The sequence below is a fragment of the Ictalurus furcatus genome, chromosome 22 (assembly GCF_023375685.1).
Source record: "Ictalurus furcatus strain D&B chromosome 22, Billie_1.0, whole genome shotgun sequence".
In the NCBI taxonomy this organism is placed as follows: domain Eukaryota; kingdom Metazoa; phylum Chordata; class Actinopteri; order Siluriformes; family Ictaluridae; genus Ictalurus; species Ictalurus furcatus.
Window position 1 is genome coordinate 11,751,512 of NC_071276.1, and position 116,623 is coordinate 11,868,134.

Below are 116,623 nucleotides of genomic sequence, written 5' to 3' on the forward strand. Positions count from 1 at the left end.
AGGTCTTGACGCAGCAGCACTGCCCTACCATGGTGAAGTTTTCCAGAATCATGACAGAAAATGAAAACACACATTCTCCAACTCACAGATCCAACTCACCAACAGGGGGAGCGATCCTCACATGATGGCGCCCCCATCCCAAACATCCAACATGGTGTGACTTGAACTAGCTGGCTACCTGGTAGCTATCCATACAACTTACAAGCTCGTCCTCCTCTGTCTTTTCTACTCCTCTGACCTGCTGTTCACGGTCATCTGTCCTCTTCCTCTTAAAATATTGTAGGATGCTCATGTCTGTGTAAATAATTTGACTAACATTACCATTAAATTGTTAATGGACATGTAGCAGTGGCACATACACACAATTTTGGTGTGCTAGCTCGCTTGCAAACTTATACATATTTGACAGTTTCATAGGCTAAATAATTATTTCGACAACAAGATTGTCGATCAAAACCAGCAAACAATCAGCATTTTCATGCGCTGAAATAGCTGTGATATTCTACCTCAAATACAAAGTGGTAGCCTAAATCTTTCATCTATACGTTAATGTGCTCAAGAGGGTCTGAATGCTGTGTTGTAACCTCAGGACCTTGTGCCCTCACCTCAGGATGCGACGTTTTTGTTTTTGTTTTTTCTCACGGATGGTCACGGAATAATGGAGTCATCTCCAAGTGAGTCCATTCCACTTTCATTGTGTAGGAGTAGCCACCTCTCTGAAAAGCCATACCAGGGTTTTTTTGTTACCTTGCAGTGATGGACACTTTGCTCTAGTCAAGCTTGGCAACAGTTAAGCGGTTCAGCGAGCACCAGCTACTCGAGTCTGACCCCAGCGCTTATTATAGCGAAAGTTTATTTTAATTTTTTATTGAATTATGTTACCAAATTGAGGAATTGAGTCAGTTGGAGACTGTCCAACTCAGAAATCCTCGGAGACAGGCAGACAATGAGAAATAAAATTTGAGATTAGGAAAAAGTGTGTGTGTGTGTGTGTGTGTGTGTGTATAATTTCCCCGTGTATAATGATGATTTCCCCATGTGTAATGGCTCCTACGCCCATGGGGGCCTTACTCAAGAGCCCAGCAGTCAGTGGTCTATCATTCTGTGATCAATAATACAATATTTTCTCGTAGGTACTCTCTTTCAAGATTTAAGACATACACCTCTCCTTATATGTCTCTCCCTGGCTGCAACGAGAAAAACACAAACACACGCAATCTCTCTCTCTCCTCACTGTTTTATTTTCCGTCTGGTAAACATTCGTGTTATATCTACAGTGACTAAAATAATCTGTTACATTTCGCTGGAGTTCTCAGTAGCTGTTTATGCAACCCTTCTCGTCCACCGCTTGAGACAGCCCTGCTACACTGGGAGCCACGTGGGATCATGAAACCTGGCCGTCTTGGAGGGCGTGGTCACGCAGTAGCGCCTCAGTGGATGTCCAGCAGGAGGGCGTGGCTCGTCACTGTGGTCCACCCAATGGTGGGAAACACTGCGCGAGTCGCTATGGTGACGGCGCTCGGCTTGACTGCGTGATGGGTTGACAGGTTGCGCGCGCGGCTGTTAGTGCTCTACGCGAGCATGTACTCCAAGAGTGTGCGGGTACCGTCGGATAGTCAAGCCAGAGAAAAGTAAGTTTATTTATCTATTCACAGGAAAGAGGAGGAAACGAAATGGCCACTGTGGAACCGATAACGTGCGTCGAAAACAACTGAATTCAGAGAGAAAACGAGAGACAAGCCGCCAGTTCCGGTGTTTCATAAACGAGTGCGGAGCTCTGAGCAGGTTTTCATCCTGTTAGACTCGACACTTTGAGCGGAAAAGCTCGTTGTCATTATTAAATCTCTACAATTCTGCATCGTTGTCGGCATATCCAATAAGCGTTAGTAGGTAGGATACACGGCGGCTGTTTGTAACCGGTTTTTACGCACAAATACATGGCTTATGTGTGTGTTTACTCAGAGGGTAAGCATTTTGGGTTTTGAAATCACAGGAAATTTGCTTTTCCATATTGATAGACTGCTTATAAATTATATTGTGGGTGTTGGTGTGAGTTTAACGGCTGGAGAAGCAGTAAGAGTGTTAAGTATCGATAAACAGTCATAGTTTTGTTTGTGTGGGTGCGCGCATGCGCAATTGGATGCGTTTGGTCTTTCTCCACTTAGAAAACGAGTCGAAACTGTGAAGCTGACAAGTGTGATAAAACAGTACTGTCTTGCTTTGTAGGTTTGGACATGTGTACCATCAAGGTTCCTGACAATTATCAGCACCGCCAAGCTGCTGGTGCTGGGCCCTTGAGCAAGGCCCTTAACCCTCAAATGCTTAGGTGTAGGCCTATAAATGAGATAAATGTAGCCTAAGTTGCTTTGGATAAGGCCAGGTGCCATAAATATAATGTAATGATTTCGCTTAGACTTGTGTACACAGCAATACATCCAGTGTTCAACATTAACCTTGTTCACACTGTAGATGTTAAATAAACACTGAGCAATGGTGTTTGGTTTCATTTTTAAAAAGGGAGCTCCAAATGGACAATGGTCAAATATTTCTACCTCTTTTAACACCTGAGTCAACTCATCAGCTATTTACCAAGACCAGCATGGCCTCAATATGTGTTCGAAAAAGGGAAACTTAAATTTCTGTAAGTTCGAGCCTCCAGGACATAGACACTCTTGAGATGTAACAGTGGGTCAGCTTTGGTTCCAAGAGCTTCGCCTCTATTGTGCCATCAGCCAATTGCGGATATTTCACCTCAGTCCATCTCATCACAGACACATTTTCCCCATAGCATCAGAGTAAACAATGAACAGTCAACTTAGTCCTGTGCATCACAAGTATTCCATGTTTAGTATTGTGCAGTTTTATTTAGATATCACTTTTTAAACAATATTATTATTATTATTATTATTATTATGTTAATAAAATTATGCATTAAATTTTAACTTGGACCCACCTGTTTGCTTCAAGTCTGTCTGTTATCCTATGAACAAATAAACGGCTTAATTAACAGTAGTTAATGCCATGTTAGTTGATGTTACATTCTTTATCATTTTCAAATATAGATGAAATATCAATCCCATGTTTTAAGTGTAGCCCAAATGATGTATGTTAATGTCAACCCATGCCTTTATAGTAATTCTTATATAGCCTTATTGTTTAGTTGGAAGATTATACAGTAGGAACTAATAATCATGTCAGTGTAGCATTGATCATTTTAATTTTAGGTCTCAAAGTAAAATGTGAATTATTTTGTGAAATTGCAAAATAATAAGCACAAAAGAACACTGCTTTAACAAGCAGAGATACATAGATAAATAGTCTGTACATCTTTTCAGTGAATGAGCCAAAATGATACACAAGGTTTTTTTTAACCCCCAGTCCAGTTTGATTATAATAAGCAGTTCAGATTTGAATTCCTGATGTAGGATTTTATCAACATTTATAATGACCAAACAAGATAAAACTGGTCCAACGAATCTCTCTATAATTTAATATAATCATGTTTCCAAAGCAGATGAGCATAATACAAATTTTCTTAATTTCATTTAAGTTGCAACTTAATGAAACCATTATCTTGATCTTACTTGAAAACTTGTTATTGCGGTGGCTTCTTTAATGAATAACGTCATTCAGTAAACTGGCCAAAATGTCTGTGTACAGGTCTGCAGAAATGTGTGTAAAGATGATGACTGACTCTTTACATGCTGCACAGCAGTGGGGGTACAATCCATAGGTATTTCTGAGATATACATTTCCAAATAGAAAAGAACAAACACTGTTTATTTTTTTTAACCTACTTTAAAAAACAATTAAATTGTGGCACAATTGTGTTGAAAATCGTAATCTTACATTCCTAAAAAAAATCCTTAATGTCTTAAAAAGAATCACTTACTTTAATTTCAGGGTCTTTCACATTTCAGCAGCTGTGTCCATGTGTTATTTCTGCTCTTGAGTGATGACTGAAGTGAGCACATTTGTTTTGGTGTCTGTAAATGTGCTGTCTGTAAATGTATTTTCATCCCCATGGTAGCAGTTGTTTTGTTTTCATCCTGATGTTTCTTTTCCAAGGAACTCATTGCTCATTATTCTGTCTTTGTCTTTTTCTGTGTTTTTTTTTTTTTTCAATTTCTTCCTTTTGCTGTGTATTGCTATATTGCTATGTCAGTAACTGTTTTATGTCCCTCAGTATATGAAATCTCTTATTTGTGTCTCTGATATAGAATTTTTGATACCAGTGTCTACAAATATAGAATACCCACTTTCCTTGAAAGAAATGTTTCCTTTATATCAAACCAGTTATGTGATATGAGACAGACATTGAAAACGTATTTGAAAAATAGAAGGAAAGCTCCTCGAACGCAACTTTGCCAGCCTCAGTGTGGAGTTAATAGGCCTAATGCTTTATCAGTCTTCATGTAGCTTTATGTGTCTAGCTTTAAGTGGAGTTGAGTAAGTGTAAGTACAAAAATGTTATAGGGAAAAGGGTGGTATGATGCGGTCCGACAGGTAACATATTGAATAATTTTCCAATAACAGCAAATCCCCAAATTTTTTATTCCTCTGAAATACCACAGCAATCTGCCTGTAAATAATCTATAAATTATATATATATATATATATATATAATGACACATCATACATTTGATACATTTACAGTTACATTTAGTCTGCAAAACATGTTAGTTTCAGTTATTATATACTTATGGTATAGCGGCACAGTAGTTCCCTCAACAGCCTCACTTTTTCTCGCACTTAAAGTTAAAGCCTCTGTGAAGTGCCTTGATACGTGCAGTGTTATTTGATGTGTTGATGTAATTTCCACTGAAACAGTAATTCAGGGCAGGACACAACACGTGGCTTCTCTCCCTTTTTAAATAGCCAGTAGCGTTTAGCTTACCTCACAGCTGGGGCTAAACCGTACTTGACAGTTAGTACCATGGAAGTGAGCCTGACCAATAAAGTGAATGAATTCAAGCCATTTCCTTCTTAACCAGCTTACAGCTGGAAAACTGAATAAAGTGCTTGCGTTCGAACACCCAAAGACACATTTACCACCTATGTTTGCTGATATGATCTCTCTCGTTCAACAACGGCAACTGCAGCACCGTGATTTTTATCATGTTGGGGGCAGGGACACTTCAGATTCTAGAGAGTATTTGACTAGACAGAAAACTGATGAGAAGCTGAAGTGCAGAGTGATGTCATCAAAATTGTTGATCTGTATTAATGGTAGAGAGAGACTGTAAATTTTAAATGCATATATCTTCTAAATGCGAATTGTATCATTGGTTTGGAGCACACTAGGTTATAGATATCCTGAAGGCTAACATATTCATACTAAAAGCCACAAAACCTCAAATTTGATTTCATGGGGACTCTAATAAGGCTATTTAAAAAAAAAAGCCTCAAAGTTGTCCATTCTCAAGATTTTTCTGCATCAGAGTTGAATGCTAGAATGCATTACCTGTGACTGCCAAATGTAAACAACGCTGCCAGAAAAACAAGCCAGTCATTAACCATATCAAATCAAGGTTTTATCAGTATAATAGGCCTAATATATTGCAACGCATACTGAATCTGTAATATGTAGCAGTATAATGACAATAATTTGTCTGTGTGATGCATTTATATGCTGGATCTGCATTTTCAAGACCTTGTTTTGAACTTGTCCATCTGTGAATCAGTGAGCCATTGGAAAACACATTTCCTCCAGAACAGCCAATTTTTGAATGACATTTCAGTGACTCGGTTACAGAATGTGTTTTATTGGCATGCAGGTCTGCGCTCACCATTCCTTTTAATACGTGCGAGTGATCATGTGGTCTTACTCTTCAGTAGTGTCCCATTTCATCCCTTTTCTTTGATTATGTAGATGTTCTCCAGAGCCTTGTGCAAAGTGACAAGCAGATTCAAAGCATGGGAGAAATATATATAAATGTCAAGCTAATCTGTTAATGTTTGTGCAAAGGCAATTTACATATTGCAAATGTCATCATGGTCTCATAATGACCCATTTTCTAAAACATTGCTGACAATATCTGTGACTGCCACAGGCTCTTACACTCAGGTAGTGCATTTCTTCTTTAAATGTTGTTATGCAGAGAAAGGTATGATGAATTAAAATATGTGCCCACCTCTTCCTTTTTGTTTTATGGTCCAGAAATTCTGAAATGTTTATCTAGTAAACCAGTATCACATTGAAGGCAGTCTCTGTTCCGCTCTGTAGCTTTTGTCTTTTGTTCTTCATGGGAGTCTCTCTCCCTCTTTCCCTCTTTCAATCCCCTTTTCGATGCTCCACTGGGTCTGACAGAATCTCAGCAGTATTAATTTTAAACTTATTTCCAGCATCCGGGTCTCCTCCCTCAACCCTGCCTCTCTTTCATCTTAGTTTCCATGAAATCTGCTATCATTATTTCAACCTCTACACCACCCTCTCGCACATGAAATGCCTCCTCCTGTGAGCACTCTTCCCTCTGGTTCTGCTACATTTATTTTTGTCCTGTATATTTTTCCTCAGGGTTCCCGTTGATGCTTACATAAAGATGGCATATATGCCTTTCACAAGGCATTGCTCAATGTGCAGATCAGGTCAATACACAATATGCATCTAAACATCAGGCAGCAGTATCCCTGTATGGAAGGAGATGAGACATAAAAGTGAATGAAAGAGCTTTCTACCATGTCAGTACTATCAGTATGTCTTTGTCTGCTGTGCCTTTGGGTGTTGTTGAGGTTTGCAGAAATTCTGCATGTCCTCAGCTCTGTATGTCATACACCAGGATTTAGAGAAAAGAAGCATTTGAATGTTAGTAGTTCTGTATGATGCAGCGTTTGAATTGTTCCCTATTTCTCTTAGTCATGTTCCTTGAGTGTACACACAAAGCTTTGTTACAGACCGCATATTCCCAGGCTCTCGGCAGAGTATGCTTTCAATTTATTTTATGATGCCTCCGAAGTTACGCTGTAAGAGCGGAGTTGAATTACGCACGTGTAGTGGCTTCCACAGCCGAAGCAGTTCGGGACTGCATGGCTGTCCTGAATAATTTGCAGATAAACACAGACACATCACAGTTACTAGTACACTTGTGTTTGAATTTTCCCCACTGAAATGTACTGAAAATAAAGTTGTGTGTTATTTCAGAACCTATTTATGTAAGAATTTAGTTGATACAATATCAAGTATTGGAACAGCAGGGCCAATTAAATTTTTTTGCAATACATTGAAGACATTTGGGTTTGAGAACAAAAGATGAATATGGGAAGATAGATCAGAATTTCAGCTTTCATTTCCTGGTATTTAATGTTATTGTGATGTGTTAAACAACTTATTAATAATAATAATAATAATGATAATAATAATAATAATAATTCCTTAGATTTATATAGTGTTTTTCTAGACACTCAAAGTGCTTTTACATTGTAGGGGGGAATGATGCAACGGCAGCCATAGTGAGCCAGAACGCCCACCACACACCAGCTATTGGTGGAGAGGAGAGGAGAGTGATGTAGCCAATTCAGGGATGGAGATTATTAGGGGGCCATGATAGGTAAGGGCCAATGGGGGAATTTCGCCAGGACACCCAGGTTATACCTCTACTGTTTACAAGAAGTGTCCTGGGATTTTTAATAACAACAGAGAGTCAGGACCTCAGTTTATGGTCTCATCTGAAAGACGGTGCTGTTCTTACAGTATAGTGTCCCCATCACTATACTGGGGCATTAGGCCCCACACAGACCACATGGTGAGTGCCCCCTGCCGGCCTCACTAATACCACTTCCAGCAGCAACCTTAGTTTTCCCCAGGAGGTCTCCCATCCAGGTACTGGCCAGGCTTAGCCCTGCTTAGCTTTAGTGAAAACCAGGCGAGAACACGGCACCTTTGATGTCAGACCACCCAATTTTTAGGTAATCAAAAATATAGGAACAGATAGATTTAAAGTAAATAACACTTAATATTTCTTTGCATGTCCTTGGCTTGCAATAACTGCATCAAGCTGTTGACCCACTGTTGCATTTTGCATGTTGCTTTTTCAGGCTTGTACTGCAGCCTTTTTCAATTGTTTTTTTGTTTTGGGGGTTTCTCCCTTCAGTTTTCTCTTCAGTAGGTGGAATGAATGCTCAACTAGGTTAAGGTCTGGTGATTGACTTGGCCAGTCTTGCCCCGGAAGAAGGGAACACAAAGCCCCCTGCCTCCCCAAGAAGTGGAGGTTATTATAAGAGCAAAAGGGGACTAAATCTGGAATGTGATGTTCAGAAAGTGCATATGGGTGTAATGTTCAGGCATACACAAACTTTTGGCCATATAGTGCATATTTGAAATATAGATATGTATTAACAATGATCTGTCCCTCTCTCACCCGCTCCTCTACACTTGTCTCACACTGCATCCTGCCACCACACATATTTCGGACCAGTCCCTAAAATGCATTTGTCAGAAAAGGTGGGCATCATCTTTAAATAAAGACAAATTTGCAGTGATTAATGTTTTATCTACAGCTATGACTAATGATGCAGCTATTCATATTCATATATTCACAAAATACTACTATTACATTTTTAAATTCTTGCCACCTTCTAATTTACTGTAAATATCATTGTATTAGTCTTTATTTGATTCTTTTTAAATTGTCACTTGTTATCTGTTATTGAAGTTGACTGCAAAGTCATTTTCTATCCCCTGATTTACTTTGTCTTAAAGTAAATTGCTTGTATTTAAAGGCAGAGGTTTAAACACTACTGAAAAACTCTAGATACACAGAATATTGACATATCCTTTGACCTTAAGTTGGCAACTCTGAATACAGCTTTAAAGAAGGTATTATAGCAAGCAAAAATAAGTTTCTTGTGTTCTGCTGATAATGTTTTGACTTGACAAAGAGACAGATAGTTTTCTTGATCTACCAGTAATAATAAATACCAGTACTGTGCATCAATTTTGGCAAACTGGCCATTTGATTGTACTGTTTGACAAAATCAGTTAATCCTTATGGTTAACTATATGTACTTTAGTCTAAATTAGAGATGCAGTGATTTGATTTGGGGTATCATTATTAGAGATTATATTGTCCTAAAAATTCGATTGTAGCACATTAGATTTGACGCTTTCTGATCAGATACACTGACATATTTTGTGCGGTGAAGACATGTGGTGTTAACTGACACTGATTGTTTTAAAGCATGGTGTCATCACGCCTGTGCTGTTTCACACAAATTGGTAACACAACAGAAGCATGCAGAGAGTCGGCTTGGTACTAAGAGGATGTCACACATAATATTCTTGCAATGCTATCATAATAAAAATTTTAAAAAGGGTTTGGTACATTTCTACTATGGATTCATGTCTATATTTATTATCTCTTTTCTTTCATCTGTCTCTTGCAGGCTAGCCCTCTATGTTTATGAATATCTGCTACATGTTGGAGCTCAAAAATCAGCACAGACTTTCCTCTCAGAGGTAGGTAGCCTGAAATGCAGCTCAGCATCACATAAAATAATGTCTGTTCAATGCAGTACTTTTAAACATGGTTGCTGTATGCACCTATCCATGGAGGAAGCTTAGACAGTTCCCTGTGTAGAAGCTGTAGGACACTCTGGTTTTGTCCTTGCTCCAGGCTAATTGAGTTACTCTGCACATAGGTGATCTGAAAGAGACACAGACAGTTGCTCATGTGCATGTTCACACTTTGTCAAGGACAAGTATTAGCATCCACCATGCTGCTTTTAGTGTCATACACTAACTATACATTACAGTATTTGGGTAGTTCTCAGCTACATCAACTAGTGCAGTTATACTATATAGCCATTTGATCAGAGACAGATTTTGTATAATTTTTATTATTTCACATTTTTATTAGATCAATTGAACCTAATAAATTAATTAGGTCATTAAGCACCGTCACACCAGATCACACATCTTGGAATATAATCGGCATCATCCTTTTGATCCGCGCAAGCATTAATTTCTCTCAAAACCATAGCAATCCTATATTTCAAAGGTTCAGTCCAGAAATAATCTGCTGTTATGTTTAGACATCACTTTGTTGATAAGACAGTATTGAAGAAACATATTGAATACAGCTATATTGTATATAGCTAATTAAGTTGTTTCAGACAAATGTGATGCTACAGCTGTCGTCATATGATCTAACTACTACACAGTAACAGCATATACAAATAAAAAAAAAAGTATTGAAAATCAAAAAGAAAGCATGCCTGGTTACAAAGAAACAGGAAAACAAGATCATTCCACAAACACAGCCACGTCTGAGACACCCAAAGCATATTGTGGCTCCAACACCAACAAGACAAGTCTTAAGACTTTCCCTCCTATTGTATACTGCTTCCTTTGCGACTCCCATCTTTTGCCACCCTGGCCATGCAGCCATCCCACGCAACCCCCAAAATAACCCTTCTGTATCTCCCTAGCAGTGACACAGACTCACACAAACAAGCACAATGGATAACATGGGCACTCAGCACACCCACACTGTTTACAGCAGCCACTGGATTATTGTGTGGACGGAAATCATGGCCAGCTCATCCAGACAGCTCACTGCTGAAAATCAGAGGTCTAACATAAATGCAAATGTTGATTAGAACACTGCCTCTGTGCAAGTGATAATCAGATATTTGTCATTCTACATTAGTATTTAAGTAAAAAATAAAACATGATTGGGCATGCTGTTATAAGAAAATGACAGTGACAAGGTAGTGTTAGGTGTTACCACCCAAATGCTGATTCTTTGGTGTTATATATACAGTGCATCCGGAAAGTATTCACAGCACTTCACTTTTCCCACATTTTGTTATGTTACAGCCTTATTCCAAAATGGATTAAATTCATTATTTTCCTCAAAATTCTACAAACAATACCCCATAATGGCAACATGAAAGAAGTTTCCTTGAAATCTTTGCAAATTTATTAAAAATAAAAAACAAAAAAGCACATGTACATAAGTATTCACAGCCTTTGCGATGACAACAGCCTTTGCGATGAGCTCAGGTGCATCCTGTTTCCACTGATCATCCTTGAGATGTTTCTACAACTCGATTGGAGTCCACCTGTGGTAAATTCAGTTGATTGGACATGATTTGGAAAGGCAGTTAACAATGCATGTCAGAGCACAAACCAAGCCATGAAGTCCAAGGAACTGTCTGTAGACCTCCGAGACAGGATTGTATCGAGGCACAAATCTGGGGAAGGGTACAGAAACATTTCTGCAGCATTGAATGTCCCAATGATCACAGTGGCCTCCATCATCCGTAAATGGAAGAAGTCTGGAACCAGCAGGACTCTTCCTAGAGCTGGCAGCCCGGCCAAACTGAGCGATCAGGGGAGAAGGGCCTTAGTCAGGGAGGTAACCAAAAACCCGATGGTCACACTGACAGAACTCCAGCATGTCTCTGTGGAGAGAGGAGAACCTTCCAGAAGAACAACCATCTCTGCAGCACTCCACCAATCAGGCCTGTATGGTTGAGGGGCCAGACGGAATCCACTCCTCAGTAAAAGGCACATGACAGCCCACCTGGAGTTTGCTAAAAGGCACCTGAAGGACTCTCAGACCATGATGAAACAAAGATTGAACTCTTTGGCCTGAATGGCAAGCATCATGTCTGGAGGAAACCAGGCACTAGTCATCACCTGGCAAATACCATCCCTACAGTGAAGCATGGTGGTGGCAGCATCATGCTGTGGGGATGTTTTTCAGCGTCAGGAACTGGGAGAATAGTCAGGATTGAGGGAAAGATGAATGCAGCAATGTACAGAGACATCCTCGATGAAAACCTGCTCCAGAGAGCTCTGGACCTCAGACTGGGGCAAAGGTTTATCTTCCAACAGGGCAACGACCCTAAGCACACAGCCAAGACAACGAAGGAGTGGCTACAGGACAACTCTGTGAATGTCCTTGAGTGGCCCAGCCAGAGCCCAGACTTGAACCCGATTGAACATCTCTGGAGAGATCTGAAAATGGCTGTGCACCGATGCTCCCCATCCAACGTGATGGAGCTTGAGAGGTCCTGCAAAGAACAATGGGAGAAACTGCCCATAAATAGGTGTGCCAAGCTTGTAGCATCATACTCAAAAAGGCTTGAGGCTGTAATTGGTGCCAAAGGTGTTTCAACAAAGTATTGAGCAAAAGCTGTGAATACTTATGTACATATGTAATGAATTTAATCCATTTTGGAATAAGGCTGTAACATAACAAAATGTGGAAAAAGTGAAGCGCTGTGAATACTTTCCGGATGCACTGTGTATGTATGTATGTATGTATGTATGTATGTATGTATGTATGTATATATATATATATATATATATATATATATATATATATTTGAAGAATTGTACGTCATACTTTTTAGCCGGCTATATCCAGTTTCATATAATGTTGTGGGTCATCCATGAAAGTTCCTGTTATCGCTTACATTATAGCAACTACAAACAGTCCTTCCCTCACCAGCCTTTCTTTTTTTCTCCATCTTGAAGTTAATAAGCCAAAAATACTGCCATTGTCATGTTACTGAGAATCTGCAAAGTGCCAAGTCCTGCTCAGGCTCCGCAGGGGCTGGGATTCCTCAGTCTCATCAGTCTCTATCCTCTGAGAATCCTTTAGGCTTAGATTATGTAAAGTATCTGCCATCCAAATCCCTGTTAATTAGCTGTTCCTGTAGAAAAGATATGAAAGGACCCCGGAGCTGTGAGGTGACCGTGCTACCTGTTGTACTACTATGCTGCCCCAGACCTATAATAATAATAATAATAATAATAATAATAATAATAATATAATTTCAAAATATTCATTAGATAAAATTAGATGTGCAATATTGCAGTGGTTCTAGCTAGTTTCTTAATTTAAGGATTTTATATTTCATTTACATTAGCTTTGCAACAGATGGAGTACAATTGCCCAAGTGCCTTTTCCTTAATAGTCAACGCATACATACATGTGGTTTTATCAGAAGGGTCAGATTTAGTTGGTTAGATTGAAGGAAGAGGGAAGCTCAATGTTTTTATTGCATGATTCACTTCACAGGCAGCAGATGACTCTAAAAATGAATCCTTTAACATAAACAATGATTTCATGTTAAGATTTATTTCATAAGAAGCCAGTGAACAAATTTTTAATGCGAGCCAAGAGCAAAACCTATGATGGGTTTATAGATTACAGACTTTATTCTCTTATCAGTTATAGCCATGACTCCAGAAATAAACCGCTATTAATTACATACAGGATGACTCAGCTGTACTTCTTCAGTAAGACTGTAATCACTCATCCTAGTGTTCTCTTTCTGGCCCTGGCAGATCCGTTGGGAGAAGAACATCACGCTGGGAGAGCCACCTGGGTTCCTTCACTCCTGGTGGTGGTACGCTGCTCACATCCAGTATAACAAATCTCCATACATGCCTGATGAAGCTTGGGTTAATTAATGCAGAGGTTGCTTTGATTTGCAGTGTTTTCTGGGATCTCTACTGTGCAGCTCCAGAAAGGAGAGAAACGTGTGAACATTCAAGTGAGGCCAAAGCTTTCCATGACTATGTGAGTGACTTGCTTATGGTGAGCTTTGTAATAGAACTGTTGTAGTAATACTTGGTTTGAATTTTCTGTAAGACAAATAAGGACGTGTGTTATTTTTGTACGTCAGATTTTTTTAACAAGCTGGGATGTTGTTACTGGGAATTCGCGCAGCTGCAGCTGTGAGACAGAGAAATTGAGGACCCTGGGAGGGATGATAAATGGGTTGTGAAGCGACACAAAGGATGATGTCATACCCTTATGGTCAACACCATTAGAAAGTGGAGAGAAAGATTAAAGGCAAAAATGCCAAATGGGAGTTCAGCGCAGGATAGCATAGGATTCTTTGTCCTTTGCAAAATGCAACTTATTGATACCACAGTTCAACCCAATAGTACTGCTACAGCTAGCAAGTATACACTGCTGATACTTTGCCAGAATATCATAGACAAATCCATTAGCTATTGATCATTCAAAAGAGTTGGAAATAGATAAGGAATAAAACATAATGCTATTATAGGAAAATAATTAAGGTGCTGCCATGAAAAGTTGATCATTTTAAGTGTTTTATTCCTCTTATACCACAGCATTTACCAACAATCACCCTTTTTTTATTTGTTAAAGCCCAACGTGTTGTAACGTTTGTAAAATTAATTTATAGTTATAGTTAACATTGTGGAACATCTGTAAAAAAGAAAAAAACCTTCACGTTATCAATATATAAATGTGTTTTTATAATCCATTTATGTAGAAAATCCGCTATCTCATTGTTATAAAGACAGTAATGAACTCAATATTATAAAATTAGCAGAGGGCTGGTACAATTGCAATTTTTTTTTGTTTGACTTTAATTCCAGACTTCACACTTCCCACATAACATCATGCATATGTTTGCTTGTTTTAGCTTGTGTCAGTTTCCTGATATCATCAGCAAATGATTCAAATGATATAATTTCACTGAAACTGAAAGGAGACCTGAGTTACAATTATAATAGCACAATGTGGCAAAATTGTAACACCACTCAAATACAGTAAACTTCCATGTACATTAGGTAAATCAATTGAAACTGTAGTGTAATTAATATACAGTCCCCTCTGAAAGAATTGGAATGGCAAGGCCAATTCTTTTGTTTTGGCTATATGCTGAAGAAATTTGGGATCGAGATCAAAAGGTGAATATGAGAAGATAGTTGAGAATTTCAGCTTTCATTTCCTGATATTTACATCTAGATGTGTTAAACAACTTGGAACATGGCACTTTCAGTGGCAGACCACGCAATTTCTTTGGTGAGCAAAAGTATAGGAACAGCTTATAGGAGAAAATGTGCATTTCACCTCTGAAGGGAGAAAATCAACTAAACAAACAATGACTAAAAGAGGCTAACCAACAATTTAGTGATTTCAATGAGTCAAAGGCTTGATGCGGTTATTGCAAGCAGGGGGCTTGCAACCAAAGATTAAGTGTTATTTACTTTAATTTACAACAAGTCTTATCTGTTCCTATACTTTTGCTCACCTAAAATTGGGTGGTCTGATGCAAAAGGTTCTATGTAGTATGTTAACATATCTAGATGTAAATGCCTGGAAATAAAAGCTGAAATCCTAAACTCTTTTGATCAAATCCAAATGTCTTTGGTGTACAGCAGAAAAAACTAATCGGCCTTGCCATTCCGATAGTTTTGGAGGGGACTGTATGTGACAAATAAAGAATTCACGTGACTTACAACTAGCCAGTAAACAGCTGTAACATAACATAATGACAGGAAATATACAGATGCTCAGCGGGAAAAAGTGGAAGGTTTTAGACTGGCCAAGTCAATCACCAGACCTTAACCCAACTGAGCATGCATTTCACCTCCTGAAGAGGAAACTGAAGGGATAAACACCCTGAATCAAGCAACAACTGAAAGAGGCTGCTGTAAAAGCCTGGAAAAGCATCACAAAAGAAGAAACCAACAATTTGATGATGTCAGTGAGTCGCCGTCGATATTTATCTCTTGATTTCAATTTCAGATGTCTTCAGTATATAATATAGTATGCTCCTAGTTTTTTATATGATAGTAGCCATGTTTATTATGGTATAGTATATGGTTACAATAGTTTAACCATAATTTTATGAGTAAAGAAAGGAAAACATCTTTATGCACCCTGCAACTACAATTAATTATGCATGCAGGAATTTGTGTGTGTGTTTGTGTGTGTTTGTGTGTATTTGTGTGTGTGTTCTGTCTCAGTGCTCACATCTTTCAGTATGCTTAACATTCTGAGACGCTTGAAGCAAGATGCTGTACAGTTATAACAGTTGTTACCACTGCACGACAGGCTGTACCCATGATTTCTCACAATCTTGCAAACAGAAGGAGCATGCACAAACTGTGAACACTGTGCTAACAGATAGTGTAGAGATAACCATGCACAACTGCTCAGAAAAAGTAACAGAGAAATACTTCCAGTGTCATTACCTATATGGCACAAAATGGGGTTTCACACATATCTCCAGCAGGAGATATATCACTGGCTTTTTCAGACAGACACAGAGGAGTGATGACTTTCTACATGCACATAAAGAAGTCATCATTCCATGTGTGCATTTAGAAAAAATAAACATGTTACAATTATGCCAGCTCTCCTATATACAGTCATGTGAAAAAATAAGTACACCCCATTGAAACGGTTGGCTTTTTGGACATTTTTCAAACATTTGATGATCTTTGAAAGAGTGCCTATTAATAAAGTCGATATACTTGAACAAAACCACAAGGAAAGTTCGCTTTTTCAATCATTTATTCAACAGAAATATCAATAGATGTGATATTCTTCTGTGGAAAAAGTAAGTACACCCTTGGCCTCAGTAGCTAGTATTCCCCCTTTAGCAGAAATAACTTCTTGTAGGCATTTTGCATAATTGTCCACCAGGCTTGCTGGAATTTTTGACCACTCTTCCATGTAATATTCTTTCAGTTGCAAGATGTTTGAGGGTTTTCTTGCATGTACTGCCCGTTTCAAATCCTGCCACAGCAATTCAACGGGATTCAAATCCGGGCTTTGGCTAGACCATTCCATAACCCTCCATTTCTTCTTTTTGAACCATTCCTTGATGGATTTGCTAGTGTGCTTAGGATCATTGTCCTATTGTAAAGTCCACTTTCAGTTCAACTTCAACTGCTGGACAGATGGCCTCAGATTATCTTCAAGCACCTGTGATTTACTTTGCAATTTCTAATCTTGATTTATGACATTGACTTTTTTTTTTTAGCAATCAGATATTATTCATGCTTCCGCAAATGCTATAAACATCATGTTCTCTCCTAAACCAACACTTTGCATCTGAGCAGAACCGACTTCATAAGTATAAACTATTTTTATCCACAATCCATTAGTGTTTCAGAAAAGCTCTACTAGACAACATAATTGCTTTTTTTTTTTTTTTTTTTTCTGTATATGAATGTTCCATCTAAAAGAGGCATCTAACTGTCATCCTTTGAAGATATTAAGAGGCAGAGGAAGTCTATGTACCAAACTTCTGAGTCACCTGAGATTTCTGCTCCTGTAAAGTCACTAATCATTACTAAGAAAGAAGGCCATAAAATGGACAGGTTTGTTTTTTTGTTTTGTTTTGGGTTTTTTATCTGAATTTTACATCAGATTCTGTTCAGTTTACATATATTTTACACTGCACTCACATTATAGCCTGCTCCTTTCAGACTTCTCCTCTTCAGTATTCACTAGCCTGTGTAACACTTGGATTTCTTGCTGACATAATGTTGTTCAGCCTGAGAGCCAGTGTTGCCCACACACTCGTTTTTATTGTGTTCACACACACTTGGAAATAAACAGGAGCAAGATGAGAAGCATGCCACCATGAAATAGCTTGTACTATTTTGTTGGCATTTAAGCATGTTAATGAAGGTTTTCAACCCAAAATGCAGGGGAGGAAAGAGAGCGAGGCTGTTTTGGGGTCTCATTTGCATTTTAAAGAGAAAGATCAAACCAGCGCTCTTAATGGTGAGTGGAAACTAATGTTGGCAGCTAGGACGACATGATGAAGCTCAAATGCTTTTGATTACACACATCTGGAACTATTGTGCTCAGTTTTTGTACCCAGCACTTTAGGCACTACAGTGCAAAGGCTCTAAATTATGTTTTGGTGTAAATATTTCTTTAAAACTGTCTAAATTTGGTGCCATATAGTAAACTTGTATACAGGCGGTCATGACATTGCTGGTGAAAACTGGTGTCCCTTTCCTCTTTTCCTGATGTCCCTCATCTTGCATTTCTTTCCTTCCTCACATTTTCCACCAAGCTTCCAAAGTTCACTGGCATTAAAAGAGCAATAGTTTATCTCATTTTCCCCCCTCTTTGTTTTTAAATGACATCTTTCCCCAAAGCTCACACAGGAAGTGGGTTAATGGCATAGCTGAGGATGGATGGATGGAAGTAATGAGGAAGGACGAGAGAGAAAAAAGGGTGTTGGCATCTGTATATTTCCTGTCATTATGTTATGTTAGAGCTGTTTACTGGCTAGTTATAAGTCAAATAAAGTCTTTATTTGTCACTTATACACAGTGAAATTATTTTCTTTGCATGTAACCAACAACCAGCTTGTCCACAAAATCATTCCTCACAAGGTTAATGTTACTGCATTGGCTTTAAGATAATAACTGAATAATTTAGAACATGCTTTACCAGAGGGACTGGAAACCTAATTAGTCATTGATTTTGATTTCAGATTGCTTAGAATAGATGAGAATAGACTGTCCAAAATGATCAACTACTATTACAATATAGAGCAAGACTCCTCCACAGTTTCTACTGTGAAACTGGCCTCACACTTTCTTTAATTTTCTGCTTTCTCTTCGTCATTGTTTAGTGTGCATATGTACATACACATAAGAAATTGTAGACTGAACCAGTCATAACTCTTTGATTGGAAGTGTTATAGTGGTGGCCTGTTACAAAGTGAGTCACCTGTTAGCTGCCCACGAGCATGCGTGAGAGAGAAGAGAATTCTTCCAACTTCCCAACAGCCAGTCTGTACCTGTGCTTTACTGTAAATAACTGAATAATAGCCTAAGTCTTTAATGGGATAAAGTGTTTTAGAACACAGTGGTTTTTTTGGGTTTTTTTTTTTTTTGCGACTAGAATATTATTCTAAAAGTTGTCCTGGTTCCAGCAGACTGTCATCACCTTGACTGACTTCAACTGTTTTCCCCGCTTTGTGCATAAGACTGTCCCAGTATCATTTCACCACTGTCTGAGATTTTCAGACAGGATGATTGGAATCAACCAGTTGTCTAGAGACTGTGTAAATAATGTTATTACAAAGCAGAAGGATAGGAAAATGTTTTACAGAAACAGGTTTGTTAATGTCTCTGTTCGGCAGCACACAATTTTCCTGTGTCTTTGACAGATGCTTATTCTATGGTGGGGGTTGTCTAGACGAGGCCACTTATCATTCTCACCACGTTTCTCTAATAACGAGAAAGATGGAATCCTTCTCTCTACTGAAGTTAACACACTCAAACACAGAAACACCACATCTAATCAATATGGACTGATAAGCAGACAAAGCTCACTTCAGAATAATCTGATCATGATCCCTGGAGAATATGTGTACAAGAAAACTGCTTTATAAAGTCAAATTAAAATCTCAGTGTATAGTGTATGCTTGTAATATATTTCTATGTGAACTGTATCTTTTGGGTTATTGAACATAAACTTAATACTACTACAGTACTCACTAGCTTCTTGAAATGGTTTGAAATGGTGCACACTTCCATATGCAAACCTGAAACAGATGCTATGACCTTCTCCACTGTCCTTCGCCTGCAGTCAGAAGTTGCAGCTGTGATGCCTGTTGTAATGAATTATTGTTGTCGCCATGCTTCTGAATACTGAAACTCTGCATACAGTACACTGTCCTCTGGGCCATGCTACCACTTTTCAGCCAATGAACAAACAGATGTACCAAATTATCAGGAGAATTTGTTCAGATACAGTTTCTGATTTTAAAACAAAACAGATCAGTTGTTTATTAAAAAAAAAAAAAATGTATAACATGGTAAAGTTAAATGCAATTTAACATAAAAGAAATAACGGTTAAAAATGAATGCATTTACAGTACGTCATGTCAAAATTATGGTACTTAAAATTTTCTCATAATTACGAGTTTCTCATAACGTGCAAAAATCTTTTTGCCGCACTTGTAATTACCAGTTGGTAAGTGAATTTTCTGAAAGCTTGTCTTAACAGTGATGTCATGTTATCAACAACAGCAATTATACACATTTATAGGCAGTTTTGATTATAATGTAAGGATATAACACTATAGCTACATACATATATACCAAACATCTATCTCTTTTCTTTTAATTACTTTAAAGTAAAATACAGTTTCACTAACTGGCAGCTATCTTAGATGTCAATGTGTCTATTTTAGTATTTTGTCCGTTATCATAAAAACAATGATGAACAGTCACTGGTGTAGATATCATAATTTCTATTTTTTTAAACTTTGCTGTCTCACTTACTTCTTTTTCTGTCTTTCTTTAACCAGTTACTTATGCAAAGTATTATAAAAAGTTGGTTTTGTTGGTGTCAAAATGGAAATAAGACATATTCACAATAAATATAGATGTTCTAAAGATAGATGGGATATAGATGAAGAACTGGAAAGAGCTAGAGTCTTTTCTATTTAGAGCAAGCAGACAGCTAAAACCTTCACATGGTCCACTAGTTACTCAGCACTGTTAATTATTCAGTGGACCAAATGAGTTTGTCAGACGGTGCGAGGCTTTCTCGACCTGCTATTGTTTCGGATTTCCTCTGTGTGTTTTCAGTCCTGTAAAGTGTCTGTACTGCGTGTAGGTGTTTACTGAATGTGGGTGTTTAACCCCTTAAACTCCCTGGATCTATCAGTGAGTCCAGATTTATTATTCATTCCTCACTCTCCTAACTACAGACCTTTAGCTTGGTTTTCCTTAGTAGCTAACAAGTAATATAGTTTGTCGTGTGTGTGTGTGTGTGTGTGTGTGTGTGTGTGTGTGTGTGTGTGTGTGTGTGTCTTCCTCCCAGAGTGCAGCAGCCATACCCAGCCCTGCAAGTGGGAATCTCCCTCCTGGAGAGGGAATGCCATTACCGCCTGGATTCTTCCAGGTACAAAAATACATACTGACATGCATGAATACTTCAACCTTTACAGAAAAGTGAAAAAGAGATGAAAATTGAAGAACACCACACTTTTAAAAAAAAACAGGAAACTTGAAGGAATATTTGTGACGTGTTTAGTGATTCTCATGCTAATTTGTTAGTGGAGCTGTATTTTTAATCTCAAACTTAAGGAATTATGGTCAGGTTTCACTGTTTGTACCTAAAAACAAAAGAGCAACTCAGGTTTTTGCTCACTCACCAATTTCCAGTATTCAAAACGTTCCAGAAATCAATGCATTAGTATGACCCAGTTATGTAGAATTGCAGCAGAAACTTGACTCGGCTAGTTAGTGATCTATGAGATGACAAGCACTATGGTGTTTACGGCACTATTAGCATGAAAGTTGCAGCTTTGGAAGCTGATCAGTTTGAGCAGAGCGCACAGATGAGGAAGTGATCTTCTGGCCAGATTAAAAGACTAAAGTGCTGCTGCATCGCTCTCTTACCTAGACATGAAGTGGGGCCTAAATCCCACTGGTGCCTCTATCAGAAGGTTGCACTTTAAGGAATAGCATACAAGTTAGATAAGAGTGGATTTTTCCTTTATTCTTTGTTTGTATTTAACTTTATTGCCATACCAGCTTTATCGCAAATATAGATATTAATCAAACATTCAAGGATTTTTCCTTTAAGAGGAAATTGATGTCATTTTCTGTATTATGTGACAGTAGGCTGCCCAGTCTTTAATTTGAGAGGGTGTGCTACCTCTGTCAGAAAAGACTTTTAGTGGTTTACTAAACCAGTTTGCCAAGGCATAGAGATGTGCTATGTTCAGGTGCCCCTACATGGTACTGTATGTGCTCAGTGCTCTAGTATAGTTGATGTCAGGGTTGGAGTAATGACAAATTTGCCTGTACACCACACACCAAGGTTACAAAAAATAGTGGTGTGTTTATTTTTGGATTGTATGTCTATTGGTTATTGGCTCCGTTCTCCTCCCTCCACATTTTACCATATGTTATTGAACCCCGATTTACCCTAGACCTACCCCAGGTTGTAACGTGGGGAGATGATAGTGAATCATTTTATGTATCTTTCTTCCCAGAAACTAGTATTACAGTGTTATTGTGCGATATCGGGAATTCATTAGGTACAAAGGAAGTCTGTGTTTGTACTTGTTTAGCTGTTTTTTTTTCTTTTGTAATAGCCTGCACTCCTGCACGCTTGCCAATAATAATACTCTGGAGTGCATCAGCGAGGAATTTATGGAGATCCACTCAGAGAGCAGAGAATAAACAGATTGATTTAATGTCAGCAGCTGAACTCTGAGCCACTCTTCTGCCCCACTAAGGACAACTGACGTTGTTCATTCGCATTCTTCATTCGCATTCACAACTCCCAGAAAAGCTTTACCATCACTCCAGTCCCATGTCTATCTCCAATAAAAGCCTATTCATCCTGTAATCAATTTACACATCAAAAGAAACTGGCTAGTTGTTGGCATTTGTATGTACAATCATGGGGATTGGTATACAGTAGATTTCTATTGTCAGTTTCTCTGAAATATACACTCGCTGGCCTGCTCAATCATGTTATTCAATCAGACAATCATATACCAGCAGAACAATGCATACAGATGCAGGTCAAAGCTTCAGTTCAAATCAAACATCAGAATGGGGAATTTTTTTATCTTAGTGACTTTGACCATGGCATGATTGTTAATGCAACACATGGTATTTCGAGTATTTCAGAAACTGATCTCCTGGGATTTTTGTGCACAACAGTCTGTAGAGTTTAGAACGGAATGGTGCAAAAAAACAAAAAACATCTAGTGAGCAGCTCATTGGGGGGTGGGGGGCGTTACACCTTGTTGATGAGAGAGGTTGTAGGAGAATGGCCAGAACTTTTTGAGCTGACAGGAGGGCTACGGTAATGAAAATAAATAACTCTTTACAACCGCGGTGAGCAAAAAAGAATCTCTGAATGCTCAACATGTTGAAACTTGTAGCAGCTGGGCTACGACCGCAGAAGACCACATCAGGTACCACTTCTGTCCGCCAAGAACAAGAATCTGAGGCTACGATTTTTTTTTTTTTGCCCTTTAAAAGTCCAGTCTGTGTCTAAAGATCAGCATGAAACCAGCACTCACTGGCCATTCTTTGCCTCTGGTGCTTTGTATTATTTATTTTTTTTATTTAGATGCTGGATAACTTTCTTTTGGTGTACCATAAGGTCATAAAGCCATAGCATAAGCATGTTAGTTTTTCTGTTTGTTTTTTGTATTGTAAAAAAGCCGCTTAGGGTTAAACAGTTTAATGAAGTGAATTTCAAAGGTTTGACATGAGGTTAGGTGGTTTACGCAAAGCTGATGTTAGTTGATGAAAGATGGTCTCACATTGCCCTCTGGTGGTGGTGTTCAGAATTAGTGTCATTAGTCTTTGTTAATTTTCACTTCTACTCTTAGAAAAGGGAACAAACACATAAGTATGGCTTACTTAAAGTACTGTAGGGCCAAAACAATGCAAGTAAATTACATTGAGACCTTGCTAATTGTTTTCCAGTATATTTCACTGAGTATCAGTTGTAAGTATTTTATCAGTCTTTTTTCAGAGGTCCATGTTCTTGCATTTTAACAGCAATTCATGTCCCCTCGTTGCCCTGGAGGCCCCAGAGCTCCTCTCAGAATGCCCAATCAGGTACAGGCTTGCATCCCTAGTGCACATTTCACTTTCTGTTTCCTGCATTAAATATCTTGAGTCGCTGTAAAGGTATTTTGACACTAATTATTAAACATTATGTCCAGACAATGGGCCCAGGCAACCAGCCACTCTTAAGTGGGATGGATCCTATGAGACAGCCCGGTGAGATGTTTCCCAGTATTCTCAGTATGAAAGGTTTTCAGTTTTAGCACATTTTTTTTATTTGGGTGATATTTTTATCCAAAGTGACTTACAATTGAGAGACAATACAGTCCATGAATATAAATGAGCAGTTGAGGGTTTAGAATTCAGCTGTGGTTCTTTGACAATTCTCCAGGATTATAACTCAAAATTTTATTATTTCTAGCTCAGAAACTTAACTTCTGAGACACCAATGTCCACAGTGTCATCATGAGCTTTTTTGGGTACTAATATGTTTAAAGCATCTTCATGAAAGATTCTGCTCTTTCTCAGGCCATCTTCACATGAATGGGCCAATGCAGAGAATGATGCCTCCAAGAGGAATGGTTCCTATTGGACCACAGGTTTGAACAACATATCCTCTCAGCAGCTCCCGTTGTAGATGAGCATAACTACAAGTTTATGATTAAAACTGGTGATCCATTGATGATGGGTTTTTTGCAGAACATGGCAGGTGGAATGAGGCCTCCTTTACATTCATTAATGGGACCAGCAATGCCTAGCATGTGAGTGTGCACAGAAGCCACTCTGATTTAGTTTTATTGACTTCCCTCATATTTTTACTACGCATCACCTGTTCATCTATCCATTGCATGTGGGAAGCTGGAACTGCTGTTTCTGTTCTGTTATGTATGTAGGACTCCAGGAGGAGGAAGGTCTTGGATAAATCCTCAGAACGCCAACTCAGTGAGTGCACTAGAACCCAAACCAAAGCCACAGCCAGTAAACATTCATAATAAACTATTATATAAACAGTTTGTGCACACACTCTGTCTTTGTTTCTCACTGCAGATTCCATACTCATCCTCGTCTCCAGGAAGTTACACAGTAGGTGTTTTCTCGACAGACAAATCTGTTCCACATAAGAAAAGCCAGACAGTTTGATAGACCTGATTGAGTGTATTCATAGGGTCCAATGGGAAGTGGAGGAGGCGCTCCAGGAACACCGATCATGCCCAGTCCTGCAGGTAAAACACTGGTCCTGTATCAAGTCCCTGTCTCAGGAGCACCAGCAACATTAAACCATCAATCTAAATGTTCATAGATAGTATTTGAGAGGACATTACAGAGGCAGACTGATAACATACACTATATGGCTAAAACTATGTGGACGCCTGACCATGACTCCCATATGTAGGAGTCCCCTAAACTTTTGCCACAATGTTGGAGGCACATGATTATCTAGAATACCTTTGTATATTGTAATATTACAATTTCCCTTCACTGGAACTAAGAGACCCAAACCTGTTCCTGCATCACAATGCTCCTATGCACAAAATGAGCTCCATGAAGACGTGGTTTGCCAAGATTGGTATGGAAGCACTCGAGTAACATGCAAAGTGAACTTTGACCTCAACCCCACTGAACAACTTTGGAATTAATTGAAACACTGATTCACACTAACCATAACCCCAGTGAGCCTGACCTCACTAATGCTCTTGTGGCTGAATGAGCACAAATCCAAAAGTAACATTCTAACATCTAGTGGAAAGCCTTCCCAGAAGAGTTTAGGTTATTATAACAGCAAAGGGGGACTAAATCTAGAATGGGATGTTCAACAAGCACATATGGGTGTGATGGTCAGGTGTCCACAAACATTTGGCCATATAGTGTATTAGATTGTACTTTAAGTAATAATGCTTTTATCGTCTGTCTCCAGCTCATCACTGTGGAATAACTTTTTCTGTTTGATTTCAGAGTCAACCAGTTCAGGAGACAACATGTACAGTGTGATGAATTCAATCCCTCCCAATGGAAACAGGCCGAATGTAAGACCCATCCAACACCCTCTTAGCTATTTGGTTGGCATACCCCTGCACTGTTTAAAAGTTTTTAGCCAACTAGTAATATGGGATGCCAGCAGGGTTGCCAGGGTCACGTTTTTTTTTATTATGGCAAATTGGGTTAGTGTTTTATAGATTAGTTTAAAAATACTCTGTGACTGCCAAGATCTTGTTTTCATTTAAAAAATCTGAAATACGTCTAATCAATTTCCTCAAACGTGGAAATGCAGAAAGTGTATTTACAACATACAGAACCATATCTGTTGTAAGATATATTCCAAATATGATTGACGAAAGGAAGATTATGGAGAGGATAATGCCCATACTAGACGATGACAAAAAGGTGTATTGAATATGTTGCAAATCATGGCAAACTTGTTTCCCACGCAAAGACTGGGAAAAAGAAGAAAATTTTGTCTCCCTTTTCCAATGCCTTCAATTTTTTGGGCTAGTTTCTGGGCTTTTTGTATGGTTTTTTGAGATGTAGTTGGGCTGGACATTATTGAGTGGGAAGCTAGTGAGTGATAGTCAGATGAATGGCCATTACTGTTGAGTTTGTATCTTTACCCAGTTGTTAAGTTGTTTAAGCTAAATAGATAGCCAAATAGTGGATAACTTGTGTTTGGTGTGTTTTAGTTCAAACTCAGTTATACTGCCATCAGTGTGTTAATCTTTCATCCAGCAATCGGTATCTTTTCTGCAACGTGAAGTTCTCCTCATTCTCATCAATAGCTGTGACAGTCACACTGATGTGCACAAGATTTTTTCTCACCAGACAGTTATATCCTCAGTGTCATAAAATATTTTGTGCTGTTATATTTTGAGATTATGCCAATGTTTCTATAATAGTGACTGTTAATAGTGAAGTTAATGTGGTGTGGATAAAAGAAACACCTTTAGATCAAACGTACAGAGCACAAGTTTGAATAGAATTGAATGCACCTGTATTTGTGTTATTGTCCTTTATACTTTAGTTTCCTGTTGGTCCTTGTGGTGATGGTGCAATGGGAGGAGTTGCAGGAATAGAAGCTCATCCTCTGAACGGCTCATTAGGTATGAGCATGACCAACATATTACAAAACCCTGCTAAGTATCATAGTAGTTGTCTGCTCTCCTTCCTTTCATAAATAGACTTCACACTTTCTTTTTGTCTCATCAGCATCAGGTGACATTGACAGCCTCCCAAAAGTAAGAGAGGCTTCTTTGCTTTCCTGAAAGACTGATTCGTGTCCATATAAAGGTATGTGAATTTGACATAATATTGATCTGTATTTGTATATTTTCCTCAGAGCTCCCCTGGGAACCTGAGTATGAACACCCAGCCCAGTACACCAAGAGGTGATGGAGAAATGGCAAGCAGCTTCCTCAACCCCTTTCAGAACGAGAGTGTATGTCACCAAGTTTCTGATATTTCTCTTTTGAAGTGGTCTAAACATTCATGGAGAAAAATTAAGAGAGATCATTCGTGTGATAGCGTCTAGCTAAAAAGGTTTTGATCAGGAGTGGAGCTTGCCTTTTCTTTTTCTTTTTTTTTAAGAGTCTGATTAAATCCTAGTGTCCAAATATGTTGTAATTGTAAGCACACAACAATTTTCATCACCTATGTAAAAAAAAAATAAATAAAAAAATACACAAAAACATACAGTTTATTCAAGTTAACGTATTTATTTAATTAGTGTGGACTGCAGCTAAATGAAATGGCCAGATAATTCACTTTTAAACATCATATACATGCATCAGGCCTACAGAGCCATTTCTATACAGCTTTGAAAAATTCATTCTCAGTCATTTTGTGCAGATAAATTTCTGTTCTTGACAAAGTTAAGGTTAAGCTGTGATAGGTACACTTTATTCACTTTTCAGCCACAAACCTGCTAGCTAGATTTGACCACATTATTGGAGAAAAAAAAGTTATCAGTAAAAGTCAAAGTTATCCTCTTACAATTGGAGAAAAAGAAAAATGACACCCCGAAACACATGCAATATTTACGCTGAAGTATTTGTGATGTGTTTTGTGATTCTGGTGCCATTTTGTTGGTTGGTGCTGTATTTTCATTATTCCCAAAAGAGGTTAGTGGTATTAGCATGCACACTTTGGAGCCTGATCTGTTTGAGCAGAGTGTACAGATGAGGAGATCGACAGATTAAAGGAGTAAAGCTCTGCTGCATCGCTCTCTTTAGGTATTAGAAGGTAGTCAAATGGCATTGTGGATAATGCAGGAAACCATTAACCAAAGTGAAAATAGACAAATGTACCATTGTGTTGATGAAAGAAGTATAAACTAAAAAGTCAACTCAGAATTTCATTACAAATGAAACATTACAGGTTCATTAAAATAGTAATATGCAAGTTGATTGATTTCTTGGACAATTTAGCACTCACGTGTGAGAAGAAATTGTTTGTAACACAATTATTTAACATAAAGTGATGTTATTCTTTTACAAATAATATTACAGTGTGCATGGGCATAGCCTGTCAGAGGTACATGGCTTCTATTAAAGCTGCGCTTTAAGTTACAGGTGCTTATTTAATACTTTTATTGCCTGTGCCATTTTTTTATACTGTATATGAGAGAGGTTTCTGTTTATCTGCAGTACTCTCCCAACATGACGATGAGCGTGTGAGACTGAATACAGTGAAGCAATGAAGAAACAAACGCACTTGGATTCTCATCGCGGATGTTCCTCATGGAAGTGCTGGAGTGTAACATGCAAACATTTCCCTGGTCGAGCACAGCCAGTCTGAACAAACCACAGGCAGGCTTGTTTTAATCTGTCACTCTGTAGCCCACATGTGGAAAAGAACAATCCAAATGTTTCTGCAGGATTTCTGCTTCATCTCTCATGCTATTTGTCTGTCTGTCTTGATGCATGTCTTGTTATTGCGTGATGATATCTTTGAGTCATTTTGTTAAGGTTTATGGGGAATGTGGAGAATTTCTTCTGATATGAAAGGAACAAATCAGTGGGGATTTGCTGCTTTTTTAGGAAACATCAGTGTTAGCCAGCTGTCTACAAACGCGATGTTTTTTTTTATTATTCTTATTGTCCCTGATGATTCCATGGAAAGGAATGCTGACGGAAAGCTTATGTTTCCTGTTTTTAAACGGCCAAATTATTTTCCAAATATTGTGTATACTGTTGCAGTTTCAATTATCGATGACTTTTTTTCTTGCACATTTCCTGTAACATTACATTTTGTTTACATAATACAATCGTCATTTGGAGTTTGTCATTTTTTAAAAATGTCCTTTACCTTAAGATACCCCATTCACCGCATTTCCTCAAATATTTCCTTTTCATCAAAACACAACCCTTAAGGGTTGGTTGGGAGGAAAGTGAAGGCTTATCAGTGTTTTCTTTACAGTTGCAATTTGCTGTGCAGGTAGCAGACAGCTTAGAAAATGTCAAACTGCTTCTTTAGGGGATGTAAACAGTTTCATACAGAATTTCTTGTGCAGCTTGGTAGAGTAACTAAATAAATGCAGATTAGCTTCATTTTTTTTACAGGCTTGTCTATTCAGCAAAGATAGTGGTTTAACAATGTATTTAAGAACGCAGTCATTACGGTTAGTATAAGGCGCATGTGCTACGAGTGCAATCAATTCCAATCCTGATGAAGTATTTTTTGTAGAGTCATGTGCGGTTTGCTCACGCAACCAGTTTACTGTACTGGCTGCTTAAGTTGCTTTTGAAAGTCTCCAGCTTGCTGGATGTGGTGCTGCCGCTGGAGCTGCTGAGCTGGGAGCGCTCCAGTGCAGAGCGACGCTTGAAGAAGGCCAGGACCTGTTTCTGACAGCGCGACGAGCCGAAATAATAAATGAGCGGATCGAGGCAGCAGCTCAGGCTTCCCACGCACGTGGCCACCAGGTAAGCAGCGTATGAAGCGTCGTCGTGCGTGCGGGCGAAGCGCACGTAGTGCGTGAGCAGGATGATGTTGGTGGGCGCGAAGCACACGGTGAACAAGGCGAACACCGTGGCTGCCATGGCGACGGCGCGCGACTTCCGGGCTCGGTTTTCCCCGCCAAGCGCGCACAGCGTTTGAATGATGCCAATGTAACACACTGTGGTGAAGAGAAACGGGATGAAGAAGAACAGCGAGCTGAAGATGGGAAAGAAGTAAAGGTAGTAGCCGCGGAGGTGTTCGATGTCCATCACGTCGTGACACGTGGTGATGTCCAATTCGGACACATGCACGGTGTGCTCGGACGCGAGCAGTGGCGTGACCCCACCGATGGAGAGAAGCCACATGGCGGCGCACGCGGCCGAAGCGTTTCTGGGGCTGCGCCACATGAGCGAGTCTATCGGGTAGACCACGGCCAGGAAGCGGTCCACGGCGATGCACGTGATCAGCAGCACTGAGCAGTACATGTTGCAGTAGAAGGCGGCAGTGACCACGCGGCACATGGCAGAGCCGTAGATCCAGTGGTTTCCGTTGTAATGATAGGCGATACGAAAGGGCAAGAGCAAAACGAAGAGCAGGTCTGCGCAGGCCAAGTTCAGCATGTAAATCGCAGCCGGCTTCTTGGGGTGCACGCGGCGGATAAACATGAACAGCGCGAACACGTTTAGAGGAACACTGATGAGGAAGATGAGCGTGTAGATGGTGGGGATGAAAACGGTCACCAAAGGGCTCGTGAGGAACTGAGAGGCCTCTTTAGAGATGTGATAGAGCCTTTTGCCCGCAGGGTGGCGCTGCTCTCTCTCGCGCTCTTGGCTGAAGCCTGAGCCGCTGCCTTCCTGCACATCCAGATAGTCAAACGGCTCGTCCGTGACCGTCCGGAAAAATCCAGAAAACGTCCGCACTATGCTCTGTTTATCTGAGAAATCTACAGAACAGTCAGAGGAAGGATAAAGTAGTCAGGTGCCTAAAACCACTAATTAAAATACAAACTTATCTGAAATTAAAGTCTATTTATATAACGCTACATAAAATACTGTAGTAGTTTTGTTTGTTTGTTTGTTTGTTTTACAGTATTTTCCATAAAAAGTAGAATAATGAATTGGAGAGATAGGAAGAATTTGTCACACATTAACTCACCGCTATTTGGTATCAGGGTTGTTGTAGCGACTAGAGGCAGAAGAGCCGTTAGAATAAAGTACCGCACCATAATGTCCAAATGTCACACTTTTACAGTTATAAACCTCCACAGCGCGGATAAATGCCTCGATAATAAACAGCAATTCCCGTTTGAATGCTCAGTGCTTCAGGAGTCTTCAGAGATTGGTGCTTGTGTCATTGCTGGAGTAACGGAGCAGCGGCACAAGTTCCCTCCTCCTGTGTTTTTTTGTGTGCTTTTGGTACTCGTATAAACGCCCCCAAATTCTGTTTGGCCCTCAAAGTATTCCCAGGCACCTAACGTCACGATAAAGCCCTTGTCTGCATGTCAAGATGTTTTTACACATCCTGTATTATCGTTCTTGGCTAAAGTTCACTTTAGAATAAAAAAAAAATCTAAGTAAGAAATAGGTAGAAGTGAACTGATGATGAACAGTTGTTTCGTTTTGTTTTTTAATTAATTGCCAGCAGTGGGTAATAAAATCATAATAAAAAAAAACTCCATTTTGACTGCTGAGGTGTGTGTGTGTGTGTGTGTATATATGTATGTATGTATGTATGTATATATATATATATATATATATATATATATATATATATATATATATATATGAAGAACATTAACAGGTCACAAGTTTCTGTATTTCTGTATGTCAACAGAAGTCCAATCACATGCACTATGCCTAAACATTTTAATAACAATAATTCTGGTGGCACTGCAGACAGATACATATGTAAGCTTAAAAAATTGTGCAGACCCATAAGTTTGCAAGCAAGACAATTGGTGATGTGATTTATTTATTAATAGTCAAATTTTCAGTGTATAACGTTAAGAGCTTGAGGATTATTCAGAAGATGCAAACAGCTTAATCACATAGAAATGGTAGGCTTTCCCCTATTGTCTAATTCGACTGAATTGTTTTGGCTATTTTCTATTTAATTTCCACTTGGGAACAGGAGGCAGTAGTGCATTTTGAAATTCATTGAAAAACTCATTTTCCCCACAGTAATATAAAACAGTGTTTCACATACAGCACTACCTAAATATAAAATATATAATTCAATTTTAATACCATTTAAAATAGAATTCATGTACAATTACTGGGCAAAAGGATGCATAAAAATAAAAGATGTCAGTCAAGCGATTCATTGGAATGATGTGTTGGTCTTCATGGTTTCAGTCTGATTCCAGTTCTGCACTGGGAGTTCTGGGATTATCGTTCAGTTCAGATCACCATAACTGGGAAGGAGCATGTACAATGTGATACTTGCTCAACCATTCTGTGATGATCTTTAGCTGCTATGCTTTTGGGAAACTCAGCCCTGAACAATACCATAGAATTTTAGCATGAGTGCTAATTGTTCATGTACAGCCTTGACATTTAAACTCTCAATATGTTTAGATATCTTATAATTAAATACCCAATCCCAGAATTTCCTGCTCTGGTTGCTCCTGGATTTTACATAACCAGCACTCTGTTTTTACTGAGGGTCACATAAGACCGTTCACTGAATATTCATATGATAAAGTCACTTTCCGTAAAACTTTTTGTTTAGCAGAAAAATTAAGAGGTTAACATTGACTTTGGCCTTGTCAAACATTTTCATGACTGCAACTCCCTCATACTGCAGCTGCAGCAAATCCTGCAAGTGAAAAATAAAAAAGACAATACATAAATATTACATATAGTGTGTAAAAAAGTAATGATTTAATAGTAGGAACATAAAATCTAATTACGTTAATATATGTTTTGAAACATTACATCAAGGCAGGTTGTTTGTGATCAGCATTTCCTTTATGATTCCTTTAAATTAATAGGAATGACAAAGACATGTTGACAGCACACATATCCTAATGTTTCAGAGGGATTTACCTGGAAATGCAGTTGGACTTTTTCCATTTCAACTCCCATAAACTTGGCCTTTATCTCAAAATCCCCAACTTCCTCACAGGGTGAAATGTCAAACATTACATTTTTCAACCTAGGGACAAGGCAAAAGGAAAAATAATATCCAGCAATTGTTTTGTAAAAACTAATATATATATATATATATATATATATATATATATATATATATATATATAAATATAAAATATATATATTATATATATACATATATATATATATATATATATATATATATATATATATATATTATATATATATATATAAAATATATATATATATATATATATATATATATATATATATATATTATATTAGTTCTTACAAAACAAAACAAAAAAAGTTCTTACATACATTTTTTTTTATATGTATGTATGTATGTATGTGTATGTAAATTCAAAAAGCTGTTCATGTCAAGAGGAAAATAGTGGACCTTATTTGCTTTTGTTATTATTCACAATTTTTTTTAAAAGATGAGTCGTGAGCAAGTTGCTATGAAACATACTGAAAACACCCTCTAAAAATCAGTGATACATTTATGTACGGTACAGTAATGTAGGCTGCCCATCCTTAGATCTGTTCCTTCTATTTGTGAAGTAGAATTGTTAAGGTGTGTTGGTTTTCCAGTTAGTCGTGGAGTATGATCAGACAGTTACCCCACTGTTAACTCTTTTCAAGATACTGATCAAATGCATTTCCATCTACTGCAATCGAATTGGTTCTGGCTGTGTAATCCTCTACTGTTCTAAACACATTACACTGCTACCTGACAGTTCTCAAACGCACAGAAGAACATTGCAGTGCTGATCAGAAAAAAAAACAAACATCTATCTATTTGTAGCTAAGCAGTGCTGCACACTGTTTCACAAGTTAGACTTGTTTTGGCTCAGTGCATCATCTTTCCTTATAACCGCTCTCTTTTTTTTGGCTTCCTTATCAGGCTTCCTTATCAGTGCTACACATGTAAAGCTGGCTTTACAAACCTCCCTTGTTTGGAGTAGACACATCAGAACAGTCATGCCCAGTGGTCATACGGAGCTTCCTTTCTGCCAGTGTCATACCGAAACTGGTGCCCTTATACAACACTAACAGTAACCCATAATATTCTGAAAACAGTATATGATTGTCTCCTTATTAAATCAAATTTAGCATAACATTTCAGAGTGTAAATTAATTTTAAAAATGCGTTCCCCATTAAAACTGAATACAGACTTACTGGTTAGTCTGGAGGCCTTCAACCTCCAGTATGACGCCTTTCTCATGCAACCTGGCACCTGTGTACTTCAAAGACTGCTGTTTTGACTTCTTACTTCCTTTCTCTTCATCCTTTCGGTTCATTTTAATGGATCTGCGAGAGTTCCTGTGAAGACACAACATTACTTGCATTGTGTTGAATGAAACGGAGCCTTTCCGAGATGAAATGAATGCAGAATTTTAGCCACTCACTTTCTGTTGAGGTTATCAAGGCAGGTTTTGATGTAGGTGTCATAATAGTTGATCTGGTCCTGGTAGAAAGCTGCCTTGGAGTTAAGGGCACTCAGAGTCTGCTGGAGCTTCACCAGTTCCCCTTTCCTCCTCTGCCTGTAGCGCCTCTGGTAGCGAATGTCCTATTGTTTAAGGGGACAAAATGATTAACCTACTGCCTTTAAAAATGCTGTGTGAATATTTGTTTCTAGTGAGTCATGAAGAAGTTATTTGATTTTTTTAAATTACTATTTTAGCTGACCCTGTGTGAGGTCACCACCACAAAATATCTCTGCTGTGCGTCACATTGAAGATAGTGTGTTTGAAAGCACAGCTGTGCATTTTACTTGAGGTAAAAGCTGCATTACAATTAATAAATATTTGTGCATCATCATGGTGTGGAAGAACTTGAATCCATGAGTATTATTATTATTATTATTATTATTATTATTATTATTATTATTATTATTATTATTTAGATGTAAAATTTAGATGTGTTAAAAAATACAGCTAGTGGCCACATGGTCAGAATTTCACTGGAGAAACCAGAAACACCTTATAATATTAGCATTAATAATGCCACCTAATAATACCAGTAACATCAAGCCTATAGCAGTGTTTCACCTTAGAGATGTCATTGATAAGCTCCTGGTACTTGTTAGCAGAGCTGACCAGGCCAGCCTGTTCTAGAGTGCGCAGATTCCTGAGGATCTTGCGTTTTTTCTGTTCTAGGGGCAGCTGTGTGTCCTCCAGTGCAGCCTGACTACTCTTCAGCCCCTCTGGAGCAGTAGCATCTTGCGCCGCCCGCCGCTCCACCATCTTAACATGCTCCGACTCCTGAATGACACAAGACTGAGTCTGAGTGATGTAGACTTAAGACTGAGGTCAATACTTTGCATGAATGTTTAGAAAATCTGAGGGTCAGCACATCTGTACAGAGACCTGTGTAAGACATGATAAGAGCTATATTTGGAGTGTTGTAGTTGTTTCAAACAGAGAATAACCGAACACCTGTATATATGGCAGATAACTGATTTGACATTAGCAAGTTAAATCGAAATGTAACTATAGGAATATTGAAGTACAACTGATTTCATGGTGTTATTTAACATCTGGAGTAAACACAGCACTGTTCTCACTTGGCTAGTCAACTGACCATTTGATCAGCTTTTCCTATTCTGTTTTCTTATCTATAAGGGCACATTATAATACTAAGCTTACCAGTTAGAGGTTTAAAGCCTTACCTGTTGAGAAGTAGCAGGAGTCTCTAGGATATCTGTCAGTGTTTCTCCAGGCTGGATTCTCACCACATCCACAATCAGCTTCTTTGTTCTTTGAAATGGTTAAAAAAAAAAAAAAAAACAGATATAAACTGTTAGGGTCATAATAGTGGAAGAAAAGTAAATGATCATTTCAGATCTGCTATTACAACTGTGCTGATGGTTGTGACCGACCATGTAACCATCTGCAAGTGTATCAGGTTTTTCATTTGTTTTAGTTAATTAACAGTATAAACCTTTGACTGTGAGAGAATTTTAGTGCAGACCTCATAAAGTTTGTGCAACACAGTTAAAGGAGTCAGAAGTGGGCTTCCAGACGTTAACAATTAGGGTATAATTACCAGTGATTTAGTGCCTGAGCTTTTTAAAATGCTTACCAGAATATGAGATCCCTATCTACATACGCAAAGACATAATTATGGTCATGAGCTGACTGCTTATCTGTATCTGTGTTTAAAATCCATCCTTTCAAAGACCTCATGATACCACTAATATTCATTTGCTCATATTCATAATATTACTAAACACATTAGTATCTGATATATATATATATATATATATATATATATATATATATATATATATATATATATATATATATATATATGAAGCTTTATTTCAGGGTGTGCCATGACAGGAAATGCTGTGTTAGCATTCAAAAAGCAAGCCCTGACGTCAAGCCCCTGTTCTGTCCGCACCAGTTGGGAACAGTTTGACTTATTCGTCCTGCTTCCTCCCCAGAGGCCCCTTGCACTATGATGAAGAGTACTGTGATAAAGAGAGAACATACAGCTGGGGGAGGGGGGGGCCAAATCCCACAGCTAGTCACATCAATGGAAAATGTGTTTTCAACGGGACAATCACATTTACATTTAGTCATTTAGCAGAAACGCCTATATGGAATGGACCGTGATAAAAAAGCACTTGTGGAATCAGTAAGGATTTATATCCTGAAAAACAAGAGCCTAATGGACTTAGTGCATTTCCCCTCATTTCTTGGAATGTCACTAATTTAATATGGCTAAAAAAACACCAGAAGAACCATTTGAATGGAGGAAGAGATAGCAATGGCTTGCGCATCACTTCCCACCATGGTGTGTCAGAGATAGTGAAAGAGGAAATGAAGGCTGTCTTTAAAAACAGCAATGAGCATGACAACTACATCATCTACAGTCAGGTTAATCACACCCACTAGAAAAATAAAACAGACTGTTATGTAACAGCTGTATTTCACCAGAGCTTGTATGATATGACTTACTTCATCATAAGTCCCTTCATGTCTCTGTCATCACCGTCCACCAGCTCAAATTTGTTTGTGAGTGTAAGAGAGATCTCAGTTTTAGCCAACTGATTCAGTGTGTTTTCTTTGTTGGGATCATTTGGATCCACAACACCTTCACCTGTGTATAGGAGAAAGGCACTTAGTCTGTTAGCTATTTACACGAATACAGTTCATCAAAATTATAACTGCGACAAAAGCATTAGTATAACCTTAAAAGGGACTAAAGCTATTTAATACATAGTTTTTTTTAGGTTCTTGCATTTATTTAACTTTTCTTCAAAGCAACTTTAAACTTTAATCATCCTTTTTGTAAAAATGTTTAATAATAATTGTTTTATAGATATTATAATAATAAAGAAATTAAGACTGAAATCTTAAGTAAAATCTTAATTGAAAATTAAGTAAAATTAAATCTTAATTGAAAGGTCGAACTCAGTACACAGAGCATTTCATATACATTGATATATATATATATATATATATATATATATATATATATATATATATATATATATATATATATATAATGTGTGTTTTATTATATATATTATATATATACAAATCCCAATTTCGCGTTGACAAAATCTGGATTTATTTATTAATTTTTTTGATGGTCATTCATACAGGTGCTTTTAATGACATACTTTTTGCATAACTGCCATGTCACTTTATTTTTTATATAAAATATAAAAATTCATATAAAAAGACTGTGGTCTTCAGAACAAGTTTAGGTGTCTGTAATAGAACATTTAAGAGCAAGATGCATAGTACATGAATTTTACCAATCAGTGACTCCATGTCAGGAACATCTCCCAAGTCATCCAAGAGTTCATGCAGAAGATCGCTGGGTTCTGGGGCGATGGCCTCCTTGTGCTCCAGCACAATCTGTTGGACAAACATGAGCAAAATACTTTGTTTTGTTGTCAAATAGAGCTGGCAATAAAGTCTCACAAAAAAGTAATGCTTGTTTTTAATAAACTTTCATCACTGAAGCTCTGCAACATACGTACTTCACCAAAGAACACAGGTACTACCAAGGTATGTTTAACCAAGTGTCAAACCATAAATACTTAATGACAAACAGCATGGTTACCAATGAATACCCTGAGCCACTGATACCCTAGCTAATATAATGCAACGTGTCAATGCGGAATCTCCAACCAAGCCTTAGATCAGTTGGACAGTGTGTTCTTTTGTTCTACTGTTTTCCAAAGCTAATTCAAAACAGATTCACCGTCGGAACCTTTTTGATAATATGTGCTGAAAGTCTGTTATCTTTGTCAGCAGTAGGGAAGTCTGGAGCATGGAAGTCAGCCAATATAAAGACAAAGCTTCAGCGCTTCACACTTGTGGCATACTAAGACAACAAGCTGATTTATCCAATGTTCCCCATAGCTTCAAAGCACCTCAGCTAAAAAAGCAGAGACCTCTCCCATACCTCACCCATAAATCACTGTTCCTTTTCAACACCCACATGCAGAAATACAAGTAGGCTCAGTAACATAGCTAAGTCATTTGAGCCATTACATCTTCCTTAAACTCATTCTTAGGCCTCTATGAAGAATGCCACAAAGTGAACAGAAGATGCAGTGAAAGCCTTCAGAAATCTGCCCAGCATTTTATCACAAGAACAAGGTTATAAGATAGTAGTTGCAAAGAATGTTTTTGTTTTAGCTGCTGATGGTATTTTGCAATCCTCATGTACAGTATTTTGTACTTTAGAGAACATTTGTTGCTCTGCATATTCAATATTCCACTCTGTGATCTGTTATTTTATGTAGCTTAATGGCCTTTAACTTAGTTGTTTAGTTGTTGATGACTGATATGGCTGGAATGCAGTGTGGGGAGAAGAAGTGTTCAGTTTTTCTAAAACAAGTCATTGTTATCCCATCTTCCTTGCAGTTAAGATCAGGCATATGCACCACCCTGTACCTCTTGGGAGAAAATGACTGATTCCTTGATGTTCAGCAGCCTAGCGACGAGGGATTTTCCATGAGTAACACTCTACGCATTAATTTCCCATGTGCAACACTTTTCCCCCTTTACTAAAGAATCCATTTACATGGGGCTAAACAGATTGTGACTAAGTTTTCATACAAACATGCTAAAAATGCTAAAAGTGGAATGGAATAACTACACGGAGAGAGGTGTTGGCAGCATTTCTCAACCACTCTCTCTTAGACAGGAAACAAAAATGGGATGTCACTTTTACAGTACACAAATGCTTGGTCTTACTGAATGAGTGTTGATGATCTCTTCTATGGAGATGTAGATGACAGGTTTGCTAAGTGTCACCATGTCAGAGTACTCATCCACGTTAAACTTCTCTTCTGGAGCTGGAACGTCACATGCAGCCTGGAAGAATACTCTGCAAACACAGCACACATATCACTGAAGTGTACTACTACAGTAAGTGATAGTATTCTGGTGAAAATAATGAAGTAGGAAGAGGACAGACAAAAAAAGAGCATTCCCAACGCTGGGGATTTCCAGTAAGTATGACTCATGAGTAGAGGTACGTGTGGCAAACTGCAGTCTAGGAGTGTGTGCAATAAATCTACACACACACACACACACATACTCACAAGTCATGACACACCTCCCTGCTCTTTGCTGATGCCACACTTTAACACAAAGGCAATTTCTCCCTGTTCACTTCCATTTCCACTTTTAATGACCCTTTGCTGGTCACCATTACTGCATGTGAAAGTTATATCCTTACTGTAAGTACAGTTTTAATAATAAGCCACATATGTCAAGTATGGGCATTTGTGCATAATATTCTGGAAACAGCTAAATTTTTTTACGATTATTTAATTTCGAGGGAAACTAAGTTCAGATCTTAGATCGAAGTTTGAGGGCTTGTGAGGCTCAGGGAGGTATATGTGATATGAACTTATATCAGATTTCACATTCTGGATTGTGAAATAAATCAGTCAAAACAATGAATTGGGTTATTCAGGAAAGCTAAAACATCTTTTAATTTGAATATATTTCAGTGCCTATATTCAGGTTACAAACTAACTTAGCTAGATCTCTTTCAACATAATGTTTGTATCACCTTAACCTCAGATGCTTTTAAGGCTTTCAGCTTCATCACTTGTCCCGGCTGAATAATGGTTAAAACATTATTAAATTCCATGTAATCATTTCCACAGCATTACCCATACACTCATAATATTATATTATGGTTTGAGTAATATTATAATATTATTAATTGGTGTGAGTATTTCAGATGCTGCTCCTGAGATTTTCACAGAATGGTGTGAAAAACAACAACAACAACAACAAATTCAGTGTGCAGCAGTTCCTTGGGGCAGAAATGTCTTGTTTATGAGAGCGGTCAGAGGAGAATGGTCAGATTGGTTTGAGCTGACAGGAAGATTACGGTAACTCAAACAGCCACTCTGTACAACTGTGGTGAGCAGAAAAGCATCTCAGAATGCATGATACATTGAACCTTGAGGCAGATGAGCTATAAAAGCTATAAAAACATCACATCAGGGTCTATTATTGTGAGCCAAGAACAGAAATCTGGGGCTAAAGCAGGCACACAGAAACACAGAAAAATGTCAACTGGTCCCGATGCATCTAGATTTATGCTGTGACATGCAGATTGTAGGGTTGGAATTTGGCATCAATGGCATGAATTCATGGACCCAACCTGCTTTGTGTAAACAATTGAGGCTGGTCGTGTTGGTGTAATGTTGATTTTTTTTTTTTTTATTGGCACACAGTGGGACCCTTAACCCTCGTATTATTTTATGGATCAATTTGACCCATTTCCACATTTGAGATGTCTGAAATACTGGTTAATCTCTCTTTTTCTCTTTGAAATTTTTTAACTTTCCTTATTTAGGGTCATGAACTTATATGCAAACATTTATTCTTATGGGTTGTCCGAGACAAGATACAGGTTTACTGTTTTAAGCTGTTCTTTGCTGTTTTTGTGTGTATTTAAACTGTGGAAGTCATTTTGACCCATAACATAATGGATGTACCTTATTTTTCCAACATAATAGGAGGGTTAATATAAATTGAGCATTATTTGCATGCCATAGCCTACCTGAATACTGTTGCTGAGCATGTGCATCCCTTTACGGCCACAATTTACTCATCTTCTAATGGCTAGCATGATAATGCACCACTTTACAAAGCAAAAGTCATCTCATTCCAAGAACATGACAATGAGTTCAGTACAGTATACTTCAGCGGCCTCCTCAGTCACTGATCTGAATCCAATACAACACATTTATGATGTTGTAGGACGATTAATGTGCAGCTGAAAAATCTGCAGCAATTATGTGATCCCATTTGGTCAACATGGAGCAGAATGTCAAAGGAATCTTTCCAGCATCTTGTGGAAATAATGCCATGAAGAATTGTAGCTGTTCTTAGAGCAAAGTGGTCCTACTAAAGTATTAGTATGATGTTCCTAATAAAGTGACTAGCTAGTATATATGACAATAAACCACTGTTTTACTTGTTCTTGCCTTTTCTCAGTTACTGGAGCACTCTTAAATAATGTTCTTGTCTAACCTGAATTTCTGGTAGGTGGACGAGATATAACTGTTCATGGGTGTGAGGTGGTCGCTCTCCCCCTCAAACAGTTTGTTAGCAGCAGCGTGCTGCAGCATCTTGGCCACAGAGCCCAGGTTCCTTCGCTGTTCTGAATGCAGCTGCCCTCCTGCCGTCATGTCTATGATGTCAAATCCATCTGGAGCCACTATAGCTGGGTTCATGTACCGGTAATAGAGAAGGTTTCCAACAATCTGTTTGAAAATTAAGGTACAGAAAGAACAGATCTATTGAACAGATTTTAACGATTTAAATCGGGCATGTTTAGTGTTGTCCTACACTCTGGTTACCTAGATACAGTAAAAAAAAAAAAAGATATGAAGTTCTAGTGAAATGTTCTTCATCTAACCTTCAGTAGTTCATCATCAGATGAATCAGGGAATTTCTCATGAAGTGTATCCTTCAGAACCTTAGCCATATATCTCATACCATAGCTGCATGAAAACAACAAAAGGGGAAAAAACAAAGCCTGAAAAAGAATTCCCTGCAATCCACTGAAGAATTAACATCACGATATGCATTATAACACAGGCCAAATAGGACCAAAAATATAAACGAATAAGTAACATAAAGTCTCATTATGTACACAATATGTTGCAGATAATCATAGCATGATGATGGCAAATTGATAGTACGGTTATTGAAAAAAGCTAATACTTTATCCGCCCTGAGCAAATTCTTCAAATATTTTAGCTCGGAAATAGAAATGGGAGGATCAGTTTTTAGGTTTCAGTTCGAAACCATAATACTGCCCCCTAGTGTACAATGAACACCAAAGCTTCTATTATCTTTTAAATTATTTCCATCTTCCAGAACATCCAGAACAATAGTTTTACAATAATAAGATCCATGTAAGAGGCCACAATGTCACAAAGTGACATCTAAATCTTACGGGATGGCATCCACGGAAGACATAATGGAGCTGAGCACTTTGTCTGTGACGGTGCGCAGTGTGTGATTAGACGCCTCCAGCCTGTCCCTCACTTCCTCGTGTAACAGAGCCTGTTCCGCCGTCACCTCATAGGGCAGTTTACTGAGATACACAAGCAAACTTCATTATTCTGTACCTGTTCACATTTATTTTTTGCTCTATTTGCATTGTACAGTATATGAAATATCTACTGAATATTTGTTCATATATAATACATTACCCGTCAAAAGTTTGGAGACACTTAACTGAAATGTTTCTCATGATCTTAAAAACCTGAAGGTGTGTGATTAAATGTTTGAAATCGGTGTTGTAGACAAAAATATAATTGTGCCGACATATTCATTTCTTTCATTAGTAAACTAACATGTTATTTACAAAAAATATTTCTTTAAAAGGTGAGAACTCCTTTAATACTGTTTAAAAAGCATCTCAGGGAGATTCCTCAAGAAATCAGTTCAGAAAATGCCAAGAATACATTTCTGGAAATTCTAGGCAAAAAGGGCATCTACTTTGAAGATGATAAAATACTAAATTATTCTGATTTATTTTGGGGTTTTTTATCACAACATAATTTCCATGGTCCCACTTGTGTTACTCCAGAGTTTTGATGACTTTATTACTATTCTAAAACGTGGGAAGAAAAAATAAAAATAAAGAATAAGTGTGTCTAAACTTTTGACCGTTAGTGTATGTCAGCACTTACCTCGCCTCTCCTGTAGCAGTCTCGATCTGGTTGACCCAGGCCTTGTAGATGTCTATGGGGTTAGTGTTTATGCCCAGGGTTTTGTTCTCAATGATGTCTTTCACCACGGGGGACAGAAGCTGTCGTAGGGCATTCTGACCCCGAGCACCTCGGTTAAAGCTCACTACCATCTTAATGACTGTTGGGTTCCCGGTGACTATGTCCTGGATTTGGTCTACTTTTGACCTGGCCATGTGATTACAACAGTGTTACACAGTTTCAAAAACAGATCTGTTATGTAAGCACACTGCTAATTTACATTTAGCCTCTGTTTAGGACATCAAATTAAGCACGATTGAATTATTTCATCACTGAAATATTTATCCCATGGGCAAAGCTATGCTTAATGAAAAGTGCCCTTGGAGATAATAATAATAATAATGATGATAAACTCAGAGCTACTAGTGCTGATTCAGTCAGTATTGCAGTATTGCACATTTATATTGTTAATACCCACATACAAACAAAATATTTATTTAAATTCTTTTCTCACTTGATCTCCTCTTTGAGAGCAGACTCAAAGAGCTTGAGCAGCAGGTACTCTTCACGCTGGTTTGAGGCATAGTTATACAGGGTGAAAATCACTGTGTCCATGAATTTTGTGGACTTGTTCTGAGGCATCTGGAAGATGAGCTTGGCCAAGTATGATGGGTGTGTCTGTTTCAACAACAGAAATTAAAACGTTGAATAAAACTAGCTTACAGAATAAAACTCAGTTATTAAATTTGGTTCAAATTAAAACACTACAAATCATGATGTGTTCTTTTTCTAAAGATTAATAAGATTATAAACTATAGTGCCGGATATATAAATACCCCATGGGTAATTTGCATTATAGTTACACTTGAGCTTTTAAATCTATAATGACGGGATCAGTCAGAGCCTCACTTGTAGCAGGTAAAACAAATGCTGGTAAGCCTCCAGTCTCCTCCTTTTCTCTTTGCTCAGACCTTTGATGCCTTGCTTGTCTCCTGTTGCCAGATCTTCTTTGGTCATTTTGTTCTTTTTGGTCTTCATCTTCTTACTGAGTGACACCACATCCTATTTAAATAGTGTACATAGCAATGATTGGGTTTTTATTTTCAAAACTTAAGCAATGTTCTCATGTATCAATAGATAAGGATCCCAAAGTGTTGTTCACTCTTTCAGTTCTTACTTTAAATTTTTTTTTTTTCAGATACATAATTTTCACAACTAACAATGATGTACACCCAGGGGAAAAAAGTCAAGTTCCTTTTGTAATTTGTTCATACCTGAAGTGTGATTCTATTTTTCACCAGCAGGCCGATCTTTATGTCCATCAAGTTCAAGTCCTTCTCCATTTGCTGATTGGACCGAATCTTAGTTACCACTTCTTCACGGAGATGTATCACTTCCTGTTCCTCCTGCAGGTCAAGGTTACTCTGTTCCAGGAGATGAGCAAACTTACGGACCACAGAGAGAGGGGGATCCTGAGCACCAGCTAGAGCACACATGAGCAGACATTACAAAGTTGTTTTACTATGCTAACAAACATGCGTGCATGTCTGCATGACACCTTATCAACAGCAATATGTATCAAATAGTTATTTTACTCACTGAGAGTTTTGTAATCATCTCTGGCTTTGTTTGCCTTTAGAAAAGCCTGAATCTTCACTATCTCTTTTTCCTGTACAAAAAAAAGGTAAAGGTGAATATTCACATTTTACTCAAATACTATTAATGGAATCATGCTACCACACCATCAGTTTTAGATGTGGAAATTTCTTTAGAATGAATACTATTGTTTTATACTGTATGTAAAATATTGTTTTAGGTTGTTGGTTGTAATTTCAATCTAACAACAAATGTGTCATTTACCCCATCAGTATATAAACGTTTGATGACTTACATGGTCTTTGAAATACTGTAGTCTCTTTCTGTATGCTTGTCTGGCCCGCCACATTTTCACCAAAGACTGTAACTAAATTGAGAAGATAATAATATATAAAATATATAACAATTATGAGAACACAATGGCTCTTCTCTGTGTATTTTTTCTTGCTGTGTCCCCTCTTTCTCTCTCTATATCTGTAGACTGTGAAGGGCATACTATATGATTTACACCCTTTTTCAAACTCATCAAACCATTTAGGACATCCCGGAAAAGATCACTTCCAACAGGGAAGAAATGTTTCATCATATGATGAAGATGATCATTTAGAATAACTTTGTATTGAATTGCAGTGAGCCTTCGCTCAAAGGACACAAGCCAACCCTTTTTTCCCCCTTTTTCATTCATCACATGACTGTGTGCTTATATGTATATACATTATATCAGTATTAATTATAGCATGTGCATATATGTGTATAGGTGTGATTTTAATAGTGATAGAGATTGTTTACCTTGACCACAGTCTGCACATTGCTTTGTAATGTCTGTAGCCGGTCCTTGTAAGCTTTCCTCTGTTTATATCCCTTCCAGGATGCCTGCGCACACAGGATAAACCATCAATCAACTGTGTACACAAACAAATCTAAGTCTATATTTAAAAAAACTTTGGAGCTTCTTGTGTAACTGTATTTATTTAGCATTAAATATATTATGTCTGCCTGAACAAATTTCACTATTCAAATGTGTGTGATATTTACATACTCAATTTAAATCCATGTTTAATTCAAGTAATAAAAAAATGCATAGACATTGCCACAAAACAGTAGTACACAACATGAACTTTAGAAGTATGTTATACCCTATGTAATGAATACAGTGAATAGGGTGCTGTCTGGTATTAGCTTAACTGTGTTGGAGGGAGCAAATATTATAGCATATATATATATCTCAAATAGCACAAGAGTCTGAAAAAGACATTCAAGTTCATGAATGTTAAAAATGACATTGTTAAATGTAATAAAATTAGGATTTTGCCTTTTTGTGATTTATTTTGCTTAATAAACCATTTTAAACTTCCAGAATTTATGAGATATGAACATTTAGATGATATTGTTAATGTTAGACCTTACAGGATGGCGTCCACCAAAGACATAACGGAGTAAATGCTATTGTAAAATGAACAGTCTAGAACAGTGGTCACCAACCCTGTTCCTGGAGACCTACAGTACCTTCCTGCAGGTTTCATCTCCAGCCAAAATCTAATGACAACGAGTCTTTATTGGTCACATATATATTAGAGCACAGTGAAATTCTTTTCTTCGCATACCCCAGAATGCCAGGAAGCTGGGGTCAGAGCGCAGGTTCAGCCATGATACACGCCCCTGGAGCAGAGAGGGTTAAGGGCCTTGCTCAAGGGCCCAACAGTGGCAGCTTGGCAGTGCTGGGGCTTGAACCCCCGACCTTCCAATCAGTAACCCAGAGCCTTAACCACCAAGCCTCCACTGCCCCAAAATCTAGTACACCTGTTTTAGTTGATCAAGAACTTCTTAAGGCAATGATTAGATGGTCAGGTGGGCACGATTATGGTTGGAGCTAAAGTCTTCAGAAAGGTAGATCTCCAGGAACAGGGTTGGTGACCACTGGTCTAGAATATGTGTTAGCGTAGTATTACCTTACTATTCCATGTAATAGTTTGTAATGAAACATATTGCCTTACCTGTAGTTTGACTACACTTGGTTCCTGTTGCTTCAAATACTTCAGTCTGTCATTGTAAGCCCGCCTCACCAGATATCCACGAGTCCAAGCCTGCAGCTGTATGATGACTGACTCATTGGCTAACCAGAGCTGTTCTCGGTTATATTCTGCTGTCACCCTGCTTACAACCATCTAAGTTAGAAACATGATTCAATGGGGCTGTTAGAAATGGACAACAAAGAGGTGAATAGTGCTGATAAATGTAAATGCTTCTCAGTGCTGATAAATGTATCTGAGTGTAACCTACCATAATATCCTCTTTCGTGAGCTGTGTGCTATCGTGGACAAAGTCATCTGGTTCCACCCATGTCCCTTTTTGACTTTCCAGGTTGTAGAAATAGTCATATTTGTCCTTGATTCTGTGCTTCACCCAAAAGCTACCACTATTTCCTATGGAGAAGATAACAATAGCTAGTTAGGACATGTTGACTTATATACTCATTCCAAAAACATTTACTATTATATGACTGCTAAAACATTTAAGTACAAAGAGAGGAACAACAGTTAAAATAAAACTGCTCATTTGTGTCATCCAGAAAAAAAATCAAAACCATATGTAAACTGAGACTAAAATAAACTTCTAGTTTTCTATATTAATATACTGTATATCCTAATTGATGGACTCTATACCTTTACAAAATCACATTACCTTGCTGTGTGTGTTGAGACTGCAGCTGTTCTAGTTCAGTTTGGTAAAGGGGTGCACATTCAGCCAGCACTCCCCTCAGTTCTACACATGAGTTTTGCAGAGCACTCAGAGTGTCCTCCTCATGTCCTGCAGCTATCGCTCGGTTAATGTCTGCCACTGCCTTGGCCACTTGAGTGAGACACATTATAGTTAGTGTTAAGGATGACTCCAGAATTATTGTAAATTAAGGAGATTTACCATAGAGTTTTATCTGAAATTCATTATCTGAAATATTTGCCTTTTTTCAGTAAAATCCATAACTGCAGTGCCTCTGCGGTACCTCTATTTAATATAGTATTTTTTAAAACTTCCACTATATCATTACCAACACTATCAACATTATGATTTAGCATTTTAACCACCAACATGTTTAGCCATAGTGTGTGGTATTGATTTAATGTTTAGGTGAAAAGTAAAATCCATCGTACATTTCAGAGCATCCTCCTGGTCTTGATTGGCAGTGTGTATTGCCTCCTGAATTTGATCCAGCCACAGGACTGCAGATTCATCTCCTGATCTCTGCATTACAAAATACACATCAGTGAGTCAATATGGGCAAACATTCACACACACACGTAAAAACACAATATTTTTCTAAAAAGTACAGAATCAGTACTGGTTAATTACAGTGCCCTCCACTAATATTGGCACCCTTGGTAAATATGAGCAAAGAAAGCTGTGAAAAATTGCCTTTATTGTTTAACCTTTTTATATTTTGTTTAAAAAATTCACAAAAACACTCTGCTCTCAAGGACACCAAACAATTGTAAACACGACACAGCTTTATCCAAAAAATGTGCCACAATTACTGGCACCCCTATGAATTCATATGGGAAAAATATATTTTAAATATATTCCCACTGATAATTTAAATTTGTTTAGTACACCTGGGTGACCAGGAACAGGAAATTGTCCAACGATGACTGTTTCACAGGGGTATAAATATGAGGTAACACATAGGCCAAATTCCCTCAGTCATTCATAACAATGGGTAAGACCAAGGAATATAGCTGTGATGTGCGGCAAAAGGTTGTTGAGCTTCACAAAATGGGAACTGGCTATAAGAAAATAGCACAAGCACTGAAAATGCCCATTTCCACCATCAGGGTGATAATTACAAAGTTTCAGTCAACTGGAAATGTTATGAATCATCCTAGAAAAGGACGTGTGCCAATATTGTCTCAACACACTGTGAAGAGGATGGTTCAAGTAGCCAAAAAATCTCCAAGGATCAAAGCTGGAGAATTGCAGAAGTTAGTTGTGTCTTGGGGTGAGAAAGTCTCCAAAACTATAACCTCAATTCCAAAAAATTTGGGATACTGTGTAAAATGTAAATAAACGTAAATAAAAACAGAATGCAATTATTTGCAAATCTAGAACATAGAAAACAATTCAAATGTTTAAACGGAGCTTTTATAGATGGGGTAGAATGTAAATAGGTTTGGCCAGGCGGACTAGATCTGCCATGCTGCTGCTGAGCGAGTACAAATACGTGCTCTGGTAGACATGGACGGACATAAAGAAAGACCCCGGCAGCGTCAAGGGAGCCAATCAGCACTTGCACAAAGTTTCATGGCTGAACTGGCCATTTCTTTCAGAACCTTCAAGACTGATGAAGAACTTACTAACAAAGAAACATCAAACATCCTCAATCATGCTCCAAAGAACAAAGATAATAGAGCAAGATATGGAAATCAGATTAGTTGGAATTATTCAAGGAAATGTGATATCAACGGTCACTATTTTTAATTATTAAAACATTAGCTAAGAAGGAAATAATACAGAAAGCATTAAAAATAAAAGCACAAGACAAATAAATGGTTTGTAATATTGGTCTCTATGGTATGTATCACATTGTACAATGTGTCCTGTTCAAATGTTGTTGTTTTTTTCTAACTCTAAAAAGATTCAATACTGTGAGTAGACAGAAACTAGAGACAAAGACAACATGTTAATTCTAAATTTTATACATTTCAAATGTGAATAATAAAACAAAACATGCAGGAGCCATAGTATGATTCTCAGAAAATAAGACATAGCACACTGTGTTAAATAGCTAAGAGAAACCAGTTATCAGTCATCTCCACCCACAACCCCATAACAATTTCCTGACAGATGCATAGAGAGCCTGAGTAATTCTGTAGGCAGTGTCCTACAAGTCTGGGCAGGAAACCACACCACAGCTGTAAATGACAATGATTATAGAGAACTTCAACTTCAGCTGGACGTTCTGTTTTTCAGATGTCTTTGGATTTGTTTTTTTATTTAAAAATGTGCTTAACTAATTGTATTGATTGTTACCACCAAAAGGAAAACAATGACAGATGGAAAATTTAATGAATGCCAGGAATTTAAGAGGAGACAATTATGTGGAGACTGCTTTTGATACTCTTGTATGCTTTTGTGCTGACGGACTCAAGCCATGCCCAAGACAGACGTAAGTAATGTACAAAATAATATGTAGTAAGCTTCTAGTCTAGTTGGATTATTGTGGTTAAAATCTGAGATTCATTGCAATTTATTAGCTTTTATTTATAAGAACCTCAACATATCTGTAAGAGGGCTTGCTTTTTTTTTCATTTCAGCGGAAGACTGTACCACTAATGGCCTTGGTCCAAGAACATTTTATGGGAAAAGAGCCATAAGCACAATTAAACATAATTTAACCTTAGATCTACCAGCACTTAACATCACCAACAATCATGTGAACTACACAGCTGGATTTGTCAGCACCAGGATCATTCCAGTAGCTTATGTGATCGCTATTGTTATAGGAATTCCTTCAAACACCCTGGTACTGGCATTTCTCAGTCGGAAGACTAGAAGTTTGTCTAGCGCAATCCTCCACTTAAGCCTAGCAGCTTCAGACCTTCTCCTCTTGGTCTCTCTCACCCTTAAAGTCCACTACCATCTGAACGGCAACAACTGGGTGTTTGGAGCACTCGCCTGCAAACTTGTGACAGCCTGCTTTTATGGTAACATGTACTGCTGTATACATACCCACATGTGTGTTAGCATATTGCGGTATTTAGCTGTGGTGCATCCGTTCCTGTACAGAGGACTCTCCAAAAGATCTTGCACAACCTGGGCAAGCCTGACCGTCTGGACAGTTTTTGCTATGGCCATGGCTCCGGAATTCCTCACTCATCAAATCTACTACCTCCCTGAGGTTGGGATTGTCACATGTCATGACATTCTGCCTTATGATGAGAAACTATACAACTTTCTGATTCCTTATAGATTATGCCTAATTATTCTAGGCTTCATATGTCCTTTCACAGTCATCATATTTGCCTATGGATCCATTGTACATCAGCTACACAGGTCTAGTTGTGATTTTACATATTACATCAAGGCAAGCACACTTGTATTTGTGATCTTCTTAGTGTGTTTCACTCCAAGTAACACAATCCATGTCATACATTATGTGAGACTGTATACAAGCAAGCAAGATGATTTCTATAATTACTTCAGTGTAGCTGTGTGTGTCTGCTGCTTTCACAGCTGCCTGGACCCCTTCCTCTCTTACTTTATAACAAAGACTACAAACTCCAGAGTGGATTTTGTCTCCCTTGCAAGAACACCCCTAAGGAGTTCAGTGATTATCTAAACAACTGGGATGTGCATTTTTTTGGTATTATCAAGGGTAGAGTGGGGGTGCTCTAGATCCAAAATAGCTGAACAGTAGTAACAGGATGTTATTGTTAGTTAGGAGAATAGTGATTGAGGCACGTGAACAAACACAATGCAAACCCACACCCAGTAAAATGGAACTACATTTAAGTTGACCACATTCTGACTTTGCTACTTGTACTGTTATAACCATAGTCCAAGTTAGAGACAAACATTATGTTTGATTCACATTCTAAACCTTGTTAATATCATATATTTGACCTACTTTGTGCATACAAGTAAGAACAGGAGAATTTTGTGTATTTTTGCCTGAGACACATGCATCAATCCTATAGTGTAACATAGGTTACTTCAGTTATCTAGGCTTCTAATGCAGAATGTATAATGTTTCAAGAAAAACTAAATCTTAACAGACACTTTAATCACTTGTATGCACAATTAGGTCTTAATGTTTTATACTGATTGAAGCAGTTTTTCCAATTTATCCAATATTAAAAGCAATGGCATTTTATAAAAGATATATTTCCATTTTTGGCACTGGCAGTGAGTAATTATTTGGAAATGAAAAAAAATGGCTGATTCTTCCTCTGCTGTTGCTTTTATTAAAATATCCTGTTGTTTGTAAAGGCCTTTTTTTCCAGCTTTAATCATGAGTCATATATGGGGTTTCCATATTTTTTTCATAGTGTTGATGTAATATTGCATTTCTTTGTGTGCTACATCTTCATAAAAAAAATCACAATCTCAATCTCTCCGTCAACCGTTTTTCATCTCAACAATTTTGTACACTAGTAGCTACTGGCCATTTAAATTTTTTCATTTAGAAGGGCAGATTTACAAGGAACATTGTCAAATTCAGTTCATGGCCACTGAGTTTGACAGTTGTGTCCTGGGACAAAGACATCATCAGAGAGTTTAAAAAAAAAAAAAAAAAAGGTACTTGAGAACCACTGGGTACACTGGATACAAATTCTTTCTTTAGTAACACTAAACAAAACAATGAGATGTCAGTAAGTCAGTACCTTGCAGATAAGGTATTTGGTGTGCAGCAGAAGATCATGGTAGTGTTTAGCTGTGGCTGGATTAACTCCCTGTAGTTTGGCTGTTGGAAGAGTTAGAGCAGCAAATGTCTTCTCTGCATCTCCAGAATTCAGAGCCTCGTTGATTTCAGCAATGGCGATAACTCCTGCAGACACATATATCATATGGTTAGTTTAATGAACACAAATACAGAAAAAGAAAAAGGAAAAAAAACCCACACATTTCTTGACTTCAAAATGAATCAAAGTGCTGTTTAAGTGTGCATTATATGTATACTTATAAAGTGTAATAAAAAAAAGAAGATCAAGCATAATTGTGTTAATTGTGTTGTGTATCAATTGTGCAATTGAATAAATGTTGCCATTTACATGGTTCTTATTGCCACAAGAGTCTCTTTGTTTAAGTATCTCAAAGCTGAATGTAAAACAGTACATCTGCAGTGAGCCCTTACTTTCATGTTCCTCATGAACCTGAAAGTTTACAGTGTCAATGCACTTCTGAACATCGTTCCATGTGAGAAACTCCTGGCCCCGAGCAAGAGATTCTGCTCTATGGTTTATCAGTGTGTCTGCATACCTGTTGGAAAATAAAACATGGATTAATTTCAGTTTTAATTCCCATTATGATTATGAAACAAAAATAAAATAAATAAACTATTTGTTGTATTTGCTCATCCAAGATTAATGCAATTATAGAGAAAGGGACACAACCTGATCTTGGATCAGTACTCTTATTTTCAAACACTTGAAATATATGGGCAAATTATTATTTCTAACAACAAACATCTGAGTCAGGCACTTAAGATGTACATAATTGCCAGTCTCTTTTTTACCTCTGCATATTGTCATGGTCAATGTTGCTGAAACCAAGTGGAGAGTCAGAAAGTTGCTCGCTGACAGCCACAACATCCTTAGTGTCCAGCAACTCGTTTAAGACAGCTACCGCTGACAGCATCTCGACAGCAACACACAGCGCCTCATGGCTCAGATCTGCCTTATTCTGAGGCACAAGTCATTCCAATGACAGTTGTCAAAATCAAGAAAAGAAACCTGAAGTCATGGTCATTCTGGATTAACAATACTCAAACACCCAAAACATAGTAATCAGTTACTTGATAATTGTACTGTAGTGTCTGTTTTTTCTCGGGTAAAAATAAAAAGTATGACTGACTTTAAAAATTCACTTAACTTACATACTCATGATAATATTTTCCTCTATATTTTATTTAAGTCTCACCAATGCTCAATCACGATCCGAAAATGGCTTTCTATTCACTATACAGTATACTATGCTCACCACATGGGGTATAACGTAATGAAGTTTACCCTGCTAAAGACAGTCTCTTGTAGTGCAAACTTGTATTTTGAGTATATTTTAACATGTCAGCGTTCTTAATCTGGGATGGACTGGTGTTCCATCCAGGGATGAATTCTCCCGCCTTGTGCCCAGTGTTACTGGGACAGGCTCTGAATGCACCATGACCCTGCGCAGGATAAAGCGATTACTGAAGATGAATGAATAATTATTATTTTTATTAAATATTAAATAGTAATATATATTTGTTAATATTAAATATTAAATACTATTATACTTATTATTCCATCTTCTCTACGATTAAACCTTAACAATGTGTTTGCGTGTTTGCTGCCGCTACCAAAGACCAACTGACCAACAGGATCTAGATAAGTGCCATGGCATGGATCCATATGTTAATGGAAAATAAGCTAAGGTAAGGTTAAAGTATTTTTTCCACACCAACAGATCATATGTAATAAACACCCAATTCATCACATACTCATTCTCATCAACAGTTTAAGCACTGAAATCCAAAAAGCTGACCTTTGAGTTTTTCTGCAGGCTGAAGAGTTCAGACTGGTACAAATTGGCAGCAGTGGGATACACCAGGGGCAGCTGGGCTTCTGAGTTCATCAGCTCCTCTACTGTATTCTCTGCAATGCCCTGATGAATGGCAGCGTTGATGGCAGCAACAGACTCCTGCTCTGTGGCCATCAAAACAATCACATACAGATACTTTTTCACAGCACAGCACTACATCAAAGCCACCTTTTACATTTACATTACTTATTACTTATAATGACATTTTGTTGGTGTTAAAATACTACAGTATTGCATAAGTGGTATGGAAAATGGATGGATGGATGGAAAATACTGCAATATTATCTGTCAATACTACTTCGTGGTGTGTTATGCCATGTTCCTATGTTATGCCTCATTGCCACGCACTCCCTCTTCTGAAAGACATTGACCATTTTTGGCCATTTAACTGAAAAATTAATTAGCATGCCATTTCTGCATGAGGAATCTTTACTGCAGAAGATTTATGGCTTGACAAACTGACAAAAGGTCTGTTTCATAATGTATGAGGTAAAGGTAAAGGTCATGCATACTTCGTCTCTCTGCTTCAGCAAACTCATTGCAGGTGATCACGGCCCTCTGAATCTCATCTCTCTCCAGCTGAGCTGCAGCACCTACCTCCTGCAGAGAAGGATGTTCTTCAGAGTCACAAGTTACTTTCTTCATCATATTTTTAATCAACAGCACTAATTAACTCATTAACAAACACATTAAACAAGCCAAATGATTTCAGCTAATGCTAGAAGAAGCCAGGAGTGGTCAGACCAAAAAAAATAAATCATTTAATCATTTATTTCTGTAAAGCTGCTTTGAGACAATGTCTATTGTAAAAAGCGCTATACAAATAAAATAAATAATAAATAAATAAATAATTTAATTTGTTGTGGGTCCTCAGTGCACACCTCTACTGAATAACTTGTTAGCTAATGAGAGTGTGGTTACTTCAATATTTTTATAGCCATTCTCACCTTAGCTTTGTGATCTCTATATGAAGTAAAGTGTTCCAGGTAGCACTGAGAGTTAGCTTCTAAGATACTGAGAATGCCCAGGGCAGGTAGTCTGAGGGCAGCCAGGAGAGCCTCTTTATCCTGGAAATCAATGGTCTGATTCACCTTCTGCACAGCTGCAAGCACTGCAAAAAAAAGGATGCATATTTTCTGTGTGACAGCTGAGAAAAGCTTTTCTCAATAATTAACCCTTTGTCCAGAATGCCTTTTATACTGAAAATTGCAATTGAATTGAATGAAGTTCATGGAAAGTAAAAATCAGAGTAATTTTGTTAAGCCAGTTTGTGCACTCACTGTTGACAAAGTTCACACTGTTTTGGATCTCCTGCTGGGTCAGTAACTCCTCATATACATCCCTCTCTTCAGTCGCAATGGAAGAACGCTGGGCAGACACAAAGACAAACTAATTTAGTCTAATGTAGGACATTAGTCATAAATAGTGACCATGAGAGGTTTGTAATTTGACAAAATTGATATGATGAGTGCTTCAGTTACCTGTATTTCAAATATAAAAGCATTAATAAGTGAGGCACATACAATCATGTGCTCTTTGACAGATAATTTGAGTAACCTTAAGTTCTGACCTGGTAATACACCATTCAAAGAGTCAGCAAATGGACTCTTGAGGGAGTTGTATTATTTTTGTACCTAGATTTCGCTGATGTTGCCGATAATGGAATACTTGACTTTAAGGGAGGCTCTAGGGAGAAGTTTCCAAACCTAAATGACCCACTTTGCACAGTCCTTTAGAAAATTTGCTTACATTGCTTTTTGTGTTTAACAACATGGACACAAGCACTTTTATTTCTCAGTGTGCTACTCTGAATAATTGCCATTCTACCTTTGAGCATTGTGTCTGGAAATGCCTTCATATTCAAGTCAGTGTAATAAAATCAGATGCGATACAGTCATGTGAAAAATAAGTGCACCCCATGAAAATTGTTGGCTTTTTTTGACATATCTGGACATGCAAACATTTTATCCTCTTTGAAACAGTACCTATTAATGAAGTTGATGTCTACAAATTGCCTTGTATGTCTTAAAATCTTTGAACTGAAAGTAGCATGCACCATCTATTCTGTAGGCACTAAGACATAAACACATGCCATACCAATGTGTAATGTGGAACACTCTGTTTTCTTCAAATGTTTCAACGTTTTCTTCCTTGAATAATAATAAACAGCTGAGATTTGCACAGTTACTACGTCTGTGTGACTTGTAGCATTAGTCCTGTACATAATCTTTTACCATTGCACTGTTTAAAATTATTATTATTATTAAAAAATGTGTCCATGTCTTACATGTCCTGAGGCAAGTCTCTCTTTCCTCCGCTTGGCCTGGCTCAGTGTATCTTGGTAGTCCTGCGCTAGTTCCTCATTGGTGTTCCTCAGCATCGCATTCGGGTTGTGCAAAGCTGACATGGTGCCTTCAGCCTGACCTTTATCTATGGCTTCGTTAATGGCAATAACAGCAGCATGCACTGCAGGTAGAAGACAGTAAAAGAAGACAGATTAATTAGGAAAAACAATAAAGACATATTTTTAGGGTTACCAGTAGACCAATCAGTAAAGCTTCTTTCTTAATTAGCCAATATATATGTTGTTTGTTTGTTTGTTATTTGCAATACGTGTATAAAAATACTCAGTAATCCAGTTCAGTAGATCAACATATGGTTAGTCAACTTTTAATTGGTCAACCAGGAAAATGCTTAATATTTACTATAGTATACCTTGTATTTAAAGTGAAAGTTAATTAGCAAACTTTGGGAACAATCTGGTCAACACAGTTATTTCATTTGTAACAGTTTTAAAGTACTTACATTGGTAATGTGGCCCTGTGATAATTCTCTAATTTGATATAGCCAAAGTGGATTATTTCCCTCATATGAGTTTATTTACTCACAAGCAGCTTCATCCACTGAGAGCTCATTTGCCAGGATGCCGCCGATCTTGCTGAAGGCTGGCATCTGGATACCATACTTCTCCAACTCTTTCCTCATGTTACTGATCTCCTCCTCTGGAGAGAGGAAACACTTATTTTGATTCACTTAAAAGCATGTAAAGTTTTTCAACTCCTGTAGCATATCAGTAGTGGTAATACTTTTAAAAAATGGCGTTTCCTTGAAAATGGTGCGGAACCACACTCATTTTCATTCATGCATCAAGAAATTGCATCCTTTCTTATCATTTCTGTCTCTTTCCCATCAGCAAGACATTTCAAATCATTTGAACTACTTGGCTTACTGCTGATCATTATTATGAGGAAACCTTACTATGAGGTCATTAAGCAATAAAACAATGGGTGGTAACACCACATCAGTAACTGTGATAAACAAATTGCAATTAAGCCAAGCACAGGTAGTAATTACCTGGCATTATTGCCCACAGGCTTGGCCTTCTGTGCTTTTATGTTTTTGTTATGTATATAGTGAGTACCTGCCAGACACCCGAGTGCTTATGACTGATGAAGAACTATGTGATGAATGTGAAGAATCAACTTTACCAATTACAAAGATTTTCCATATTAATGGAGTCAGAATGATAATGTGAGATTAGTGTATAATTTTACTGTTTAGCATGTAATTGTGCGAGTTTACAAGGCACTAAGACTAGGATCTGATGTGTATACCTGTGAAGTCCACTTTCCCCAGTAAGTCTTGGATTTGTGGTGCAATTCCCAATTTATAGAGATATAAACTGTAAGAAAACAAACAAACAAACAAACAAAAAGACTGTTATGCAATTACAAACAAACATGAGTATAAGGAAATCAAAGACCAGATTCTATGCCACAACATCACATAAAGGTTTCTGAACAAAGTATGAAATGGTACTCCATTTATGCTTTAAACTTGAAATGTAATGTGATGCAGACTGTTGAACAAAACTTGCCAACCCATGCCAGACATACTGCTTGAAATAAGGAATAATTTAGCATTGACAAGACAATATAAAATGTGAAAGTGTAATGGCGTGGTTTCTAACACAAGAGGTCAGTATACAGCAGGTTCGGGTCTTGAATATGTTGCAGACATACTAGAAGAAATCCTGCAGCCTGCATGTTACAGGTGCTTGGAAACTCCATTAAAGTTTCATCTACCTGCTGATAAAGGATAAGTAGGCCATGAATCATTAAAGCATTTAGTGTACTGTGTGCCTGGATATGTGTGAAAGATAAGCTTGCATGCTTCCTGTACCTTTGACTTCTAAAGACAATAGACAAACAAAAAAAGAGATTTCTTTCTTTGTTTTATTCAACAGGAGGGGCAATGGGTGAAATGTTTAACCCCTGGCACAAGAGAAACAGCTTACAATGACTAACCAAGACTGGGAGGCTCACACTAATTAAATTGTTTACAGCCTTTGAACTAGCTTGGAGAGGGGAGGGGAACTGTATTTTCCACACACATAACTACAGATTTAAATTTTATTTTAAGCATCCAATTAAAAAAAAAACATGCATATAGGCATTGCACATTTAAACACAGGATAAACACAATGCAGAGGGTTTGGATTATTTGATGCCTGTGGCTATTTCCTCTACTTAGGAGGGGGGGTTTCCCTGGAGCCATGTGGTCTCAAGGCTGCTTAGTCCAGCTGAGAAGCTGAGTTGACTATAGGGTCAGGAAGGAAATGCTTCTGTGAGGAAGAGGAAGGAAGCCAGACAGGCTCAGGTGGGGAGAAAGAGAGGGATGCAAGGGAGAGAAAGAAAGTACAAGAGCAAGAAAACACCATAAAACAATTACTACAGCCAGACAGGCCTTCCTGTTGTCAGTCAGTAAACACATTGACATGTATTTGCTAATTACACTTGTGCATCTGCTTAGCAGAGGAGGCTGCTCAAGATTAATTTATATTGTTAGGTCCTGCTATTGGATTATTCAGACGATGGATTATGAATATTTAATTGCATGTACAGAATTGAATGTCTTATTAAATAATGGAACAGTTTACAGACCTTGGTAAATACAGTTAGTCATACACAAGAGTATATACATGATGTCCAATTGAACTAAAGGGGTCATGTGTTTGTGGTGATCCTCAAACCTTCCCTTTGTATGATGATGAAATGCTATGGGGGTCGCTGTTGACTTTTAGGTCTGTATGACTTTTGTAGTATGTATGTAACATGTAGCAGAAAGGAAATAAAAACCATCTCTTTAGACAGGTTTCCTGTTAGGCTCGGCACCTGATATAACAGCATATGTCATCATATCAACAAAGAACATGCACTGTTTGAAAGACCAAAACGTTGTGGAAACTGTTGTCTACTACTTAATCACAGCTATTGATTATGGATTAATGTTTATTGTTAATCTTATAGACAACAAGACACACTGTGAATCTCATACGAAATAAAAACAAGTAAGTAAATAATTTTAACTGCATTTTACCAAGCCTTAATGTAGATTTAGAGAAATAAATATTCTGAGGATGCCGTACATGCCACTGTAGAGACTTTACAGGCCACCTGATAACAGTAAGATCTGCTGCTGTGTCAAAACGGCAGGAATTGACAGGAAACAGTGACAGGAAATGACTAAAAGCATGCAGGAAGTAAACCAATGGGGCTCTGGAGATGATGTACCACAGGACACTTGTCACTGAAACCATCAAGGATGTGAGCATTATATGTTGGGTGAGGTTGCCATGGCAAGTGCTTAAGCAACACAAACCACATGAGCTAGCATTTTGCATGCGCCATTATTTCAGGTTAGTGTCCTATAGCTATGTAGGTATAGTCGTTTCTGCAGAGAGAATGCGGTAAGAAAAAAAAATCCATCTGCAGTACCTGAGTGCATGAATACAATAGATCACTTTGGGCATGTTTTTACGATCATACACGTCAGTTGTCTCAGGATAGAATATCTGAAAGGAGAAAGCAGTATTAGTCTTCATGGTTTCATTTCATGAAGCAAAGAAATTTATTTCATATGTTGATTTCATCTGCTACATTTCCATAGATATTAATCATATAAATAAAGTAAAGAACAAGATTGGGTATATAAGCAATGTGAAAATGTAATCAATTTTACTATTCAACTGCAAAAACAGATTTCAGCAGAACTGTCGAGTAGCCACATGTTTAGCACGTGCAAAACCACTGTCAGACTTCAAAACATGGCTGAGCTAATTATTCAGAAAAGAACTGATTTTGAAATTTCACAAGTATTGCTCAATGTTAGTTAGGGAATAAAAAAAGAATGTACTGTATTATTGCCAAAAAACTATAGTTTAGCACATCTTTAATATTAAAACCTGAGGAAGACTTAAGACCTGTATTAGTTTTGCACACTACACCGGGTTTCACTTTACAGCTCACTGCAACTTTCCCGCCCTTGAGGGAAAGCTTCTGCCAGGTATTGCAAACCCAAACACTCTTTGCAACTAGGCGCAAGGTGCAGAAGCACATAAGCTAATTAGTTAAACAACTAGCATTTCCAAACTTGAGGACTGCCTGTCACCCAAAGAGGTACAGGTTATTTATATAAAGGGCCTCGCAGAGACATAAATAAAAAAGGATTATTGTATAACATGTAGGATAATAGCTTTACTTGTGCTTATTAATAATCATGCATAGGTTTGACACTCCATTCATCTCACACTACAGCACTGATGCAGTATAGTGCATCAATGCTGTAGTGTGAGATGAATGGAGTGTCAAACCTATGAGTAAACTATAGTGTAAGGTTTTGGTTTTATTCTGCTTCTGGTGAGTAAAAGTGCAATAAACCTCAATGTAATTTCAACACAAATATAAAAGTGCGAAGATGTTATACAAGCAGTGCATCTGGGTGAGTTTGTGTCTGTGGATGTATTTACATTAAGCCTCACCTTTGGAAAACCAATGGACTCCATAGCTCTGAGCCACTGAACTGTGTTGTCTGTGTGTCTGAAGTGTAACCCTGTGTGCTGGGCAACACAAGAAAGAAAACACACAATGGACAAAATACACAATTAGTCCAGAGCAAATTTTTCACTCTTTAATTGTCTATGAAACAGCCGAATATACTGTGTTATTGTTTATTTCTTCATAGCAATAAGGTCAAGCTGCTATGTTAAATACAAATCAGTGGTTTATCTCCACTCGTGGGAATATTGAAGAAGTGAGACTGTCTGTGATGCATGAAGGATACAGAGCTTCCTGTGAATGCAGTGGGACTGGGACATTTGTGTATTAGCTTCTCAAAGTGTTTAAGCTTGGTGAATCGTATATTCACTTACTGACACTAGTCCAGTTGAATTTGAAAACCTTAAATTTGAATTCACTCTGCATACCTTGTAACGGGTCTGGTCTCTGTCATAGATCTTCTTGTCAGAAACCAATTTGGGAGCAAAGAATTTTGCGAGTTTGCCGAGGTAGACGCCATTCCTCAAGCCCTCCTCGAGCTCTGTGGTGGAAGGAAGTTCCTCCTCCAGACAGGCCTCCATCCACCTGAAAAGAAACAATTTTTAGATGATCTCAGATCAAGGCTCTAAATCACAAACCTCAAACCAAACCAAAAAAGCCGAGCTTAGTCTCTCTTGCGTACTCTTACATATACTGGCAACACGTGACTGAAGAAATATTTTGTCAGCAGTCTGAACTCATAAAAATGTGCAGTACATTCCTTTAGTAGAAGCATTAGAAATTTTCTCCTAGGCTTTTAGTACAAATTAAACTTTAAACTCTCAGGAGCCATCGGCTTGCCCACACTTACAAGTGACGTCTACTTATGAAATATTCATAGTGAACTAATATTAGGCTGATGATGGTAGATGGTGTTGGTATAATGCCAAAGGGTGTCTCTAGCTACAGCACTAACAATCAGATATAACATTCTACTGGACTATGTCAGTGATCTGAGCTATATATCTGCACAATATTCCCCTTAATACACACACAACAGAATTTCAGTTCCTTAGTGCTCACCAAGTGCAGCCCTGTTGTAGAGATAATGTCTCGCTTCCTTACACAAATGGCATTCACTTTTACCATTGGAACCTTGTACAGTAAACAAATGAAACCTTGGACTGTCCCTGAGCTCAGACTGTGACGCCAAATGCAATATACAAATTGAGGATATCAGTGTTTAGCCCAGCTAGTCAACATTGACTTTTGCACAGTGTCCAGCAGTTAACAGTCAAGGAAGAGCTTCAGTAATACATTGTGATAATCTAACCAGTAGAGGTCTGATTTGAGTGAGCTTTCAATTTTTCTGCTAAAATCAGAGAGATTACATTTCCTTCCTGCCACACTAGTTTGGCAATGAAGTGAAGAGTAGAGGAAACATGTAGTTTTTGTGTTTGTGAAAGCGAAAAACAATTACACATGTACAAGTGGTGTAGCACAATGCCACTATGTCCATCTTGATCTGCTTTGTGTTCCAAATATTTGCATCTGTACCTATATTTGGATTTAAACCTGAAGCAGGTGTGGCTTATACAGGAAGGACTTTTTTGTTTTGATATGTGTGGAGTGCTGGGGTCTATTTTTTTTTAGTATTTTTGTTTGTACTGGCCTTCTTTATATCTGACCGATTGGCCACATGTATTTGAACCTCCAGATCATGTGCCAACCGATGCCCTATGAACCTTTCTGGCAAGCTTTCTTAAAAAAAAACAAAAAAACTTTAGTGTGCACCGTTTTCATATAAAATTTAGAAAGCATTATTATTCGGTTACATCCCTAACATGCCCACAGAACTACAGATACTGATACACAATAATTGTCAAATTCAGTATCTCTAATAAGCAAGTTCAATTAGAATGACAGAAATTTAATATTACTGAGCTAACAAACACAACATGTTAAAACAAGGAGGATCATGCTATCAAAAATACAGATCCCTGATTCCTGAAAACGCTGGTTAAATGAAGCAGGCCAGTGCAATTTCCTTTCTATGTGGCAGTCACTAGTCCATGACCCACTGAACAAGTGACCCCTGACCCACTAAAACAAGGCTCCATTGTCATGGCACCTACACTGGTACAGTTTTTGCCATGCCTGTGTAGGGGTAATGGCAATATCCCAGGTGCTTTCAAGCTGTCTTACTAATTGAACTCAATGTCTTCATTTTTCTCAAAAAACATGGAGAAGACCTTTCTTGACATTTCTGGTTAGCTATTATCTACAAAGGAGGATGATGCTTGCTTGAAATGGAGAAAAAAAACTTGATTTAAATTAACTTAAATTAACTTGAGTGGAAGAGAGCTATTCGAATATAAAATTTGCTTGGTATCCCTCCAAAAGATTATACTGCATTACAAAGAGCCAAGCTGCGTATGAAATGAGCTGAGTTAGGAGCATTAGCTGAAATACAAGCGCTGGCATGATGTTTGCAGAACTTGTGTTAATGGTTTGTGGGAATGTTTAAGGGTCTGTATTAAAAGCCTATTAGATGGAATAGGCAAACTCTCAAATATCTTAAGCAAAACATCATCTTTGTTGCAATGCATTTTTTTCCTTATGAAGATTGCCTCACTACAAGTTTCAAGAACTGGAATGTATACTATATATATTGTTAAATATAATTCCAGTTTTTAGCATTTTGTGCTTGTTTTATTTAACACTGGTCATGCACACATTGTTATTTAGCTTTTTGATGCTGTAGTTTATGCATGCACACTCATGTTTGTATTACTCTTTACATCTTACTACATGTGCTACATGACTTTCAGGGCAGTTTAATTAAAAACAACACAGATGGATCAACAATGGCTGAGACAACATGCTGCCCCATCACACATCAGCAGTTCTGCTGCCTCCTCCCACAAGCTTTGCTCTCTGTCAACACAAAGTGATAAGTTGGACACTGATACTCTCTCTCATCTAGAATGATATTATCTGATTACTGTAGGTTAACTGAGGATTTCAGCTAAAAAGCTGAAGGATAATTCCAGTAATTTCAGTTTTCTATTTTGTGTACAAGTATATCAGAGAGCATGGTGTTACTTCTTAACTAGGCCACCAGTTTCAAGCTGTACATCACATTAAAAACAGACAAATAGAACTCAAACCGCATGCATAAACCCTCTGTCAGTGAGAGATTTTTATTGTTCAACTGGGGCCCTCACAATAACACTTTGTCTTCAGTTTCTAAACTTGGCTTTGTCTGACTTGATTGCAAAACTTTCAACACCAACATGAAAACACAATGAGACAGAAATAGAATTGTTCTCTTGGTGTTAAGCAGGAAAAAAATATGTTTAATATTTTAATTTGGTTAAATGTCTCTTAAATGAACATCTTTGATATGGGGCTCTAATTGCTGAAAGGCAATTTCTTTAGATATATTTTCAGATCCCATCAACTACACACAACACAAATCTTATATATGAACACAGGAAATAACTTGTCTGAAAGTACACTGTCATCACCCTCGGATATTACAAATTATACTCACTGTACATTTTATTAGGAGCACCTGTACATTCATGCAGTTATCAGCCAATCATGTGGCAGCAGCGCAATGAAAAAAAAAATCATGCAGATACAGGTCCGGAGCTTCAGTTCATGTTCATATCAAACATCAGAATGAATAAAAAAAAGTGATCTCTGTGAATTTGATCATGGCATGGAGGTTGGTACCAGAAGGGCAGGTTTAAGTCTTTCACAAATTGCTGATATCTGGGATTTTCACACACAACAACCTCTAGAGTTTACACAGAATGGTGCGAATAACAAAAAAAACATGTGCAGAGGGTCTGCAGGCTGAAACACCTTTTTGATGTCAGATGACAATGACCAGACTGGTCTGAGCTGACAGGAACTCTATAGTAACTCAAATAAGCACTCTTTACATCAAACTTTCACATCAACACGATACATCAGTCCTTGAGGTGGATGGGCTAGAGCTGCAGAAGACCACACTGGGCTCCACTCCTGTCAGCCAAGAACAGGAATCTGAGGCAATTATGGGCCCAGGCTCATCGAAACTGGACAGTTGAAAACAGTTGAAGATCACTTGGTGTGTTTCCAGTCTTCAACTGTCCAATTTCGATGAGTCTGTGCCCATGAAAACCTCAAGTTCTTGTTCTTGGCTAAGAGAAGTGGAACCTGATGTGGTCTTCTATGAACTCCTGACCTGTATCTGCATGATTTTTTGCATTGCACTACACGAATGTGCATGTGTACAAGTGTTCCTAATAATGTACCAACTTTGAGTGTACAAACAAATGCTTATAAAGTGCAAGCTTGGTTACTAAGAGAGGATATAGGTTTACACTAGGAGTTCAGTATGATATTGATATCATATTGAAAACTGAACTCATCAGCAGGTCCAAATAGGTCCAGGACTATACATATTTCATATTAGTTTCACTGTAGCTACGGAATCATTTATGGCAGTTACTAGGCTTGTGTGATAGTACAGTCTAATTGTCTCTACACAATGTTACATGATATTATATTATATTAATGATATTATATTACAAGACCTGACAATCTTTACACATTTTGCGTACTGACGAATCTTCACAATTCAACAATGGAGTACAATAAGATGAATTATCACTCAATATAATCCCAAACAGACGCCTTTTCTCCCTAATAAAACGTGAGATCAGTCAATTGACATGTGAATCCTGAAATAATTTGTGCAGGTGTTCTGAACTCTCCGATATTAACTGACACTGCCTTGAAGCCCTGCCCCCTTCTCCTCCACCACACATGCTTGTGCGATGCCCACACTGTCTGTCAAGGTGAAGAATGAAAGAATGTTTGGAGTTCATTAAAGTGAAATCAACTCAATCAATGTATACTTGACTTATCTGTAATTAGACAAGTGTACAGTTAACATCAGGTAGCTATACTTATTAGGGATGCCACCGAAAAAAAATACAAAATGGTCAAAAAGTGGTCAAAAGCAACACTTTCGATTTTTGCCTGAAAAAGAAATAATAATGAATATTTTGACCTAAAAAGTTTTAACAACAAAGTGTCACATCTAACACTACAATATTGCACAAGCCTAGCTGTTACTAGGGATGCACTGATACCACTTTTTTTCAGACCAAGTACAAGTACTTACATTTGGGTACTTGCCGATACCAAGTACCGATATGAGTACTTCACACTTTTCGGAATGCCCCACATCTGAAGCATGTCATCAAATGCACCTGCTATGGCTTGGCCAGTGTGCAAACCCCTAAACTGCATTGCTTGTAAAACGACTCTCTGGGGAGTAAAATCCTCATCAGTCCAGTGTGCTGTTAAACTTTTAAGAGACATTTGGCTGACACTGCTAGTCCAAATATCAGTGGTGAAGCTGAAGGCCGAAATGTCCTGCAACAGGTTCCTGATGTGTTTTTTCACCAAGTCATGCAGCTTTGGTAATGCAGTATCTGTAATGTGGTGACAGCTGGGAATCTCATACTTCGGCTCAAGCAGACGTCGAAATCCTGTATTATCTACAACTGACAACCATTGGTCATCAAGAGCAATGAACTGGGTAAGAGCTTCTGTTATTTTTTACTGCCCGTGGGTTGTCTCTGGACATTTTCTCTCGCTTCTCTAGCGTTTGCTGCAAAGTTGGTTGTTGCTGTTTCCCGCTGCTAGCATTAGCAAACTCTTTGCACTCTGCGTTTTTGTTTGTTCTTTAGATGTTTAATCAAATTGCTTGTGTTAAATGAGCTATTTTTTACCCCTCCTCTTGACAGTTTAGCAGAGCATAGTTTGCAATCTGCTCTACTTTTATCATCATCACTTATCTTAAAATATCTCCAAATTGCTGACATTGCTCCTCTTCCGACTACCCGCTCAACTCACGAGAGGTTAGGCTATGTCACGCTGTCCTAAAGTGGTATCAGTGCGGTTGTATCGGGGTAGTTTACAAGTACGAGTACAAGTACATGAGCACAGTATCGGACACCTGAGTACTGGTATCGGTGCATCCCTAGCAGTTAGTGAATAATATACTTTAATAACTGAATAATAGACTGTTAGTTTAAAGGGTTAGTAGGTAGTGAAGGCCATCTCACTATGAAATGTAGGGCCAATACTGAGAGATGCATCAACCCGATCACTGAGTTCACTAAGAATCTAACCTCATGCTAATACCACTTTTTAGGAGTTCTAAAGTGTGTCAGTATTTTCACTGAATTTGATATGAATGACAAACTATGACAACTTAAGTCCTATGACCAATCACTTCAACTTTAAACATTCATTTGTGTGAATGTGAATTTTACAAAACTGTTTGTGTACATAGGGGAAACTGCATATCAACTGTTATTTTTCTGTTATTTTTTTATTTTTATTGTTTATTTTTAAGTGAACAAACCTGCCCTACTATAATACATTACAAATTTAAACAGATAACCTTACTATATTGGTATAAAATTTTGAACTTAATTTTACAGGTTTATAATATAGTTTTGCAAAAGTTTGTATTTCAGTTGGTCTGTGTGTTTTATATATAATTTAGTTTTGTGTTTCATTTTTACTTCCTAAAAATAGTTGCTACTTTTGGAGAGTAATTCTGACTTGAAACTGCAAACCGGAAGTGCAAGCAACTGTCATTTTATTACTGTCTGTCATTTTATTACTGACTGTCATTTATTTACTGACTGTCATTTTATTATTATTAAAATTAATTCTTAATATAGAATGTACAAATACCTGGAATTAATCACTTATTATTACTGAGGAAAATCTCATGTTTAATATAATACAATTCTAACAATAGGTTAGATCAATAACATGTAATAATAAACTCCTGACTTCATCAGCATGAATACCAGATTGCCAACAAAAAGCAAAGCATCATGTGTATCAGAGGAAGGAAGGGCAGAAAAAGACCCTGTCCCTGTCACCATGCCAACAGTGCTGTACACTAGGTGACTTTATACAGTGGGGAATAAAAAATATATTGTATATAATGTAGTCACTTTCCTTGCTCCTCAAGTAAACTTGTAAACAAGTCTGATTAATACGTGTCCTCCTAAAATGAATCCACAGCTGTATGGCAGAAACAACAGTACTGTATATGTAAACTGGCTAATCATACAGGCTAAAGGGCTTAGAGAAATTTGAAACAAGTGTATTTTGACATTGTTAAAGTTACTTCTACAATCCACTGGGAGTAGGACTGAGACTGAGATTACAGGTAGTTATATATCTAAAAATGTAATTGAGTTCAAAATCTGAAAGAAAGTAAAAGATTTGATTGGAGGAGTAAAATAAAGGCTGTGACTCAAAGACAAGTGTCTTAGGGATTAGAAGTGATCTGCACAGCAGGCATTCGCACTTAACATCACAAGCTCTAGTAGACTAAACTCATAGGTCTTTAACGTCATACAGCACCAACAGTTAATGGGAAAAAAGTTCTCCCAAAGGACGCTTATCTACAAAGTACACATGGGTAAACATGTATTATTTACTTAAGTCAGCAGGTACAAAGTCTCCTCAGTAAAGCATCAATGTGTAGGAGGGAAAAAGGTGTGGGAAAGAGTGTGTGCCTGTCAGCTGACAAGCTACACACTGCCACATACATGTCACTAAAATTCAGCAAAGTAAACATACAGGAGTGTGGAATATAGAGGTGGGACAAAATAAGAAGTAAAAACAATCATATACCTAAATGTAACTGTTTTGGTCATATCACATTATATTTACAATATTATAACATTACACAAATTAAAGTTTTAAAGCATTTAGATTCGGAAAACAATTCATAAAACTCAAATGTACCATCTATTCTTTTCACAGTATACTGGGTACAGTGACATGCCTAGTAGAATTCAACACAAAGGAGGTTTGATACCTATAGAGATTTGTTCAGTAAGATTTAAAAAAAAAAAAAAAACAAACTATAATACCTCACTCTTTTATATAGTATATATTCGATGGATAACATGTGGCACTGCAGGTGTCAAGTATTTTGCGACAATGGTCAGGTTTCTGTGACTCATAATTTCCAAATAGAACAGTAGGACATAATGCCTGTAGGACTTTTACAGGCCGATTAGTGACCAGCACTATAATCCTAATGCAATTTGACAGGTTTCCTGGAACAGAGGCTTTGGGCAGAGTCATGGGCAAGAATCACGCAATCTGTGTGGAAACGCAGCATGTGAAGTCTTACTCATGGCTGTATTCAACTTTGGTTGCAGTTTTGACTCACAGTTGACTGAAGATTTTGGCTAACAGGTCAGAATGGCTCAGAACAATTCATGTTGCATGTTTTGTCCTTTATTTATAATGCAACTGATAACTGCTAATGCACTAATCTTCTTTATTAAATGAGCATGTCTTTTTAAAAATACACTGAACTCCAGCATGCACTAGCTGTCTTCAGTAAGGCTGGGTAGCAAAAAACTGGTACACGAAAGGTAAAGACTGAAGCATTTTGGCATTCTAAGAAAGTCTCAAACAATTTGGTGGCTATTGTTGATACTGTGGACAAAAATGACACCATAAAGGATTATTAAAAACATTAAAAAGAAAATGAGAACAAAATAGCAAAGACTTTAGAGTCTAATTGGCTTCTTGATGCACTGAGAGCGAAGAGAGAGCAGATAATTATGCTGCAAAGGTCTAAAGTCTCATTGTATTTCATAAACGTAGATGAGAATAGTTCCCAGTGCAAAAAATGCCTTAACCTAGTAGTCCTAAAGTCAGGTGATATGTCAAACCTGAATAAACGTTTGATTAAACATGGAATTCATTTCTGTCAGTAAAACTGCAGCATTTTTGAGTACATGAACAGCAGCACTGCTTTGTCACCCCCAGAGACTGGAGAATCTGGGCCAAGCACACCACAGCCAAACACAGAAACAAACCGTTTACAAATCAGTTTTCTGACTTTTGCAAGAGAATTTTAGTTACTATTACATTCATATTGGATTCAGCAGTTAGCACCAAAACTAGCATTTATTAGCTATTTATTTGGTTAGCGTATTGAACCGAATCCATACATACTCATTAAAATGGGGCCTGTTAACCACAATGTGATTTCTAGGGCCAGTCTTTTCAAGCTAAAAGAAAAGGCAAACTATCATTGACATACCAGTCAAAAGTTTAGACACACTCATTCTTTATTTTTATTATATTTTTCCCACATTTTAGAATAATAATAAAGTCATCAAAACTCTGGAATAACACAAATGGAACTATGGGAATTATGTTGTGATAAAAAAAATCCCAAAAAATTAAATAAATCTTCAAAGTAGACCCCTTTTTTGCCTAGAATTTCCAGAAATGTATTCTTGGCATTTTCTCAACCAATTTCTTGAGGAATCCCCCTCAGATGCTTTTTAAACAGTATTAAAGGAGGTCCCACCTATGCTGGACACTTATTGGCTGCTTTTCAAAATATTTTTCTCCAGGTCGTCCATTAAAAAAAAAAGAAATGTAAATAAAATGTTAGTTTTCTATACTGGTAGTGTGTATATACAGTGCCCTCCACTAAGATCTAATGATCTTTTGTAAAAAAAAAAAAAAAAAAAAAACACACACACACACACACACAAAGATTCACAAAAATACTCTGCTCTCATGGTTATCAAACAATTTCAAAACACAGGTTTATCAAAAAAATAATTTGTTTAATATAGGTGTGCAACAATTATTGGCACCCTTTTAGTCAATACTTTGTGCTACCTCCCTTTGCCAAGATCACAGCTCTGAGTCTTCTCCTATAATGCCTGATGAGGTTCGAGAATACATGGGAAGGGATCTGAGACCATTCCTCCATACAGACTCTCTCCAGATCCTTCACATTTCGAGGTCCATGCTGGTGGACTCTCCTCTTCAGTTCACCCCACATGTTTTCTATGGGTTGCAAGTCAGGGGACTGGGATGGCCATGGCAGGACCTTGATTTTGTGGTCAGTAAAGCATGTTTGTGTTGAGTTTGATGTATGTTTTGGATCATTGTCCTGCTGGAAGATCCAACCACAGCCCATTTTAAGCTTTCTGGCAGAGGCAGTCAGGTTTCATTTAATATCTGTTGATATTTGATAAAGTCCATGATGCCATGTGTCCTAACAAAATGTCCAGGTCCTCTGGCAAAAAACCGGCCCCAAAATATTAAAGCTCCACCACCATATTTAACTGTGGGCCTGAGGTACTTTTCCATTTGGCTACCTCTCACTGTGCACCAAAACCACCTCTGGTGTTTATTGTCAAAAAGCTCTATTTTGGTTTCATCTGACCATAGAACCCGATCCCATTTTAAGTTCCAGGAGTGTCTGGCAACCTGAAGACACTTGAGTTTGTTTTTGGATGAGAGTACAGGCTCTTATCAACCAGGCGTTTCCACCCACAGAACTGTCGCTCATATATATATGTGTTTCATGTTTTTTGCACCATTCTGCATAAACTCTAGAGACAGATGGGTGTGAAAATCCCAGGAGATCAGCAGTTTCTGAAATACTCAAACCTACCCATCTGGCACCAACAACCATGCCACAGTTAAAGTCACAGAGATAACACTTTTTCTACATTTTGATGTTTGATGTGAACAACAACTGAAGCTCTTGACCTGTATCTACATGCATTTTTGTGTTGTGCTGCTGCCACATGCATAAATTGTACAGGTGGTGGACAGTGAATGTATACACACATGCATACACACCACAATTACATGGTATATCAGCAGTATAGGCATTGTGATCAACAATGTGTACATTAATGTCTAGTTTATTCATTCTCACAATTATCACAAGTATCATTTTAGTTTGCACCACCTTTTGTCCTCTGTATTGAAAATGTTCAACCACCACCCAGCCCTAGTCATCACACTTTAAAGTGAACATAAAACATGTACACTAAAACATGGTACAATAAGATAATGTCATTCAGCCATACAAATTACTTTTGAATACAGAGCTGTGGTGTCACGATGTGTCCATAAACCTCACAAATGAAAGCAGAGCAATCTGATAAAGAGACCTGCGAAAACTGATAAAGACACCTGACAATTCTAAAGCCTAAAGTGTAAACTTACTGCTTGGCCTCCTCTAGGTGACAGAGATATTCATAGGCAATGTTTTGCCGTCTTCGTTCATCCATTTGCTCTGCCGAGAGCCTCTCATCATCCACAATGGCTGTAACAAACAAAGGAGAATTAACAATTAGACAAAAAACAACCAACAAAGAAACCTTGGAGGCCCATCTTGGATTTGCACATATCAATTCTCTACCAGCAAGTGAACACGACAATTTCCTCATTAGGTTTATTTAGATAACTATACCAAAATAAACATTCTTGATCCTTATACCTTGAGTCATTTTCAATGTAAGTACTAAACAAATGCACTGAATTATGCCTGGCTCTTCTGAGGAACATGGTATCAAGGTTCATGTTCTTAAAGGGGTGATGACTAAAGAGTCTGAAGTTATGAAACACAGTAAAGCTGCTTCAAGTGATTTCTGACAAGATATCATTCCCTTTCCACTGTCTTGTGTTGCTAAATGCTTTTACTTCTGGGTGACTGCTGTAAACACTCATCTAAACTAGCCATTTGGGCAGACTAACCTAAGAAAGCTAATAAGCATTTTTATGGAATCTCAGCTTTGTTTAAAACTGTGTGTAATCTTATGGAGCCTGGGTGGAGTTCCTGCCTGACACTTACGGATGGACTTATCAAGATCAGTCGTATCACTGCCACAAGCATAGACACTGCCTTTGATTCTCAAAGCCTGTGATTACAGACAGCATGCTCGCTTTGAAACTACACCTGCTGCCAAAGAAATAACTGATGTGCTCTGTCTGTAATAACGGATGACAAAGTGGGGCTACAGTTTGACTTTTGGCTTCCTCTGTCTGTAGATGTGACTCTAGGAAATGTGACTGAAGGATGTTTTGTAATATTTATTAATCTATTAAGACCATCACATATTAAAACCACTTATACCACAGCCTGGTCAGAAGGTGTTAATTAATTTTCTATAAAAGCAGCTCTGACAGTAGTTCGGCTGTCACAGGATTATATTAAAGCAGCCGTTCTAATGCATTATTGATTATATAGTTATGACTTACACAGGGACTAGTATGGAAGACACCAGGGATGTAATCTGGCCTGGGCATTCGGGGGTGTAGCCCTGAAGATTTTTTCTTTAGCCCAGAGTAATTCTCCACTTAGAGTGGCTTTTCTATCTTCAGTGAACGGTGTGTTGTATTTTATCTTCAGTGAATGGAGGCAAGACCAATTAGAAAGGGTTTACAGGAAAACATGTGGAAATACTTGTGTCTTATTGGCTGACAGGTCTCAATTCTGCCAACCCCTAGCTTACACAGTCGGTCAGTGTGAGGGAAAAATTTATATGCTCCGATATTTATTTATATATAGAACAAAAAAAGGTACTGAAAGTTTTTTCCCCCATCTGATTAATCATTAATCGAAAAAATAAATCATCCAATGAATCAGTTATAAAAATAATCGCCAGTTGCAGCCCTTCATGTCACACAAACAAATTTAAAACTGTTTGTAATTGCTGATCTGATAGTTTTCTGTGAGACATTTACTTAGCAGTTTTGGAAGGAGTCACCAGTGTCAGCACTTTAGAGGAAAAGCTGTTCCTTTAAGTTTTTATGCAAAGGCTGGTAATAAAAAGAGAATGACAGTTTATAGCTGCTATAACATAAGAGATATGTAACTATAAGTAAAATGTAAAAAACAAAACAAACCATATAAACAGAAAAACAATTATAACATTGTTTAATTAATAAATCAATCATTGTTAGCACTGGCAAATTTCTATGGTATGAGATGTTTGTCATTTGCTGTTATTGAAAAAATAATCTTCAAGATTGCAATTGCATCACGCTACCCTAGCGTTTATTATTCGGTTGAATATGGTATTATTTTCCTTACATGGTATTCATGATATCAGCAAGGTAGTGATGTCATAACATGACTGAGATGAGACTAATGTGGCTATTAACTAAAAACAAATACATATAAGTTATAACAGAGTCATCAAACTCTGACCCTGAGAGACAACTGAATTACAGTTGTGTTTTCTCTAATCTAACACATCATGTGTTTGGATCCAACCCACTAACTGATTTAATATAGTGAATTCAGTGCATGTGATGGTGACCCATATGACAATGACAACGACAGAAATGATCTTAAAGCATGTCACCATCCCGCTACTGACACTTGCACATTGCACAACTTTTACTGTGGGCATGTCAAGATAGAATCAGTATTGAGTATCACTGATAAAAATTGTTTGGTACATCATTAATATAAACATAACATCTAGTAAATATTGTGCATGAAAACAGTTTATTGTGTATCATGTATTAGCATGTGACATGTGCCATGGGCTGACTGATTCATCATTATCACTGTGCCAGAAAATGAGCACACAGAATGCAGCCAGCACAGCACCAACTGTTTTCCCAATCTCCACTCACCTAAAAAAAATACATTCTAATGACACAATCACGTGTTTGCCTTTGTTTTTGGAAATGAGTGCCTCGTCGTGATTAACAGCCTGGCAAACTTTTAGCTCAGACATACATGCTGTGACTTGCCAACTGATCTCCAGTGGGCCTCATCACGCAGCCATTTCTTTAAGCTTCCATCTACTCATGGCCACCTCACTGCTAAGAAAAAGGATCACTAAAAACATTACATTACACCCTATGTGGGAGTAAATGATCAACAAGAATGAAGGGCTGCACCCTGTATTTGAATCTAGATCATGAGTTTTGTTATCTCATTTAATGAAATATAATTAGTTACATTATGGGCTGGTGAGCTTTGTTAAAATTAAGGATAATTTACTAATGTTAGGCACTGGTATTAACTGACTTTTGTGCATTTAATTACAAGCTTATTTAGCCATTAAAAGTTTCCCTTAATGTGACTATGCTTTATTCAGAGAGTTAGGCAAATTTTTTGAAGTAATTTAGGATTATAATGTACAGTGTGAAAGATAACCCGTGTAAGAATCACAGAAAAAAAATCAATGTCTCTCTATAAGCAATAGATAATACAATATTAAGATACCATAGGCTGTGAATAAAGGATAGGTCGTTATTGTGATATCTAAAAGCTACATACTACACTGGACTGGTGTCCCATCTAGACTGTAGGTGTCCCATCTAGCATTAAAAAGTGCTCCTGAATGCTCTGAAAAGCAAGGCTCAATGACTTATTGAGGTTGGTCTACTGATCACTTTCTGAGACACTGATGGTAGAGATTGCATTTCTGGCAGAAAGTAGCTGAGACTAGATGCTTTAAAACTCAAAAATAAAACAAATACCCCCCTTCCTTCATTGCTCCTGCCAAAGCCACGCCCCCCAAAACACATGATCCATTTTATTTTGCTCTTGTTTCCAGAACCGGACGCAGCCACATTGACTGGAGTTGTGGCTTAAAAATCACACACACACACACACACACACACACACACACACACAAACACACACAAACAACACACACACACCCACACACACCCCAAAACACCCCCTCTCGGGGATGTCTTTAACAGGATGTGACACAATCAATGGTTTGCCACACGCTGTGTTGCACATACAGTCCAAATACACAACACTAGCACAAGATATGTCAGTTAATTCTATTTGATTCTGTAAGAAACTGGACTGGGAGCCTTTTGGGTTTACTTGAAGATGCAAGTTCATATGTATAATATAGGTGAAGATTCTGTTTTCCAAATGAAGACATCTGAATGAGCACTGAGAAAATTCTAGAATGTGACTAGCCAAATTCAGGGGTGGGCAAATCAAAAATTCATTTGCTAGCCCACCATGCAAGTGGAATGTTCTGGTAGCCCAGAAACTCAATTAATTAGGCTAATGTACATGATTATTATCCTTTTATAACAATGTTTCTAACACATCACTGTGTTTGCACCTTTAACAAAAAGTCAGCAAGTCACATGAGTCAGATGCTGCAAGGTGACTGCTACTTACGACAGAAGAGTTACTTGACAGTACTTTGCACTGAGCTTTATACACGTCTGATGTGTGTAGTGCAGCAAGTGGTGGGATTCTGACCAAGAAGCTCATGCTATAGATACAGCATTGATGTAACTTAAACATACACTATATGGCCAAAAGTATGTGGATGCCTGACCATGACCCCCATATGTGGGCCTTCCAAAAACTATTGTCACTAAGTTGGAGGCACATGATGGTATAGAATGTCTTTGAATGTTGTGTATTATATTAACTAAGATGCACAAATCTGTTCCAGCATGACAATGCCCTTGTGCACAAATAAAGACACAGTTTGCCAAGGTTGGAGCAGAAGAACTTGATTGGACCTAGCCTTGACCTCATATAGCATAGCTAGATACCATTGTTGAACATATTGGTCCCCCAGAAAGCTAAAACTAATAGGCTGGACACAGAATCTGGGTCTATTTTTTGTCCATCCCTGAACTGAAACACAAAATTTCAAATGTCATTTCACCACTTTATTTTAACCCCATTTTAAAGCCCAGGACTCACTCGGGTCCAGACTTACATTCCTCTCTCCCTCACAACTGCATACCTTTCATATTAGTTTCACTGTACTGAATTATTCAGAGGGATTCCTGAATAACATGCTTTAAGAATAACTGAATAATAAACCAGGACGTCATTGGGTTAAGAGGTGGACACGATGGACTGCTCAACAGCAGTTGTGGGTTTTGTGTAAAGCAAACATGGTGGGAGTGAGTAGGATAAGATTGGCGAGCAAAACTCCAAACTTACATTTGACCTAGTGGCGCAGGTTTGGGTTAATATTAAACCAGCAAAGCAACCTCCACAGACTGCCAAAATGATTGAGAAACCGGGTTTTATCCGAATTCAACGTGAACCCGAACATATTTCAAATGGCACGGTCTAAATCTAAACATATATAACATGTATTTCTGACCCAATGCAAAGTATTACTGTGGTGTGTCCATTTGAAAAGATTCTCACTATCATGACACACCCAGTGTTGGACAACTGACAGCACTAAAAACTCTCACGTATACTTACTTACTTGGAAGTCTTTTAGAGCCTTTAATTCTTTGATGTCGTGTGCTTTAACAACTGCCAAAGCTAATGTTTAACAAGAGAAAGTGCTTGCAAGCCCTTCCTTTAACTAATCTCTATTCAAATTGTCAGTACAGTGACTAAATGCCTTAGGATTTGATTTGAGTCACTGCCTTGGATTGTTTTGCCTCATAGTCACTGTAGTGTAACACTTGGTTGAATGATAGATCAATAAATAAAACAAGTGACTAAACAAACAAACAAACAAACAAACAAATGCTTGAGAAGATAAGAGTATGTTGTTACATTAGGACAGCAAAATGGACACACAGTGCATGACAGGTTAGCTACCTGTAACTTTATTACAACTTTGTTACAACAAGTGTTTGGAGTGTTACAGTATAACCAGTGCTGGTGAGTTTTATCCTGCAACCTCTCTCATCTCCGACGTCCTTGTGTCATGTATAAAATAACAAGTCACGCATGAAAGGAAATGAAAATTATGAAATAAAGTTGCGTACTTACATCCATAGCGTGGTCTGTGTGAAGTGGCGCCGTCTTCATAGTACATCCTGTCACCGTGCCCTCGTCCGGTTACACTCCCAACATCAACTGCGCTTCCTTTCACACTTTTATTTATTTATTTACTCTCAGACCTTGCTGAATAACGACTTTGAAAGAAAGTATGTCCAGACTCTGTTTAAAAGTAGTGTCCTGTCATGTCTTCGGTCTGGTGTGAAACAGTTCTCCCATCGCGCGCGCAGTTGCCGTCACTAACAGTTCTCTTTACTGACAGTTTGCTCATAGAGCCTCTGAAAGAGCGCAGAGTGTCGCGAGCGCCACCTGGCGGTAAAAGGCGGGAAAGATGCAAAGGCACGTCACGTGACACATGAACTGTTGAGAAATTAAAGTGCACCTATAATGGTTTTTAAACGTGCTTCGTTTAGTTTTAAAGGTCGCATACAATAGGTTTACACGCATCCGAGGTCACAAAACACTTTAATTTTCCCATAATTTACATTGCAGCATTGCCTTTTTTCACAATCGACTCGTTCAAGAATCCAAGCTCCTCCTTTCATTTCAGAGAGCCTACTCTGCTGTGATTGGTCAGATGTCCCAGTTTGTTGTGATTGGTCTACCGCGTACAGCACGTGCATGAAAGGAATAGCCCACTACCATATCCAAGATTACCATATACATAATAATGTCAGTTTTAAAGAAGACCTATTTGAGCCCAAGTCCGATAATGATGCATCGGAAGATAAACCCGACCCACCATCGCAAGCACGAGGAGAACAGGGTGTTTCTGAGTGGTAGGTTAATATGTAGTTTGGCAAAAGTGAGTTAACCGGTTAGCAGAGGCTAACAGTTAACAGGCTAACATCTGTGCACTGGCTGTACACATATACAACACAAAACCACACATTTGGAACACTCGGTAGAAAAGATATGCATAAATAATTTGTCATACTTACTGGTTGAGATCCAGAGGCGCAAGATGGTCCAAATAAAGTGGGTACGGCCCCATCTTTAATGAATAATTGTTTTGTAAATCCCGCGTTGATTTGAGCAGCAGTCATCAGTGAAATGACGGGAACACAATTGAAGGACGGAGTTGAACTGCTGTGGTATCGTTTTAAAAATTAATTCTAACCACAGACGCTTTACGTCCTCATCCTTTGAGAGTCCATGCAAAGTGGTTTTGCTTTTGCAGTGCAGAAAACAACATCTTCTAGACATGAACCTAGCACTTTCTGGACGCAACCTCAACTGTAGTGTTTGAGGGTGGGTCAAAGTACATGTTGTTCGCAAGCAGACAATGAAGACCAGAGGTGGGTGTTTTTTTTTTGCTACAAACCTACATAGGTTTGTACAGGAAGTAAGTCTGGAATTACTGACGACTCGTTTCAGCTGTTCAGAATCGGTTCTTTCTTTTGATAGTCAATCACTCCATTTGTCATGTTCTTTGATTTTTGAAACTTTGCAGACTTTTTACATTCACAAACAGCTATATACATGAAAGGTAATATTTGAAAAACCATAATAAGTGCAATTTAAAATATACAGTAACTATATGGTTGAATGTGGAATATATCTCGACGAGATATCTTTTGTTTCTTTAAAGGTGCAATATAATTTTTTTCCCTTACTAATAATATGAACAGAGCTGGATTTTGTGTGTTTATATTGTTATATAGTGAGCTTGAAAGTGATGTCATGACAGTCCTTCCTAAAGCTACCTCTGGCTCAACTCCTGCTTTGGGATCATGGGTGGGAAAAGGGGGACCTGCTCAAAGAGTAAAAAATCATTTAAATAGCCACCATCTTAACCATTAGAGATCTAATCTTGACCAATTTCGAGAATTCTTACATAATGCACCTTTAATTAACCTGGATACACTACCATTAAAAAAAAACCTTTAAGTTCCATCGTTGGCCATTAAGGACCACTGTATGCTTAAATTGGATTAAATAATAAATTGTTTAATTAGAGTAACACTTTAAAGATATTTTCACCAAGCTGAAAGATAACTATTAAATGTACAAAAGATTAACCATCCCAGCAACAAGGAAAGGTAGCCTACAATATAATACTATTATATTACTAATTTTTGCTTCAAATCAGAAATTAAATCAGCTTTCATGTTTTACATAATTCAAATTATGTAAATGATAATGTTCAGTGAATAAGAAAGCCTATTTTACTCTAACTACCTCATCAGGCAATGATTTATTGGGGAAATTTTACTGGGGCACTTCAAAATTTTACTGGGGGTCATGCCCCAGTAAAAAGGATCTAGTGACACCCTTGGTCTTTCAAATATCAGTTATAATTGCTGATTCCATCCACAAAGGTTGACTGGGAGGTGACCTTACCAGGAAATAAAGCATAAAAGTAACAGTTTAAAAATAAACAACATTTTGTTTAAATAAAGGAACATGTGCTGGATGTCCTACAAATGAATAGTGCTTACATATCAGGAAGTCAAAGAGAAAGAGGAAATATAAAGACGGAAACAGGGCTGTGTTAAATAGTAGAGATAATGATGAATGAAGTGATGACAACTGTGAGCCACAGAGTGGTCTATGTAATGCAACAGTTATGGTTCAGCAATGTTGAAATGTACAACCCCAATTCCAAAAAAGTTGGGATGCTGTGTAAAATGCAAATAAATGTGAATAAAAACAGAATTCCATGATTTGCAAATCTCATTAACCCATATGTTATTCACAATAGAACATAGAAAACATATCAAATGTTTAAACTGAGTAAATTTACCATTTTAAGGAAAAAAATAAGGTAATTTTGAACTTGTTGGCCGCAACATTAAAGGGCGGCTGTGGCTCAGGTGGTAGAATGGGTTGTCCACTAATCGTAGGGTTGGCGGTTCGATTCCCGGCCCACATGACTCCACATACCGATGCATCCTTGGGCAAGACACTGAACCCCAAGTTGCTCCTGCTACCATTGGTGTGTGTGTGTGAATGAGTGAATGAGACACAGTGTAAAGCGCTTTGGATAAAAGCATAGATAAGTGCAGACCATTTACCAACATGTCTCAAAAAAGTCGGCATGGGGCAACAAAAGGCTGGAAAAGTAAGTGTTACTAAAAAGAAACAACTGTAGGAACATTTTGTAACTAATTAGGTTAATTGGCAACAGGTCAGTAAAATGATTGGTAACATGATTATAAGTATCTTAGAGGATTATGAGTATCTTAGAAGCAGAGTCTCTCTGGCGGTTTATATTGTTGTGCAGACTAAACCTATAGTAAATGTTAAAAAAAAAAAAAGTTATTGTAGAATTATAGAATATAATGTCCTTTTTTGCTTTTAACCAAATACCTTGTGGAATCCAAACTTCTGCACTTAACTGTAGGTGAAATTTATTATCTTTTTTTCTCTCTCTCAAAGACACAAAATCATTTCAACACATATCTTTATTACCTCCACAAAAGTATTTTCAGTATTTTCATGTTCACAAATTATACATCACAACTTTCATGAAACACAGAGCAGTGTAACATTCTTTTGTTTACTCCAAAAAATAATTTTCTGATTGTCCCTCAGCAAGGGGACATAAGAACTCAAAACTGAGCACAAAGACAGACTATTTCATACGTACATGCAAGGTTGTCTGCGATGTCAGATGGTTGAGAGGATTTTTTATTTTTGCTGTAGTTTGATTTAAGATGAAAATGTTGCATCTTCCTCCATCTGTGTCCACAAATAGGCTACTTACTGTATACACACGCTCACTGCATCGTACATTATACAACTTTGTTTTACAGACAAATACAAACACATTCATAAGCAGTGCAGACAAACATGACCTGACACACACAACAATCTTCTATAACATTATTATGCATAATTATAAACACTGCTTCATTAAAATTGGTCTAAATTAATTAGTTAGCTACAGTTGTTTTTTTTTTTGTTGTTTTTTGTATTAGAAACCTCTGCTTCAGAGACTGCATAGCTCTGCTGAGAGTGAAGCAGCAGTAAGTCACTTTGGTTTGCCAGAGGCCTAATCAAAAATAGTATAGGACACTTTGTATTATTATTATTATTATTATTATTATTATTATTATTATTATTATTTGACAAGAGAATGGCTTAGAATCATTGCAAAATATAAATTAAAAAAATAGACTAATGTCTTTACCAAATTTTAAAACAGTAGTGTCAACAATTACAATGTAGTAATGACAGACACCAATCATATATAGCAACACACAGTATCCTTGTGAGGAAAATAATGGCCTGTGGAGGCCATATTACATAATGATGATTCAATATCCAAAAAAAATAGGCTGTAGGTAGTTTGACTCTTTTTACCACAAGTGAAATAAATTATCGAATTAGAGCAACAATAATTACTTCCAATCTGGTATATTTTGAAATTGACTTGATAATGACTTCCAATCTATAGTCCATGGTTATATTTACAATAATATCCTTGGATCCTTTTATTTTATTAAGGTAAGTAGTATTTGTATAATCGTGCATGAGTGTACAGTAAAAACACCTTTAACAAACTAATAATAAACATCATGAACTCATGTTGGTTTAGACTCACCAGACTCTTTACCTGTTAAAGAAAAACTTTCTAAAGCTCAGGGTCACCAAAACCTGTGCTGTCAATGACACCTAGGTGTTATAAAATGAAAATCAAATCTTACTGAAGCACAGTGTTGTGTCATTAAAGGGTTTATTGTGGATATTGATGGATTATTTGTTAAGATTATTTGTCTGAGAGTAAGTGACAGTTAAACAAAAGAGAGGCACAGTTTCAAAAGGCCAATAGTATTTATAGATATGGGTTCATCTGTACAGGATGCGGTGAAAAGCTTTACCATTTGATCTTACAAACACACACACACACACACACACACACACACACACACACACACACACGTTTGCCACAATTATTTTAATAAAGCAATGTTAAAAGTCCTCCACAAAATGTGTAAAAGAGCAGGAATGTGTGTGTGTGTTTGGTTTTTTTTTTTATTTAGATTTAGCTACAAGTAAAATATTTAAATCTTTTCAATTACTGCATTTGATATGTATGTGCATTAGTACTACACTCATTTTGGCACTGGTATGAAACACTTTTGAGGTGAGTTAATGTAAATGTTTGTGTATCTTGTTAAGCTGTGGAGAATCTATTTTATTTAATTAGTAGTTATGCTTACTACTGTATACATAAAAGCATTAGGGCACTTTATGGCCAATAAGCTGATTTAATAAATAATGAATTGTACAACTAGAGTGAGTCCTAACAAACAAAATAACTGCTGACTCTGGCCATATTTTTCTTTTAGCTCCTATGATACAGCTGTGCAGCTCTCTCAGACTTTCTGATCGTCCTGTTCACTTAAGGGCTCCTTAAGGATGTTCATTAAGAGTTTTTGAGCATCTTCATAAGAGGTTCATTCATGTTTACATCTCTATCAGTACCAGCTTTCAGCTTCATACCATCAGCATAATGTATGAGACTTGCAGCCTGTTTAAAAATACAGAGACAATAAAGCAATCTGTAAGACATTACTCATGTAATGAAATAATAGTGTTACGAAATTGATTCACAACCCTCCTGGGCTTTTGATCTTTAACTGTATGTTTAGATTTAAGTGCATTACTCATTATAATCTTGTGGTTTTAGATTTCTGCCTTGTTACCTCATGAGAATGCTGGAATGCTCTGCATCAAATCTGCGATGGCCTCAAACATAATAAGACTCACATTATCACTCAATTCTGCTTAAGCTTCAGCGTTTACTTAATTTACATATTTCTCACTCTTTTCTCTTCTTCTAGGTCATGATTTAGCTTTTCAAAATGGAAAAGGGATTCTTCAAACTATGTAAACAGTGGATAGGAGACACATGGGCTGAGTGAAGCTGTTGACTTCCTACATCAGGACGTTGGACCTTGTGTCCGGGAGCCGCAGTCCCACCAGACCGCCACACACCAGCACGGAGGATGCCAGCAGGATCGGGATGGCTTTAGTAATACTGACCAGAGAGCCAAAGATCAGGTTCCCCAGCACTGCTGCCAGCTTACACAAGGCGTTACAGAAGCCGAAGCCAGTCCCTCTGAACATAAGAAAGAGACCAAACGTTTTGCGTTCTTGTCTGTTGCATTAACAGTATGAGGTAATGGTGTTCATGCTGGTCTACATGTTAGTCTGAGATGTTAGTTAACAGTGAAGCAAGAGAGATTGCACTGGTGTTACAGTATATTAACAGTATGTGGTAATAGTGTTTACACTGCCACATGTGAGTGTGCTGTAAGCGTATGTGTTCCAGTCCCATACATACCTCCTGTCGGTAGGAAATAGCTCTACTGTGACCACATCCAGTGAGTTCCAGGCAGAGATACTGAGGCCATTGTAAAGACACAGCATTCCAATCATCATGGCCTCACTGGTGCCAAACCACAGAAAGAAGCAGCTAATCCCAGAAAGGATCATGGAGAATCCTGAGAGAACAGGGAACACACAAAAATCATGTTGGTGGCGATTCGATTTCTATATCTGATTTTACCTCTGATACACTTGCTTCATTTTAAAAAGGCATCTTGATAGAAGCCTATAAATCATAATCATAAGGAGTTTTCCAAGCAACAAGGAAAGGTACAGTTTAATACCTTTTTTCTGAGAGTATAAGATTAGGAATGTACCATTCTGATATTGTGACTCTGTTTCAGGCTCAATGGTCTAAGATGACAAATTAGTATCGGACTGGATTTGACACAGTTTCTAATACAAATAATTATGATACTTGTGTTTAGAAGAAAAAAAGCAATACTTAAATAAATTGCACTGCTTAAATATAACTTTAGAATGTCCTGTATTAGATCAAATATCAGCTTATTGCATGTTATTCTGTTTTTTAATGTCACCCCCCCCCATCAGTTCTTTTTTAAGAGCTTAAGATTTGCATACAAAATTATTCGATACGTATGTAGTTTACAACATTCAAAGTTAATTTAATGTAAATGAAAAGAAATCTACTTTAAATTAATTTAAATTAAGTTTATATTCATTTTTCATTTTCCAGCGCCATATTTTATTCCACAAATGTGTATGACACTGATGGAAAAAATACAGATCTTGCACATGAACACAACACACAACTTGTCTTTAAGCAAACTGCCATCATGCAGCTGATAGTTCACATAATTTGCAAATAAAAGCTCAGTCACTCACTTACTTAAAGGATTTCAGTGTCAGATCAGAATTGTGTATCATCCCATACTCATAAATACATAGATGTCAATATTGTATTGAAAATGAAAAAAACAAAGTGGATCCCTAGATAAACTGCAATCGACAAAGTGTTAATCTTACCCAGCATGGATAAGCGTCCTGTTTTATCCATGAGCAGTGCAGACACAATGTTTCCTGGTAGCACAGCCAGCGTCCCCAGGAAGTTGACAAAGTAGACCCAGTAGGCGCTGTAGTCATGATCAAACGTCATCTGACAACCGGTTTTGTTGTGAAGAAATGTGCTGTTTGTGACTTTTGTGTTTATGAGTTTGGAATCGTCAATATCTGTGCATGAAAATGTACAAGTCAATTCCATTCAAATTCTGAATACAACAATGATACTTATTCTGCCTATCAAATTGTTGCCCTATGAGATTCAACAGTGAAAATACAACATCCAATAAATATTACACCTATAATATAATATAATGGGGTGGCTGTGGCTCAGGTGGTCGAGTGGGTTGTCCAATAATCGTAGGGTTAGCAGTTCAATACCAAAGTGTCCTTGGGCAAGACACTGAACCCCAAGTTGCTCCCAATGGCAAGTTAGCGCCTTGCATGGCAGCTCTGCTACCATTGGTGGGTGAGTGTGTATGTGAATGGGTGAATGAGACACAGTGTAAAGCGCTTTGGATAAAAGCACTATATAAGTGCAGACCATTTACCAATATACTATGTACAGTCTACATATATAACAGACTATAATATACTATAGTCTTATCTAACCACTAAAACTGCATTAGAACATTTTTATTTGGTCCAGTAAGGACTGTTTCCAAAATTTTCCCTGTAAATTTACCTGTATTATAGAAATAACTGTCAATGATAGTGCAGTTTCGGAAGAACGATCCCACAGACGTCACATCTTGAAAGAGACAGCTTTGAAACGTGGTGTTGATGAAAGTCACTGACTTGAACTTCATACTTATGAAACTGTGCAAGTGGTAAAAAAAGATGAAAACTTCGGACACAATAAATGGCATATAACAAAAATATAATAATAATAATAATAATAATAATAATAATAATAATAACAATATAATCATATCTGTGTCAAATAGCTGTCATTAGCAATATTTCAGTAACCTATCACAAATTCTCCTTCTCAGCACATGTTACAACAAGCACTGCTTTGAGTGTTAATCACTGGAAGCCTGTGTTTTGTAATTTTTTTGTGTTTTTGTTTACTATGCCATGTGCCTTTGCTTTGTTCTAATCATGTCTCTCCCCTGTCCTGTCACTGGTTTGTTGCCTGATTGTTTTCACCTGTTCTGAGTTTGAATCTTGATTAGTTTGCCTTCTTATATACTTTGTGTGTCACTGTTCGTCATGAAATCTCAAAGTATAGTATCATATGTTGCCAAACCAGTCCATACAGGATTTCTTCAAGTTTTTTTGTAATTGTTGTGGCCAAAAATTCTTGATATTGCTGTGAGTTTTTTTGTTTGTTTGTTTGTTTGTTTGTTTGTTTGTTTCAAAATTTGTGCAACTTTTTGTGCCTTTTGCGGAAAACTACTTGAATTGTACGAAATTGTTTTGCACGGCCTTTCGCAGTGATGTTCATTGGTAAATGAAACCTTTTTATCTGTACGACGCATGTGAATCAAAGAGCGTTTTGGCTGAATGTGCTTTGTGATGATGTCACATGACACGTCTTGGCCTGTATCTGCAGAAAATCTGTGGTAATTTTTTTAAATTGCAAGCTCCTCCAAATACTGCAGAGTTTGATTGATTTTGCATTAATTTCTGCAAAATCAGGAAATCCTAGAGGGACTGGCAAACACTTATCTCCATGTACTTCATTCTTATTTCACAAGAGTAGAGATGTGCCTGTGATTACCCTGCCTCTCTGTGATCTGACCACAACTTTGAACACAATGATTCTTTCTGTAATACATCACATTTGTTACCTTGAATAAGGCTAGTGTACCTGTCCTTGATGAACACACCATTGGTGTGTACCTGGTTCTCTAATGTGAAGTTGAATGTGAAGTCCTCAGTTTCCTCATTAGTATGCCACTGCACTTTAGAAGCATACTCATCTGCCTGAAGGTGCTTGATCACATCAGGGAACCACACAGACAAGCCATAGTATCTGCAAGAATTGGACAGAAAAGGGTACACAGAAAATGTAATCTATATGCATTCCATCATTCAAATGCACCTTACAGCCCTCTAAGAGTAAATTCTTACCCGAATGACAGTGTAAACCACACAATGGCCAGCTTTATAGTATTATCTCTCACTGGATAATTGAAACACTTCATGAAGTTTAACCAAATCTGTGAAAGAGAAAAGTTATGGATAGGAAAATTAGATCCAAACATCCAAAAAATCCATTTGTGTTAAAGGTAAACCAATCAGTCATTCTCACCCCATAAAGTTCTGTCTTCACTCGGAAAATAACTTTGGACACAAAGTTACTGGTCTCTGGGTGCATTTCCACAAACTCGTCAATCTGCTTTGGGATTTTAATTCTATTTACCTACAAATAGAAACAAACGGAAAAAAAAGAGAACCAAATTTTTAGCTGTTTCCTCCATTTTTTTTATTTATTTACTGAATTAATCATATTTTGGGGTTCAGAATATAAAGGAGAGTAAAATATTCTGAATGGAGGACTGGACAAAAATCCCTTTACAACTGTCTCCATGTTGTAGTATCATTATAGTTCAAGACTCACTGCTGTTATTCTCTCCAGAGCAAACAAAACCACAAAATATTAAACGTATGTGAGCAAATAATTATGATACTAGTGTTTAGTAGAAAGAAATCAATACGTAAATAAATTGCAGTGTTTAAATATAACTCTATAATGTCCAGTATGCGATCAAATACCAACTTATTGCATGTTATTCTGTTTTTCAATGTCACCCCCAATCAATTATTTCTTAAGAGCAAGATTTGCATACAAAATTATTCAATACTTAGTTGTAGTTTACAACATTTGAAGTTAATTTAATATAAATTAAAAGAAATCTACTTTAAAATAATTAAAATTAAGTTTATATTAATTTTTCTTTCTTTTTTAGCTGCCAATTCCTATCCACTAGCCAGCGCTCTCCTATCATACAACAGCTACCAAGCAGGGATAATGAAGGCTAAGACCTGAACTGCTGCTTTGAAAACCTTTGAACTGCTGCTTATGCTGTGTCACAGGGTAGTGTAATACTCTCAGAGGAACGCACTATCTGCCCTCTTCCACACACATGAGCTCACAAATACCCATGATTGGCTAGTTTTGCTTTGATTGACAGGGTGAGAGAGTATGCCAATAAATTTTGCTCCCTCGGCTCCTGGCCATGGATGACTGTGGCATATATATATATATATATATATATATATATATATATATATATATATATATATATATAATATCCACATTTAGTGTATGTGTATGTTAAGCCTTGATAAAAAGCTGACTCTGTCTTCTCTGCATATCTGTGAATGACACAAAACCTCTGGAAGCTCACATAACAAGGCAAGAGATGAGCACCAGCACGTTTCAGCAATGTCATCATGCTAAAACACCTAATTTATCGTCAGCTCAACTCACAGTGAAGACTTTTTCTGGTTGTCCGCGTGCTCTCATGTTGGTGTCGTGGATCTGCTTGAGGATCATCCAGGCCTCATCGTGCTTCCCCACCTGTGGGGATTAGTGGGATTAAACACCTTGCGTGCTGGTTGACAGCTTAACTTCAAAGATAACTGTTTTCCTTTGTAAGATTATTTATTTCTAATATCTTTATATGGTGCATTGAGCATTGCAGCATAAAGACAAGATGTGAAACATAGACTCATGATATGCAACAACGCTTTGATACATTTATAAAAGGATAAGTTATTTATGGTTATACCACAGCACTGGAAGGTTTATTTTAACACAATTGTTCTAATGTGTTAGCATTCTATAGTAACAACTTATACAGAGACTTGTTAACACATAAACAGTTTAAAAATGTGTGTAATGGTGGATATGGCAACGTTTTCTGTAAGGAGTCTGAAATAAAGCTATAAATTAAATTATTTTCTGACATGGGAAAGTTTTCAGGATGGGCGGTTTTGTGGTTACTAGGTAACATGACAAGATGCTTTTTTTGTCTTATTAATTTCAGTAGACAGAAAAAAGAGGCTGATGATGGAACAACTGTTTCTATAGCTATAGCATAAGTGCTAGCAGGAACTAACTTGTTCTGTGGATGTTGTATGATAATTATTATTCCTAAGGAATGAAAAGTAAGAGGAATGAAACTGTTACTGTTATTGGAATTTTCTTTCCAATAACAGCACATCACATCATGTTTAATTGTTAAGATAAAAGATCCATAGCTTGCACCATACAGTGCCCAATGTTCCCTACCTCTAGATAGAATCTTGGACTTTCTGGCATGAAGGTGAGAGCCACCACAGAGCAGACACATGGCAGAGCACACACCACTACAAATACCCTCCAGCTGTGGAACTGATATGCCGAACCCATGCTGAAGCTCCATCCTGAGGAATATACAAAAGTGGTAATATGACAAAATGAAATATGTTTTAAAGGAACACTTCACCTATACAGTAGAATATGTTAAATCTTATTATTAAAATACAATTATTCATTCATTCTAAGCAACAGCTGAAGGGTAATACTGTGGAGACTTAACATGTCCAAGTCCATGAAATTATTGCTGGAACTGCTGGAAAATTTTCATTGGTGCAACATCTGCCCTATCTCATTAGTATGTCTGCGACTCATTATAGTTTAAATGTATGTTGATTTCAATCAGAATGAAGAGAATTTTCCTATCAAGAATTCAAAAGAGAAAGAGGAAACAAGAAGAGAAGGAAAAGAGGAAGCAGGACAGTGATAAGTAATGGATATAAAGACAAATGAATCAAGGATGAGAACCCTAAGCCAAAATGTATTTGCTATCATCTACCATTACACTGTAGAAAAAATAATAAAATAAAAAAAATGTAGAAATACAGCCAAATTACAATTTGTTGTTTAAAAAATAAATAAATAGCAGTAATATAAAACATAACGCTTTAATGAAGGGATGTTGGCAATGTAGGGCAATGTAAAGTGTTTTATGGAACAGTATTTTCTCAAGCCCATCTTCAGCATAGCTAAGAAAACCAAAAGTACATGAATATGTTAGTTTTAGATTTGAATATGAGAGCTGACTGGTTTACTAATGCTAATCCTCGTTTAGTTGCTAGCTAGCTAACGCGAACCAACATGTTTAAGAATATAGTACATTATTTGATCAATCATTGCAAGATGATCATTGAAAGCTAAGAAAGCTAAGAAAGTACCCACTTAGCTAATATAGCAGTTTGATAGGGTGTCTAGCTAGCTCACTAATTTGCAAGCTAATGCTAATCCTCATTTTGTAATACAATCTGAGTTGTCACCATACAATGAGGTATAATACAGTGTCTTCTCAAATTTATGAGGAATTTTGGATTTTTGACATATGAGAATTTGGAATTTTGTTTTATAAAACAAGAAAAAAACCTGCATTTTGGTTTATGAAGGAACGTTTTAATTGGATTTTACTGACCTCACCCAAAAAATGTCTCCAATTTACATGTACTCATGTGCCTACAAAAAGTTGTTAAGCTGCAAATTCACTTTTTGAAGAAATATCGATTGTTCAGACAACTCATTCAGTGGTTTTACTCTGAGGTTGTGATTGTGTTGTCATTTTATCCATCCATCCATCCATCTTCTATACCGTTTAATCCTTTTCAGGGTCATGGGGAAACCTGGAGCCTATCCCAGGGAGCATTGGGCACAAGGGGGGTACACCCTGGACAGGGTGCCAATCCATCGCAGGGCAGAATCACACACACACTCTCACACCCATTCATACACTACAGACACTTTGTGTTGTCATTTTATTTAATAAATAATGTACTTGAATACATACTATTTGAATATTTTTTTATCCTGTTATGTTTATTAAACGTAGCCTTATGTGCATTATTGTCATGAATTAGATTTAATGTATTGTATAATTAGAATTACCATTTTAATGGATTTTATTAGAATATGAACACCACAATGGAAAAATGATCAGGGTCACAGAATTTTCCATTTAAAATAAAGCCATGCTATGGAAAAATGAGCACAGTCCAGTCACATGACCGAAATCAGCCAATAGGCTTTGAGTAATGGCAAACGCCCAGCTGAGTGAATTTCATTGTTAACTTACTGTCAAATTTCTTCAACATATCTCATTAGTAATTGCTCTAATATTAATATAATCATATAATAATAATCATAATTAATAATTAATTAATATAAATATTAATTAATATTAATAATTAATAATTAATAATATTCAAGTTGAGATTGATGTATAATGTATATTCTGTGAGTTTTCAGTATTTAAGTGATGTTGATGATGCTCAGTTGGATAAATTAGTATAAGTTCATCACTGTATTACTATGAATACCCACGAAAGAAAGATCAGAGTCTGCGCAAGCATTTTTTCATGCTTCAATTAACACAATGTAAACAATAATGGCTGATAACTTTTGGTGTATTCATAAAGTCTATGAATGGGCTTGTGAACATATCATCAAGATTTTCCCTGTTCTCAACTATTATGACATAAGAAGGTTCTGAACTTTTAAATTCAAATTCTGGAGTTCAAGCACAATGTGACACTGATCATTTTATCATTGGTGCCTTCATATATACACACACACACACACACACACACACACACACGGTAAATGGCTGGAAACCCTGTTGCCAGTATCTTACTGTAATTTTACAGGAATTTTTTTCACAGTGATAGCTCTAGTACCTGGACCTTTTCTCTTTTTTTTCTCAGGTATGAATACTGGAGATTAGAGTAAATGTACCTATCAATGTGATCTCAAGGACACTAATGGTTAATCTTCTACAGAAAAGAGCCACAATAGGGGTCATTAAAATGATACGTAACACTCACAGAGGCCACTCTGTTCCTGCATATGGAGGGAAAATGCAGCAGCAGCATGCAGTGAACAGAGACAAGTTAATGTGATGTATTTTTTAATTAGATGGGTGCTTTTTTCCTGCTCTCACTTATTTAATTCACTCCACAGGGACTTCCTTGTTCAGTTTTCACACCATGTCATTTGCACACTTTTGTGTCTTAGTCAAATGCCAGAGCATTTGGAAGTAAAATTCCTTTTCAAGAAAAAATGTGTACAACTTAACGTCAGAAAGATATGTGGGTAGTTTCTCTTTATTAAGTTTATATGTTAAAAATAAGTTAAGCTGAAGGTACAGTATATACTGCCTTTCTCAAACTAACTATAATAACTAATAACGATAAATTATTTACAAAATATATTTAAGAAAATATATATATATAAATTTATAAAGTATAAAACTGTTGTAGCCCTGCTTAATATTTCATGGCATATAATAATAATAATAATAATAATAATAATAATAATAATAATAATAATAATAATAATATATTAACTCAATAAATAAATACAACTTTGGTGTGGAAATATTATGGTATAAAGGATGCTTTTGTTTTCCCACACAGAAGAAGGTGCTTACTACAAGTGTTGAATTACATCCTAAATTAAATATGAATCTACATTAAATATGAATGTAATCCCTAGCTGATGATTGTATTTAATATAAGAAGATATTGGATGATCAGATCTGAGCATGCTCAAAATAAGTGCTGAGATCTTCATCCAACAGGGGGTACCATAAGCACTCAATAAGTAAACACAGTGTCAGATCTCCAGAAACACAAAGCTCTAAGGACTAAGCTCTAAGGGCATTTCTTAAATTCATCCCTTTGTTCCATTTGTAGTGATATAAACAGGGATTAAGTAGTTTTCTAAAGTGTGTGTGTGTGTGTGTGTGTGTGTGTGTGTGTGTGTGCGTGTGTGTGTGGTAATATGAGCAAAAAGGCTGTGAAAAAATTGTCTTTATTGTATAACCTGTTGATATTTTGTTTAAAAAAAAAAACCCTCAAAAATATTCTGTTCTCATGGATATCAAACAACTGCAAGCAAAACACAGTTTTATACAAAAAAAAGGAAATATATATTTGAAGTATATATTCCCATTGATATTTTACTTTTTTTTTACTACACCTGGGTGACTAGGAAAAGGAAATTGTTCAACCATGACTTCCTGTTTCACAGGGGCATAAATATGAGGTAACACATAGATCAAATTCCCTGAGTCATTCATAACAATGAGTAAGACCAAGGAATATAGCTGTGATGTGCAGCAAAAGGTTGTTAAACTTCACAAAATGGGAAAATAGCACAAGCAACTGGAAATGTTATGAATCAACCTGGAAATGGACGTGTGCTTATATTGTCTCAATGCACTGTGAAGAGTGTTGTGTGTGCAATTATTTGATATCCATGAGAGTATGTTTATGAATTTTTTGAACAAAAGATCAAAAGATTAAACAATAAAGGAAATTTTTCTCAGCCTTCTTTGCTCATATTTACTAAGGGTGCCAATAGGGATGCACATGGTCAGTAATAATACTCAAATAGGCTGTGACATTCAAGCGATGATTGATCAGTATAAACGGGCCCAAAGTATGCCAAGAAAATATTCCTCACACCATTACACAATCTCCACCATCCTGGACTGTTGACACAAGGCAGGTTGGGTCCATGGATTCATAGCGCCAAATTGGGTGAAAAATTCTGACCCAGAAATCGAGATTCATCAGACCAGACTACGTTTTTCTAGTCTTCAGCAAGTTTTGGTGAGCCTGTGCCCACTGCAGCCTCGGCTTTCTGTTCTTGGATGACAGAAGTGGAACCCGAAGTAGACTTCTGTTGTTGTAGCTCATCCTCCTCAAGGTTCAAGAAGTTGTGCATTCTGAGATGATTTTCTGCTACCACAATTGTAAAGAGTGGTTATCCGAGTTACTGTAGCCTTTCTGTCAGCTCGAACTGGTGTGGCCATTCTCCATTGATCTCGCTCATCAATAAGGTGTTTCCGTACACAGACTTGCTGCTCACTGGGTGTTTTTCTTTATTGCACCATTCTCTAGAGTAAACTCTAGATCAGCAGGTATAGACAACAACATGTAGGAATTTGTGACCTGTATCTGTATCCCAGATTACACTGCAAATTAAACCAGCTGAATTTTTACTTTTAGTTTCCTAACAGGAAAGCAACAGCAACAAGAGTAACATTTTCAAAAAGGTATTTTTTGATGTTTATATTATTGTGTGATTGTTAAATGCTGAAGTGATCGTTACAAATTTCCCTTTTGCTCTCAACCAGAAGTTTAAAGTTAGCCTTTTAATTTCTGTTTAACTTAAAAAGAGAAAAGGGAGAAATTTTTATTGAGAGATTTCACTCCAAATCCAATGATACAGGTTCTGCCTACCTTTACTCATCACTTTGATTATCATCCACATAAGTCTCTGTCTCACCACCTTAGGTAAAGGTCAGTCGTGTTAAAATGTACTTGTATAGTTGATGCCCCTGAATGCAAATCAGATGCAATGCAGGGGTCAAACCTTATGCTGGTGTTAATAAATAATTAGTAATCACTTGTTCTTTCTGTGGATCTTTTTTTAAATACATTATGAGTTCTTTCATCACAAATTCTTCCTCCACACACTTTTGAACTGTACTTTATTTCTTGGAAAATTACTACAACAGAAACCCACTGATGTGAAGGGGTGTTTTTTTTTTCAGGGCTGAGGGGAGGTAAAGCAAGGAAATAATGAGCTCTGAATAAATCCAGTGACATATTCAGTCTTTGATAAATTATACATGGATGGCTTAGAGTGGGTGTTGAACACAGAGGGGGTGATGGATGATGGGGTGTTTCAAGCTCGGTGTTGTGTGATTAGTGCAGTCTGCATTAAAAGAAACAGAGAGAAAACAAATGACCATATGTATCATCTCTGTGCATGTATGTTTATGTGTTGTTGTAATTGTGTGAGGCAGCAGCAGACACACCCAGACAGCTCGTTTCACCATGTTATTGGAAATCCCATTACATGGATTATGTATATAATTGACTGAATGCATGGATGACTGAGTTGGCAGCAGGCGGCTTGCCTTAACTTTTTTTTTTTTTTTTAAATGTTTTATAATAATAGATGATCGAGAGGTAGAGCAGCTCATATAGTGCAGCTGAAGGTGAAGGTGCAAACCACCCCCACACACACACACTCCTTTGCAGCTATTGTGAAATTTTGCCATATCAAGCAACCCACTCAGAGCTAAAGGAAAAGAGTGCTGCACTCTCCTCCCTCCACTCCCCCCAAAAACAGAAAGTGGTGAACATTTTAGCATAAGAAGTTTTTATTTTTATATTTATTTATTTCCAGGCACAGTTTTTACATGTGCCTGTATATAAGTTCATACACACATTTGTGGGTGTTCAGATGATGACAACAAGGTGTCTATGTGCACACGCAGACATGTGTGTACATAGGCAAATGAACAATGCAGTACAGACCTAAAGCATCATGAAGACAGATAGTTAATTCTTTATATTCGCTCACTCTGTAAGGCTGTTTTAGCTATTTCATGTGCTGCCTGTGTTATTTAGATGGCGTCGCACAGCTCGGCAGAGGTGAAGAACCAGCGTGGAGCATGTAATGGACTGTTTAAGACAAATTAGGTGGTTAACACATAACCATCCATCACCAGCATACCACTGTGTGCTAGTGAGATATCTTGCCATTCTGGGAGCTTGCCTTTACACCGCTGTTGGATACTACTGCATTTCTGTTGATCGCAAAAGCAAGCGGGATCAGCTGTAGCATGCTTGGCACGTAGTTGAACACGGGTGCATTATAGGCAGTGGACGGGTGAACAAAAGAGAAAGGAAAGACTAAGGAATACGAAGAGGAAAAGAAAACATTTGAGCCCAGCTTAACCAACTATGACTAAACCATCACTACATGCTGACCTCCATCTGGTCATTTCTCACTGACCCCTAGCATCCTGACTGGTATTGGCACAGCCTTATATACTATAGGTTTCAAATCCAACTAACTGTGGGCTCATAAATCATCCTCAACCTGCACACTGCTTCACTAAATAAGAGGAAAAGGTCATATTATTATAAACAAAAAAAATGCTATTAATAAAAGAAGAATGCATATAAACCAGCAATCAGGCTGAACGTCTCTTCCTGTCATATACAATATGCCTGTACTATAGTTTCTCCAATGGTGAGTGCAGCTTATTCCCAGCATTGAAATCTACATAAATCATAGTGTTTTGTCTCCTCCCACAGGAACACCCTCATCCTTTAAATATCCTGCAACATGCCTGGCACCCATTAATCACTTAACCTAAAGCGCTGCAGCTACACACACACACACAGAACATGACCAAAACATGACGTCAAGTTGACACAAATTTATATCTTCCCCGATCCGCCACTGTAGCCTACACTAATGTAGGTTGAAAATGAGAATATATGGATTATTCAAGGTTATATTAGACCTATGTAGCACATGTATGTGTCAATTTTAGACTCATAATGCTCTATATAATGTATAATTGCAGCATAATCATTATAATGCTCTTTCAAGCAGTATACCTTTCCTCAATGTAATAAAGACAAAACAAGCAAAAATTTGCAAATGTTCATGAACCTCCTCACTTACCATAATGAGGTATGATAGCCCAGGCCATGGCAGAAGCGTAGATTTCCCCAATCATCCAAAACATGCAGAGCCAGCTCAGATGCTCACCACGTTTCTCCCTTGCTAAGACTTCGGCATAGTAAGAAAACACAATAGGTACCGTCCCACCAATCCTAAACAAGATCCAAGAAAATGGTTGTGGTTCAGAATATAGTTTAAACCAGAATCCTGTACATTCATTGACTAATAGATAAAAGACGCAGTCTTTCTGCTATTTTACATAAAGTTTGACTGACATTCAATGTGAAATTGCTTCTCTTACACTTCACGCTTAGGCCGAAATGTTCTAGGTGTCAAGTGCTCAGGTGTCGAGTACTTATTTTTAAAAATCTTTTATCATTAGCACACCTTAGCATTAAAAAAATCCACTCTGAACAATTTATATACATTAAAATCTTGAGTGGTGTCCAAGATTTATTTCATAAACCAATAATTTCTCATGGGAATAATTAAAAATACAGTACCAACCAACACCGGAATCACTAAACATTTCAATATAAACAATTTAATGTTTTTTTTGTTGTTTTTTTTTTGGTTTTGTTTGTTAGTTTTTCTTTTGGGGGGGGGGGGGTGGAATTTGTCATTTGAAAAGTTACAAAGGTTAAGTTTAGGTTAAGGGTTAGGTGTGAGGTTAGCATTCCTGTCTTTCCTTATGACTTAATTTATATGAATTGTAATGAAATCTGACTACAAATTTGTATGTATGAGATTTTCATGGGATCGGGGTGCTAATTATTTTTTTATAGCATTGCAAAGAGGTATAGTTAATATAATTCCATTTAAGTTATAGTTTACTTAATTTTGGAGAAAATTAGAATGGTTATATTCATCCAGCAAGTGATTTAAATAATATATCTCTTATTTCATATGCATATTTGACAGTAAAAACAGCAGCAAACTAGCAAAAAGAAAGACAACATTAAGTCACATACACAACAGTCCTATCATTCTAATAACGCAGGTGCTGTTAGTAGAAATCCACAGTCTACTTCTAGCAGTCACAGAAACTGAGAAGCAAGAAAGCAGCACTGCAGTGGCTATTGATCTAAGCAGACAAAATGTATTATCTGTCCAAAGAAACACTATCTCCTAAAGCAAAGGAAAGGTATTTTCATTTAGAAAAGATTTGATAAAAGATCCCATATAGATCATTTCTCATGACACCTTCAAGAAACTAGTGTCCAGACTCAGAGAGTAACAGTCAGTATTGTTTAGCATGGCTGTATGTTCCTTACATGTGTCTTGTTGTATCTATTTGTTACCAGAGTAAAAAAAGTAAATTACATATAACAATGTCATGTTATACCCCTAGATTTGGGATATTGTTTTGTCCCAACATGACATGAGAATCCAGAAGGAACTAGTCAAAATGCAGAGACCAATCACATTCAAATTATTGTTCTGTCCCATTTAATAATTATTGGATGTATATTCATTCAGGAGTTTACATAAATCAGAAGTATAACTTTTCACTTAAGGGCCCTCAAAGGTGCATTAGGTAAGATTAGTTCTTTTTTTCCCCACAACATTTGAATGATTTTTTTTTTTTTTTTTAACTCCTTGAGGCCATTCCCCCATTCACACCCATGTTCATCAAGCTCCACCCCTAGGATCTTAGGTAGCAGATAGAGTAGAGTGTCTAGAAAATGACTGAAAGGCTTAATCTATTTTATGTTTCCAGTGGTGTTGTATCTTTCAGTAGCAGCTCATTAACACTTACAGAAAGCATATTGAAATTTCAGTAGGGGGAACAGAAGACTCACCCAAATCCCGCTATCATACGACAGAGTAGGAAGAGGCCATAGCCTTGTACGAAGGAAGACAGGAAGGCAAAGAAACCGTTCATGGACATGCAGATAAGCAGACACTGCCGCCGGCCCACTTTATCTGCCATGCCACCCCAGAAGAAAGCCCCCACCATCATCCCCACGTATATAATGCTACCTACAGAGTGGGAAAGGGAGCAGGAAAGAAATTCTCAGACAGGAAAATACACAAATATAGAAGAAGCAAAGCTTTGGAAAAGTGGCATAGTATCACACAAAAAATACACTGGGTTGGGTTTATTCTTTTTGTCCTGCACTGTGTAGTAGTTTCCATAACCAAACCCAATAAAATAAATGGTAATAATCTCACATCAATACCTTTAACTTTAAAGGGCTACAGATGTGGCCTTTATCAGGTTTACCACAAGTTGTGATGAGAACCGTAACGTTTTTATGTGAAGCATTTGACCACAGATTCCATTTTTATTTATTTCCATTTTTACATTCCGTTTTTATTTACAAATTAAATGTGGACCCAAAGGTTATATGCATACTTATTTTTTAAGTATACATATAAGTTTATATGCATTTATATGTATACTTTTTTTTTATTATTTTACTAAAATTTTAAGTATGCAAACTTAAAAAATAAGTATGCATACTTAAAAAAATAAGTATGCATACTTAAAATTCTAGTATGCATACATTTTTTAAGTAAGCATACAAATTTTGTGTCCATACTTAATTTGTGTACAACTTTTCAAAAAGCATACATATTTTGCATATAGTATTTTACATATTTTCACAGATTTTTACTTTCATATTTCTTTGATAAAGACTGCTACTTAAAAAAATGTATGCATACTTAAAATTCTAGTATGCGTACTTATTTTTTAAGTATGCATACTTAAAATTCTAGTATGCATGCTTATTTTTAAGTATGCATATAAACTTTGTGTACATACCTAATTTGTGTACAACTTTTAATAAAGCATACATATTTCTTAAAGGCCACATCTGTATTTAGTTAGCAAAGTGATTTTTAAGTATGTATATTTAAATTTTGGCATGCATACTTAAAATTCTAGTTTGAAAATTAGAGAAACATGTAGGAATCCCACACAAGCCCAGAAGGAACTGTGAAACTCTGCAAATTCAACCACAGTCCACCATTGAACCAACAACCCTTGGAACATTAAGCAATAACACTACCCATTATACCAACTCACCACTACAAGTGGAACATGCTAAAGTTTAACTAGCTTACCATGTGGATTAGTTAACTAAGCAACATTTACCTAATTTGCTGATACATAGCATACTTATTGTTTAGTATTTTTACATATTTTTACTGATTTGTACTTTCACATTTCTTTGCTTAAAGACTTCTATGTATCAGTAAATCAGGTAAACGTTCCATATGGTAAGCTAGTTAAACTTTAGCTTTCTCTGTTTGCAGTGTTGAGTTGGCATAATGGGTAGTGGAATGAGTTTGTGTTCCAAGGGTTGCACGTTCAATACTGAATTGTGGTCACTTTTGCAGTGTTTCACGGTTCCTGCTAGGCCTGTGTGGGTTTCCTACAGCTTCTTCAATATTGGTTATTGTGTGAAGCAATACAAATTAATTTAAATTCTTAGAGCCGCGCCCGCAGTATACCGCATGATCACACATGACCAATCGCGTGACACCGCATAAAGAAATGAGCATTCTTAAAGGCCACATCTGTATTTATTTTGCAAACTGGTTTTTAAGTATGTATATTTAAATTTTGGAATGCATACTTAAAATCCTAATATGCATACTTATTTTCTAAGTATAATTCAACTATGCATACTTATTTTTTAAGTATGCATACTTAAAATTGTAGTATGCATGCTTAGTTTTTTAGTATGCATACTTAAAATTGAAGTATGCATTTTTAAGTATGCATATGTACTTATTTTTAAGTATGCATATAAACTCTGTGTCCATACGTAATGGTTATTAAATACAATGTCGTGTATTCTCATGTAGTCTCATGTAGTCTGCAGATTCACTAAAGCATGTGCTACTGAGCTCCCCTTATAAAACACAGACATTAATGTGCAGATCAGGTTCCTTTGCTCAGGGACACAGAATGAGATTGCTGCAGTCGCTATGCAGAGTCAGTCTGCTTTTCCTGTCTCACTGTAATAAGTACAGTCCCCGTCACTAATATTGGCACCTTTGGTAAAAATGAGCAAAGAAGGCTGTGAAAAATTGTCTTTATTGTTGAACCTTTGAGCTTCTGTTAAAAAAAATCAAAAATGCTCTGCTCTCATGGATATCAAACAATTGCAAGCAAAACACAGGTTTACGCAAAAAAAATCTTTGTTAAATATAGGTGTGCAACAATTATTGGCACCCTTTTAGTAAATACTTTTTGCTACCTCACTTTGCCAAGATAACAGCTCTGAGTCTTCTCCTATAATGCCTGATGAGGTTGGAGAATACGTGGTAAGGGATCTGAGACCGTTCCTCCATACAGAATCTCTCCAGATCCTTCAAATTTTGAGGTCCACGCTAGTGGACTCTCCTCTTCAGTTCAGCCCAAAGGTTTTCTATGGGCTCCAAGTCAGGGGACTGGGATGGCCATGGCAAGACCTTGATTTTGTGGCCAGTCAACCATTTTTGTTTTGATTTTGATGTATGTTTTAGATCAGTATCCTGCTGGAAGATCCAACCATGGCCCATTTCAAGCTTTCTGGCAGAGGCAGTCATGTTTTCATTTAATATCTGTTGATATTTGATAGAGTCCATGATGACATGTATCATAACAAAATGTCCAGCACTATTTTGGCTTCATCTGACCATAGAACCCGAGCCCATTTGAAGTTCCAGTAGTGTCTGGCAAACTGAAGATGCTTGAGTTTGTTTTTGGATGAGAGTAGAGGCTATTTTCTTGAAACCTTCCCAAACAACCTGTGGTGATGTAGGTGACTTCAGATTGTAGTTCTAGAGACTTTCTGACCCCAAGACACAACTAACTTCTGCAATTCTCCAGCTGTGATCCTTGGAGATTTTTTGGCCACTTGAACCATTCTCTTCACAGTGCATTAAGACAATATAAGCACATGTCCAATTCCAGGTTGATTCGTAAGGTTTCCAGTTGACTGGAACTGGAACTTTTCAATGCTTGTGCTATTTTCTTATAGCCACTTCCCATTTTGTCAAGCTCAACAACCGTACATCACAGCTATATTCCTTGGTCTAATTCACTGTTATAAATGACTAAGGGAATTTGGCCTATGTGTTACCTCATAGTTATACCCCTGTGAAACAGGAAGTCATGGTTGAATAATTTCCTGTGATGTGTTAAGGTAGTGCAGATGCTAGAGGGGACTACATTCCCATACTACTACATTTTCCCATCGAGGGCGGAAAGGGTAGATCATCAACATAGCTCAAAGCCACACAGGGGGAATGCATAGATTACACTATAAGAAGTGAGGAAAGCAGAGAATGCAATGAGAACAGAAGGCATGAGGATGAGACGAGAAGGAGATGAGAACAGAAGAGAATAGAAGATAGCTGAAGTGATGAGACAAATATAACAGATAAGTTATCAGAAGAGATGAGAACAAAAAAGTGAAGAGAACAGAAGAAATAAGGATGAAATGAGAACAGAAAAGAGAACATAAGAAATGAGGATGAGGCAAGAATAGAAGACACAAAGATGAGACGAGAATGAGAGAAGAGGAGGAAGAGATGTGGAGGAGTCATGAACAGAAGAGAAGAGATGAGCAGAGATTAAGCCAAGAAGAGAACAGGAGAAACAAGGACAAGAAACGAGGATGACATTGGACAAGGATGAGAACAGAATAAAAAAGAAGACACCAGAAGAGATGAGGACAACATGTGAAGAGAAGAAAAGAGAAGAGAAGAGAAGAGAAGAGAAAATTTTTCAGTGCGCTCAAATCCTCAGAGAAAATCCTGGATTGGAAAATCTCGAAAAAAAAATTTCGTCCTCTTTAAGCTCTCTCTCCCTTTCTCTCTGTTTTTACTTCAAACTGCTTATCCAAGCAAGTCTGTCAATTGAAATATTGAGTATATGGCATCAGCTTGCGTACTTTATTAACCTTTTTGACACTCTAGGTCTGTCATTGTGTTTACTAAATATAGGAGAGGCACAAGTCATAAGCACATATTCATAGTAATGAATATAATAATTAGGAAAGAGAATTAAAATGCCAGGTGACTGATGGCTGCTGCTGAGTAAATCACTTAATATCTTACATGCACACACACACACACACATTCACAGAGGAGTCATTTAGCTGTAATCTCTGCAGTTGTGATTTCACTGCAGTTTAGCCATGCTCAGCTGCTTTAAGGAGAGAGAGAGAGAGAGAGAGAGAGAGAGAGAGAGAGAGAGAGAGAATAAAAAGGGTAGATGGAGAAATGCCTTCTGGCTCTGTGACAGAATTAATGGAATTGACTTCACAACCCGCTCAAAGCACAGTCCATTATTGTAATTGTATAACATAGCAACTTTCTTTTTCATTCGCCTGATTTGCCTGCTGAAGTCTGTTTAATGTTCATTTCTTGATTTAGCAATGTAGGAGTTGGATAATTAAATGATTTCTTAGTGAGCACATGATAAAGGGGTTCAGTGTAAGTTACACTGAGAAAAGCAGAAAGGTTGCTTTTTTTTGCAGTAGTGAAACAATTCATAAAATAATCTTTTCCCACCCACTTACCCTTATTTCTTTAACAAATGTGACTGTCTTTTTTAAAATTACGGTCAATATGATCTCTTATCTTCTGTATTCGTGTTTCTAGAGCTGCTCTATTGCAATAATCTAATTTGATCTTCAGATATCTTTATTTGATCTCATTTTCTTTAGTCTACTACATAAACTTGCATTTACATTACTGTGCAAAAGTCTTAGGACTTTTTTAATAGAAATTTTGCCATAGATGCAAAAGGCATTGTTGTCTGAGTAACAAAATATACAAAAATAGCAAATTTAAGATTTATAAAGATTACTTTCCCCAAAAGATTTATTTGTTTCAGAGAAATGTTTGTATGTCAGTAAAGAAAGTAATTAACTCTTTACCGTATGGTGTGTCACCATATGGCAATAATGAATTTCTCTCCAATTTTTTGATAGACAATAATACACAACTATTATTTCCCTATATGTAAGTGGAAAAAATGGGGCTTTCATTTTGACATAAGAAAAAAATGCCATCATACATTTTGTGTTATTTTTGACTATATGACCATTTCCACCATTGCACACTGTTGCCATATGGCAAGAATTTACCACTTGATTTACCATTTGATCTAATTCAAGTAATAAAAATCCATACAAACATTTTTAATGTAAATGTAATAATTCATGCAGTAGAGGGTTAAGGATTACACCGTTTTACAGATTTAAAAAAAAGATTATCATCGGACCAGTTTGGGAGCTGAAAGGACACACATAGTTTATAATAAAATATGTACATTTCAGCTTATTATTATTATTATTATTGTTGTTGTTGTTGTTATTGTTATTATTATTATCATTATATTTACTGCATATATCCCACTGTATCATGTCTCATCCTACATGTTATTCAATTTATTCTAGGCTATCCATGATTCAGACTTGCAAGAATGCATACCCCAATGCTATAGGACATACATAAATGATTAGCCCCCCATACAAACAGAATCATATGCAATTTTTTCCCCTTATAATAACTTAAATATTTTATGAAAACCTATTTTAAACTGTGAAAATTTATTTGAAAGGTAATACGTGTTACGAATACATAAAATGTGTATTTAAGTATTTGTAATGTGTGTAATTATCTGCCACATCATGGGAATTTTTAATTCTCCATTGATTATGTCTGTCCTTTCTCTTTGCTGTCCATTACAGGACTTTTCATACAGGTGGAGAATGAGACAGAAAAAGACATAGCACTGTCTGAATTGGAGCAGGGGAATAGAGTGGGATGAAAGAAGATAGGATGTGGCAAGAGTCCTAGACCATGACTAAGATGTCAGCAATGTTAAAATGCTAATTGATGTCTGTAGAAACTACAGAGAAACTGATACACAGCTTTTGTCTCCAGTGCCATAGTGTAGATTTCTGTTTGATTTATAACTCATTCGAGCTGTGAAAATTACTTTTCCATTTTCCCCAGAAATATTATTATACAGAGGTAAGTGGTTTCATTAAATATTTAAAATTAGGGCATAATTAGTTACACTGCAGTATCCTATACTGATCACTATCAGTAAGTAGAGGTCTTAGGACATGTTTTATCATTATTTTGAATGAACAATTAGGATACAATTAAGGTTACAGTAATCACCATGCACATTTTAGGCACTACATCAAAATAAGGGGTCAAGCTATCAAAAAGTGGTCATAATCCCAATAAACAAAAGTCACTGAGATAAGAATAAACCCTCAAAATGAGTTTCCTGCAATACAGTACACGCCACTGAAAATAATCAACTGATTTCCGGAACAGTTTAACAACAATAATCTGAGAGTGGTAGAAAAAAAGAGAGGACTGACGAGTACTGGTTTTACTGTTGATATCAAATGGCAAAAAAACCCTTTATAAATCTTATAATAAATAACAAAACACCACTCAGCATTAGCGATGGTGATGGTGTCTCTAGCGGCTATTTCTGTCTCCTTTGCAAAGACCTAAAAAAATCCCCTCATGTGATGAAGATCTTAAATCTGAAAGGGCAGGATGCAGCCCTGGTCACGGGTGGCCACACAAGATTATGTCTTAAAAGCCAGTGACAGAGGAAGGACAAAGCAAGTGGGGGACCATGAATGAAGGGAAGCAGAGTGATGCCCACAGGGCTCTACCCAGACAGACTGGGACATGGAGGAAAAAGGGGGAAAGAGAGAGAGTTTTGGGGTCAGAACTGATTAATCAGGAGCAGCAATAAAGCAAACGTTATTGACAATAGAGACAAAGACAAAAGCTTCCCTCTGAATAACACTAATAATATTTTTTTGTATAAAGATGCCATTAATAGTAATTAGTAAGTAATAAGTAAGTAATCAATTCCAGCATGTTTTTTAATGATCTTTCAATTAATAAGGACATGCAGTATGCACATATGCATGTCTCTAAGTCTAAATTCTCCAATAAATCATAATATATGACACCAAAACAACATGGAAAAGTTTTTTATTTACTTTTTTAATCTTGCCTAGGCTATCTGTAAAGATCACATTGGGTATGGAGCCAGTTTAACAAATGCAGTAATTTTACCCGAAGCTAAGTGTGATTTCCTCACACAGTGAATGTCAGACTTTAATCAAGTTGTTAGATATATATGTGTCACAGCAAAGCAGTGTCAAATTGTATGTGATGCTCCTGTATTTCATGTGGTATCTCCCTTTTCTCTCTTACATTACAGTCCAGATACAACGTATAAACAAAAGTTTGTGGAGACTTGACCATCACAAAAATATGTGCTCTTTGAACACCCCATTCCAGATTCCCCACCACCACCAGTCAGTGTTCAAGTTCATCCCAAAGTGTTCAGTGGGGTTGAGGTCAGGGCTCAGTGCAGGCCACTAAAGTTCTTGAACTCCAACTTCGGGAAACTATGTCTTCATAGACCTCATTTTGTGCACAGGGGTATTGTCATGCTGGAACAGGTTTGGGTCCCTTAGTTCCAGGGATGAGAAATCTTAATGCTACAGCATACAAAGATATATATATATATATATATATATATATATATATATATATATATATATATATATATATATATATATAGTTGAAAATGTTAAAATTTAATATGAAGGGTTTTCCCAGACTGCCACACATTCTGCAAGTTTTCAGTGCAAAGACTACTAATGGATACATATCCAAGCTGTTGTCATACAAAATTCTAAACAATTTCATTGAATTTCATACCAATCCAATCATACGATGACCACTAACCTCACCCATTTCATCAACCTAAACTGATTGCGACATTTTGCACAAAATTGTATGAGTGAATTCATGACATTATGTTGATCTAACCTCACAATGTGCCAAATCATTAAACTTCATGTGTGTCAGTGCATTATGTATTAGCTTATCATGTTTCTGCATCAATGGATATCTTACCTAGCCATCCAGCTCTTGAATCAGGCGTGCACATATATGTTTCAGCACTGGGCAGCACAAAGCCAACTATGAAAACCTCCACACCATCAGACATGAGCGCTAACCCAAGTGTGAAGTACAGCTGCCATTGGAACCTGCCGTGGCCGCACTCCTGGATGATCAGCTCATACTGCTGTGCCAGCTCCTCCTCATCTGCTTGCCTCTCACTTTCAAGCTCTCTACGGTCTTTAAGGCCATCTGCTATAGGCTGCCCCAAAGCCACATGTCCATCCCTGTGCCCAGATTCAGAGGGAATTCCTTGGTATTCACCCTCATATATCTCGTCCTCTTCATCATGACCTTCGGTGGCATCACTGGAACCTTCTTCATCATTGGCTTGATCACCTGTGTAGTTGCCCTGAGGCGGGTCGTTGGATTCACCGTCATTTTCGTCCTGGAAGCGGTGATAGGCACGGCTGTTTGAGTACTCCTCTGATGCTCGGTCAACCACCGTGTTGACCTTCTTGGCGGCTTGCCGTTTGGCCTCCCTCACCATATCTTTAGCCCCCTTCATAAGGGACAGGTGGTCCTGGGGGTCTGTGTCATCCATGGTGGAACTGAAATGGCAGGAGATGGAAGTTATCACAGTCGAAGGGCCCCAAACGCCTTGGCTATCATTGAATGGACCTAAAGAAAAAGTGAGGAGAAGGTTCTTGTTTAAATAACTGCGAAGTCAGATTATAGTTGATTTGTCCAAGTGTATTAAAGACATCAGTAACATTGTACACATTATGCATCAATTCCCTGAAAAAACATTCACCTAATTAACTCCATGTCTCACAAGTATTATACTGTCTTAGGTTTTGAGAAATTTCACTCTCACTGTTTTATCACACTGAATAAGCAAAAATTTGAAATCTGCTCTAGTTTAATAGTAATTTGGTATAATGTGCTTGCCCTAACAAAAAACTCAGATAAAACAACAAACAGGAAAAACAGACTCTTAAACCTTACTTTGACAGACAGAAAGGCTGCTTAAATGAGTGCCTATGGTATATGTAAATTACTTTTTTTTTTTTTAAACACAAAGCACAGATGTCATTTAGGGTCAATGGGGGTTACTGAAGGCATCTTAAATTCTTTCGCAGAGAAAACAAAATCTCACCATCTACTGGCCAGTTTTTGTCTGACTGACAAATTTCGAGCTTATTCTGTTTCTTCTTATTATTCTAAATGTTCTTATTCTGTTGACTGATGATATTGCTTCTTTCTGCAAATAAATGCGTAAAATGAGAAAAATGATCGGAACAAGACTACATCAAACATGAAATGTGGAAATAAACTTTAGGAATATGTTTAAGAATCATATATTTGGTTTATAGTAATCTGATAATGATAAATATTAGATAAATTGCTCTATATCCAAATTATTTCCACTTGCTAAGATATTTCTTGAAAACGCTGAACCTCTTTCACTCCAACACATGTAACTTTACAGAAGAAAGAAGTTTTCCATCTCATATTGTCTTTAAAACTTATCAGTCATGTTCACAGTGCTCAGTGATGCTGCAGTCATTTTTTGTCATTTGCATTAACTGTGATCAATATGCTTCATCTCAGAAAGTAATGACCACCTCTGGATTGTCTTGGGTAAAAGTGGTCACATGATGTAGTGTTCCACAGATGATAGAGTGGTTCTTTATGCTGAACATGGTGGGGTGATTTCATTGCAATGCAAAAATTACTTTATATTATGGTATATTTTTAAAGCAAGTGGTATATATTAAAGAAATCATTGAATAGTCAGTATATTAAGGTCAAGCAATCAAAAGTAAGATCCAATCATGTGTACCCAATATATGAGCTAAAGTCAGTGAGATCACTGGGCTTCCATTCTTCAGAGCGCCCATTCTTCGGTTACAAAAGTATCTTTTTCTTCTAGGCTTGCTTTGTTATTTCTCAGAAAAATCACCCTCTGCACCTACATAGACACTGAGTTTGTATTCGGTCTTTTTAAGTTTGTATCTTTTTTTTTTTTACGAGTTTGATGCTCTTAAGATGTATTGTTGAAATCCATGAGGTAACCAGTAAAATAAAGAACTTCTTAAAAAAATAAGCTGACTGCCTCCCATTTAAAAAGAAAAGAAACATAATTGTGGCGAGTCATCAGAAATGTGATCAAAGAAATGTGATCAAAAGAAAACATGGGAAAACGCAGCCTAATGAGATCATTGGATTAGTGTTGTATAAGAGCAGGAGCATTGATTGTACGCATCAGACAATCTGCAGACATCTCAGCTTTTATGATTCTTTAATAAAAGTCTGATTTTTGGTATCTTAAACCTCTGGACTCTGAGAGATTTTTATTTTGGCTAAGGTGCTTTTCCACGACAATATATCACAGCCCTGTTTAATTCTTATAACTAATTGGTCCTGATTCAGTTTCTATGACAAAACTGAATGTGCGCAGTCTACCAATAGTGTCAGATGCAATTTAAAAAATAGGTTTACATGAATATATTCAGTGTAATTTAAACATTATATTTTCTATAGTAACTCAATTCTCAGGGACTTGTATGGGGGATACACCATAATAATAAACAGATAAAAACAATTATTGGGAGGAGCACCATATAATCTACGAATTGTCTATGACAGCATGCCTCATTGTGGTTTATTCCTTTCTTGTCAGTGGTAAAATGCCTCACGTTAAACTAAATAAAAAATAAAGGCTGTGTGGTTTCCTCAAAGACACAGAAGCATGGTCTAAATGTTCAGATTTGTACTTTTCCCTCCAGATGATGCTCTAACAGAATCTGATTCGATCAAAAGGCCACAGTGGGTGACTTTTCATTGTGTGCTGGTGGGATGCAGAGTGGTCTGGCAGGGAAGCCCTCCATTATGTGCTAGATGGATGTAGAGCGGCTGTCTGTCAGCGAGGCAGTGAGGCAGAGTGCTGTGCTTTCTCTGACAGCCCTGATGAGCCTCGCCACTAAGGCCACAATAAAATACAACACTTTTTCTTTCTCATGCTCAGAACTTGGGGTAGAGGGTTTAGCTAGTTAATTCTAATTTGGCATTCTGTTGAGTTTAATCAAACCACTGCTGCTGTTTTTCAAGTTATAAATATAACTGAAATATAACATAACTGGAATTAGGTCTTGTACACTTGATAGCTTCTGTATGGATGATCTACAGTATAGTGTTTCTGTAGCTAATGGTTTCCTCAACGTTTAAAAGAATAAACTAGCTTAAAATTTATATACATGAATATTAAGCAAAACAATATGCTTAAACAAGTTATAAAGTAGTCATGACATAAAAAAAACATCAAAATGCAAATCATAGGCTTTTGTTTTGTTCTATTTATGCTTAAAAAGCAGTACTATCATGTACTATCTATAGTCAGTTCTTCTACTCTAAGATGACAAGTAATATTAGGACTGTGTTTACATTATAGTGGCATTTCTTTTTAACATACCTGGCTTATTTGTTACAGAAAATGAGTCCACAACTTCAAGGTTACTGTGTACAAGGAGAAATAAATGCTTGAGCATGGCTTTACACTAGCAGCACATGCAGGAGATTTCTACAAATGCCATTTATAATGTGGGGGAAAAAACCCTCAATCTCTAACTGACAAAAGATCGTGTTTCCCGTGTATGTACTGTACACTTGTCATTTTAGACCTTGACAGACATATCCAATGGAATAATCGAAAAACAAGGTAAGTGGAAAAAGTCACGTGTTCCTTTCATTACTGTCAGCCAGCAGGAATCAGCCAAGTCCAATCTCCTAATGGTTGGAGGCGGATATAATCACATCAAAATGGAAAGTGAATAAGCTTGTCTATAAGGAGAAGCCTAGGACATCTTCTGTTAAAAGATTGCATCAGGCACTGATGCTATTAAAGAAAATGGGGGAGGAAGAAGACAGAAGGAGAGAGAGACAGGCAGGCAGACATATGAATAGGAGAAGGGTATGAGACATGCGTGGGATAACAAAATGCAAATGGAAAAGCACACACTGATGTCCCATATTTCTTGGAGACACTTTTTTCTAATTTCCTAAAGACAGCATTCCATTGATAGGTTTTTTATTTATTTAGCTATTTTGCTCTTGATTAGTGCAATGAACCTATTAAGCTGATGACCTATTATTTAATTAAGCTCTAATAAATTCTTAACTTTTCCAACTAAAATCTCTAGCCTTAATTCAATCCATACATGTATCAGGATGTGGTGCAATGCCATAAACCACTGAGCACTAAAACAAAAGAGCCTTGGATGATCTTATCAGCCTTGTCGCTATCAATAAGTCCACGGCCGACCGCTCTGCTCTGCAGGTGATTCAATAAAGATGCTGCTCAGTGGGTAGAGTGGTCACTCGCTCCCAAGGGCTGCGTACAAGGGCTGCGTTGCAGATTTCCGTGGAAGATCCAGATCCAAGCCGTAGACATATGTTCACTCAGACAAGCCAACTTTACCCCGGTGAGATCGCACAGCATGTCGGCAAAGCTAACAATCTATTCCTCAGCTGCTTCTTTATACATACCAATGTGCCGTGAAGGCTGGCATGGGCATCCACAGAAATGAACGGAATAAGATACAGGATATTAATATAGAAATATTAGTTACTGTACAGTATGTGTTGTGAGAGTGTTTGTTTTGCAGTTTTACAGAATTAAATACAGAATTATACTTCCAGTAAACAGGTTGCATTGACTTTGGTCAATCACATTACTTTCTTTCCCTGAAAGGACCATAGCTGAGTAATAAAATTACTGGACACCAACTCACCATTGAGCTTGTAATAAATTACTTTGCTCCAAATTGCGCATTTGCTTAAAATACAATCTAATGAGTCATGACAGCTGATTGATGTATTTGAACTTTGTGACCATTCGGATAAAAGCTTCAGCAATGCGACATTGCTGGTGAAGTGCCCATTTCAAGGATACAACCTTGAGAGCCTTATAGTCTTCTGGAAAGTTCAGCGTTTAGGGGCTGAATCACAAAACTGAGCAAAGGACAAAAATTAATAAACGTAATCTTATGTGGTGTAGTGTTAATTATAAGATGCAGTGGTGAATGCTCTGTGCTGAACAAGAGAATGATAATATCTTAGGTGTAATACATCCATAATAACTCTAAAGTAAGGCTTTATTGTAATATGAAGCTTGTAAAGCATCCTTCGGGTTATATGAATGCACCAAATTCATACTCTTCTCTCCAGATAAAGCACTTGTCAAGCTTAATAGAGTCTGATGAAAACAAAAGAGCACGTCAGGCTTCCTTTCATTGAATGCTGAGTTCAGGCGCAATGTATCCTATACACTGTATAGTACATAGCAATTTTTTTGCTATGCCCTGGTAGGAAACCTCAAGCACAAATGAGCATTCTCACGTAGTTTAAAACAATTAACAGCAAATCTTCTTAGAAGCAATACCTTCTAAAAAAATATTACAATTAACTAGATATGGTTTTATAAGTTTAACTCAGAACATTTCAACCCATTCAAGTCTACAATGTCCCTGAAAAATTTGACATTCTGTGTAGCTAAGGAAAAAATAACTTGAATATATGGCTCTTGCATATTCTGTCTCAACTTTTAAAGCATGTAAACACTAAAAAGTGTATCAACATAGCAAAGCCAATACAGTACAGAGATTAAAACAGTATGTATCCATAATAAAGCATCAAAAAAATCGAAATTGCTTACATGATTATTTACATTTTCATTCCGTTCTACTTGTTTAAGACAGATTTCTATGCCAGCATATTTGTTAACAAGAATGCAACTGCACATCCACATTTCCTTTTAACCAAGAAATGGCTCTATTAGTAATAAATGTAGTTATAAATTAGTCAGAGCGTGCGCCTGTTTATCAGGGAATACATTTGTTTATGATTAACCTCAGTGAAGAAGCCGGCAGCCAAATTTTCTAATGTAGAGCTGTGCGTGTGTGTGTGTGTGTGTGTGTGTGTGGGTGTGTGTGTGTGATGGTTTAGCCATCTTGGTAGGGACCAAATGTCCCCTATGTGGCAGTCTTTGACTTGTGGGAGCATTTGGCTGGTCTAAATAAGAAACGGTGGGGTTTTGTTGCTCAGTGGTTAAGACATTGGACTTCTGATCGAAAGGTCGTGATTTCAAAAGCCAGCACCACCAAGCTGCCACTGTTGGGTCCTTGAGCAAGGCCCTTAACCCTCAACTGATCAGTGGTAGACTATAAATGAGATACATGTAGTGTCATTCTGGATAAGGTTGTCTGCCAATACACTGTGTATACGTATAAAGAGTCGAAAGGTTTACTGAGATTAAGGGTTAGGTTTAGGTGCATAGGCTTAATTAGATTCATTAATGGAAGGTCCTCATTAAAATAGTGAGACAAATGCTTGCGCGCATGTTCTCACGATACTTCTGTTGTACAGCAGGCTTGTCTCGTGCGCTCTGAGTGCCGGGGGCAGTTATGCCGCGCGCTGTCTGAGCTCCACTCCACTGGCTGAAAAGTCCATTTAACTCACATCAGAAATGCAGTTTAGGAGAAGGTGGGACATTGTGCATGAAGCATAACTTCCAAGCAGAGAGAGCTAAGAAGGAAGTCCTCAGACTACCTCGTATTTCACACAGCACTTAAAATTACCAAGAGCTGTAAAGCTGAGAGCTGAATTTAATCAACGAATCACCGAAGCGCACACTGAGCTGTTAATGACCATCTGGAAAGATCAGTACTGCAATACTGCAAGCACTCCAACCTGAGTGAAGATAAATTCACATAACACAATGTGTTCATACAGTTAACACAACTCCAAATAACTTTCTAATAGGCAAAGAGAAAAGTCATTTATTTTTAAATTTACTGCTTCAGTAAACTGAAACCGTTCACTTCAGTCAACTGTAATGGTTTTTACGCTTTCCATTTATTCACTCCATAAGATCTTGTTTTGTGAGGCACAAAATGTAGGCTACAGATTGAAAAGGAACTTACCTCTTAAAAGGCAGACCAAATATGCTTTCTGTACTGGTACTCCATTTTTTTCTAAATGAGCTTGCTGTGTGTGCTGAATACAAACTCTGTAGTATCACAGGGATGCTGAGGAAAGAGCTGAGAGCGATGTGTCTTCCCCGCTGCAGTCAGTTGTATCTCTGCAGTACTACAGAGTGAGAGAGAGAGAGAGAGAGAGAGAGAGAGTGGTGCGTTGCGGATGAATCTGACGGAAGCACCGTGGTGTGACGCAAGCAAAGGCAAGATTTATGTGATGACGCACGATTTAAAACGATTTAAAAGAAAGGTGTGAGGGCTTCCTTCTTAGCTCTCCTTGCTCAGAAGTTACACTTCATCCACAATTTATCACCACACACTTCTATGGATATAAATATTAGAAAAATTAACCACAAATTTTGTATGTCAAAACCGTTTCTTATGGTTACTAGTATTATTCTTCCAATGTTTGGTGATTTTCATATGAACAGTTTATGGCTGGCTGCACACAATTTCAGCCATAGTGGTCTAATCCACCTTGATAAAGTTACTTATCCCTTGGCTAAAAAGAGATGTGCATTTGTCATTGCCTTTTATTGGTATCTTATTATTATTATTATTATTATTATTTTAAGTGATAATGTGGCTATATTTTTGTTACATTTCAAAGTAAAAACAAAATTATTACTAGGGCTAAGTTCTATTTGAGGTTCTTCACTGATGATATAAGATTGAGAAGGCTTTGGCTTTTGCCTCAGAATTACTGTATGGCTTATTAGGTCTAATCCATTTATTTTTTCAGTTTTACTCAAGTTCTTGTGAATTCTGAAATTTATCAAATCCATCAGCTCTTGCACCTTTTGTGAGTGTGTTGATCATTTTTCAATGTACCATATTGTATGATGTGTTGTGGTATCTATTGGTTAGTATACACTACCGGTCAAAACTTTGAAGACACTTGACTGAAATGTTTCTCATGATCTTAAAAACCTGAAGGTGTGTGATTAAATGTTTGAAATTGGTGTTGAAGACAAAAATATAATTGTGCCAACAAATTAATTTCTTTCATTAGAAAACTAACATTTTATTTACAAAAAAAAACTTTTTTTAAATGTATGACTTGGAGCAAAATATTCAGAAAAGCAGCCAATAAGTGTCCATCATAGGTGGGAACTCCTTTAATACTGTTTAAAAAGCATCTCAGGGAGACTCCTCAAAGAAATCGATCCAGAAATGGATTGAGAAAATGCCAAGAATACATTTCTGGAAATTCTAGGCAAAAAAGGCATCTACTTTGAAGATGCTAAAATATTAAATTATTATTTATTTATTTTGGATTTTTTATCACAACATAATTCCCATTGATACATTTGTGTTATTCCAGAGCTTTGATGACTTTATTATTATTCTAAAATGTGTTTTATTGTTGTATGTGCAAATTTCCATCAAAAACACATTCTTGTTATCTCTCTTTTGTATGTACATTTGAGTAATACTCTTTTTTCACCTTTGAGCTGGCAGTGTGTTAGATATTAAAACGCACACTCTCACTCACACGCCCTCTGTTTTGTGTAAACACTGACAGTGACTAATCAGAAATCCTCAAGATTTACTTCTGTTGCATAGATTATATCAACACACTTCTGAGCAAATACACAAAACCCACTAATATCCTACAAGAGCTTATGTTTTGTAAGGGTATATTAGCCTGTGTGTCCCATTTTCTGTTCTTCTAATTAGCAACAGGATCTAGAAACCCCCATAAAACATGCACAATAGTAGATTCAGTGATGTGAGATGTTACTGCTAGGTCAGAGCTATTGATTTGGACCATGAATACGCTGAAGATTGTGCTGAACCTGACTACTAAAGACAACTCCATTATCCACATTATCCGAATTGGCTTGGTCTCCTACACTGCCATTTAAGGAATGCTGGAACAGCTGAAATTTCCACATGGGTATTTGGAATGGGTATTTGTTATATAAACAATAGTATTTTTTAATATGGTCATGTCTAATGCCATGTGTCTGGTCTTTATTTCAAATACCATTTCTGTAGCTCACTAGTGTAAACATTATGTTTCAATTTAAAATAAATACTGTCCCTGTAATTGACTAGACTCAATGTATTACATGCCACAGTTTTATTCTTATTGCATTTCAAAGTCTTTTTTATATACTTCATGGAGTCTTGGACAGCAGAGACTATTACTTTATGTGTGTAATGTATTTGCTTGCAGTGTGTAATAGGAGCAATGCATTTCCCTTTGATTACGCAATAACGCTATAACAATTACTTAGTATACATAGTGATATCAGGGTCAAGCTTGCATAGAACATGAACAACATCATTTTGTTCAATCTAATTCATTATTTGTAGGTAATTCTGTTCAATTTAATTCAGTTCAGTACCTTTACTGTCCCTCAAAACAAAATTAACTTTGCAGTCAGGTGTAACATGAATAACAACATACAACATACAAATTCACACAGCATGTGCAAATAATGCATTCGTTAAATAACTCTATGGCAATAAGGACAAGATGTTTCCCCTCTATTTTTCCCTCTATTTTCCTAGGGGGCAATTAGAATAGAGAATCCACTTACCAACATTTCTAATTTTTTAGGAAGTGGGAAGAAACCAGAGAACCCAAAGGAAACCCACACCGACACGATCTCAGGATCAAACCAGGAATTCAGGAGCAGTGAGGTGGCAATGCTACCCTCTGCCCTTTAAAATTAATTTACTTTATTATGTATACTGCATATCATGATTTGAAACCTTCTAATATAGCCTTCATCCATCACTAATGCATGTAACACATTGGTACAGTTGAAATAATTCTTCTTATCTAACAGAGCTGATTGGAATGGTGTGTGGCTTTTGTGCTTCCCCTGTATGACTGGAATAAGAAGGAGGTTTTGAGGTCTGCTGGCACACTGACTTCAAGCCAGAATGATATAAAGTCAAGAAGCACTTAACTTAATGAGCTGTCAGTGTCAAATATATTGCTCCTGTATTAGGTCCATCAGAGTCTGCAAGCTGAAGGAACCAACTACATTCCTGCTAATAAGAAACCATGCAGAGCAAAGCTCAGATGAAAAGCTAATACATGAACTCATAATAATGAAAATTAAATATTAACGTAATGCACTAATTTTATGCTACTGTTTGTGTGTGTGTGTGTGTGTGTGTGTGTTTGTTTTTGTTTTTTACATCTTTCCATTTCAGTTTTGAGTGGCTCATTAATTCAATCCTTTGTGTATATTTAAGATATACAGAAAAAATACAGATATACAGCAAAACACTAGGGATGCACCGAATGTTCGGCAACCAAAATTATTCGGCCGAAAATTGCAAAAAAAAAGCACTTTCGGTGTTCGGCCGAAGGAGTGAAAAGGCCGAATAAATTTGACCGAACAATGACGTGTTTGATGACGCGACAAAATAGCTTAGCAACCAGAGTGAGATGCACAAATGTCATGACCTCGATGAGGGGGCACGCGCATGCACGAGCTACGTGCACGAGCTACGTGCACTTCGGATGTTTACTGTGGACACGTGTGTTTGTTTTGTTTCTGTTTCGGAGCATGTTTCTGTCAAGTCGCGAGACGTAAGGGAGTAGAGTACGGAAGCAGGTAAAGACGTATTTATTTACGGGCAGGCAGACAAATCGTAATCCAAAAAAACGTAGTCAAGACAGGCAAAGGGTTATCGGGCTATCCTCAAACAGGCATAAACGGGGCAAAGCAGGAATCAAAGTCGCGGTCACAGAAAACAGGGTCAAAACACAAAACAAGAAACATGAACTAGTACTATGGACTGGGAGCGGAAAAAGCAGGGACTAAATGAACTAATCTATAGTTTAACTAAATCTATCAAGGAACATAACATTAACAACATATATAACAATTAACAACATATCTAACAACATATCTAACCATTTTTTGCACTCTTGTCAATGC

General features: G+C 37.2%; 5 protein-coding genes across 10 annotated transcripts; 2 read left to right on the plus strand and 3 right to left on the minus strand.

Moving 5' to 3' along the window:
• Nucleotides 1-1,367: 1,367 nt before the first annotated feature.
• Nucleotides 1,368-28,084, plus strand: ssbp2a (single stranded DNA binding protein 2a). 6 transcript variants are annotated; one of them, XM_053653720.1, is made up of 17 exons: nucleotides 1,368-1,631; nucleotides 9,382-9,454; nucleotides 13,301-13,362; nucleotides 13,451-13,535; nucleotides 20,586-20,666; nucleotides 23,297-23,356; nucleotides 23,464-23,521; nucleotides 23,834-23,904; nucleotides 24,005-24,066; nucleotides 24,199-24,247; nucleotides 24,353-24,388; nucleotides 24,471-24,528; nucleotides 25,259-25,329; nucleotides 26,319-26,397; nucleotides 26,504-26,532; nucleotides 26,634-26,732; nucleotides 27,940-28,084. In XM_053653720.1, exons 1-17 carry the CDS (start codon nucleotides 1,582-1,584, stop codon nucleotides 27,967-27,969), a joined length of 1,053 nt encoding a protein of 350 aa, XP_053509695.1. In that variant the 5' UTR covers nucleotides 1,368-1,581; the 3' UTR covers nucleotides 27,970-28,084. The 6 variants fall into 6 exon arrangements, with proteins under 6 accessions (XP_053509695.1, XP_053509691.1, XP_053509693.1 ...); XM_053653716.1 differs by having other exon boundaries at nucleotides 13,451-13,553; nucleotides 24,199-24,388; XM_053653718.1 differs by having other exon boundaries at nucleotides 24,199-24,388.
• A 100-nt stretch (nucleotides 28,085-28,184) lies between these two features.
• On the minus strand, nucleotides 28,185-30,865 carry f2r (coagulation factor II (thrombin) receptor). The gene is made up of 2 exons (XM_053653721.1): nucleotides 30,386-30,865; nucleotides 28,185-30,173 (listed from the first exon to the last, which is right to left on the minus strand). Exons 1-2 carry the CDS (start codon nucleotides 30,453-30,455, stop codon nucleotides 28,996-28,998), a joined length of 1,248 nt encoding a protein of 415 aa, XP_053509696.1. The 5' UTR covers nucleotides 30,456-30,865; the 3' UTR covers nucleotides 28,185-28,995.
• A 303-nt stretch (nucleotides 30,866-31,168) lies between these two features.
• Nucleotides 31,169-77,178, minus strand: iqgap2 (IQ motif containing GTPase activating protein 2). Its single transcript, XM_053653713.1, has 38 exons — nucleotides 76,896-77,178; nucleotides 71,369-71,468; nucleotides 60,718-60,874; nucleotides 60,274-60,351; nucleotides 59,231-59,307; nucleotides 57,068-57,135; nucleotides 56,342-56,455; nucleotides 55,741-55,919; nucleotides 54,734-54,821; nucleotides 54,401-54,564; nucleotides 53,966-54,053; nucleotides 53,397-53,557; nucleotides 52,390-52,556; nucleotides 52,009-52,133; nucleotides 51,539-51,702; nucleotides 47,312-47,402; nucleotides 46,845-47,012; nucleotides 46,443-46,585; nucleotides 46,157-46,327; nucleotides 44,952-45,035; nucleotides 44,458-44,529; nucleotides 44,166-44,235; nucleotides 43,841-44,049; nucleotides 43,476-43,628; nucleotides 43,081-43,244; nucleotides 42,549-42,773; nucleotides 41,807-41,947; nucleotides 41,264-41,348; nucleotides 40,876-41,108; nucleotides 38,572-38,704; nucleotides 37,119-37,221; nucleotides 36,313-36,454; nucleotides 35,019-35,106; nucleotides 34,399-34,611; nucleotides 33,757-33,917; nucleotides 33,527-33,670; nucleotides 32,278-32,386; nucleotides 31,169-32,047 (listed from the first exon to the last, which is right to left on the minus strand). Exons 1-38 carry the CDS (start codon nucleotides 76,939-76,941, stop codon nucleotides 31,934-31,936), a joined length of 4,992 nt encoding a protein of 1,663 aa, XP_053509688.1. The 5' UTR covers nucleotides 76,942-77,178; the 3' UTR covers nucleotides 31,169-31,933.
• f2rl2 (coagulation factor II (thrombin) receptor-like 2) lies at nucleotides 49,037-51,544 on the plus strand. Its single transcript, XM_053653722.1, has 2 exons — nucleotides 49,037-49,320; nucleotides 49,469-51,544. The coding sequence occupies exons 1-2, from the start codon at nucleotides 49,251-49,253 to the stop codon at nucleotides 50,491-50,493; spliced, it is 1,095 nt and encodes a 364-aa protein (XP_053509697.1). The 5' UTR covers nucleotides 49,037-49,250; the 3' UTR covers nucleotides 50,494-51,544.
• A 5,108-nt stretch (nucleotides 77,179-82,286) lies between the features above and the next one.
• sv2ca (synaptic vesicle glycoprotein 2Ca) lies at nucleotides 82,287-106,282 on the minus strand. The gene is made up of 12 exons (XM_053610441.1): nucleotides 105,694-106,282; nucleotides 97,578-97,758; nucleotides 95,776-95,927; nucleotides 88,510-88,643; nucleotides 87,706-87,795; nucleotides 86,524-86,634; nucleotides 86,343-86,431; nucleotides 86,080-86,244; nucleotides 84,949-85,082; nucleotides 84,231-84,434; nucleotides 83,200-83,359; nucleotides 82,287-82,974 (listed from the first exon to the last, which is right to left on the minus strand). The coding sequence occupies exons 1-12, from the start codon at nucleotides 106,280-106,282 to the stop codon at nucleotides 82,791-82,793; spliced, it is 2,193 nt and encodes a 730-aa protein (XP_053466416.1). The 3' UTR covers nucleotides 82,287-82,790.
• Nucleotides 106,283-116,623: the final 10,341 nt, after the last annotated feature.

Coding starts and splice junctions, on each gene's coding strand:
- ssbp2a (XM_053653714.1), top strand. CDS start 9,260: ATGTCACACATAATATTCTTGCAATGCTATCATAATAAAAATTTTAAA. Junction 23,905..24,004: donor TGGTTCCTATTGGACCACAG/GTTTGAACAACA, acceptor GGTTTTTTGCAG/AACATGGCAGGTGGAATGAG. Junction 24,529..25,258: donor GATCATGCCCAGTCCTGCAG/GTAAAACACTGG, acceptor GTTTGATTTCAG/AGTCAACCAGTTCAGGAGAC.
- f2r (XM_053653721.1), bottom strand. CDS start 30,455: ATGGTGCGGTACTTTATTCTAACGGCTCTTCTGCCTCTAGTCGCTACA. Junction 30,174..30,385: donor AACCCTGATACCAAATAGCG/GTGAGTTAATGT, acceptor ACTGTTCTGTAG/ATTTCTCAGATAAACAGAGC.
- f2rl2 (XM_053653722.1), top strand. CDS start 49,251: ATGTGGAGACTGCTTTTGATACTCTTGTATGCTTTTGTGCTGACGGAC. Junction 49,321..49,468: donor AAGCCATGCCCAAGACAGAC/GTAAGTAATGTA, acceptor TTTTCATTTCAG/CGGAAGACTGTACCACTAAT.
- iqgap2 (XM_053653713.1), bottom strand. CDS start 76,941: ATGTACTATGAAGACGGCGCCACTTCACACAGACCACGCTATGGAT. Junction 46,328..46,442: donor TCACGAAAGAGGATATTATG/GTAGGTTACACT, acceptor TTTCTAACTTAG/ATGGTTGTAAGCAGGGTGAC. Junction 45,036..46,156: donor CAAGTGTAGTCAAACTACAG/GTAAGGCAATAT, acceptor CTGTGTGCGCAG/GCATCCTGGAAGGGATATAA.
- sv2ca (XM_053610441.1), bottom strand. CDS start 106,282: ATGGATGACACAGACCCCCAGGACCACCTGTCCCTTATGAAGGGGGCT. Junction 84,435..84,948: donor CAGTTATTTCTATAATACAG/GTAAATTTACAG, acceptor TTTCATGCACAG/ATATTGACGATTCCAAACTC. Junction 82,975..83,199: donor CTATTTCCTACCGACAGGAG/GTATGTATGGGA, acceptor TCTTATGTTCAG/AGGGACTGGCTTCGGCTTCT.